The 144,179-nt window shown below is 38.8% G+C and overlaps 7 protein-coding genes and 1 long non-coding RNA gene across 11 annotated transcripts in view; 4 read left to right on the top strand and 4 right to left on the bottom strand.

Annotated features, from left to right (window-relative positions):
• Positions 1-18,009: 18,009 nt before the first annotated feature.
• LOC132631557 (dihydroceramide fatty acyl 2-hydroxylase FAH1-like) lies at positions 18,010-26,561 on the top strand. 2 transcript variants are annotated; one of them, XM_060347136.1, is made up of 7 exons: positions 18,010-18,308; positions 19,249-19,397; positions 19,951-20,043; positions 20,338-20,534; positions 20,651-20,756; positions 25,654-25,800; positions 26,127-26,561. In XM_060347136.1, exons 2-7 carry the CDS (start codon positions 19,347-19,349, stop codon positions 26,241-26,243), a joined length of 711 nt encoding a protein of 236 aa, XP_060203119.1. In that variant the 5' UTR covers positions 18,010-18,308; positions 19,249-19,346; the 3' UTR covers positions 26,244-26,561. The 2 variants fall into 2 exon arrangements, with proteins under 2 accessions (XP_060203119.1, XP_060203118.1); XM_060347135.1 differs by having other exon boundaries at positions 18,011-18,308; positions 19,332-19,397.
• Positions 26,562-27,139: 578 nt separating this feature from the next.
• LOC132631558 (dihydroceramide fatty acyl 2-hydroxylase FAH2-like) lies at positions 27,140-31,610 on the bottom strand. The gene is made up of 7 exons (XM_060347137.1): positions 31,341-31,610; positions 30,629-30,688; positions 30,075-30,167; positions 29,506-29,702; positions 28,648-28,753; positions 28,069-28,215; positions 27,140-27,635 (listed from the first exon to the last, which is right to left on the bottom strand). The coding sequence occupies exons 2-7, from the start codon at positions 30,677-30,679 to the stop codon at positions 27,519-27,521; spliced, it is 711 nt and encodes a 236-aa protein (XP_060203120.1). The 5' UTR covers positions 30,680-30,688; positions 31,341-31,610; the 3' UTR covers positions 27,140-27,518.
• A 502-nt stretch (positions 31,611-32,112) lies between these two features.
• On the top strand, positions 32,113-51,767 carry LOC132631559 (uncharacterized). Its single transcript, XR_009578875.1, has 3 exons — positions 32,113-32,313; positions 32,490-32,613; positions 51,480-51,767. It is a non-coding gene; the product is annotated as an uncharacterized LOC132631559 (long non-coding RNA).
• A 23,959-nt stretch (positions 51,768-75,726) lies between these two features.
• On the bottom strand, positions 75,727-77,024 carry LOC132630945 (uncharacterized). The gene is made up of 3 exons (XM_060346522.1): positions 76,884-77,024; positions 76,500-76,727; positions 75,727-76,407 (listed from the first exon to the last, which is right to left on the bottom strand). The coding sequence occupies exons 1-3, from the start codon at positions 77,022-77,024 to the stop codon at positions 75,727-75,729; spliced, it is 1,050 nt and encodes a 349-aa protein (XP_060202505.1).
• A 23-nt stretch (positions 77,025-77,047) lies between these two features.
• Positions 77,048-78,205, bottom strand: LOC132630946 (uncharacterized). Its single transcript, XM_060346523.1, has one exon. It carries the CDS (start codon positions 78,203-78,205, stop codon positions 77,048-77,050), a length of 1,158 nt encoding a protein of 385 aa, XP_060202506.1.
• Positions 78,206-86,452: 8,247 nt separating this feature from the next.
• On the top strand, positions 86,453-97,736 carry LOC132630947 (uncharacterized). Its single transcript, XM_060346525.1, has 2 exons — positions 86,453-86,518; positions 97,029-97,736. The coding sequence occupies exons 1-2, from the start codon at positions 86,453-86,455 to the stop codon at positions 97,734-97,736; spliced, it is 774 nt and encodes a 257-aa protein (XP_060202508.1).
• A 25,787-nt stretch (positions 97,737-123,523) lies between these two features.
• On the bottom strand, positions 123,524-131,728 carry LOC132631560 (uncharacterized). 3 transcript variants are annotated; one of them, XM_060347138.1, is made up of 5 exons: positions 131,131-131,728; positions 130,046-130,098; positions 129,034-129,120; positions 126,888-128,333; positions 123,524-123,960 (listed from the first exon to the last, which is right to left on the bottom strand). In XM_060347138.1, exons 4-5 carry the CDS (start codon positions 128,329-128,331, stop codon positions 123,926-123,928), a joined length of 1,479 nt encoding a protein of 492 aa, XP_060203121.1. In that variant the 5' UTR covers positions 128,332-128,333; positions 129,034-129,120; positions 130,046-130,098; positions 131,131-131,728; the 3' UTR covers positions 123,524-123,925. The 3 variants fall into 3 exon arrangements, with proteins under 3 accessions (XP_060203121.1, XP_060203122.1, XP_060203123.1); XM_060347139.1 differs by lacking the exon at positions 130,046-130,098; XM_060347140.1 differs by adding an exon at positions 124,886-124,938 and having other exon boundaries at positions 129,034-131,728.
• A 10,925-nt stretch (positions 131,729-142,653) lies between these two features.
• The window catches only part of LOC132631561 (uncharacterized), a 1,984-nt gene continuing 458 nt past the window's right edge, over positions 142,654-144,179 (top strand). The window contains exon 1 of the mRNA XM_060347141.1: positions 142,654-144,179. This exon is cut by the window's right edge and continues 458 nt beyond it. Within this exon, the coding sequence (XP_060203124.1) occupies positions 143,035-144,179 (1,145 nt within the window). The 5' untranslated portion in view covers positions 142,654-143,034.

Below are 144,179 nucleotides of genomic sequence, written 5' to 3' on the forward strand. Positions count from 1 at the left end.
CATCCGAATGTACAAAATACGGGATATAACACCTAGTTAGTAGGTAGTCGAGTGTTCTCCTTAGTAGTAGTATTTAGTTAGTACTCGCGTAGTTTTTCTTTTCTTCAATGTGTATTATTATCAGTTGTTTGCTTTTAGTCTTGCTATTGTGCTGTCATATTTTACTTGATACTATGCTTCAAATTCTTTTCTTTTATTTCGAGCCGAGGGTCTATCGGAAACAATCTTTCTACCCCATAAAAATAGGAGTAAGATCTGCGTACATCTTACCCTCCACAGACTCTTGTGGGATTACACTGGGTATGTTGTTATTATATATGTTATCCAATGACTATAATATAGAAATTAATAATGTAGGAATTAATAGTGTTCAGCTCTACACACGTCTTCTTTTTTGAGAATGTATTGCAATGATTATGTTTATTAGATATTTTATTTTTTTGTACTAAAATTAAGATATATGGTAAAAATTTGGAATACATATTTATTTTTAAGCTTCATAAAATGGAAAGGGGATTATGATAAGTTTGAGGAAAAGATAAAGATAATGTTGTCATTTAGTAGGGCCATTTAATTATAAGTGACTTTTAAGTTTTAAAATTGAAGGGAGGTGATTCAAGTTTTAATTATTGAGTAGAGATGACTAAATTTGATTAGTGATTAAGGGGCTTTGAGCTTGCCCAATAGTTTCATTTTTGACACTTTGGCCCTCTATTTTATTTTTAATACTTTGCCCTCAAGTTTTATTTTTAACACTTTGACCCTAAACTTTACTTTTAATACTTTTTCCCAAAGTTTTATTTTTAACACTTTGACCCAACCACTATAAACCCTAAAATATAAAAATCAAGGGAAAAAAATCCTCTTCAGCGCCGTTTCCTCCATTTTTGTTCTTCCCATCTGTTCTTCGTGCTGCTTTCTTCTTCTTCTTCTTCTTCTTCTTCTTCATCCGCCATTGCTCACGAAAAAAAAATCATCCGATTTTACAATTTTTTGATTGAATGTCATTGGTGTAGCACTGGCATTACTTCATAAGTGTTTTCGGGTCCATTGGTAAGTTAAACAATACTGTTTCTTTCAATTGTTCATCTGGGTATAGTTGCCTTATTGCTGATTTTCCCAGATTCGTAGTTACAGGAGTATAGTTGTTGCAACAAGTTCTAAAGCTGCTGTGTAAAAGCTTCTGAACTTTTTGCATCAGCTGTTGTAGTCCTAGTGTTTTTGCAAGAGTTGTTGATAAATTATGAAGTTGTTGCAACAGATTTACTAATCTGTTACAACAATTACAAAAAATGTGAATAAATAATTTACAACAGCTGTTGTACTTTATGCAATAACTGTGAAATCTGTTGGAGAGCTCCTACTCTTTCCAACAACTGAGTTACTTGTTGCAACAAGTATGATACTTGCTGCATCAATTACAGCAGTTGTTGGACATATTTTACAGTTGTTGGATGAAGCAGAGACTGAAGCTATCTCCAACAAATAAGTGAGCTATTGCAACTAGTAACCTACGTGTTGCAACAAGTATGTTATTTGTTTCAATAAGTCACTTAGTTGTTGCATTTTGTTATGAAAGAGACAAAAACTGAAGCTGTCTCCAACAAGTAATCAAGTAGTTGGAACAGGTTACATACTTGTTGCAACAAGTATGCTAGTTGTTCTAACAATTCATATAATTGTTCCATTTTGTTATGAAACAGAGACTGAGACTGAAGCTGTCTCCAACAAATAAGTGAGTTGTTGCAACTAGTAACCTACTTGTTGCAACAAGTCAGTTATTTGTTCCAACAAGCCACTTAGTTGTTGCATTTTGTTATCAAACAGACAAACTAAAGCTGTCTCCAACAAGTTACCAAGTAGTTGGAACAAGTTACATACTTGTTGCAACAAGTACGTTAGTTGTTCCAACAAGTCATATAGTTGTTCCATTTTGATATGAGACAGAGAAAAAACTGAAGCTATCTCCAACAAATAAGCGAGCTGTTGCAACTAGTAACCTACTTGTTGCAACAAGTCAGTTATTTGTTCCAAAAAGTCATTTAAAGTTGTGATTAAGTTAACTAATTTGGGTCCAAAATTACATGAAAAAATCACTCAACACTAACTTAATCATAAATTTAAGTGGCCTTTGGGCTTGGGGTGGTCAAAGCTGTCACCTAGAGTAATTTCAACACTTGACATTCAAGCATTGTAATTACTAGTTGTGACAACTTTGAACATCCAAGCTCAAAGGCCGCTCAAAGTTGTGATTAAGTAAACTAATTTGGGTCCAAAATTACAGGAAAAAACTACTCAACTATGAACTTAATCATAAATTTAAGTGGTCTTTGGGCTTGGGGTGGTCAAAGCTGTCACCTAGAGTAATTTCAACACTTGACATTCAAGCATTGTAATTACTAGTTGTGACAACTTTAAACATCCAAGCTCAAAGGCCGCTCAAAGTTGTGATTAAGTTAACTAATTTGGGTCCAAAATTACAGGAAAAAATCACTCAACTATGAACTTAATCATAAATTTAAGTGGCCTTTGACTTGCGCTGGTCATGACTGATTTTCTTAAAACAAAATATCTTCAGGCACCATTAATGGGGGACTCAATAATAATAGGTGTTGATTGCCATGGTGAATGGATCGAGCTGAACAATCGATATATTTGGCGATGGAAGGGTAGTCACATGTTAGAGACGATAACGATGACTGTCCCAAGAGATGTTGAGTTTGATGATTTTGTGAACTTAATCATTAACTATTGTGAATTAACTTGTGAACCGAAAGACCTTGTCATCACTTACATGCATAGCTCTTTTGAAAACTAGAGGGTCTTGCCTTTAAAGATAACCGAACAAAGTCGTTTGCGTACTTATTTGAAAGATGTAGCTAGGCCCATTTTAAGGGTATACGTGGTTGGAAGCCCGGTCGAGAACCATAATTTAGCTCAAGACCAACAAGATGTATTAAATGATAAATTGGAAGGGGTGGATATGGATATTCCAGATAATAGAAGTGCGAAGCCCCATGGAAGCGGGGTTGAGCCGATCCCTATACCCGAACTTGCGAGTAATACATCGTGTGCTGCACAATCGTCACAATCCAGCCATGTTCAAGATGATGAAACAGGTTTTTATAAAGGAATGTCATTCAATTCGCGAAGTGTGTATTGCTTTAGATGTGAACATCTGAAGTGCAAGTGGTGGCCAAGGGATGTGAAGATTTTAAGTTCTAGCAAACACGGAAGAAGGTGGACAAAGAGGGCTATGCGAAAAAACAAATGCTCCTTATGCAAAACAGTTGGCCACAAAAAAACAACATGTCCAAGCCGAAATGCTCCATAGTTGTAGATTGCATTGTGTTGTAATAATAGTTATCTGTTGGATCTTTATGAAATTTTAATGTTATTATTTCTTAACACGGTAAGTTATATTCTTGGTGATTATGAACTTGGTTTATATGATATGTTGTTCATGTTCAAATCACTAATGTAAATATTCTTGTTAATAAATTGTTGTACAGTTTCCAACAAGTAATGAATTTGTTGCAACAGCTCTGTAACTTGTTGGGTTTTATCGAACAAGTAACAGGACTTGTTGCAGCAACTAGTAAGTCGTTGAACATATTACAAAAAATCGGAGTTTTTAAGCAGATGCAACTAAGTTATATGTTGGGTTTTTTCTAACAAGTGGAGTGACTCAAGTTTTAATTAGGGATAAGGCATCATTACCCCCCTCATCTAGTAGCATTTTTGCTACGACACACCTTACCTAATTTTTGTTCCTATCACCCCCCTAAACTATTTAAAACCTTAATATTTTACCCCCTTAAGGTTGACGTGGCAAGGAGAGTGTGTTTCACTCTCTTTGAGAGAGTGAAAAACATAAAAAACGGGAAAACTTAATTTTTTTTATTAAAAATCTGTATTTTCTAAAAATATGAATATAAATCTAGTTTTCCACATTTTAAAAAAATAGCTAATTTTTTCAAAATTTTATAAAAAATCAGTTTTTTTCAATTTTGACAAGAAAAACACTTTTTCCGGATTTTATTTGAAAAATAAAAGTGTCCTAAGAAAATGAAATCATGAAAATCAAGATCTTTTAAGACATTTTAAAAAAAATAATCAAGCTTTCCATATTTTTAACAAATCCATTTTTCCATATTTTAAAAAAAATTCATGTTTTCAGTTTTGTTTTTTTTAAAAAAAAAACATATGGGTTTTAAAAAAAATCAAATTTAAATATTTTTTTTAAAAAGGGTTTTAACTTTTTTTTTAAAAGAAAATTCAGTTTTTAATTCGTGTTTTTAGTTTTTTTTTTTTTTTAAACGGGTTTTATAAATAAATTTTTTAAAAGAAAAATCAGTTTTTTATTTTGTTATTCTTAAAAATTGACACGTAAGCTGAAATTTTTATTTAGTGATAAACAATGGAAATCAAACAAGTAGAGTGACTTGTTACAGAAAATGAATAACTTATTGTGTTTTATCCAACAAGAGTAAGGACTTGTTCAACAACTTACTCAGTTTGCTGCAACATATACTAAACTTGCTCCAACAGATACTACATCTGTTGCAACAGATACTACTTGATTCACCCACATTTAGTGATCAATAAAGGGATTCACCCACATTTAGTGATAAACAATGCATATCAGCCACATTTAGTGATATTTAGTGATAAACAATGGAAATCAATCCTATTTATTGATCAATATATATACGTAAGCAATTTCATGGTGTTTTGGGTCAGGATAGATGATCAACTAAGTCCAATACGCACTAAATGGAGTGATCATTGAAGTGAATTGATGGGATTCACCCACATTTAGTGATAGACAATGGAAATCAATCCTATTTATTGATCAATATATATACTTAAGCAATTTCATGGTGTTTTGGGTCAGGATCGATGATCAACTAAGTCCAATACGCACTAAATGGAGTGGTCATTGAAGTGAATTGATGGGATTCACCCACATTTAGTGATAAACAATGGAAATCAATCCTATTTATTGATCAATATATATACTTAAGCAATTTCATGGTGTTTTGGGTCAGGATAGATGATCAACTAACTCTAATACGCACTAAATGGAGTGATCATTGAAGTGAATTGATGGGATTCACCCACATTTAGTGATAAACAATGGAAATCAATCCTATTTATTGATCAATATATATACTTAAGCAATTTTTAGTAATTTGTTGCAACTTCTTTCCACAACTGTATGATATGTTGCAACAGATTAGTAACTTGTTTCAGCAGATTATTTACTTGTTGGAACGGATTAGTAACTTGTTGGAACAGATTAGTAATTTGTTGCAACTTCTTTCCACAATTGTATGATCTGTTGCAACAGATTAGTAACTTGTTTCAGCAGATTATTTACTTGTTGGAACGGATTAGTAACTTGTTGGAACAAATTAGTAATTTGTTGCAACTTCTTTCCACAAATGTATGATCTGTTGCAACAGATTAGTAACTTGTTTCAGCAGATTATTTACTTGTTGGAACGGATTAGTAACTTGTTGGAACAGATTAGTAATTTGTTGCAACTTCTTTCCACAAATGTATGATCTGTTGCAACAGATTAGTAACTTGTTTCAGCAGATTAGTTACTTGTTGGAACGGATTAGTAACTTGTTGAAACAGATTAGTAATTTGTTGCAACTTCTTTCACAAATATATTATCTAATGTAACATATTAGTAACTTGTTTAAAGAGATTAGTTACTTGTTTGGAACGGATTAGTAACTTCTTCAACAACTGTATGACCTGTTGCAATCATTTAGGCAACTTTTCTAAACAGATTAGTAGATTAGTAATTTTTTGTAACTTTTTTAACAACTGTACTATTTGTTGCATTTGTTGCAACAGCATTCATAAATAATAACAAGGACAAAAAAAAATTGTTCAAGTAGTAATTTGTTAAACAGCCAGCTCAGGGCTCCAAAACTTTATCTATCACACCCACTGCCCACCGCCACTGCATCCTCGCCACTGAGTTGTCGCACAATAGAGTCTCAGGCTTCATCATGTTAGTGCCGGTAAGCAAATGCTCAATAAAAGCAAGTGAATACGATCCGCATGCCATTGCAGTTTCATTGCGGGGGAGATTCTCCTTCAACACAAATTTCCAAGCTTCGTTGAGCAGCTTTTCAGGCAAGCGTTAAAACATGCCACTCTGCTTCAGTAGTTTCGGCCATAATTCAATGACTAGCTGGATGGGGATGAAGAACTCATCCTCTTGGATTTTTGGGACATTGCAGTCATAAACATTTATCACCCCCTCCTCAATTATGAATTCGAGGGTGACAAACTGTCTGACATTTATGTTCATGATAGTAAGCACCCTTTTGGCACCAACCCACTCGCGACCACCTTTGGCTGGTGCAGTACCTCTACAGTAAGCGATAACATCATCATCCCATATAAAATCATCAAGCATTTGATTGAATGGAATAGCTTCCGGCTGTGTGCTTTCATCCGACAACTCTGTGTATCGCTTGAGCATGATATTGTAGAAGTTGAGATCCAAGATTATATCTGTGGAAGCATAGTGCTCAGTGAAAGTGCTTTTCCTCACATGCATTAAGAGCATAATTTCATCAACATACTGCATTAAAAGTATAAGGAATATCAGTCACCTAAACAACTAAGTGAGTTGTTGCAACAAGTGTGCACTTGTTGCAACAAGTATTGGTCTTGTTGCAACAACTCTCCTAGTTGTTGGAGTTTGCTTACAGCAGTTGGGGAAATAGACCCAACTGCTGTAAGCAAACTCCAACAACTAGGAGAGTTGTTGCAACAAGACCAATACTTGTTGCAACAAGTGTTCCACTCGTTGCAGCAAATATATAACTTGTTGCAACTAATACAACCAAAATAAGACTTGTTTCAACAAAAATAATTGTTGTTTTCAAACTTACACGAGTCAGCCACCAATCTTCCATGCTTGTCATTATCCTGAAGTCATCGGCCTTAAATTCATGCAATGAATACATCGTACCCTTGCTCTTCGTGGCATTGACGATTTTTTCAAGCTTTTTCATTTTTTGAGCATCTGCATGCTTATACACATTTACCTTTTTAAGATCAACAACATCAGCTGCCTTGTGGGGTGTAGAAGATTTCCTTGACCTAACATCGGCAAGTGCCTTGGAAATTGCTTTTCCCTTCTTGCGAATGCGAATAGGAGTATAGGATGAGGTCAGCTTCTTGGATGGGTTGACACCCCTCTTGGATAACAAACTCTGTAAAGCAGAATTTGTGTCTTTTTGTACCTTCACCAACTCCTCAACATTATTTATCAAACCATCCATTCGTTGCTTGCAATAGGTGCATTCACAGGCACATTTCGATGTGTCGGCACCAACAAAGGAAAATCTACCACCAAATCCACCACAACTAACATCTCCATCAATTGGAGTTTGTCCACCGACATCACCACCAATTGGAGTTTGTCCACCAACAACACCACCAATTGGAGTTTGTCTACCAAAATCAACATCATCATCTATTATTTTTTCACCGGCAATTTCTGCCGCAACGTCATCAACATCAGGTTGACCACCAACAATAACACCACCACCACCAACATCTACCACAACTGATTCTCTTTTGATGGCTGTCACTCCAGCCAATTCTAATTTCATCCCCTCAATCATTTTATCAGGAACAGATTGTAATGGCTCAAAGGAAGCAAGGAATGGCATCTCCAACTCCCGTACTGTCGGGACAAGCCACGGGTGCACAACCTACAACAAAAAAGTAGATATATTAAAATGGTCCTAAATCATGAAATGCAACAGATAACTAGGTTGTTGCAACAGGTGTCATACTTGTTGGACATTGTCCAACAGATTAGTAACTTGTTGCAACAAGTGTCATACTTGTTGTACATTGTCCAACATATTAGTAACTTGTTGCAACAGGTGTCATACTTGTTGGACATTGTCCAACAGATTAGTAACTTGTTGCAACAGGTGTCATACTTGTTGGACATTATCCAACAGATGACCAAGTTTATTCTATGTATATTTCTTAAGGCTTACCTCTTCCAAAGGAGGGTTAAAAAGATCAACACTCAATCTTGTATTGCTCTTTGCAGTCAGCCATCTAAGCATTCTTGGAAAAGACACTTCTGAAAGGTAGTCCTTCACTTGTTGTCGGAGGTGAGGAATGACTTCAAATGCCCAAGTCTAGAAAACAAGATACCATCAAAATCAGAATGATGATATAAATACAAAAAGTACAAGAAATTGACATTGCAAATGCTTTACCATGAAAGCCCAAGGGAAGCCATATAAATTGTCACGACCCAACCCTGTAGGCCGTGACTGGTGCCCGACTTGGACACCCGTATACACACCTGTTAGCTATATATTCAGTCCACAACAATATAATATGAAACTTATAACGACCAAAACATAGTCTAGGAACTGCCGCATAAATGTACATATATGTGCAGCAACCTGTCTCCTGAGGAGTCACAACTATCAACAGATAACACAGTGCATAAGCCGACAAGGCTGTCATAACATGTGGGAACGTCCCAACTACATATATAAACGCAAGCAGACAAGGCTGCTACCACAACATGACAATATCTGCAAGCAGGTAAGGCTGCCACAACGATAGAACACGCATACTAATCATACACACAACTGTTCACATCTGGATACAACCCACATACATGTCTACAGACCTCTAAGAGTTTCAACAGTGAAATATGACGGGACAGGGCCCCGTCGTACCCTTAGAATATATATATATATATATCAAAAAGGAGTTGTACCAAAATCTGGGCTCCGGAACAACGGAGCTCTCCAAGACAGCAGAAAAGAAATCCTAAGCTGGCGGATCGCCAAAACGAGTATCTGCACCTGCGGGCATGAAACGCAGCCCCCCGAAGAAAGGGGGTCAGTACGGAATATGTACTGAGCATGTAAAGCATGAAATACAGTAAACAGGATCATAACTGAAATAAGAAGTATAGGAAACGAGTATGATAACCAGAAAACCAAATACTTGTTTTTGAAACATAAATCATGCACATCAATATCATATATCATATCCGGCCCCATTATGGGACTCGATGAACATGGTCTCCACCCCGTCTCAGGCGCCATAGCACAGCATACTCCAGAATATAATATAACCCCGTAACACAGCATAACTCCGTAACACGGCATAACTCCGTAACACGGCATAACGCCATAACACAGCATAACACCATAACACAGCATAACACCATAATATATATATATATATATATATATATATATATATATATATATATATATATATATACAGTACCCGGCCCTCTAGTGAGGGACTCGGTGAACAATGCAGTGGAAGTGTGCATGATAACATACCCGGCCCGGGACTTGGTGAAAGATATATTGGGGCATGCACGAGCAGAGTAGTGAGAAACCATATGAAATTTTATACATTATCAAAGACTCAATGGAATAATCAAAACGAACTATCATTTGCAAATTCAATTAATAATCATATCAAGTACCTTCGGATGTCCCTGTGGATTTTATCAAAATGGAACTTTGAAATCATATGTACATATCAAAACAATAATAAATTCAAATTCTGAGAATCAAGAACACTAGCCATCCTAGTGGCTCTAAGAATGGGAATTCCTTTGGAATCATATCCATTTCGTCTACTCGTTTCATAAGGATCATGCCAAAAGAAAGAAGTATTAGCTTTACGTACCTTTAGCGCTTACTCGCCACACAATATGTATACGTTGCCCAATAATATCTCAACCTATATTAAGACGCCAACAACTACGGTTAAGCTACGGGGAGATTCAAAACGTATTCTAACGTTAGCAACTCCTTTCTAGATGTTTAGGCGACATTTTCCTTATATCCAAACCAACTACATACAACCAATCCAACATCAATAATCATACGTTCAATACCAACCCGGACAACCCACACAACATTCCAAACAGCCCACATTCACAACATTCAATAACGATTCACATACGGCCACTACATTCTCAAGTTATTCCTAATAGTTCGTAGCCTTAACGTTTTCATGTAACAACTTTATAACAGCCCAAACAATATAAATACAATGTATATTCTTAATTATCACTAATCTTCCAAGCGTAACAAGATCAACAACAATGTATCAAAACAGCCCGTACCTTACAACACTCAATAATAGTGTACATGCGATTATGACACATCCAATTTATTCTTGTTAGTCTATAGTCATGATATTTCGTCAAAACGATGCTATAATAGCCCAACCAACATACAATACAATGCATAATCTCAATTATCATCAATCTCCCAAGCTCAATAAGAACAACAACGACACATCCAAAACAGTCCCTAACCGATCAACATAAAGGTGCCCGAAATTCTTGCAAACGTTTACGAACATACCAAGCAAACCACATATGATTCTTACACATTATTTCATGTCTTATTTTCATATAATTTCAGTAAAATACGACCAGCAGTCACACGACAACTATATCACCAAATTCGTACGCAATAAGCTACACTGTCATCACTATAACCTTACAACAACCCACAAACAATTTTAGTTCCAACTCGAACCATTAAATACCTTCATTTCCATCATAAAATTCATGACAACAACCATAAAAATACCAAGTAAAATCAGTTCACTATCTTCCACACAAAACATTCCACTACACGGCCATAATTAAACAAAACAACAACAAGTTCATATCAACACAACTTCACCTTTAACCTTCCAATTCTTTTCATTCTTTTTACCATGAAATCTATGATAGCAACAACCATAATTACTAAATAAAATCAGTCCATTATTCCACACCAAACAGTCCCCCTACGGGTTCCACAATGTCTCAACATCAACACACAATTTCACACATGAAATTCACATTTACACATGCACGACATAACCAAATCACCCCCAAAACAGCCCCTACGGCTATAACAATATTTCAACACCAACATTCATAATTTCATACATGCAATGTACATTTACATATTCACAACACATCCAAATTCGTCCTAAAACAGTCCCTACGGCTCAACAACATTCCAACACCAACATTCGAAATCCCATGCATGCAATTCATGTTCACCAAGTTACAACCATACTTCAACATCAACACATATGATTCCATGGCTACTATCATGCTCCAACATCAACACACGTAATTTCATGCATGCAACTTATATTTACACACCTAACACACGTTTTACACCACCCTCAACACATGCAAAAGAAAGTTAAACCTTACCTTGACAATTTGACTTCTCAACTTGGCTAGAGTTTGTGTCTTGAATTTAATTCTTGTTCTTGCTATCTAATGACCACCTTCACGTTGCTAGGGACCTTCTAAAGGGTTGAAATTCTTGAAGAAAATAATTTTTTTGAATCAACTTGGAGAGCCAAGTTCTGGCCGTGAGCTTCAAGAGCATGCATGGCATGTTTATGGTTTCTTCTTCACTTGAAACATAATGGTGAATGTGTAGAACACTTTAGGGGTTTAATGGCAAGAAATAACATAGAAGGCTGGCCGTTTTTGGTGGTGGAGCTGCCATGGCAGCCGTGTCTCTCTCTCTCTTCTTCACTTTGGTGAAAATGAGAGTTTCTCTCTCTATGTTCACTTTGTGGGATTGGGAAGTGAGTTGTGGCTGCAACATTGGTCAACAAGGAGACCATTTTTCTGCCCAATATAGTCATACACGTTCCCCTAACTAAGCATGGGCAAAAAATCTGATTTTGTCATGTGTTTGTGGGGCCCACACGACCACTAGTGAAAAATTTGTGAATATTTAAGTCTTAATCCCCACTTAATAATTCAATCATGGTTAATTAATCTCTAATCTCCATTAATATGTTTACCCTAAGTAAAATTTATAAACAAAATGTATGTTCTAATAAAAATTGAAAGATTAAGGATTTCTATTCCGTGTCCGGGAAGGGTTCCGTCTTTAACTCGCATCGATTCCTTCGCGAATAATTCGACGTATAAAATACGGGGTCTAACATAAATTGACTGTCTTCACTGTTGGCTTAAGCTCTTCGATAAATAGTCAACAGTCAACTTGAAGCTTTCCCGGCCCCATCCATGGTTGTTGAATGCCTCATTGTCCTCCGCACGTTTAAGCAAACCAAGTGGTATGTTCAGACTTGTATCTTTTGCCATAAGAACACAGTGCACAAACCAAACTAAACACAAGGACTGCTTATGCTTTTTTGACATGGTTTTGGACTGCAAATCTACAAGCAGCTTATCTCCTTTGTAGCTTTTTCCAACTAACTCCACCAAACTAGTTTCACTCTTATCTTTTCCACCCTTTCCTACTTTCTTGGCTTCTTTGGCTGTCTTGCTAGTCTGGGCTGGCTTATTCAATACAACAGTAGGAAGCTCACAAGGATGACATCTAAGGCCAGTAACTATGGCAAACTCTATCAAGCCAAAGCACACTGGCATGCCACAGTAATTAATCCAAAGCTCATCCTTTGCATTCGAAAGAATTCTACGCTTCATAAGCCCATATACCATTTTCATTTGAAACTGTGCACCGGTCTCTTCAGGCAGATCCAAATACACCCCAAAACAGCTTTTCCTAAAGAAATCCTCCAACCCCTGCTTTTTAAGAATTAGCCTAAACATATCAAAGTTCTTGCCCATGCCTGATTTGACCGTAAGATCAACGGTCAAATCATTATTTTCATTCAATGGCATCCTCACGGCATACTTGTCAATACTGAAAACCTTGACGACCTCAGCAATGGAAGGTCTGTTATGATCTATGTCCAATCTACTAGAAGATTCTGCAATTAAATTGAAATTCACACTATTTCTCTTCTTTGTTCTTAATTCAGCTATGAACGTCGACAATTGAACTGTATTTTCGGAAGCACTGCCCTTTTCATCATCTTCATCCAATCCATCTACTCCATCAGCAGTTTCTTCAGCTTCTAATTCTTCTTCACTTTGTTCATTTGTATCTACTGCTTCTTGGCTCTGTACTTCCTCTCTTTCTGAGGATTGATTGTCAGTTTGGCTGTCTCTGTTCTCTATATTTGCTGATTCAACAATAGATTTTGCTAAATCAACAAGATTCTCTAATGATGATTGCACTCTAGCTTTTTTATTATCTCTATGACCCTTAGTTGATTTCTCAACTTTTCTTTTGGCTGGAGACATTTTATCTACACACAGGAGAAAAAAAAAAGCTTCAACTGATTAGTGCATCATTCAAAGTAAACAGATAATAAGAAATGCAGCATTTGATCAAACAAAATACAACAAGTAACAGAATTCCCCAACAACTGAAGAATTTGTTGCAACAAATGATGTAACTGTTGCAACAAGTGAATAGGTTGTTGCAACAGATTCTTCAGTTGTTGAATAAGTGATTAAGGTGATGTATATCTTCTACAAACACAACCAAATAACTGAAGCAATGTCCAACAGATTTATAGTTGTTGCAACATATTGTATAGTTGTTGCAACAAGTGTATAACTTGTTGCAACAACTATAAATCTGTTGGACATCTTCTACAAATAGAACCAAAAGACTGAAGTTAAGTCCAACAGATTTGTAGTTGTTGCAACATATGGTATACTTGTTGCAACAAGTGTATAACTTGTTGCAACAACTATAAATCTGTTGGACATCTTCTACAAACAGAACCAAAAGACTGAAGCTAAGTCCAACAGATTTGTAGTTGTTGCAACATATGGTATACTTGTGTCACGACCCGGCTAGGGGCCGCGACGGGTACCCGGGACTAATCACCGAGCACCGCTCGTACTATCATTTACCTAACCCATTTAACAATCATTCATCTATTTCCGGTTAACTTTAAAAAGAGGATTTGCTTTTCATTACAAAAATATAACGTGTTGGTACAAAAACATATTTCAATATACTTATACACATGCGTACTACCCATGTTGTGGAACCACACAACCCACACCGAGTATCTATGAGCCTCTATTGAGTGACATACAAATATATACACAAAAGGAACAACCAATTAGCACCTCCGGAAGATGGAGTGCTCTTCAGCTCGGCTAGTGACTCCTATCAGTCTGGACCGCTTTCCCATCTACCTGTGGGCATGAACACAGCATCCAAAGAAAAGGATGTCAGTACGAACATTGTACTGAGTATGTGAGGCATACATCAAGAAATAAAGTAAGAATAAGAAAGTAAAGTAAAGTAAGAACAAAGAGATAATTGATAACTGCTTGCCTCTTAAGGCGGATCCATGCATGCATACTCATAAAGCATCATATAGTAAATTGCTGCGGAACGCGCAGCCCGATCCATATGTCATCATATGTTAGTGCCGAGGAACGTACGGCCCGATCCATAAACATAATAAGTTAGTGCCGAGGAACGTACGGCCCGATCCATAAATATAATAAGTTAGTGCCGAGGAACGTACGGCCCGATCCATAACCCATATATCCCGCGTCCGGGATGGAATCATGATATGCGAGCTGTACAGGTAGCTATGCGTCTATAGCGCCTCACCTTTCCCCCTTTCCCCTGAAAACATTTTCATATCATATATATACATACATAATATACATAGCATGCTGGAGAGCCCAAGGAAAAGCTGTAAGTACGTCGGAGTGACGTAAGGTCGAAAGCCTCCGATTGTGTTATGGAGTAATCATCGTCGCTTTGTCTCACCTTGAAGGAACAATTATTATAAGGCGAGACTATCAATGAAGAATAGCATTAAAAGAAAGCATAGAATAAAATCATGAACTTCATAAGGCATCCATTCATATACTTTGGAAGATTTAGAAATAAAGTCACCATCCATGAATAAATTGAGAAATCCGTAAATAGCTCGACGTTCTCATATAGTCCTTGAAATCGTAAACTTGAAACTTTTAAACATAAGATTTGCTCTCATCATGGTCAGCATAATAATACTTTCACTTTTGACATCATCATTGTTATTGAAAACAATATCCACGGTCGTTATCATAACGCTCACATAATCGCAACCTTTGGTTTGGAAAATAGGAGTACTTTGGAAAACATTTATGAAATATCAAGAAGGAAATCGTGCTTCGGAATCTTAGATTATTTAACCTTTGATAGCAAGGAAAAGATGTGAGCATTTATGAAATCGTAAGCTAGGGATCATGCCTTTGAAAGAAAGGGAATAGCCTCGCATACCTTCGACGTTTACAATTCTTATTGCTTGCTCGTTCTCCCTTAATGCACTCGTATACCTTCAAGAGAATTCATGTCGTCGTTAGCTAAGTAATTACAAGAACGGACTACCATTTCTAAGGAAAATTGGGTAGCACTCCTTTCATTTCTAATACTTTCCCCATGTTTCATTTCCACTCTCATACATTCGTAACGACACTCACAATATTACTTTCAACAATCATCACTGATACACTTTGAGAAAAATCTACCATTATCCTCCAATTTCTCCACATTCATGGTTATAGCTCGTTATCACGTTTTCTCGTATATAATACTTATTTCATGGTCTAGACATTATTTATAACATATTCACAACCTTAGCTTATCAACATTCATGACTCCATTCAACTACTATTCAATTGTGCCACTATTTACCCATACAAGGCCCATTTTCTATGTTCTTATACATTTCAAGTATCTAAGCCTTCCAATACCTTGAACCATATGGTATAGTCATGAAACATACCTTGGATGATGGTGGAACAAGCCTTGAGCAACAATACTCTTTTTATACCAAAACCCTATTTCAACCCTTTTGAGATTTCTTGAAGAAGATGACTTCCAATAGTCTCATGCACTTGCTTTCATGAATTAGATGTTGATGATCTTGGTTCCCCTTTGATCTCTTGAATTTTGTGGATGAATATTTGGAGAGCTTCTAGAGTGTTCTTGAATGGTGTAGATGCATAATGAAATAAAATGAAGCCTTGGTCCCTTTTTATTAATTCAAAATCTGGTCTTTAATGAATTCCAGTCGGGGTGAACAGTGGTCGTAAACCACAGTTTACGAGCCGTAAACTGGTTTACGAGCCGTCCTCCCTGGTCGTATTTAAGCATGTCCAAAACAGAGAAGTTGGCTGAAGAATATTGCAGTTTACGATCGAGGTTTACGGTCCGTAAACCAGTTTACGGGTCGTATTCCAGGTCGTATTTAAGCATTTCACCACTTAACAGAAAGTTGAAATTTGAAAGGCTGGAGGACGATGGTGGTTTACGGTCCGTAAATCACTTTACGGGCCGTATACCACTTCACGACCACTGTGCTGAATAAAATTCCATAACTTTTTCATTTCCAAAAATTCACGAATCATCACCCCTTGCTTAGTAAAACACCCCACACTCATACCCTTGTCGTTCTATTCCTTGTACATGTACGGGGACTTTTCCGAGGTGTAACAACTTGTTGCAACAAGTGTATAACTTGTTGCAACAACTATAAATCTGTTGGACATCTTCTACAAACAGAACCAAAAGACTGAAGCTAAGTCCAACAGATTTGTAGTTGTTGCAACATATTGTATACTTGTTGAAACAAGTGTATAACTTGTTGTAACAACTAAAAATCTGTTGGATATCTTCTACAAAACAGAACCAAAAAACTGAAGCTATGTCCAACACATTTGTAATTGTTGCCACATATTGTATACTTGTTGGCACAAGTGTATAACTTGTTGCAACAACTAAAAATTTATTGGACATAGCTTCTATAAACAGAACCAGATAAATACTTGGACAACAACAAAAAAACCATCTATTGGATATCGACTCCTAAACCCTGAACCATACCAGGACAACAACAGAAAAAAAATCATTTATTTCACTACGAACACACAACACAACAACAACAAAAACAGCAATAACAACAATAACAACAGCAAGATGGATTTTATCCAAGCTTTTCCTAAACACTTAACCAAACCAATACAACAAGCATCTACTTCCAAGACAACAGCCAAATTGTCTACTACAGACACACAATCATACAAGTTAAACAAAATACACCAAATGTATGTGCAATAATTGTTTATCCTTTCTTTTCCTAAACCATACCATAACAGGACAACACCAACACCAACATCAACATCAACACCAACACCAACACCAACACTAACACCAACACCAACACCAACAATAGTATTTCACTACAAATACACTAAATAGAGGTTTTTAAAGCAAGCAACCTCAGCAACTGTCTGCAACTGTCAAACAAGTGCTGAAGTTGCTGCAACAACTTACTCATCTGTTCGAAAAAGTCAACAAGATTGCAAGCCATTTTTTCGAAATCTTAAGGAGAACAAGAACAAAAACATCACAAAAAATCATAATTTGAGAACAATGTACGCTATTTACAAACGCAAAAACCCCAACAAGTCAAACAAATACCCTAAATAAGGGTTTCTCGAACAAGGAACAACAAAATAAACTACATTGAAGACAAACCCATGTTCTTCTTCTTCTTTTTCTACAACCAAAATCATCAATTTCTACCAAATAACTTTTGGAACAAGTGAAACAAAAACTTTACCTTGATATTAAAGAAGAAGCAGCAACAGCGGCACCTATAGACGAGGGTGAAGAAGCAGATGACGAGAAAAGAGGAGAGATGAGAGACGTCCAAGTGAAGGAGATTAACTGTTTGCTTGGGAGTTTTGATTTTGAAATATGGAAGAAGTGCGAGAGAGTTGTGGGGAGGAACGGTTTGGGAAGTTTTGAATATTGAGTGGGTGTTTTAGTATAATGGGTGGGTGTATTGGGTTTTTTTTGTAGTTTGTAAAAGATTAAGAAGTTTTAAAAATTACATTTTGGACCCCAATCTTCTTAATCCCAAATTTAATTGGGTTTTGATGTGGGGCGGGCCCTACACGTCACCTTTAGTAATTTGAAAACTTTTTAGTCACCTAGAGTTAATTCTTCGCATTTAGTATTTAATCTATGTATTACTTAATTCTATCTTATATCTCAAACCAACAAGCAATTTCGTGAAATAAAAAGAGGAGAGTTTGAAATCCAGCCTTTTCCACAATTGCTGAAATTCAAATTTCCCCCCATGGACGAGTAGTATGCATGAGTGCCAGATTGGCAACCTTCACGTCAGAACAAAATCATCTGCGGTCAGGATCTCACCATCCAAATCATCTTGCCCAATTACGTAAACATAGAAAGAGGTATATTCTCTTCCCAAAAAGAAAAATAAAACTTGGAAGTCTTAAAATATCTGATTATATAGGCAGGCGGCACCCTGTAGAGAGTCTTTCTTGCTAAGGAATCATCTGAACAGAGAAATCTTGACGAAAGTGGTAGTGGGTGAGTTTTTTCTATGCTATTATTTCTTGTTACTTATCTCTTTCTAGCTGTTTTGTGAAGTAGATCTGTGTCATAGGCCACGTGGGGTTTCTTGTGAATTGAGTGCTGGATGAAGTGAATGAACATTCTTGATTTGCTCGCCAGTTCTCTTGTATTCATCCTAGAATTTGTGAAAAGATGATTTTTGTTCATCGTAAATTAAGTGAAATTTACATCCAAGAAAGATCCACGATTATACACTAGGTTTAGGTGAAAGGTAAGTTTGTCGTAGTTGATCGGTTCTGAAAAATGTATTGGTTGTCCTTTTTTTTGTTTTTTTTTTGTTTTGGTGGAAATTATAGATACATTATTTTCTTTCCTAAGTTCCCAGGCAAAAGACCAACATAAGAATAACTTCACCTTTTGTTGGATTGTCCTTTGGTTTCGGTAATCTATTGTGAGCTGAAACTTTTCCAGCTTCACGTACTTTTGTTGGCAATCTTATATATGATGAATCTATTGTGTCTGTACTTTTTGTATATTGTTATGTAATATTTAAACTAGCTTAATGATTCAAACCAGGATAATGGTAATGGAAAAATGTTTTTCTTGATGAATTAAACTTCAGAGGGTCCTTTCAGTGCCTGCTCGCTGATTGGGTTAAGTATGTGACAGTCTTTAGATTGAAATTCATTTTAAGCAAGAAACATTTCAAAATTATTTGCTAACAAATCCTTCAAGTTAATTGATGAATATAATCACGCAGGAACATGACTAGTTAATGAAAGACATCCATTTCCAAGTTGGAGTGGAAATACAAGTTTAATACAAAACTTGTCAGAGGGAAAATATACAAAGGATGACTGATTTGTGTTTGCTTTCCTAATGTGGAATAGTTTTTTGTTTTACCTATATTGTCTCAATCAAAATAGTAACTCTAAGTAGTTGCACTCAACTGTAGGTGGAACTTCTCGTCGTCTCTTGGCAGTACATCTTCTCTTGAATCCTCCCTAACGTTATCCTTTTTTGTGTCCTATCAACTAGCTATAAAGTCCCACGATGGTTGCACAGGGCTTCGAAGTGGATTTAGATAAAGCTCTTGTCTTCCAGGTAAAAACTGTAACTCTACGTATTTCTATTTTAGAAGATCTGTCAAGTAAACCATGATCAATCCTGCCATCAGGGTATCTTTCCTGAAGTTCATCTTGTAGTTTCTGTTCATCTTGTAGTTTCTTTCTCCCCATGCTCGTCTGCTACTGATGGCCTAGATCTGTTACATTTGTCTAATTAAAGATTATTTTGTAATTTGTGTTCATAAGGGAAGCACCTCATCCCAGTTATTATCATATATCCATCTGTAGGCGTCAAAATCCATATGATGTTTGTTTTACTTGCCTAAGAGCCCAAAATAAAAATGATAGCAGAAATAAAAGAGACAGATATAAAGAGAAGAAGGATTCTCTTCCTGACATTGTTTAGATAAAAAACCTATTCTAGTGATCGTATTGTTTTCAACTTCTGTTTGTCACGTCAAACCGTATTCCTTAGCCCCTAGCCTTTATTTCATCACTTTAAACTAAGTAAGAAATAACTTTGTTCAGCTAACTCATACCAATAAAATATCTACTCATTTTTCTTTTTGACTTCTGGATTATGTTCTTAGGTTGGCCACCTTGGAGAAGCTTATGAGGAGTGGGTTCACCAGCCTATCGTTAACAAGGAAGGACCTCGATTTTTTGAAAGTGATTTTTGGGAGGTATTGCTTTATTTAATCCTTGATGCCCATGGGGCTCAACAGGGTCACTTTTTACTCCCGATGTATTATTAGAGCTATTGTTATTCAGTCTCTTCATCTGCCATGCCACACAACAAGTATGACATACTTAAGTGCTTTCATTTGTAACAATTGTTCAAGTAGAAAAACTTGCTAGACATGGAATGTACCTGTGTCAAAGACATGAATCCTATACTCATACCAGAGTCCATGTAACATTCCATTTGACAGGAACTCCATCTATAGTGGTATTGAGATGTTTTATTTGTGGAACAGTTTCTGACTCGTACAGTTTGGTGGGCAATTCCAGTCATTTGGCTCCCAGTTGTGTGCTATAGCATCTCAGTATCAATCCGGATGGGCCATACTGTTCCTGAGGCGGCATTGATTGTAGTTTTTGGAATTTTTGTGTGGACATTGATGGAATACACTCTTCATCGATTCCTTTTCCATATAAAGATGAAGAGCTATTGGTAAGTGCTCTTTGTACATCTTCTGTCTCCAGAGGGAGAGGATTTTGCACTTATAGTGTCCTACCAGTTTCTGGCCCTATTCCTTAAACATATTACAACATTGAAACTTATTACAGGGGAAACACGGCTCATTATCTCCTTCATGGTTGTCATCACAAGCATCCCGTGGATGGTCTACGCCTTGTTTTTCCTCCTGCTGCGACAGCTATTCTTTGTGTACCGGTATGTTTGATTTCATACCACTAGCTTAGTTAATATTTAGCTCATACTCGTGGAATTACGCATCAATCCCAACCAAGTTGGGGCTGGCTATATAAATCCTCATTAACCATGTTTCTCCATTTAAATTCATTAATAAAAATTACTAGAAGTTCTCTATAATTTACCTGACAACGTAAATGGATATAATTGTATGTACACACACAAATAGCCAAAAAAACTCCAGTTTTAACAAGTTACAAAACTATTTAGTGGAAAGAGAACCCTTCCAGTGACACTGAGATCTCTCGCTGGTTCGTAAAACCTATAGAGGAATAAGATAGACACCTTGTTTCGGTTACTCATTGATTTTCAAGTAGAAACTGACTCATTGTTAACCCTGATGATGTGAGTTTTTCAATCACTTGTCTAATACAGCTAAAGGAAACCAAACACTTAAAAAGCCTGAGGCTTCTTTTGATGGGAAGTATATTGCATCATAGTCCTACAGGAGTGAAGTTTTGTTCACGTCACTGTATGGCAGCCATCATTCCTATTGACTCTGCCTTCTCTTTTCTTTTCGTATTAGGGACTTAGAATTATTTTCAGTGATTAGAAATCTGAAGACAAGGCATAAAATTATGATAACTCTCTCCCAACTTTGTATTAAACTCAAATACAAAGAATACTGAGTACAAAACAATACATACAACAACATGCCCACTAGAATCCCACAATGTGGGGTTTGGGGTACGCAGACCTTACCCCCACCTTGAAAGGTTGGGAGGCTGTTTTCGAAAGACCCTCGACTCAAGAGAGAAAACAAAACAAAAAGTCAGATAGGGACAAACATATCAAAAACAATATGAAAACGAGGAATAACAAAAGCGAGAAAGTCATGATAGAACAGTCTGGAAAGAAAGGAGCATTAGCTACCATAGATATATAAGATAATTGAAGTACAAGGCCCAACAAATATAAGCAGAAATCAAATGGCAATAAACGAATGAGCAAAACTACAACTACTAGGATGAAAAGATAAGTAACCTAGCCTTCTATCCTAATTTGAGTCCTCCACAACCTCCTATCTAAGGTCATGTTCTCGGTAAGCTGAAACTGCGCCATGTCCTGTCTAATCACCTCTTCCCAACACTTCTTCGGCCTCCCTCTACCTCTCCTGAAACCATCCAAAGCCAACCTCTCACACCTCCGCACTGGAGCATCTGTGTCTCTCCTCTTCATATGCTCAAACCATCTCAGCCTCGCTTCCCCATCTTATTCTCCTCCGATGCCACTCCCACCTTGTCTTGGATATTTTCATTCCTAATTCTATCCCTCCTAGTGTGCCCACACATCCATCGCAGCATTCGCATTTCCACGACTTCTATCTTCTGAACGTAAGAGCTCTTGACTGGCCAACACTCCGCCCTGTACAATAAAGTCAGTCTAACCACCACTTTGTAGAACTTGCCTTTAAGTTTTGGTGGCACTTTCTTGTCACACAGCACTCCGGAAGCAAGCCTCCATTTCATCCACCCTGCACCAATACGATGTGAAACATCATCGTCGATAACCCCATCTCCTTGTATAATAGACCCAAGATACTTGAAACTTCCTTTATTTTGGATGGCCTGGGTACCAAGCCTCACTTCCTCGTCAACCTCATGCGGTACGCCACTGAACCTGCACTCCAAGTATTCTGTCTTGGTCCTACTCAATTTAAATCCTTTAGACTCCAACGTCTGTCTCCAGCCCTCTAGCTTAGCGTTAACTTTGCTACGAGTGTCGTCAATCAAGACTGTCATCTGCGAACAACATACAACAAGGCACCTCACTTTGTATTTATCACGTCAATTCATCCATCAACAAGGCGAATAGAAACGGGCTAAGAGTTGATCCCTGATGCAACCCTATCAGAACAAGGAAGTGCTCCGAGTCTCCTCTTACGGTCCTTACCCTGGTCTTGGCTCCATCATACACGTCCTTTATCGCTCTAATGTACACTACAGGTACACCTTTAGCCTTCAAGCATCTCTATAGGACCTCTCTTGGCACTTTGTCGTAAGCCTTTTCTAGGTCGATGAATACCATGTGCAAGTCCCTCTTCCACTCTCTATACTGCTCCACTAATCTCTCCTTACAATATGAATGACTTTTGTAGTCGAGCGCCCCGGCATGAATTCAAACTGGTTCTCTGAAATAAACACACATCTCCTCACCCTCATCTCCACCACCCTTTCCCACATTTTCATAGTGTGACTTAGCAGCTTGATACCTCTATAGTTGTTGCAACTTTAAATGTCGCCCTTGTTCTTGTACAAGGGAATCATTGTACTCCACCTCCATTCTTCAGGCATCTTCACTGTCTTGAAAATAACATTAAACAACCCAGTCAGCCATTCCAAGCCTACCCTGCCTGCACTTTTCCAAATTCCCCAGGAATCTCGTCAGGTCCGATTGCTCTTCCCCTGCGCATCCTACGAATAGCTCCCTTAACCTCCTCAATCTTTATACTCCTACAATATCCAAAGTAGCGACGCCTATCAGAGTACTCCAAATCTCCCAACACAATGTCTCTGTTCCTTTTTTCGTTCAAGAGTTTATGAAAGTATGACTGCCATCTCTGTCCAATGTGAGCTTCCTCTACCAATACTTTTCCATCCTCGTCCTTGATGCACTTCACTTGATCCAGATCGCGTGCCTTCCTCTCTCTCGCCTTGGCAAGCCTGAACAACTTCTTCTCCCCACCTCTGTCCTCTAGTTCTGCATACAGGCTGTCGTTTTTGCCGCCGAAACTGCCAACTTCGCCTCCTTTCTCGCCATCTTATACTTTTCCCTTTCGTCCGCTTCTCTTCATCATCCTTGCTGCCTACCAACTTCACATACGCCTGCTTCTTTGCTTCCACCTTCCCTTGGACTTCTCCATTCCACCACCAATCCCCTCGGTGCCCACCATGACGGCCTCTTGAGACCCCCAATACCTCTCTAGCTGCTTCTCTAATACAACTAGCCGTCCTATCCCACGTACTGCTCGCATCCTCCCTACTATCCCACGCTCCTATAGCCAACAACTTCTCCCCCATATCTAGGGCTCTTCCCCACCTAATCCTCTGTCGGTCATCCACGACCCTCTTCTTCTTCTTCTTCTTCTTCTTCTTCTTCTTCTTCTTCTTCTTCTTCCTTTTTATCTCCAAATCCATCACCAATAGCTTATGCTGGGTCGTAAGATTCTCACTCGGAATGACCTTACAGTCCTTACAGAGGCATTTATCATCTTTTCTAAGGAGCAAAAAGTCTATCTGCGTCGCAGCTACTGAGCTACGAAAGGTTACCAAGTGCTCCTCCTTCTTTGGAAAACTCGAGTTGGCTACCACCAATCCAAAAGCCTTTGCGAAATCCAGGAGTGAGACTCCTCCACCGTTCCTGTCCCCGAAGCCAAATCCTTCATGCACATCGTCATAACCCCTCGAAACAGACCCAATGTGCCCATTGAAATCTCCTCCTACGAATAACTTCTCAGTAGGCGGTATACTTACCACCACTTCGTCCAAGTCCTCCCAAAAGCGCCTTTTTCCCTCCTCGTCCAAATCCGCTTGCGGCGCGTAAGCACTAATAATGTTCAAGGTGAACCCTCCAACGACCAACTTAATCGCCATCATCCTGTCATTGATCCTTCTAACCTCTACCACCTGATCTCTAAGCTCACTATCTACTAAGATCCCTACCCCATTCCTATACCTCGACTTACCCGAGAACCAAAGCTTGTACCCGTCCACATCCTTAGCTTTAGGTCCTACCCATTTAGTCTCTTGGACACAAGCAATATTAATCTTCCTCTTCTTAAGAATCTTAACTAACTCTATGGACTTCCCCGATAAAGTCCCAATATTCCAAGACCCTACTCTCAACCTAGAAGCTCCCTCAACCCCTTTAGCCCCTCCATCCCTAGCCCCCGTCCCCAACCGAGAACATGACCCTAGTCTACCATCCCTCACCAAAGCCACTAAAGCAAATATACGCTAGTCACAGGTTAATATAAGACAAACGAAGGATCAATACTAAAGTACAAGTTAGCAAGAGTCTATAGGCAGTGAAATAGATATTCAATTAGGCGGAGCAGGCAAAATTTATAAGGCTAAAAGACAGGGAATGGGCTACTGGAGGTACCGACTCCAAGTAAGTAGAACCTGTTCACCATCGGAAAAAGAAATCCCTGTTTGCCGCCGGAAATACTGTTCTCCGCTGGAAAGCACTGTTCCCTGGCCGAAATCACTGTTCACCGCCAGGAACTGCCGGAAAACTTGAGTACCTGTGTAGAAACTGACCGGAAACCTACTGGTGAAGGGTTCCTGGTCGCAGGGTAGAGGAGGAAGGAAAAGAAAAAAAGGGAAGAAAGAAAGAAAGAAAAGAGAAGAGAGGAGAGAGAGATCTGGCCGTCCGGAAAAACGTACTACCGGTGGTGGTGATCGTCGTCGCTGGTCGGGGTGGCCTGGTGGGGGTGGGGGTGGGGGTGGGGTGGCTGATCTTACCGTTGTGAGGGGAAGGTGAGAGAGGGGAGAGCAGCTGTCAGTAGCAGTAACCGTCCATGAATTATAGAAAAGGCAAGTAATCTTCTACAAAACAATACATGAATTTAGTAATTCATATATTGTGATACTAATATAATAATTCATCTGAACAGTGTTCTTAATATCTACAGTTCTACACTAGTCAAAGTAGGTAATTTTTTTTTCCGAGATGGAGGAAGAACAAAAGAGTGCCAAGTTGAAAATCGTATATTGTTGTGTATGTTTATTTGAGGGACATTGATTATAAAGCTGTAGTAAACATTGAATTGATCGCACTATTTGTTTTATTGCTGAGTAGCTATTACTATTAGCATTTCCCGGAGCTTTTGATATACTGTGCTTTGTGATTGAAGTTCTGGAATTTAATCAAACTCATTTCGACTCCCTCAACTGCTCCTGCTTTATTTGGAGGAGGCTTGTTGGGCTATGTCATGTATGATGTAACCCACTACTACTTGCATCATGGACAACCAACAAGTGAAGTGCCAAAAAATCTCAAGGTAAGTGAGGCACCCCTCTAATGTTATCTTATTAATTGCCTTGCCTGTATATCACTAGCTTCATAAGGTCAACCTTATGATTTTATCTGATTATTATGTGTATAGTTTTTGAGATGTCTGCTGGTATCATGAGGTATCTGTCTAGCAAAATGCTTACCTGACTGATTTTAGGTCTGTGTTGGCTCCTATATTCATGTGCAATAGTGTTTTAAATTGTGTGATAATGCCACAGCAGTGATGTTTTATCTTTTAGTTTGTAGGAAGTATAGCAGAAAAGATTAAATGATGTTAACTGTACGATCTTCTTGTCCTGTTTTTTTTGGCAGAAATATCATTTGAATCATCACTTTCGCATCCAGAACAAAGGTTTTGGTATCACTTCTTCGTTCTGGGACAAGGTGTTTGGAACGCTACCACAATCTAAATCAGCCAAGAGCAGATAATTCCTTTCAGAGATGAGAATCACATTTTATAGCATTATTAAGTAGAAAGGGTAAACATCTTTGTTTTATCCTTACATTCTTTCATCTGCTGTCACATTTCTTCTAGATTTTTGTCGGCAAAGTGGGCATCTCAGCTATGTGCCTGACCTGTGCAAGGGTTACATAACCTGGTTGCAAAACATTGTGGTCTATCTGTCCATCTAGGTTGTATTTAAGTTTATCATCGGACTTCATGTTGGGTAAGTTATCATCATCTGTTGTACTATGGAAAATATATCCGGTTAATATATGTAGAAAGGTTATATTTATTTCTTTTCATTTTCGTAGAGAAACTAGCACAAGTAGTACTCCTTTCCTGAAATTACCTCCTTGTTTCTTTTTGTAAGGGTTGAATGAATCAATTTTTGGGATTCTTAGTAGTCCAATTGGTCGGCTACTTGAACTTTCGTCTTGTTGGTGAGGGTTCAATTCCCTACCTTGTAATCCATCCCCTGTTCGCCCTTCCTCTTCCTTTTATGTATATCATAAGAACTTTTTAAAAAAGAATCATTTTTCAATCTTAATTTAGACTTTGATAACACTTATCTCTTTAGAAATTTATACTAGTTTTAGAATTATGATCATGATAAAAATTGTATTAGAGCCAAACAAAATAAGATATAGTAAGGTTGTAGAGGTCTCATTTACACAGATTCATTAGTGAGAAATTCACTTTGTTCCAAGCCAGCTGTAGGGAACAGCTTCTTTAACATCACTAGAGACAACGAGAAACTATATCACATATACCATGTGACCTATTAATTTGCATAATATTGAAATCGTTGTCAAAACAAGTAGGAAAAGACTTTGATTATTTTTATGCATGCAAGTAACAATCTAATTGGGAAAAAGAAACGTAAGGGACATTCAAAATAAGATGATAGACTATACATACTATCCAATTATTTCTTTCTCAAAGTACGACTTGAAGAAACACTACTTTACAATGTGAACCACATTGTCACCCTATTCATCGCGAGAAAGATTTCCTAAAACTTAAAACCCAAAGGTCAAGAGAAAATATAGATGGAATGACCAAAAAAAGAAAGAAAAAAAAAACAGCAGAAAATAGGCTACAAATCTGACCCAAAAAAAAAATGGAAAAACAAACAGAGAACCAAACATATACTATCAGGAGGTAGTCATATTGACAGAGCAGTTTTCATATTTATATTTTTTACACAGTCAGTGTTTTTTTTTTTTTTTGCAGCTCATGAGAAACTTCTCCATTTTAATTCATCCAATTTTCTTGCTAGGTTTTGGAGGAAGTGTCCCAAAGATCTTGTCCCAAAAGTCTGAAGTGATTCCATATCCCTTATCTTGAACTTTGAAATGATGGTCCATATGATATCTCTGTAATACACAATACCAAGAAAAGAAAAAAAAAATAAAGAACAACACATTACTAATATAACATGAAGAACATGCATCTCCACAAGTACAGATTTATCATTTTTATGGGTTTAGCCTTCCGGTATACAAAAATCTACTGACCCGACAAATCTAAATTTGTGTCATGTAGTTCATTAAGGGGTAAAGTGTTCTTTACCAAGAAGTTTTCCATTTTTAGTGTTTGAAACCTTTGACTAAGAGTAAAGGGGCCCAACCATCCCACTATAATTGTTGATGGTATTTACCATGTTTATGCTACTAATAATTAAAAATATAACCGGATAAGGTAAGATAAGTGCTAGGATAATTAACATGAAGTTATGCTATTTTATTTTATCATGTATATGTGTAATTTGTAAATATGACTAGTAAAAGTCTTGGATTAATGATGTACCTTGAGCGAATGGGAAACTCCTTTCAATGGCTTGCCATGATGCAAGTAGTAATGGGTGCAGTCATACATAATATAACCCAACAAACCTCCTCCAAGAAAGGCAGGGGCATATGTGAAAGGTACTAACAGCTTAACTAAACTCCATAGCTGCAGTACAAGACAGTAGAAGATTAGAATATAAGAACAAATACATTATGAAAAAAAGCCAAAAAAAAAAAAGAGTTTCTTTAAGTAACAGTTGTCAGGTGGAAACGACATCTTACAAAAAAAAAAAAAAAAAAAAAATCTAAACTCAACATATGACTAATATAATAGAATCCAATGTGGTTCGATCTTTCCTGGGACTTCGTGCATAGCGGGAGCTCAGTGCACTGAGCTATTTTTTATTTATTTATTGTTGAGTATCATCGTCCTAGACGTGGTTGTTGTGGTTGATGTTATTGTTATTACTAAGTATTATTTTTACTTTTGTCATAGAATATCTTGACCAGAACTTTGTCAAATACAGAAAGTAATTTTAAAGAACTTTTAATAAGTAATAAAATAATAATAATAACAAAAATATAAAAGTGAACTTACTGGGAGTAGCAAAATAGCAGTTGCAGCAGGGGGGAAGACAAGCCTTAGTCCATCCATTGGGTGCTTGTGGTGACAACCATGAAGAAGATAGTGTAGTGTGTTTCCCCTGCATTTCATCCTCTCAAACTATTAGTATTACTTATAAAGAAAAAAAAAACGCTAGAGCTAGTAAATAAGCCGGAGCTCGTGTGGATTAGCTAATTGAAAGTAGCTACGAGTATTAAGTTCTGACAAATAGTACTCCTTCCCTTCCAATTTATGTGGCACAATTTGAATTTCGAGAGTCAAATGAGTTTTTGTTTGACTTGAATTTTTTCATACACCTTCTAAATGTTTTGAATTGTCATTTAACGTGACTTATAGTACCTTTTACTCCCTCTATCACAATTTATGTGATACACTTTCCTTTTAAATCTGTTCAAAAAAGAATGATACATTTCTATATTTAGAAATAATTTTACTTAAACTTCCCCTTTTGTTCTTAATGAAATGATTTACAATTACACAAATATCTATGACTTGTTTTAGGCCATAAGTTTCAAAGTCTTTTTTCTTTCTTAAACTCCATGCCTAGTCAAACTATATTACATAAATTGGGACCGAGGGACTACAGACTTTTCATGTCCGAAGTTTGACTCTTGAAATTCGAAACATGTCCGAAGTTTGACTCTTGAAATTCGAAACCGTGCCACATAAATTGGTACAGAAGGAGTACTTTTTAGTGTTGGAACTGATTTTATAAAAAATCGTTACATATTTGAGTTCAAGTGTTGAAACCGGCAATAAGCATCGATGTGTTTTGTGAAAAAATGGTTTCTGTTAAAATGTTTAAGAATAAGGAAAGGAAAGAGAATGTACCAATATCCAGTAGGCTTCATGTGGAAAACAAAACGATGTAATGAGTACTCAAGCAATGTCCATAAAAAGATGCCAGCAACAAGTGTTGCAGCTATGTGAGGAGGATAAAGCCCTCTCTTTGATGATATTGATGCCAACCACCCTACTACTGGCACCCACACTGATGGAATTGCCCACCATGGCGTCCGAGTCAAAAACTGCAAACATTCACCAACTCAATTCTTGTTTGTTTTTGCCTCCAATTACTTTTTTTGGATTGGATTTAGAGATAACGGTCAACCCGAACTATCCCTTTTTCGTAAGTTTTCTAACTATCAGTTGTTCTCTTTTTTACCTAAATATGGTGATAGTTGAGGTGGGAAAAGGGAACATAGTTGAGGTGTGTTTTAATACATGGTAATAGTTTAGATAGGAAAAGAAATAGCTGATAATTGGGGTGTGAACTCGAGAAAAAGTCATAATTCAAGTGTGTTTTTGATGATTAACTCTTTATTTTATATACATTAATGGAGTAAAATCATCAATATAAATTAAATTATTATAATTGGAAATTGAAAAATGGGAATTACCTCTAGAAGTCCATTTGCAAAAAATCTTGGGCTTTCTCTGGTGATAATTGGCTGATGAACCCACCCCTCATATGAATCTCCAAGATGGCCCACCTAATCCAAAAGTTACATGCTTTGCTTTCTTAGAAAAGAAAGTGAAAAATATAAATGAAAAGTAGAGGAAATAAAAAAGATATGATCCTTTATAGTGTTTTGTTCAAAATTAGAAACGGTAATGGAAGGAAAAGCTGCTTTTAAAATCCCATCTTTCTTCTAAAGTGAATTTTCCTTTGCTTCATTAATCTCCTCCTCTTTTTAGATCCAACATAGAAAAAGAACAATTGTCATTGTTTGGTTTGAAAAATCAATGCACTTCTATATTTATTTCTTTTTGTTGAAAGTTTTGTTTAATTATTTCGTAAAAAAAAAAGCAAAAAGAAATAAAATATCGCAAGACTTATAGGGCAAATCACTATTTGTAAAAGTGTTATAAGACAGTGTAGTAAGCTTTGTAAACGTATGAAAAGTATTACGAAGAAAACATGTAACTCTCTTGAAGATGAATATTATCTGACCTGGAAAACAAGTGGCTTATTTAAATCCACTGTGAATTCCTGTGCCACCATCTTGGCACCCTTTTATAACATGAATAAAAAACAAATTAATTATGACAAACTCAGGCCAAAAAGAAAGATTTATCAAAAAACAATTATAATATTAAAACTTAATACTCATTTGAGAAAGATATGAAACTCAAATAACTATTTCCATCTCTCACGATATAAATGTTCAATGATTTCAGAACCTCACGTCAACAAATATAATACTTTTATGTATTTGAATCGTTTTAGCGTTAAAAATTGAATATATTATCCCATTTCGTTTTGAAAATTAATCAAATTTGGGAAATATTTCAATCTAAACAAATACACATGCACAACTAGAAGTTAAAACAACTACTAACTAATTATTATATTACTAGTATACATATGAAAAGCTATTAAAGTTTTCTTAACAAATATTATATTCTGGACCTAATTTCAAAAGTACAAATTCAATAAAAAGATTTAAAGATCCAGCCGATTCAAATTTAAATTCAGGACAGGACCATCCACTGATGGGACGGTGACGGAAAAAAAAAAATAGATCCCACAATTGGATTAATTTGTTTTGACATAAAGTTACTTCATCATTATTAATTTGCAATCAGAATCCTTAAATTGACATGCATAGACATCAAACGGTGAGCACAAAAAGAGAATTAATATAAGAGTCAAAGAAGACAACCTAATGACACTGCTGTTTGATCTCTGAAGCAGATGAGAAGCAGATAAAATACTCTTAGGTAAATTTCTTCTGGGAAGAGAAAATCAAGATAAAATATGAAGGTAAAAAGGGTAAAAATAGTTAACATATGTCAATTCTCCGACTTAATCGTCAGAGAAAAAGGAGAGAACAATGGAATACTTGGGAATAAGAAAAAAATAAGTTGTGCTTTTGAATGGTTACAGGTTGCGAAGATTTAGGAGAGCCCTACGCAGGTAAGCAATTTACCACAACCTCAAAATAATGTCCATATTTAATACTGAACACTAAAATTTAAGAAAATAATACAATATTCTGTTATATGTTTCGTTTACTCATGCGACCTCCCAAAATTTCTAATTTTGCCATTCTGGAAATAAGAAAAAATTCCAACTTTTTATTTGTTGTTGTAGTAATTGTTAGTGATCAATTTAATTACCAAAAAAAAAAAAAAAATTGTTAGTGATCAATTTATTATATTGATATTAAGCGGGAAGAATTGAAGGTGATGGCTTCCTTTGATACCTCTAAATCGTCCATAAAATAAACGGAGAAGGACCAAAAATGCCAGTGGACTATTGGAAAAGGTAAAAAAAAAATACCCTTTGTTCACCTATTTTGATAAAAATATCCCTCTGGTTATATTTTTAGCTCACTTATGCTTTTTGACTAACATTCAGCATTGAATTAAAAAAAAAATTATTTAAATTCCACGTGGCATTTTATTACTGGTCAATTTTATTTTGATCCAATTTTTTTTTTGTTTTTTTTTTCATAAGTCAAAAATGTTTCCATTACATACAGTAAACAAAATGCAAATACAGAAAAGGAAATAGTCTAGAAACATTGAATTTGGGAAAGTGTACTCCTCTCTCTCACGATCTTCATCTTCACTTATGGGCAAATGTTGGCCAAGATCAAAATGAAATTTGTTCTCCATCTTCCGCTATCGAAGGTACGTTTCTTCTGTTCGTTGATTCTTCTTTAGATACATCTCATTTTGTCCATCGATTTCTTCACCTCGGCGAGTCATAATACCTCCAATTTTGGATTCTCCATGTTTCCTAATAAAAAAATTGAGCAATTGAACTGTATCATCTTGTTCTTGAAGCTCCATTATTGTCTTTGCAGGCTCAGAATCTATGGGTGGTGATGATTGTGCGAGCATTTTCCTGCAATTTCTTCTTGGATCTCCCGTTGGTCTTCCATTTGAAGTTGTTGTCTTGATATTGGTGTTTCTGTCATCTGAGTACAGGTTTATTGCTGATCTTCCTTTTGCTAGTCTGTAAATATCTAGCTGGTTGCCTCCAATGTCTGAATGGTTGTTGTTGGTATTGACCTTGGTAGTTGATTGTGCTATCCTCTCTTTGTTGTTCCTCGTTCCTGTGTTGATGCTGCATAAAATCTGCTTTTATTCATTATACCATTCGATTCTCCTCGGTTTACAATTGATTTCCATCAACTGTAGCTGAATATAATCGAGCTGAGTATCTTTCCATCCATGTTTATGTCCATTTTGCCCTCGTTGCTGTTGCTTATCTGCACTGTGGATGACTTTTTGTATGTGATGTTTTTGTTTCAACTTTGATACTCCACCTCTCCCTCTTTGCTGATGTCTCTGTATGATTGGACCTTCTTCCTGTTTCCAAATTCCACTCTGCCTTTTTCCAACTTCCTTAGTATTACGATTTTTTGTACCTGCACTAAAGAACAAACAGTTAGCAAAAACCTGATCCCCCATTTTCTCCTCCCAAAGGATTTGAATATGGAGATCTTCTTCTCCTCCCTTTCCTATTCTCTTCCTGTCCTGTTGCATTTTCTGATCCTCAAATATAGTATTTCCAATTTATCACTGTTTATCAACTTCCTGCCTTGACTATCCAACTCCTGAAAGTTATTGGCTACAACTTCTCCTCTGTCAAGAGCCAGATTAGCTAAATGGTCAGCCACCTTATTACCTTCCCTGTATATATGATCAACAACTACTGTTTTCCCATCTATAAGTGTCCATATGTCCTCCATCATGTTAGCAATCTGCCAAGGAACTTCCCAAACTCTTTGAATAATGTTCTATAGTATAAAGGAATCTGTTTCTATCACAATCCTATCAGCCTGGTTGTCATCCAAGTATTTAAGTGCTTGAAGTATTGCCATGGTTTCAGCTTGTGTATTGGTACTCATATTGTTACACCTCGGAAATTTCTCCGTACTTGTGTGATGAGTGGAATGATGAAAATTGAGTGAATGATGTTTTATTAAGTCGGGAATGGCTAATTAAGAATTTTTGGAAATAAGAAAGTCGCGAAAAAATTTTCAGCACAGTGGTCGTATATGGCACTATACGGCCCGTAAAGTGATTTACGGACCGTATAGTGCAGTCGTCCTCCAGCTTGTCAAAAATCTCAACTTTCTGTAAATGTTGAATATGGTTAAATACGACCCAGTTTACGGCCCGTAAACTGGTTTACGGACCGTAAACCAGGTCGTAAACTGCCATGTCCACCAGCCAAACTTTCTGTCTTTGAAATGGTTAAACACGACTTGGAGGACGGCCCGTAAACTGGTTTACGGACCGTAAACCTCAGTCGTAAATCGCCATAATCCCCAGCCAAACTTTCTGTTTTTGGGAATGCTTAAAAACGACCACAGTGGACGGACCGTAAATCAAAAATACGGTCCGTATATGGTGGTTTACGACCACTGTTCACCCCGACAAGAATTCATTAAAGATCAGATTTTGTGATTTTAAAAAGGGACTTAGGCTTCATATTACTTCATTATTCATCCAACAACTCAAGAGACATTCTAGAACTCTCCAAATAATTCCTCCACAAGAATTCAAGAGAATTAAAGGGAATATCAAGACCAACAACACTAATTTCATGGAATCAAGTGTAAGAACACATCAAAGGATCTTCTAAGTCAAGATATTCCCAAGAAGGTGGAACTAGGGTTTTGACTAATTGAAGTATTTCAACTTAAGGATTGTTCAACCATCATCCAAGGTAAGTTTTATGATTATTCCATGTAGTTTGAAGTATTGGAAAGCTTAGACACTTGAAATGTAAAAGAACATAGAAAAGGGTCATTATTGAGTGAATAGTGGCATGAATGAATGATAGTGGAATTGAACTATGAATATTGAAGTGTTGTGAATACAAATACGTTATAAATGATGTTCTTATCATGAAACAAGCATTAAATGCATGAAAATGCAAGGATGAGCTAGAAATAGAAATAAAGGAAAATTGGAGGAAAATGGTGGATTTTGCCAAATGTACGTAAATGACGATTGTCGATCATGATATTGCGAATAATATTATGAATATTGGGAGTTGATATAGAACGCGAGAAAAGTAGTATGAGCGAAGGAAGCGTTGTCCGACTTCTCCTAGAATTAGCGACGCGTTCTTATAGTTAGCTCACTAATGTTGATACGAATTCTCTTATGAAGGTAACGACGTGATATCGATGGAGAACAAGTGAGTGATATCTTAGCTAAACGACCAAGGTATGTGAGGCTAGTCCTTCTTTCTAATGGCATGAATCCTTTAACTTGAATCCCTATTCCTTTCATAAGTTCTTGCATTCTAAGAAGTTAAAAGCTTATACTTATGAATGTCTATATGAGATGAGTTATACGATATGATGACACTAGAATGATGATGATGTTATTCCTTGCCTACACTCACCTTATGTACTAGTCCTTTCAAGGTGGGGTGGAATGTCCATGATGGTTTCATAATGTAATCGGGGGATCACGACCTTACGTCACCCCGATAGAGTAAAGTTGATCATGAGTCTTATATACGTATTATGATAAGATAAGTATTTTATGATAAGCATATTACTATGAGCATTTATATTGAGCATGTCATGAGCATTTCACACCGGGCCTAGTTGGCCGGGCAGACACCGCTTCGGCGGGCGGCGATATGGATACACCACGACCTACGGGCGTGGGCAGACACCACTAGTGGGCGGCATGAGATGGTACCCCGGACGCGGGAGGCCTGGACGCGGGCTAATATTATTGATTGTCACACCGTTCCGACATGGACGGGCAGCTTGCATATGATGCATACATGTTATGATGATGAGTATGAGTAAGATAGCATGCATTACTTCATTTGTGATTATCAGTCAGATCCATATGTCTCATGTTGATGTTATTCCCATATTACTGATGTTTCCTTTCATTATGTATGCCTCTCATACTCGGTACAATATTCGTACTGACGTCCTTTCTTCGGACGCTGTGTGTTATAGCCCGTACTTCATACGTACACATGATTTGAAGAAGCCGTGGAATGTTGAGGACAAGATCGTTTCCAAAACTATTTTAATGCGCAAGTGGGTTATGAAAGCTAACTAGGAATATCGTTGATATGGAATATTGAGAAAGACTAAGGGCGAAGAGGAAAATTCACAAAATGGCCCATGGTGATATCATGGAAGTCTAAGGGTAAAATGGTAATTTCACAAATGTTCAAGAAAATTCTTGAAAAAAATCCCAAGTTGGCCGTGTGGCATGTGTTGCATATGTCCACATTTCTATTAATTAGTGGGGGCCTAATTATAAATTATAAGGACATGTGGACCAAAGCTTACAAAGGAAGACACTTAGTCTTCTTTATTCATTTTTAAGAAAATTCAAGAAAATGGAAGAATTCTCTAGGAAAATAAAGAAAGGAGCATGTGGCCATTTCATAAGTGAAGGGGGCAAAGTGTAAATATAGATGGAATAAGGTGTACAAAAGAAGACACTTGGTCTTCTTTGACCAAGTGAGGAAATTTAAGAAAAGAAAAGAAAAATCAAGAAAAAAGAGGAAAACTCTAGAAGAAGAAGAAAAGGGACATGAGGCCATACTTGAGGGACTAAGATGCAAATATGAAAAAGTGGTGGAAGGCTTATATATAAATATAAGGAGTCATCTTTTAAGTGAAGAAACTAGAAAGCAAGAAAGAAAGAAAAAGAAAAGACAGGGGTGGAGAATTCGGCCATGGCTAGCAAAATCTAGCCATGGAAAATTGATAAGGAAAAATTATTTCCTCCTAATATTTTAGTTCATTTGGAGGTTCTCTACAACATGGAGTAAGTGTTGAAGCAAGTAGAAGTCTTTTTGGTGTCATTTACCAACCCTAAATCAAGTGGGAAGTTGAAGAAAAAGGTAAGGTTTCATCTCCTTTGTGTGTTGTGGATGGTTCATATATGTTGTAGGTTGAAGAAATGAATGAACTAAATGAAGATATGTGTGTTGCATGTTGGCCGAATATATGTGTGGTGTTGGATTGAAATGATGAATTAATATTATTTAGTAATTTGATTGCTATTGTTGTTGAAATGTATGAGAAAATGAGAATTTATGAAAATATGCATGTAGTGTATGTAGCATGTTGGTTGTTCTTGAAATGCTAAGAAATGAGTGAAAATTTCATGGAAGTATGTATAAAGTGTGGTGGCCGTGTGGTCCTTGAATGGTGTAGGAGAAAATGAAACAATTCTATTTAGTATTTTGATTGTTATGTTGTTGTTGTTGTAATGAAGAGGGATGGATGAGAATGCATGAAAATATGTAAGAAGTAGTTATGGTCGAATAATAGGTGTTTTGGTAAGTTAATGTAAATTGATGTTATTTGACGTTCTAGTTGTCGTCGTGATGGATTATGCGGTGAAGAATGAAGGTTGTTGAAAGACTATGTGAATTGAATTGAATAAAAATTGATTGTTGAAGTGCCGCTAGTATAATTGTTGGTATTGTTGATTGTTTGGCCGGGTTGAATTCCCGGATTGTTGATGATTAAATTGGCTAAGTTGAAGTTTTGGGGATGGTGTATTTATAGGGGAGGTGCTGCCAAAATTTCGGTAGACAAATGCTACTTTAAGAATCAACTTCTAAATGCCCTAATTAATGTTTGGTAAATGTGACCAAATGTAGATTTTGGAGAAATTGGAACTTGAATTTGGAGGAGCGTAAGAAGCGGAAAAAAGTATGTAAGGCTTTACCCTTCCTTCTTTGGCATGTCTTAGGCATACTAGGTTGGATACGAGCCTCGGGGACAACTCTATTCTCCGGAATCTGCACCTAAAGTTTCCCCTTTTTCATTTAGTAGAATTGAATTAGAAAGTGTGTGAAATGTTGGAGAAACCTCCTAAACATCTAGAACTTGCATAATTATGACCCGATTACCTTAAAACCCTCACAAGTGACGTCATGAAATGTAGTGTACGTGAATTTGGTACGCCGCCTCATTTGACCCGAGGTGGGCCCATTGTTCCCGGATTTTTCTTATTGCTCCGTTTGACTTATTTTGAAGCAGAATCCAAAGGAAACTTTTGATCCTTATTCCGTTCATCAAATGGCAAGTACTGTGACTATGCTAACGAGGATACTTCTACGATGACAATGATAACGATGATGTTAAGAAAGAGAATATGCCTATGATAAGTATGACAAGGATGATTCCATGACTAAGAGTTTTAAGCTAAGGATTCCATATGAGTATGAAAGTATCAAACTAGTTCTTGATTTTTAATTCTATTCCTTGGTTATGACACCATCCTCTAAAGATTCCAAAACAGATGAATTAATTTCTATGACATCCAAGATTTCATTCTATATTTCTTTCAACACTATTCTCCGTTGATAGTCTCGCCTTATAATACTCGTTCCTTCAAGGTGAGACAAAGCGATCACGATTGTTCCATAATGTAATCGGAGGTCACCGACCTTACGTCACTCCGATGGATACATGATTTTCTTTGGGCTCTCCTGCATGCTTATATGACATAAGTATATGAGATATGAATACGTACATGGGGTGGGGGAAGGGATACATGGGGAAATGGGAAGGGAAACATGTTTCATTGCCACCTGGTCAGCTGGTGTTATCATCCCGGACGCGGGATATATGGGCGAGCCGACTTGTTCGGTGCTATGATATGACATGATATGATATGACATGATATGATATGATATGACATGATATGATATGATATGATATGATATGATATGATATGACCACATGATATGATATGACGTGACCAGAATAAAGCATGCATGGCATCTGCCCTCAGAGGCACTCATATGTTCAGGTTACTCTTTGTCCCATGATATGCTCAGACAGAAGTACACCGTACCTATATGGTTGGGCAGTTTACATGTAAATATTTATATGTTGTTTCAAAAGGGAAAGTTAACTTACATGATATCTGCCTTAAGAGGCAAACAGAGGTACAAGTTATGTTCTTACTATATACATTTCTCTATGTCTTCTACCATGATCTTATGTTATTACTCTTACCTTATATACTCAGTACATTGTTGGTACTGACCCCTCTTCTTCGGGGGCTGCGTTTCATGCCACGCAGGTACACCCAGATGAGCATAAGCGATCATAGAAGATGTTCCAGCGGGGTTGGTAGGCTCCACTTGTTCTGGAGTGCTGCCGAGTCAGAGTATATGAGCCATGATGTTTTGTTCAATGTTAGAGACTTTGCAGACAGAGTCGTGGGTATAGAGTGTTAGTTTTATAGACGGCTCCGCCAGTCAATATGTTATTATGTTTCATGTCACGGGTCCCGCATGATGATAGACTTTACTTATGGAAAAAAAAAAAGTTTAGAGCTTACTATGTATTCTATTCTTGATTGATACAAGAGTTTATCTATGTAATAAGAGTCAGCAGGTTCGCTCGGCTCCGGATATGGGGTCGGGTGCCCATCACACCCTAGTAAGGTCGGGGTGTGACACTTTGTTCATGCCCACAGATAGACAGGGAGGAGAGCTTGGCCCAGGTCCTCAGTAGCTGTCAGCTGATAGATAGCACTCCATTGTTCGGAGGTGCTTATGACTATTCTTTTGATGTACATTCATATATGCATATTTTGGGCATGACGGAGTCTTGTTCCGTCCATGTATTCATTATGTTAGTAGAGGCTCGTAGATACGCAGTGTGGGTTAGATGGTCTCACAAAATGTTTTCATATGTATGTGTATTATTTTGATGGCCAAGGGGCAAATGTATATAAAGTATTTATATTTTGATTAAATATGATTTTCCTACAATTGGTATGTAAAATTGATAAAAGAGTATTAAATGAGCGAGACCAGCAGTAGAGTAAGCGGTGCTCGGTAATTGCTCCGGGTACCCGTCGCGGCCCCTAGCTGGGTCGTGACAGAAGTGGTATCAGAGCAGTTCGCCCTAGGAAGTGTCTACGAGCCGTGTCTAGTAGAGTCTTGTTTATGGTGTGTTGCGCGCCACGCTAATAAACAAGAGGCTACAGGGCATTTAGGAAAATGACCATCCTTCTTCTCATGAATCGTGCGATAGAGCCATGTCTAGGATTATATCATCCCTAAAAGTGCGTTATGGTTTCAGAAAAATGCCGCCGAAAGGAAAAGCTACAGCTGCCCAGAAAGGCAAAGCTACGATGAAGAAGCGGGCAGAAAGGGAGCCTCCGGCGGGGGTAGAGGAAAGTGAATCGCAAAGTGAGGTCGTGCCCAATGTAGAAGAGAAGGGAGGAGCCTCAGCTCCGATTCCTCCACTGGGTGCTTCGGGTCAACAAGTGTCCGAGGCTATACATTTATTGACGCAGTTGGTTGCCGCTCAGGCACAACGACAGAATGCGGGCCCAAGTGATCGTTCAGCTAGTACAAGAGCCCGTGATTTCCTTACTCTAAATCCTCCAGAATTTTTTGGGTCGAAGCCGGATGAGGACCCACAAGGTTTTATCGATGAAATGCTGAGGACGTTAACACTTATGCATGCTTCTGAGACTGAATCTGTAGAGTTGGCTTCATATAGACTTCGCGATGTGGCGGTACTATGGTATAAGAATTGGGTGATAACAAGAGGGGAGAATGCACCACCTCCCGTGTGGCAAGAGTTTGTAGATGCCTTTATTCGTCACTACTTGCCACCTGAAGTCGGCCGAGCTCGAGCGGACAGGTTCTTGAATTTGAAACAAGGAAGCATGAGTGCCCGAGAGTATAGTATACAATTCAACTCATTGGCCGGTATGCTCCGACTATGGTGGCTGACATGGGAGACCGAGTCTATAGATTTGTGAGTGGTTTAGGACCACACTTGTTCAGAGATTGTCTGACAGCCTCTTTGCAAGACGGGATGGATATTTCCCGGAAACAGGCCCATGCTCAGAACCTCGAGGATCGACAACGATAGCAGAGAAGTGATCGTGAGGGTGACAGAAGACAAGGTAAGAGGGCTAGATCTATAGGGGAAAGCAGTGAGTACCGAGGGGGACCGAGACAGACATATTCTAGGCACTCAGGTCAGTCAGTGACTAGTGCACCTCCTAGATTCTCAGATAGGAGGGTTGACCGTTCTTTTCGGTCAAGCCAGGGGCAGAGTTCGAGGGCCTCAGATTCGCAGTCCAGGGGAGACTTTAGCCAGAGGAGACCTCCAGTGCCGCGGTGTAACCAGTGTGGCAAACTACATTCCGGACAGTGTCGTCAGGGTTCGGATGCTTGTTATGCTTGCGGGCAAGTTGGTCACATGATGAGAGATTTCCCCTCAGCAAGAGATAGAGCTGGGACTCAGCCTACAGGTTCAGCAGCGGGTTCTTCTTCAGCACGCCCGACAGCACCGACTTCTCAGACTACAGCAGGTAGAGGCAGAGGTAGAGGGGGAGCATCTACTTCAGGTGCTGTTCAGCCCCGTGTGTATGCTTTAGCTGGGCGACAGGATCTTGAGTCTTCCCCAGATGTTGTCACAGGTGCCTTGACTATATTTTCCCGTGATGTATATGCTCTGATTGATCCAGGTTCTACCTTCTCATATATTACTCCGTATATCGCTGATTGTGTTGGGGTGAGACCCGAGCCGATTAAACCTTTCGAGGTATTCACTCCGGTTGGTGATCCTATAATAGCGAGGCAAGTATATAAGGACTGTGTAGTCATTATATGTGATCGCCAGACGACAGCGGATTTTATTGAACTTGAGATGATAGATTTTGACGTAATTATGGGTATGGACTGGTTGGCATCGTGCTATGCTAATGTTTGTTGCCAGACAAAGGTAGTTCGATTCCAATTTCCGGGAGAGCCCATACTCGAGTGGAAAGGTAATACAATTTCCCCAAAGGGTAGGTTTATTTCCTACCTTAAGGCCAGAAAGATGATAGCCAAGGGTTATATTTGTCACCTAGTTCGGGTTCATGACACGGAAACGGAAGTGCCAACTTTCCAGTCTGTCCCGGTAGTGAATGAATTCCCAGATGTGTTTCCCGACGAGTTACCAGGCCTTCCTCCAGAAAGGGAGATTGACTTTTCTATTGATGTACTACCAGACACCGAGCCTATTTCTATTCCTCCGTATCGGATGGCTCCAACAGAACTGAAAGAGCTAAAAGCACAGCAAAAGGATTTACTTGAGAAGGGGTTTATAAGGCCTAGTTCCTCGCCATGGGGAGCACCAGTCTTGTTCGTAAGGAAGAAAGACGGATCGCTACGAATGTGCATCGACTACAGGCAGTTGAACAAAGTGACGGTGAAGAACAGATATCCCCTTCCTAGAATTGACGACTTGTTCGATCAGTTGCAAGGTGCTAAATGGTTTTCCAAGATAGATCTGAGATCGGGTTATCATCAGGTGAGAATTAGGGAAGAAAATATTCCCAAGACTGCCTTCAGGACAAGATATGGTCACTACGAGTTTCGAGTAATGTCGTTCGGATTGACGAATGCCCTGGCAGTGTTCATGAATTTAATGAATAATATGTTCAGGCCGTTCTTGGACCTTTTTGTGATAGTGTTCATCGACGATATTTTGGTGTACTCTCGCACAGAATCAGAACATGCAGATCATCAAAGAATTGTTCTTGGCGTTCTTCGAGATCGAGAATTGTATGCAAAGTTTTCGAAGTGCGAGTTTTGGCTTAATTCTATTGCATTCCTGGGTCATGTTATTTCAGATGATGGTGTTCAAGTTGACACTCAGAAAATAGAAGCTGTGAAGACTTGGCCAAGACCTACGACGCCTATAGAAGTTCGTAGTTTCCTTGGGTTAGCAGGATACTATAGAAGATTTGTAGAGGGCTTCTCATCTATTTCAGCGCCATTGACAAAGTTAACCCAGAAGTCGGCTAAATTCCAGTGGAGTGATGCCTGTGAGCGTAACTTCCAAGAGTTGAAAAACAGGTTGACCTCAGCGCCGGTGCTAACACTTCCAGAAGGATCAGATGGCTATGTAGTGTATTGTGACGCCTTCGGTGTGGGATTAGGATGTGTATTGTTGCAGAATGGGAAAGTTATTGCATATGCTTCGAGACAGTTGCGAAAAAATGAACAGAATTACCCCACTCATGATCTTGGGCTAGCTGCGGTCATTCATGCATTGAAAATATGGAGACACTACTTATATGGTGTGCACGTGGACATCTATACAGATCACAAAAGCCTTCAATATATTTTCAAACAGAAGGAGTTGAACCTGCGGCAAAGGAGATGGTTGGAATTACTGAAGGATTATGATGTGAACATTCTATATCATCTAGGGAAGGCGAATGTAGTAGTAGATGCACTTAGCCGCCGATCGATGGGTAGTTTATGTGGAGTTCCTTCGGAAAAGCGAGAAATGGTTCGTGAAGTCCATCGGTTAGCAGGTCTCGGAGTACGGCCCATTGATTCAGGAGATGCAGGTATTAGCGTCAATGACCCCACAGTTTCATCATTGAATCTAGAAGTGAAGGAACGACAATATGAAGATCCTCAGTTAAGCCACTATCGAGATCTATCTTAGGAAAAGGAAGAGTTTCCATTCGAAGTCTCCATAGAAGGGGTTCTTAGATATCGAGGCCGGATATGTGTACCGAATGTGGCAAACTTGCGCCAACGGATTTTAGAGGAAGCACATTATTCCCGGTATTCTATTCATCCAGGTGCAACCAAGATGTACCACGATCTCAAATTGGTATACTGGTGGGAAGGCATGAAGCGAGACATAGCAGAATTTGTAGCACAGTGTCCGAATTGCCAGCAAGTGAAGGCCGAGCATCAAAAGCCAGGAGGGTTATTGCAAGCAATGGAAATTCCTACGTGGAAATGGGAAGAGATTAACATGGATTTTGTGGTAGGATTACCCCGTACGCGAGGGAAGTATGATTCTATATGGGTGATCGTGGATAGACTCACGAAAGCAGCTCATTTTCTCCCCGTTAGAACCACATATTCAGTGGAGGATTATGCTAAATTGTATCTCAAGGAGATTGTACGACTTCACGGTATTCCTTTGGCCATTATCACAGACAGAGGGGCACAGTTCACAGCCAAGTTCTGGAAGTCCTTCCAAGAAGGTCTAGGTACCCAAGTTAAGCTCAGCACGGCGTTCCATCCGCAGACTGACGGACAAGCCGAGCGCACTATTCAGACCTTAGAGGATATGCTACGGGCATGTGTATTGGACTTTGGCGGTAATTGGGATGAGCATTTTCCTCTTATTGAATTTGCCTATAATAACAGCTATCATTCCAGCATTCAAATGGCCCCGTATGAAGCCTTATATGGAAGAAAATGCAGATCTCCAATTGGATGGTTTGAAACCGGAGAAGTACAATTGATAGGCCCCGACTTGATCCAACAAGCAGTTGAAAAGGTTAAAGTGATTCGAGACCGACTGTTAACAGCTCAAAGTCGCCAAAAGTCTTATGCAGATAATCGCCGACGAGATTTGGAATTTCAGGTGGGTGATTGGGTGTTCCTGAAGGTATCGCCGATGAAGGGAGTGATGAGATTTGGCAAGAAAGTAAAGCTAAGTCCCAGATATATCAGACCCTACCAAATCATTCGCAAGGTGGGTCGAGTAGCCTATGAATTGGACTTGCCTTCAGAGGTCGAATCCGTGCATCCAGTATTCCATGTTTCGATGCTCCGCAAGTGTATTGGAGACCCAACAAGAATAGTCCCGATTGATGATGTGCAAGTAACAAAGGAGCTAACATACGAGGAAATGCCCATTGCCATTTTGGATAGACAAGTACGAAGGCTTCGGAATAAAGAGGTTGCTTCAGTCAAAGTTCTATGGCGAAAAAATAATCGGGATGAAATGACTTGGGAAGCGGAGGAGAAGATGAAATCCATGTAACCCCATTTGTTCCAATCCCCAGAAGAGATTCAAGATGAGACGTCGACGGTGTAAGGTATGTATGTTTTAATTTTATGTTTTTGGTCGTGTGTGGCCATAAATGTGTTGATATTGTGATATAGCCCTGTGAGGCAAAGATATTGTGGGTGTTGTAATGGAAAGGTAGTATCCAACTTACAAAGGAAACTCTGGCAAAATTTTTCCAGAATCCCCGAGTGTCGAACATTCGAGGACGAATGTTCCAAAAGGGGGGAAGAATGTTACACCTCGGAAATTTCTCCGTACTTGTGTGATGAGTGGAATGATGAAAATTGAGTGAATGATGCTTTATTAAGTCGGGAATGGCTAATTAAGAATTTTTGGAAATAAGAAAGTCGCGGAAAATTTTTCAGCACGTATATGGCACTATACGGCCCGGCCCGTAAAGTGATTTACGGACCATATAGTGCAGTCGTCCCCCAGCTTGTCAAAAATCTCAACTTTCTGTAAATGTTGAATATGGTTAAATACGACCCAGTTTACGGCCCGTAAACTGGTTTACGGCCCGTAAACCAGGTCGTAAACTGCCATGTCCACCAGCCAAACTTTCTGTCTTTGAAATGGTTAAACACGACTTGGAGGACGGCCCGTAAACTGGTTTACGGACCGTAAACCTCAGTCGTATATCACCATAATCCCCAGCCAAACTTTCTGTTTTTGGGAATGCTTAAAAATGACCACAGTGGACGGACCGTAAATCAAAAATACGGTCCGTATATGGTGGTTTACGACCACTGTTCACCCCGGCAAGAATTCATTAAAGATCAGATTTTGTGATTTTAAAAAGGGACTTAGGCTTCATATTACTTCATTATTCATCCAACAACTCAAGAGACATTCTAGAACTCTCCAAATAATTCCTCCACAAGAATTCAAGAGAATTAAAGGGAATATCAAGACCAACAACACTAATTTCATGGAATCAAGTGTAAGAGCACTTCAAAGGATCTTCTAAGTCAAGAAATTCCCAAGAAGGTGGAACTAGGGTTTTGGCTAATTGAAGTATTTCAACTTAAGGATTGTTCATCATCATCCAAGGTAGGTTTTATGATTATTCCATGTAGTTTGAAGTATTGGAAAGCTTAGACACTTGAAATGTAAAAGAACATAGAAATGGGTCATTATTGAGTGAATAGTGGCATGAATGAATGATAGTGGAATTGAACTATGAATATTGAAGTGTTGTGAATAAAAATACGTTATAAATGATGTTCTTATCATGAAACAAGCATTAAATGCATGAAAACGCAAGGATGAGCTAGAAGTAGAAATAAAGGAAAATTGGAGGAAAATGGTGGATTTTGCCAAATGTACGTAAATGACGATTGTCGATCATGATATTGCGAATAATATTATGAATATTGGGAGTTGATATAGAACGCGAGAAAAGTAGTATGAGCGAAGGAAGCGTTGTCCGACTTCTCCTAGAATTAGCGACGCGTTCTTATAGTTAGCTCACTAATGTTGATACGAATTCTCTTATGAAGGTAACGGCGTGATATCGACGGAGAACAAGTGAGTGATATCTTAGCTAAACGACCAAGGTATGTGAGGCTAGTCCTTCTTTCTAATGGCATGAATCCTTTAACTTGAATCCCTATTCCTTTCATATGAGATGAGTTATACGATATGATGACACTAGAATGATGATGATGTTATACGATATGAGATAAGTTATACGATATGATGACACTAGAATGATGATGATGTTATTCCTTGCCTACACTCACCTTATGTACTAGTCCTTTCAAGGTGGGGCGGAATGTCCATGATGGTTTCATAATGTAATCGGGGGATCACGACCTTACGTCACCCCGATAGAGTAAAGTTGATCATGAGTCTTATATACGTATTATGATAAGATAAGTATTTTATGATAAGAATATTACTATGAGCATTTATATTGAGCATGTCATGAGCATTTCACACCGGGCCTAGTTGGCCGGGCAGACACCGCTTCGGCCGGCGGCGATATGGATACACCACGACCTACGGGCGTGGGCAGACACCACTAGTGGGCGACATGAGATGGTACCCCGGACGCGGGAGGCCTGGACGCGGGCTAATATTATTGATTGTCACATCGTTCCGACATGGACGGGCAGCTTGCATATGATGCATACATGTTATGATGATGAGTATGAGTAAGATAACATGCATTACTTCATTTATGATTATAAGTCAGATCCATATGTCTCATGTTGATGTTATTCCCATATTACTGATGTTTCTTTCATTATGTATGCCTCTCATACTCGGTACAATATTCGTACTGACGTCCTTTCTTCGGACGCTGTGTTCATGCCCACAGGTAGACAGGGAGGAGAGCTTGGCCCAGGTCCTCAGTAGCTGTCAGCTGATAGATAGCACTCCATTGTTCGGAGGTGCTTATGACTATTTTTTTGATGTACATTCATATATGCATATTTTGGGCATGACGGAGTCTTGTTCCGTCCATGTATTCATTATGTTAGTAGAGGCTCGTAGATACGCAGTGTGGGTTAGATGGTCTCACAAAATGTTTTCATATGTATGTGTATTATTTTGATGGCCAAGGGCAAATGTATATAAATTATTTATATTTTTATTAAATATGATTTTCCTACAATTGGTATGTAAAATTGATAAAAGAGTATTAAATGAGCGAGACCAGCAGTAGAGTAAGCGGTGCTCGGTAATTGCTCCGGGTACCCGTCGCGGCCCCTAGTTGGGTCGTGACACATATGATCTTCCATTTCTTTAGCTTGTGCTTGTATTACATCCCCATTCTCATCCCTTACACAAAAACCCCAAGAATTTCTCCCCGGATTTCCTCTAGATGCACCATCCGTATTCACTTTAATCCAACCTCTATCAGGAAACTTCCATATCACTGTGCTGACTTTAATAGGCTGAGAGTATCTGTTCAGGGCTTCCACTACACTACTCCACTTGTAAGGGGCATACTTGAAATTTCTCCTCCTCACCTTCATAAACATTATCAAAGTATGCATCACCTGATAAATAAGCTTTGTAGTAGTCATCTTCCCTTCATGTCTTAGAGTATTCCTCCTTTTCCAAATCTCCCAGTGTATAATTGCAGGTACAACCTTATAGATGTATCTTAGCTCAGGTTGTACTAATAGATCCCACTACTTGTTAATTACTTGAGTAATATGCAAGTTTTGGATATCTATCCCCACTGGTCCACAAAAATGTTTCCAAATGACCTGAGAATCAGGAGCATGTAGAAAAACATGAGCTATATCTTCAGTAACTGGGTTTTGACAGCAAAAACATCTAGATGGGAATTGGTGCCCCCATCTTTTAAGCTTATCATCCAAAGGCAGTTTAAACTTCCAGAATCTCCACATAAAGAAGGATATTTTGATAGGTAACCCCTTGATCCACATCTGCTTATAAAGCTCACTAGGTTCCCTTCTTTGCCTTAGTAACTGAAAAACTGAACCCACAGTAAACTTTCCTGTAGCTTCCATTTTCCAATATGCTTTATCTACCTCTTTGTGCTGAACTGGCGGATCAATATTATTCAAAATGTGATCAGCTAAATCTTCTGGTAGAATTTCCTTAATCATGTCCTCTTTCCATTGTCCATCCTCTGCTACATCTTTAACCAATATTACTGTAGTATCCCAAGCAAAATCTATTGGAGTAATATGATATAAAGCTCTCAATCCTATCCAGTTATCCATCCAGAAATAGGAATTTCCTTACTGCACCTTCCACCCTATCTCTTGTTCTATCTCTACTCTAACTTTGAGCATCTTTTTCCACACATATGTACCTGTATTCTTTTGAGGTGCTAAGATTGCATGGAATTTTTTCAAGTATTTGTTACTCATGAAACTCCTCCGCAAAGACTGCTTAGTTCTCATGTTCCACCACAATTTTGCAAAGAAGGTCTTTGAAACATCCTGCATACTTCGAAAATCCATTCCCCTCTCTTCTGGTGGGTGACATAATGTAGTCTATGTAGCCCAATGTTTGCTAGAGTTTCCAACAGAGTTGCTCCAAAAAAACTTAGCAAAGAGTCTATGTATCTGGGCTAGTACCCCAGCAGGTGGATCACAGGCTGATAAAAGGTGTATAGGCATGCTTTGTAATACATGCTTAATTAAAGTTGTTCTCCCTCCTACAGATAGTAATTTACCAGTCCAAGAGCTAAGCCTGTTTTGAACCTTCTCTATCAACTGCTGATAATGACCATACTGCCTTCTACCATAGTATATTGGGACACCTAGGTAAGTAAATGGAAACTCCTTCCTTGGAATATGAGTCACATTATGTACCAAATCACTAATGGATTGTGTTACCGAATGATGCATATAAATAGCACTCTTCTCTTTATTAATCTTCTGACCACTCACATTTTCATACCCTGTCAAAGTATCCATGACCAATCTCAGTGACTGTTCCTCAGCTGATGTGAATATAATGGTATCATCAGCATATGCCAAATAATTGACATATGGACTCCACTTTGGCATACCATATTCCTTATATCTCTCCTTAGCATGTAGTGCATTCAGACCTCTAGTTAGACATTCAGCAGCCAATATAAATAAAGTAGGGGATAATGGATCCCCCTGCTTTACCCCTCTTGTTGATCTGAAGAATCCTTGTGGTTGCCCATTTATCAGTATTGAGTACCAGTTGTTTGAGATAATCCTATAAACCATATCAATCAGTCTCTCTCCAAAACCCATCTTCCTCAGGACTTTAGTCAAGAACAACCAGGATACCCTATCATAAGATTTTGCCATGTCCAGCTTGATCACCACATTAGCAGGCTTCCCTCTGATTCTGATATCATGAAAAATTTCCTGGACCAACAATATGTTCTCTACAATGCTTTTGCCTTTAACAAAACCAGATTGTTGAGGTGAAATGAGATTTGGTAGCAACTTTACCAACCTTTCATGAATTATTCTAGAGAAACCCTTGCTGCTAATATTGCTTAAACTTATAGGTCTCAAATCAGAGAAAGTATTTATCTCCTTCTTTTTTGGAATCAGTACTAAATTGGTACTAGTGATATACCTAGGTAGTTCATGACCACAAAAGAAGGACCTTACCATTTTGGTCATGTCTTTTGCAATTATATCCCAGCATGCTTGGAAAAATCTGCCTGTATACCCATCAGGTCCTCCAGCACTGTCAGCATTCAATCCAAATACAGCTTTTTTAACCTCCTCTTCTTCTGGTAACTCATGCAACTCTTCATTTTGTGCATCAGTAATCATCTTGGGGATCTGTTCTAGCATCTCAAAGTCAGTAGATATCTGTTCTTCAGTAAACTAATTTGTGAAAAATCTGATTGCCTCTTGTGCTATTTCCTCTTCTGTTTCCAGCCAAGCCCCACTATAATCCTGAATTTTGTTCAATTGTAATCTTCTCCTTTTTCCATTAACATGAGCATGAAAAAATTTGGTATTTTTGTCCCCATCTTTAAACCACTGCATCCCTGCCTTTTGCTTCCAGAACTTCTCTTCAATAGCATAGAATCGTATTAACTCTGCTTGTACTCTCTGCAATCTATGTCTATTCAAACTGCTTGGATTTTGCTCAAATTCCTGTTCATGGGTTTGCACAACCTCTTCCAGAGTAGCAATCTGTCTGAATATATCCCCATAGGTCTCCTTGCTCCATCCAGAAAGTGCTTTACTCACCTTTTTTAACTTAGTGTGAAAGTTAAAGAAATGATCTGAACTATAGTTTGGATCCCAGTTTTGCTTCACCACTTCCTGAAAAGTCTCATGTTCTACCCAAAAGTTTAGAAATCCAAAAGACTTCTTGATTGGCCTACTATCTTGCTTGAGACTTATCAATAAAGGAGAGTGATCTGAACCTTGCTTGATAAGATGCTCCACTTCAATGTTTGGGTATGTATTCTGTAACGCTTGATTTCCTAAGCATCTGTCCAATCTTTTGAATATGCAAGCCTCATCTGATCTCCTATTCCACCAAGTGAACATACTCCCTGTGAAGCCAAGGTCAGCTATTTGACATGTATCAATGCATTGTCTGAAGTCTTCTGTCTCTGCAAATTGAACTGGTAAACCTCCGTACTTCTCTGCAGCCTCAGTAATCACATTAAAATCTCCACCTACCAGCCAAGGAAGATTCATATGTGTAGCAATGTTATATAAATCTTCCCATAAAGAGATTCTATTGTCTCTATTTGTACTAGCATAAATTGTTGTCATCACCACATCTTGTCCACCATCTAAATGAGTAAGTTTGAAATACAATAGTTGAGTAGTGTCTTTCATAATTTCCACTTGTATTCCTGTTTCGACAAAAATCCATATCTTCCCATTTAAATTATGCGCAACAGTCTCTATATTAAGCCACATTTTATACATATCAATGTGTCTGACATGTTGGAATGGCTCCATAAGAGCAATAACATTGAATTGTTTTTGTCTATTTAACAAAACTACTCTTTCAAAGGCCTGTTGAGTATTAACAGACCGAATATTCCAAAAGAGAGAGCAATTCATTGAGAAGTGGATTTGGAAAGAGCTTTCCTTGTTTGCACACCCCCTGTTGTCTTTGGGGGAACACTTTTGTCTCTTTGCCTATTCTGCTTAGTCTCCTTTTTTGTCTTTGTACCATGTCTTGGTGGACTACCTATTGTATTCTTGTCTTCAATTAACCTCTTCTCTTCTTCCTCGTCATCACCAATGTTAGTCTCCTGTTCCTCTTCAATTGCTTCATTAATTTGGTGACTACGGCTTCTTGCATTGTGACTAACCTTGCAACAATCATCATTTTGTTGTAGAAACCCCTCCTCCATATTGTCTTCTTCCAAATTAGAGTTTTGTTTAAATTCATTCTCATTTATTTCTCTGGTTGCTTCCTGTCCTTCATTGTTATATATATGCTTGATGTTCTCTTTGCTATTAGCAGTATCTGTCTGGCCACCATTAGTGTCTGCTACCACTGACGTACCTGTTGTTACTGATTCTGCAGGTTTGGGATGATCATCTGGTGTTATATGACTGTCATCTGGAGGTTCCTTGTCATCCGGTGGTTCCCTTGGAATGCTTTCTTCACCTGCCATAGACTCAACCTCCTGGCTGCTCTCATGACCTAAGGCAGCAACTCCATTGTCCCCTTGTTGTTGCTTATTGTTTTGAGCTTTAGTAACCAAGTTTTTCTCACTTTGGAAATCATTTATATTTGATGTTCTATGTTCGTTATTTTGCTGCTGTTTCCTTGGTTATCTCTTGTTGTGCATCTGTTTCTACCTTACTTCCATTCTCGCTACTGTTAGTGTTTACTTTGTTATGCTTCTTTGATGTTTGCACTATTTCCCCGTCTTTGTTCCTTTCATTATCTTTGTTGTTATCTGCTTGATTTCCAAAGGATGCTTCTACCTAATGCTTAGAAGTCTTTTTTTCCTCTTTATTGCTTGCCTTTTCTTGTTCCTTATGTTGTTTGGAAATCTCTTCTTGCATCTTATCAGTTAATTCCACCAAAGTCTCATATTTGTTTTGGGTTTCAGCAGCATTCTTAGCACTGATTTGTCCTTCTTGTTGCATTGTTTCTTTTCCTTTTCCCTTCTGCTTCCTATTCTGCACAACATTCCAATTTTCCATTTCTGTATACCCCATTTTGACTTGGTTCACTTGCTGGTTGTTTTCCTTTAGGTTTGTTGGTTTCCTCCTTTGCTTTCCCCTTGTCTGTCTCTTTCCCTTCCTCTCTTTGTTCCTCCTTCTTTGGTCTGTGTTCTTGGTGTAGCACCCAACATTCATGAACATCATGCCCCTGCAACTTACAATGAGTACAATATTTTGGCAAATAATCATATTGAATTTTTTGCCATTTTGATGTTATTATCCCCGTTTCTTCATCCACACAGTTGATCTGTATCCTTTTAGGAAGATTCTTCAGCAAATCAACCTCCACCTTGATTCTAGCACAACTAGGTCTAGTTTGATTGGTTGTGGCCTTATCAATCAATAGTGGAGTTCCTACTGCACTTGCTAATGTGAACATTGATACCTTATTAAAAAGATTTGTTGGTAGCCCTGGAAAAGATATCCATGCAATGGCTATGGTTGTTTCCTCATCAGGATTAAACCATGGATCCCATTTCAAAAATCTTATAGAGAAATATCTATTCCTCACCATTAATTCCCATGCTTTCGACATTAATTTAGCATAATCCTCTAATAATGATAATCTAATCAAAATATGACGTTCCTCCAAGTATCCAATATCGCATCTTCCTTTAATCTCCAATTGGATCGGAAGGATCGTCCTCAATTCATTCAATTCTGGTCTACCATAAGAGAATTTTGCTACTATTGCAAACTGCATGTTTTGTCTCAATGTTAATATGTCAAACTCCTTCTTTGTCCATGTGGCAGTTGGTTCTCCATGTAGTAAAATAATAGGTTTTGGATCTATAGGTTCTGGAATATGTTGTGCCAATGTATTTTGTAACGCATTCGCATAATTAACTGGAGTGGTAGTGTTAGTATTTTGAGTATTGATAATGGTTGCGGGCAAGCCAACCCCCGTAGGAGGTTGGCTGCCGGTCGGCGTAGCCATGACCGGCGTGAAAAGTAGGCCAAAATCAAGGGTTTACGTAGGGTTTTTGATTAGTAATCTACTACCTCGGTTTGTACTTGTTCAATTCAATGAAGATATAGTAGTTTTCTGAATTACTTTGATCCAATTAAATAAATTCACCCGCCCGATTTTCTCACATAACCGACCCGTCCGGAAAACATAAAATCTCACTGAAAAAATCATTTTCGGCCATTTTGCTTTACTTTCTTATCTTCTTCGATCGTTCTCAAAAATCTAACTCGTTGGTTTTAGAATCAGTTACAAAGTTTCATGAATCAGTTCTCTATGGAGTAAAATCACACCACTAGAAAATTGTACTGAAAAGAAAATCACATAGTGATTGAGCTCCCCAACTATAACACTTTTTCCTGGTTCGACTTCAGTTTTACTTGTGCAGTGTACATAACTACCAAAAAGCAACATTATCTTTATATATGTAAACTTCTTTTTTCCCTTTGCTATCAGCATCAACTATTCCATCCATTCAATAATCAGAGCACATGAAGAAAAAAAGAGAACACATAATAAAATCAGAATAAGTGCATCGAAAAAATTATAAATTTTCCTTAACGCTGTATCTTATTGCTACACCAGATTTAAGTGAGTAATCTCAAAAACGCCGTTGTTAGGTTTTTGAGAAAGCTTTGAGAAAATGAGAAAGTATAGCAAAAATGGTCGAAAATGATTTTTGCCGGTGAGATTTTATGTTTTCCGGATGGGTTGGGTAAGTGAGAAAATAGGGCGGGTGAATTTATTTAATTGAGTCCAAGCTTATTGACCAGTAATAAAATGTATTGCAAAATTTAAATAAACTATCTTTTTTGCTAGTTGGGCAAATCTTGAGAATATGGACGGTCCCTTATGCCAAGACGAACTTGAGGAGGTTGACCACACTTTGTTTAAATGTGAATATGCTAGGAGAGTGTGGGAAAAGCTACTTGTGTGGCAAGGGATATACAGATCTGTGGGTGATTTGGAAACATGAAATGGAATGGGCAACACAACATGCTAAAGGCAAGACTGCTAGCTAGGAGGTGTTTAGGATGACTATGGCATGTGGTGTCTATCATGCCATAGTAAACTAGCCAGTTGTGTCACGACCCAACCCCGTGGGCCGCGACCAGTGCCCTAGCTGGGCACCTATACGTACCCGATACCCAAATTAGCATATTATCAGAATAATAATATAATAATAACATTAGTGGATGCTACAGAATTTAGCAGAAGAGCAGACTTGGCACACAGAAGCCGATAAGGCTATCATAAAACAAAACATCCCAAACATATGTACATAACCCACACAGATGTATCCACAGACCTCTACAGAACATATCATAATCATAAGACGAGACAGGGCCCCGTCATACCCAGAACAAAGTACATATCCAGATAGCAGTGACAGACTGTACCAAAAGATGGGCTTTGAAGAAGGGAGTGCCCCAAAATAGCAGAAATGGGATCCTAAACGTGTGGATCAGCAAACCTGTCGTCTGTACCTGCGCGGCATGAAAATGCAGCCCCCGAAGAAAGGGGGTCAGTACGAAATATGTACTGAATATGTAAAGCGGAATCACAGAAGTCAAATCATAATGATTACAGAAAATGAGTACAAAATCCAGAGTGTCAAATGCATATTTCCAAATCAGACAGAATGTGTACAGAAACACATGTCATATCATATCCGATCCCTGCCACGGGACTCGGCAGACAGAACGTGGTCACCCTCCCGACACTGGTGCCACAATACAGAGGAATCAGAAAAGGGGGCGTGGCCCCGTATCATAAAATGTCATATCAGGATGGCCATAACAGATCAGATCAGAATAGGCGGACATGGCACATCATACTCCACAGACCCATGTACGCGTATACCTGCCCCCTCACATCGGGGCGCGGCGAACAATGCAGAGAATCACGCTTGACAACATATCCTGGCCCGGGCTCAGTGTGGGAAACATTGGGACATCCACGAATGGAGTAGTGAGAGACTAATGCAATTTAAAAATATCATAAGTGTTTTCAAAGACTCGATGAAGCGTAGCAAAGACAAACAAATCAAATGGAGTCGGACGGAATCATATTAAATGTATTCCGGATATCATAATAAATTACAGAAGTATAACTTTCCCGAAGTCATTCCGAGTGTCAAAATAATTTATAATATTTAACATAATATTTAAAATAATATTCGTTAAGTGATTAGTAGGGTAATTAAAACATTTCTTTCAAAAATCGCTTAAAAAGGAAGCTTTAGCATATTAGGGGCAAAACCGTAAATAGCGGGCCCGCCTTGGGACAAACAAGGCGGCGGGCTCAAATTGTGCCCTCTAAGCATATAGTATCACCTAAAAAGGTTATACAGACATTCTATGGCTTTCTGAATAATTTAGAGCAAAATTGCATAATTTCAGAAAAAGCGTATCAAAATGGTTCAATTCTACTGAAGGAAAAACTGAAATTTTGTCTTGCGGATTCCGAGGGCCAAGAGGTCCTTCGAGGCCCGGATCTGACCCTAACACACTAGGAGCATGCCAGGGAAGAATTGGGTTTGCTTTACATACCTTTCACGCTCCTTAAGCCTTTCCAAACTCACTTCCCGTTTCGTCGAAAAACTGCAATTGGTCAAGTTTACCAATTGTAAGCTATGAATACCAAAGTTCCAACTTAATGCATATTTGGCTACCGAAATTTCGGCAGCACTTCCCTTATACATATAGCACCCCGAGAATTCAACTCGGCTATAATTCATCAACAACAACCCAAACGACAACATCAATATCAACAATAAACATTAAAAACACAAATATCCTTCAACTAGTCATTTTTCTCACAAGTTGACATAATCTTCAATTCAACCCAAACTTTCGAGCTAACATCATGATTTCACATCCATTATCACTCAAGATCATCACAATATAGATTTAGAGACATTTCATATCATTTTCCTTAAGATATACACTCGATATACATAATATACAACTTTCCGCCAAAATCATAACTTATGCAAAACACCAAATCTTTGGCATACAACTTCATAACAAGTTTCCAACTTCCAAATTCATCAATGATCATCTTAATTCACAACCAAACAACTTCATTTCCTTAATGTCGGAAAATCATACTAAAACGACATAAGTGTTTACATTCCAATTCAATACAAACTTATATCATTATAACTTCATTTCCATGCCAAGCATTACAACAACACTCCAATACACTAAACAAACTTGATCCATTTCATTCCCAAGCCACATATACCACACGGCCATATGCTTATTTTTCTATATCAACTAAATTCATCCAACTTTCAATTCCCATATGCATTTCATCACAATTACAACTAGAATATAACATAAATTCAACACAACTTGGCTATACAACATATATATACACACGGCTACAAGCCATATACCAAACCCACATTGCAAACTTCCATTTTTCCATACAAGCAACACATTTCTATATACTACAACACAATCAAAACTTCATAACACAATAAAAAGGTAGAAATTCTTACCTTTTCTTCAAGTCTTCTTCACTTGAACTTGTGTTCACTTTGAGGAATCTAATGCTTCCCACTCCAAACCAACTATACCAAGATGCAAAGGAACCTTGACTTAGTAGGAAAACAACAAGAATTGAATTTTTAGAACAATATTTATGGTGGCTATTTTTGCACCTCAAACCCGAAATGGTCTTCTTTCTCTCCTTCTATTTTCTTTGTTGTTCTTATCTCTAATTTCTTAAGTCTTCTATGGTATATGTAGTTGAAGTGCTTGGTCACATGACCAAGCACATGACCAACTAAAATTGGGCTTGGATCATGGCCTAATGTGGCCGGCCATACACCCCTTTTTGGGCCTCACTTACAATTCAATTTTTGAGCCCAATAACTTATGGATCGTATTTTATAATTCCCGAAACTAATTTCCAAAATTCCAAAATTACCCTTAACCTTGTCGCACACTTTCATGACTCTATTCTTTCATGCATAACTCCTACGTTCAACAAAATATCAAATTTGACCTCGTATCTCAAGAATCCATTATTTATCGAATTTTTCCAAACGTGTGAAAACACGGGATATAACAAGTTGTATGTTAGATTTGAATTTTTATCCTTAGCATAGATGCAGATGTAAGTAGGTGTTGTAGAGTTGGATGGGATGCAAGTTGGGGCTTGTTGTCCAAACTGCACAGTTTTATTTTCTTTTTGTGCCGTAGACTTCTTCACTTGGTAATATACTGATAGTAATAAAACAAAAAAAACAATGTTCACTGTTACTTAAAGGGCATAAGTGAGCTAAAAGTATAACTAGAGGAGTATTTTTAGAAAAATAAGTGGATGAAGGGAATTTTTAAACCTTTTCCCATAGTTCAGGGGCATTTTGAACCTTATCCGTAAAATAAAATAGATAGACGCAGCACGCAAGTTGGTTATAAGAGTTTGAAATTGAAAAGCCACCAAACTTTTCATCTTCATTTCTAGTACATGAATTTCTAAAAATGCATATCCTTTTCGTTCAGTTATCCTTTAATTTATCTTCTCCCTTTGGGACCACAACCCCCCCCCCCCCCCCCCCCCCCCCCCAAAAAAAAGACTTCCTATGATGTTTTTGGTTGGTGGAAAGAAAGGTCGGTATAGAGGCAGATTTATGATTCTTGCTATATGCATGGATTTTAGACTGAATTTTAAATAGAATATTTATTCGTATTAAATGAATATTTAAAATAAAATTTTGAATTTTGTTAAACTCATAGCTATATTAATAGCTTTGCTTTTGGATAGTTGGAGGGAAAGAAAAAGAGAAGGATAGATTTTGTACCCTTTTCTATAATAAGTAGTTATAAAATCCTGTGTTGTGCACGAGCTCAAACACAAATGAAAATTAAGGTTAAAAACTAATTTCATGATATCTTTTAATAAAATCAAATGTTGATGTTTAAAAAATAAATCAAGTATGATTAAGAAGTTGGCCTTTGTTAGAACTAAATTATTTCTAATTCTCCGAAATGTTACTCCTTTTCATTAGAGCTCTAGACAAAGAATTATTGATTCTCTAATTACATCAAAAGTCAAACCTTTTAAATAAGTCCATATAAGATAATTTGATTTAATTTGAATAATAGAGAGCTGGACATGAAATAGTAAAATTTTTGTGCAACCCACATGGTCATAATAGAATCGAAGGCTGCTACATGCCTACATTTGTTGCCAATTACATGTGAAATGAAAGTTGGAGGTACACTAAGCCTGTTAAGCGGTTTGAACCGGACCGGACCGATAACCGGTTAACAAACCGGCCGGTTTCCGGTTCAAAAACCGGAACCGGCCACCAGTTCCGGTTTATCGGTTAAATAACTGAAACCGGACCGGTCCGATTCAAAAGTGTCAAAACCTCTTTTTTTATTTTTTATTTTTATTTTTGTATATTATAAGTATATTTACATATGTTATATTTATTTATAAGTAAGATTTATATATTAACTGACTAATAGCAATACAGGCAGCATATACGTATATATATATATATATATATATATATATATATATATATATATATATATATATATATATTAAGTTATATGCTTAAGTTATACTACATATACCTGAAATATACTAAGAATATACTTATATATATCAATATACTTAGGTTATATAACTTATATATATATATATATGTGTGTGTGTGTGTGTGTGTGTGTGTGTGTGTGTTTAAGTTATATGTATACTATATTGACTTATAACTTATATATATATATATATATATATATATATATATATATATATGTTTAAGTTATATGTATACTATGTATACTTATATATTATAACTTAAGTTATTTATAGCTTAATTTTTTTCTAAGTTTATAAATTCGTATTTTATAAATTAAGTATATTTATATTATAAGTATATTCTTAGTATATTTTAGTTATTTTTCAAGTATATAACTTTCTAGTTTTTAATTTAAGTAGATGTATATTATAAGTATATTCTTAGTATATTTTAGTTATATTCCTAACTTAATATAAGTAAAAATATGAACACAAGTAAATAGAAGAAAGCTCAATGAGCCATATATTTTATTCATTCTTGGATAACATTTATTTGCAAGATGTAGTTTTTTTTTTAACTTGCAAATAATACATGAGTTGCAAAGAAATAGTAGAATAATAAAATCACTAATTCTCAATCATTGGGTTAATTTCCCCCATATCATATTCGGCCATGAAGATATCTTCAAAGTCTTCCATTTGGTCCGGTCCACTTGCTATCAAATCTTCAATCTCTTCCTCTTCGCCTTCCTCCGCTTCTAAGTTTTGGTTGTGTCGCTCCAATCTAATCCAATCACGAATGCACACTAGTACTTGCAAGCTAAAGCCGGATAATGAGTGTCTATGGTCTCCAATTTGTTGTCTTCCTTGGCTAAATGCACTCTCCGAAGCCACGGTTGATACTTGAACCGTAAGGATATCTCGAGTCATTCTTGAGAGTATCGGATGACTTGCCTTGTATTTCTTCCACCATGCTAAGACGTCCAACTCATCTAGTTCCTTGATATCCACATTTGGCTGCATCAAATAAAAGTGATATTCATCAAAGTTTGCATTACAAGAAGGAGTTAGATGTGAATGTAAAACTTTTAAACCCGGCAAGTCCTTTTTGCTACTTTGAGAATTAGTAGGGCGTGGAGCAACGGGTGTAGCATGTTCTTTCAAATTAGAATAATGAGTAAAAAAAATTCTAAACTCGTTATCAATAGCGAGTTCAGCTTCAGCTAAAGCTGGTTGAACTCCCTCTTCAATTTCTAAAAATGTATAAATTTGACCAACCAATGCTTTAGTATAAGACACTTTTAAACAATGATTTAAAACAGAACCCAATATAAATAAAGTTGGGATGGGAAAAACATACTTCTTAAATTTTGTTGTCATATAAAAAATAGCCGCTTAATAACCGGGTTTATATTTATACTCTTGTAAAACTCTAGGTATTTCCGCTAAGTAGGCTAAAATTCCGGTTACCGTGGAATAGAATTGTTTAGAAAAAGCAAGACTTGCATTATAAAAAATTTCTAAGAGTTTAACACATTCCTTAACATCTTCCCAATTCGTAAAATTTAACCAATCATCACTATTAATATTATATTTGTTGTGAACTTGTTGTATGGGAATCCTATACTCATATGCTTGTTGTAGCATAATGTAAGTGTAGTTCCACCTAGTCTCAATTTCTACTTGAATTTTCCTAGGTCTAAGGTTATTTTTCACACAAGCATTCTTAAAATCTCTAATTCTTCCCCTATTAGCATTACAAAAAAGAAACGCCACTGCATCTCTAATTTTTTGAATAGAATCGTCAAAACGCACAAGACCATCTTTAACAATTAAGTTTAAAATGTGACAACTACATCTTACATGAAAAATATTTCTTAGCGGAGGGTTTAGTTCTCTTTTTAAAAGACCAATCGCCTTTGTATTATTAAAAGCATTATCTAAAGCAATATAAAGTGTTTTTCTATAAATGTTAAAAAATCTCATAATAGTAGACATTGAATCCGCTAAATTTTTTTCATCGTGACGACCTTTTCCTTCATCATATAAAAAAGCTATAATTCTTTTTTGCATAACCCAATTGTCATCAACCCAATGACATGTAATAGCAAAAAAATCTAACTTGTTAAGACTAAGACCCAAATCAGCGGTAAGAGAAACATTACAATTTAAAGAATTAAATACATGAAACTTCTAGGAATACCCTCAAATAACGGATTATAACAACGTTGAATGTAAGTAACAAAGCCCAAACCCGAAGGAAAGGAAAATGGTAAACAATCATAAGCTACCATTTTAGCTATTTCTACACGCTCTTTTTTCTTGTCATACTTAAAAATTTTACCGGTTCGTGGGTCTATCGTCATTTGAATACCCCCCCCCTCCCCCCCCCCCCCCCACATTTGAACCCGTTTGCTCTCCCCAAACATCCATATGTTTTCTTTCTCATATAACCATTTAGTGTACCCGTTCCACCATCCTTACTAGTTTCTTGCTTAAAAGTAAATACTTGTCCACATAGGGTACATTTAGCTATTTGGCTTTCCCTATCCTTAGTCATAAATTTCCAAATTTTAGCGGTTGGCTTACGAGTTCTAGGCGGTTTGTCTTGTGTATGTGATTGTGCAGGACATGTATCTGCTATGAAATTTTCGGGGGGTTGTGTTTCATCATCATCATCATCATCATCATCAATTTCATTAAAAGTGTCGGTATAATGTTGTTGCATTGCCTCATGACCTAAAAGTGAATTATTTCCACCAACATCAATACCTAAATTAGGTGTTTCTTCCACAAATGTTTCCTCATTAAGCCCATGCCTAACAATACCACTACTACCGGCACCACGTCTAAATCTCTTCGCCATTATTAAATAGAATTAATTTAAATCACACTCAAATAAATCACAAGAAAATAAATTGCAACAAATTAAATTGCTAGAATTAAATTGCGTAAATTAAATTGCGAAAAATAAAGATAAAGTCGAAACGAAGGTACCAAATTGCCGGACTAATTTCCAACAAAGTGAAGGCGGCTAGAATTGCAAATCCACAAAAGCTACTTCAGATTGTTGCAAAATCACCAACTCCACCAACAATATTATAATTGCAAAATTAATAATTGAAACTATAATAATACTTTATAATATGTATTTGAGAGAAATTTGAAGTCGCTAATTGTTGCAAAGTAACTATAATTGAGAGATTGAGATTTGAGAGAAAGAGAAGAGTGAATTGGTGTGGATTAAAATGGAAATGGAGAGGGGTTTATATAGGGGTGGGGGATGGGTTAAAGTGTTAAAAAAAAGTTTGGGGGGTTGGGGGGGGGGGGCAAAAAATGAGTTTGGGACCGTTTGACAACGGCCGTTTTTGCAAATGGACCGTTGCCCAACGGTCCATTGGGCTGCCCCAACGGCTACAATTAAAAAAAAATTAAATTCCACCGGTTTGACCGGTTTAACCGGTTCCGGTTTCAAAAAAATTGAAATCGGACCGGTATATAATAAACGGTTAACCGGTTGACGGGTTTAAGGTACACATACAGATGAAGTAAACAATGCAAACACTATGCGTCAGGACCGACTAAGGGGCATTTATTTTCTTTAAGATTAAGACGTCTGAATCTGAAAACAGATCTGAATTATTAAGATGTTATCCATATGTCTGAATATTAAATAATTGAGACCGTTTGTTTTTTAACATCTGAATGAATATAATTTTATTTTATTTTAAAATTAATAAACATAATCAAAAGAGGGAAAATATCAACTCTTAACTAGTGTCGGACACCGACATATAGATCTCATTGCCGTAGTCTTGTACAACCACCAGCATAACTGAACTTTCAGACCTCCATTGAAATCAATCTTGAGCTCCAAAACTCAAATTTCAAAGAAAAAAGAAAACATATCCAATTTTTAACCCATTTATTTTTCCAAATCCTCAAAATCCACCCCATGTCTACTGCACTATCAGGGAACCCACAATTTTTGCCGTCGTAACTGAACAAGAAACCACCACCGTCAAGGTGGTGGTGGGTGGTATCAATCCGGTGAAATGATTATCAATGCGTTTTCCGGAGAAGTTCAAAGGTTTTCTAGATCTTGTTCATGATTGTTTCCATCGGATGATCAGTAATTATAATCAATCTATCATTGAGACATTGACTCATCGGCTTGATTTTCTTTTCAATGGATTTCACTTATATATTTTTCTGGCCAATGGCAGTGTGATGATTAGGAAGAGGAAATAGTAACTAATGGAAGTTAATATAAATCATTTCTTCCACTAATTTGATGAAGAGGTAGACGTGAAATGAATATGCAGGTTATTAGTAGTAGATGTAGTGGTTCTGTAGGGTGATTATCGGAGAAGAAAAGAAGTTTATAATAATTAGATTTAACATTAAAGAAAATAAAAGAGCAATGGTCTGAATGGTTTCCAGACTTTGTACAAGATCTGATTTGGTCAGATGTTTTCAGACGTATTCAGTGGTTAGATTGGGCTTAGAGCTGAACCATTCAGATTCAGACCTCCACTAAGTGCAAACAAATGAGGCCTAAGCCTACTTTGCGAAGTATTTCTCCAGAAAATGTGTTACTTTATGTTGATGCAAGTATGGTTCAAATACTCGAAAATCGAGTATTGCAGTTGTAGCCTTGAAGGCTAATGGAAATGTGCTTCATGCCTGTAACACCCAGTACCTTTAAACTAGCCCATGTTCATGATTCAGGGACTTAGAAACCAAGACAGAAGTTTTGAAGTTGAAAAATAGGCTCAGAACGGGAGAAGTACGACTTACGTCAAAACGTACGGCCCGTACTTTGAAGTACGAGACGTACATGGAAGGCGTACATAGAGGGAAGAAGACCAGAGGTCACTGGTTTTGTCAGGCGAAGTACGACCTATGATGTACAGGACGTACTTCTGTCCCGTACATCGATGGCCAAAATAGTTTCCTCACTGGAATTTTCAACCTAAGTACGGGCTGCAAGTACGGTCCGTACTTCAAAGTATGAGACTTACCTGGTGCCCGTACTTCATCCGTCTCACCAGAAACTATAAATATGTAGGGTTCAGTTTTAATCTCACTTTTCATACCCTTCAAATCCTAGAACGACCTGCTCTTCTCCTCTATCACCAAGAACACTAAGGTAAGAAATCGCAACCTATTCCAAGTGAATTCTAACATATATTAATGAATGTTAAAAAAGAATTCATTGTTCCTAACTTAGGGTTCTAAAAAAAATCCATCTAAAGGGTTCAAGACTTAGGCTTTTGGGATTCTTCTCAATTCCAGACCAATAGTTACGAGCATAGACAGTTAACCCTTTTAGTATTCATTAGAGGCTTTATAGACTACAGTTCAGTCAGTCAGATGTTAGCAGACTTTTATGTGTTAGCCTTGTTGGCTATTTATTCAAATGTTTAGTCTTATCCAGTATTTTCGCATTTATAAGATATTGTAGTCAAGCTTTTTAGCAGATCAACATGTGTTAATATTATTTCCGCATTTTAGTATGTTTTGATATCACATGTTGATTCAGCCAACCAATGGGTTCGCTCTGTCACATGCAGTTAGGCACCGAGTGTCGTGTTACACCTAGACCATGGTTCAGGGCAGGCAATGCCTATGGTAGTCTAATTGTTGGAAAAATCGTGATAGCTGAAGCGTTGGTGATTCGAAAAGCAATTCATAGTGCGGTAGAGCAAGGATGGAAAAAATATAACAATATTATCAGATTCGTCAACTATGACTCAAATGCTTAATAGGAGAATAGTCACCTCTGGGGATGTAATTATTGTTTGTGGGGATATTTAACATCTCAACCGTTATCTAGATGATGTAGCTTTTATATGTATAAGCAGACACACTAATACGCATAGCCACAAATTAGTTAAGTTAGCTTTATCACTATTTCATGAAGTCTCTTGGTCTGGGAACTTCCCATGTTGGGTTGTCAATGAGGCTTCTTCCTGCTTTGTACAACTGACTTCAATTTGATTTATCATCTTTGCGGGGCAAAAAACGTTAGAGGTGGGGCCCACATATAAGAAAGGAAAAACTAATGATGTAGTACCTTTTTCTCCATAAGGATAAAGGTACATACTTTGTAACATTTACTACAACATAGTTAAAGCATGACAATTCCGGAATACCACAAATGCCCCTGTTAACAAGCAGACATGTATTCTTTATGAACCAATTTTATTTACATTTTTCTAAATTCTTGCCTTGTGATTCAATCGGTTCAACTATTTTTCATTTGCATTCACTGTTAAGAATTATCTGAAAATCAATGGCCAAATCCCTAAGGTAGCCATGAATTTCGACGACTTATTGGCAAGGATGCTTATGGTAAGCGATCACTCGTTCTGACAGACAATTTCTAACAAAGAAGACTTTCTGACATTCGAGAAAATATTCACATATATATTTAAGAACTAGAAAAGACGGGTTCAATTGAATGCACAACTATCAATATACATCCGCCTGTAGTGAAAACAATTCAGCCATAAATAGTTGAAAAGATTTACTTATAATCAATAATGAGTGACACTTATTTAATTGTATGATACTTATTTAATTGTATATTATATAAATACGAGTCATATAGACATAGTTATTTTATTATTTTAATATTAGATATATCACTCAGAAGGTCTTAGTTATTTTCATTATATAACTATTAATATTTTATTATTTCAATAAATCAGGTAAGTCCACACAACAACAACAACAACATACCTAGTGAGATCCCACAATGTGGGGTCTAGGGAGGGTAAAGTGTATGTAGACCTTACACCCTATCTTGGATGTTAGGGAGACTGTTTCCGAAAGACCCAGGTAAGTCCACATTATAGATTGAAAAGAAAAAATAATACTGCAAAAGTTAAAAATAATAAAATTTGATAATATAGATGGTTAAATAAGTATTTGATCGGTTGAGTGATCTTCAGAGTGATATAGGAATAATTGAGACTTTCCTGTTATAAAATAAAAGAAACATGAATTAATTAGATGATTTTGGATATGTCACGACCTAACTAGTGGGCCATGACGGGTACCCGGAGCTAGCTACCGAGCACCACTCATCATGCTAACTATCATACCCAACCTGAATATATATGTGAAATTTCTCAAACCACAAATTACTATGAATGATCACCAAATAACTCTCGAAAACATATGTATAAACATAGGCCCATAAGGCTACAAATATGATGTACAAGACATACAATATTAGATATCACTCAGAAGGTCTTAGTTATTTTCATTATATAACTATTAATATTTTATTATTTCAATAAATCAGGTAAGTCCACACAACAACAACAATAACATACCTAGTGAGATTCCACAATGTGAGGTCTAGGGAGGGTAAAGTGTATATAGACCTTACACCCTATCTTGGATGTGTTACACCTCGGAAATTTTTTCGTTCATGCACAGTGAATAGACTGACGAAGGGTTCGACGTATGCGATATTTTGATAAGTAAGAAGTAAAATTTTATTATTCTAAATGAGATTTCAAAGCCATTCGAAGTAAGAGAAGGAAGTTCGCCAAGAGGAGGCAAGGCGTACGAGATGTATCAGTAAGAATTATGAGCGACGATTTAACGATGGTGTAATGATATCTTGGAGAAGAGTGATAATGTCCCTTATATTGGTATTGAGTTGTTAAACAAGTATCAAGAAGGTTCCATAAGGATTGGAGATCAAACGAGTCGACGAGAATGAGTTTCGGAGAGTTGGGCATTATACGGCCAAACATACTGGCCGTATAAAACATATGGACCGTATGTCCAGCCATATGTCTTGCCCAAAATGAGGGTCCTCACTGGACCAGATCTACGGCCAGACATACGGTCAGTATAAATTATACGGACCGTATGTTGGTCCGTAGAATCTGGTCGGGACAGATTTTAAGTTGATATAAGGACCTCTCTCTCTCATTAATTCATTTCATTTCAATTTTCCACACCTCAAGAATCCTCTAGAACTCTCTCCATTATTCATCCACAAGAACCTAAGAGAAATTTATGATCAACTTTGTCAAACCCACAAAATCAAGTGTATGAAACGTATCAAAGTTCATCTAAGCCAAGAAATCCCAAGGGAAGTGAGCTAGGGTTTTTGTGCAAGAAGAGAATTCCCACTCAAGTCTTATTCTTCCATTATCTAAGGTGAGTTTTATGATAATTCCTTGTTATTTAAGGCGTTGAAGGTTAAAAGCACTTGAATTGTAGAAAGATATAGAAAATGGGTCATGAATGTGGAATCGTATCATTGTTGAATAGTAGTTTGGGGTGAATTATGAATATTGGTATGTTGTGATTTGTAAGTATGTTGTGAACGACATTTAGAACATGGAATAAGTATTATATGTGAGAAAATGCAATAATGAATTATGACCATGATTATGGAGAAATTGGAGTGAAATTGTGAAATGTGGGTAATATAGATGAATGATGATTGTTGCTTGTGATATTGTGAATGTTGTTATCAATGTTTGGGAGTTGATATAGGATATGGGGAAAGTTGTATAAACAAAGGAAATTCTGCCCAATTTTCCCTAGAAGTAGTAAGCAAGTTCAAGTAATCGATTAGCTAATGTTAAAGCGAATTCTCTTGAAGGTAAAAACGTGGGCATTGAAGGAGAACAAGCAAGCGATAGATTAGTTAAACGAAAAAGGTATGTGAGGCTAGTCCTTTATTTCTATGGCATGAATCCTATGGCATGATTTTTCCTTCTTCTCCATGAATCTCCTACATTCCGGAAAACTAAGAGTCTATGTTCATGAATAGCCATATGAGATAAGAGATATATTATGAGCCCAATAATGATGATGATGAGTTAAGTATAAAGATTCTAGAGTTCATGATATAATGTTCCTATAAAGTTAATGATGTTGTTTATTATATACACTCACCTTATATACTATTTCCTTCAAGGTGAGGCAAAATGCTTATAAATGCTCCATAATGAAATCGGGGGTTCACGACCTTATGTCACCTCGATAAAGTATAGCTATCTTTGAGTTTCTGTGTATGCATTATGACGAGTACATATTGATGATATTACACTGCGCCTATATGGCACGGGCAGCACCGCTAAGGCGGGCAGCTTATGGATATTACACCGCACCTATATAGCACGGGCAGCACCGCTAAGGCGGACGGCTTATGGATGATTACATCGTGTCTATATGGCACAGGAAGCACCACTAATGGGCGGCATGAGATGGTACCCCGGACGCGGGAGGCCTGGACGGAGGCTAATGATTATCACACCGTACCTATATAGATGGGCAGCTTATACATTTATGCATACATGATATGATGATGATTATGAAGTAAGCCAGCATGCATTATTTCTTTTATAAGTGACAGTCAGATACAGTTGCTCCTTATTTGATGCTTCTTTTATCTCATTGACGTATTATTATTACTTATGCCTCTCATACTCAGTACAATGTTCGTACTAACGTCCGTTTTCTTTGGACGTTGTGTTCATGTCCACAGGTAGACAGGGTGGTGATCTTGATCCAGACTTGTAGGAGCCATTAGTTGACTTGAGAGCACTCCATTGTTCCGAAGGTGCCTTTGATTATTCTTTTGTGTATATATGTATATTTTGGGCACGACGGGGTCCTGTTCCATCCCTATGTCTAGCACTCTAGTAGAGGCTCGTAGATACGCAGGTGTGGGTAGTATGGTCTCACGATGTTACTACTGTATATACATTATCATTTTGATAGCCGAAAGGCTTATGTATATAAAAGTATTTATGTTCTCAAATGAAAAATGATTTTCTTATGATTTGAGTATGAATTTGATAAAAGAACGCTTAATAAGTATGATGAGTAGTAGAATGAGTGGTGCTCGGTGGTTAGCCCCGGGTACCCGTCATGGCCCCTAGTCGGGTCGTGACAGAAGTGGTATCAGAGCAGTTCAGTCCTAGGAAGTGTCTACGAGCCGTGTCTAGTAGAGTCTTGTTTATGGTGTGTTGCGCGCCACATCTATAAACAGGAGGCTACAGGACATTTAGGATGGTTACTCTTCTTTCATCTCTAAGATCGTGTGATAGAGCTAAGCCATAGGAAATGAGATTCCTTATACTAACCCCTGATTGCAGCAGAAGAATGGTAATGATAGAAGAAAGTGATTGATGACATTGAGAGTTACGGAGGTAAGCCCCTTCGTTGAGGCTACGTTATCGAAATATGTAATTATATGATGATGAATTAATTGTCGTGGAGGTAAGTACATATGACAGAGAAATTGATTAAATGTGTCTCTTGATGATAAGTTCAGTTATAAGTTGCGAACTAAACAAATTGAATGAATCAGAACAAAGGTAAGCGACGGTATGAAAGATGTGTGTCGAGAAAGGTAAGAATATTGAGGTATAATTGAAATGTAAAGTTGAACGATGAAAGAGAAAGTAAATAGGAAGGGATAACAGGGCAGATCGCTAAAGGATCAGGTACATCTCGAAGCGTGATATATGAGGTAAGTTTCGACATCCTTGTGCTTTTACTTGAAAGTGGGAGCCCTGTGTGGCTGAGATATGTCGTATATATATATATATTGGCCCTGTGAGGCATTGCTGGTATTTGTTGTGTGCAGGTTTTGGGATAGTAAGAAATATAGAGGAAACTCTGCCAAAATTTCCTAGAATCTAAAGGAGACAGAAATATGTCCTAACGGGAAAAGATGTTGTGCAGAAAGTAATGGCAGGATGAGATTAAGTTAGGGGTATCGTTAACAACTACAAGAGATAAGTTAAATACTATTGAATTGATAGTAACAGTAGTTATAAGATCAACATTGATACGCTAAAGAGAAATGCTTGGTAGCACTAAATATGACATAGAAGAGAAAGGGTAACTCCAATAGAGTGTGATACGGAAGTATTGATTGGATGGATAAGTACAAGTAAAATACGACAAGTTTATTGGCAAAATAGAGTAACAACCTGATTGAGACAGGGGTGTGAAGTACAAAGGGGTATAACGAACGAAGATCCCTTGATAAGATAACTTATGTGGTAAGTGTAATAGGGCTGATCAGAAAGAGTAACAGGTTGAATATGCTTACTTCATGAGGTTTATTCTATGTCATAAGCAGAATTGCGAATCAGATCAAGAAGTGTCACCCTATAGAATTGATTATGATCAGGGTATAATGAGAAACTAACAAGAATTGTAATACAAAGTATGGTGAGGAAACGACTAAAGATGTGACATGTTCTATATGAATAAAGAGTGAATGCAAGGGTGAAACCAACAAGCGAGCCATGGGGCAGTAGATGAGAAAGCTTATAAGATCTTGTTAGAAAAATCCAACATAGAGGTTTCGCAATGACGGGAATGATAGCAAGTAAGCTTGAAAAAGGAATCAGAGAAATGTGATATGGAAGAGTAGTAGTAGTTTGTGATTTGTACAATTGAGAGCATGAATGATATCTTTAGCTGGATGTAAAAGACCAAGACTATGGAAAGATGAATAACGAAATAGGACGATTATTAGAAAAAGGATCAACACAAGGAGGATGAGAGGGGATGATCAGAATGAACAGAATAAGTTTTGGAAACGAAGAATGGATTGTACAAAGGTAGTATATTCCAAAGGAAAAAGTGGTACTAAGTTAAGAATAGGGTTCCTCATACGAAGAATAAAGGATTGATTGTAAAACGGGAGAAAATAAGATAAATTGAGGAGGAAAGAATGTAAAGGAATAAGAACGGATATAAAGAAAAAAAAAGGAAATATACGAAGTACGCATGCTTAAGAAGTAGTCATGCTATGAGTAAAGGAAGATGCATCTCCTACAAATACCCTATACCAAATCAGAACGAGCAAAGTATATAAAGTAATGAGTTGAAAGGAAAAAGGTGCCCATGAGTTATGAGCTTACCGTACGACGATAAAGCGATAGAGCAAAGCTATCATCAACAACAAATATAATATGATTATGATTGGTTTTAAAATCAATGTTGAGTGCAAAACAAGAGTAAAAGAGTCTGAGGCGTAAGGAGTATTAGTTGCGCCTGAGACTTAGGCCCTGGAAAACAAAGATGACGTTACAAGTGAACTTGGGGCACCGAAGAAGAGAGCAAGTGACATTTCATGGATGGTAGGGATAACTAGGCATACTACTATGGTGAGCATCCCTATGGGACAAAAGTTATTAACTGGAGTGAATTCAGACGTTGACTCATAATTACCAGATGAGCTAAGTAAAATACATCCTTGTTTGGATACTAGGGGACGTGACGGGATGGTAGGGAGACTGTTTCCGAAAGACCCAGGTAAGTCCACATTATAGATTGAAAAGAAAAAATAATACTGCAAAAGTTAAAAATAACAAAAATTGATAATATAGATGGTTAAATAAGTATTTGATCGGTTGAGTGATCTTCGGAGTGATATAGGAATAATTGAGACTTTTCTGTTATAAAATAAAAGAAACATGAATTAATTAGACAATTTTGGATATGTCACGACCTAACTAGTGGGCCATGACGGGTGCCCGGAGCTAACTACCGAGCACCACTCATCATGCTAACTATCATACCCAACCTCAATATATATGTGAAATTTCTCAAACCACGAATTACTATGAATGATCACCAAATAACTCTCGAAAACATATGTATAAACATAGGCCCATAAGGCTACAAATATGATGTACAAGACATACACTAAGGAGGTCACATAACATCTATTACCCACACATCAGTATCTAGGAGCCTCTAACTGGAACACTGTGATCATAAGGACGGGACTGGACCCCGCCATGCCCCAATATATACACAAAAGAATATACCAAGTAGTGGCAACTTCGGAGTAGTGGAGTGCTCATGTGTCTCTACTGAGAACGCTACTAGAAATCTGGTCCGTCTCCCTGCTTACCTGTGGGCATGAACAGAACGTCCATAAAAGAAAAGGACGTCAGTACGAACAATGTACTGTGTATGTAAGGCATGCATATCAAACATAATAAAGAAATGAGAGAACATAAAGTGAAGGGATAACCTGTACTGATGGCCTCTTAAGGCGGAATCATGCATGATAGTTTTTATATTAAATAACATCATAGCATATGTACATATATATAAGCTGCCCGACCATATAGGTACGGTGTGATCATCATTAGCCCGCGTCCAGGCCTTCCGAGTTCGGGATACTCATCTCAAGTCGCCCACTAGTGGTGTCTGCCCGGCCATATAGGCACGGTGTAATCATCATCATAGCCACCCACTACACTCGGTGTAGTGGTGTCTGCCCGGCCAACTAAGCCCGGTGTAATCATACATATACATAACATAAAGCATGCATGAGAGCCCAAGTGAAAGCTACAACTCTATCGGAGAGACGTAAGGTCAGTAACCTCCGATTACATTATGGAATCATCATCATCGTTATGTCTCACCATGAAGGAACTAGTATCATGAGGTGAGACAACAACAAGAAGTAACATCAATGAAATCATGAAAATAGGATTATCAAACTCATAATAACATCATCTCATAAGCTTCGGAATTTCTAGAAATAGCATCATCATCATCATCATCATCATTATCATATAACATCTCTCATCTCTAGCTCATAGGAAACTCTTACGAATCATGAACTTTTAGCTTTTGGGATGTAAGAAGGTCATGGGATACATGGAAGATAGAATATAAAAATCATGCCTTTATGAAAGAAAGGGGGCTAGCCTTACATACCTTTGCGTACTCTTAATGGCCAAACGTTCTCCTTTCGAGCTCACAATTCTACATTCAAGAGAATCCGCACCATGGATAGGCCATTGGAAATATGCCTAAGCTAAGATAAAGCGACTAAAAGGCTAACGAAAATTGGGCAGCATTTCCTTTGTTTCGACAACTTTCTCTATATAATATAACAACTCCCAAACATCAATAGCGCCACTAATAATATCATAATCAATAGATTTCTCAAGTTAAATATTGTTCACTTCTCAAATTCACTTTCATACCAACCATAACTATAAGTACAATACAACACCATATTCGTTCTTCGCATAATACTTCCTCAGCGTCACTAGCATCATTCATAACAATATTATACTCATCTCATACGAAGAATCATGACTCAAATTAATTTACTATTCAAAATACCATTGTTTCCATATTTGAGCTCATATTCTACATTCTTCTCTAATCCAAATCTTTCAACCACTCAATACCTTTAATAACATGAAATAAGTGTAAAACTCACCTTTGATTATGTAGGAATGGTCTTTGGATGAAGTTACTCCACTTGAGAAAACCCCAACATCAACACAAAAAGGAATCCTTGATTTCTACAAACCGTAGTGAGTACCCATACACTTGATTCACTTGATTGTTGGTGTTTGATCTTTGATTTCCCCCTTGGATTTGTGTTAGTATGGTGTATGGACTATTATAGAGCTCTCTTGAAGTGTGGAGAAGGAGTGAAATGAGAAATAAGAACTTAGGGTCCTCTTTTTATAAAATTTAATAGCTGCCCGCTATGGATTATATGGACACTTATATGGTCCGTATAATTTTATACGGTCCTTATAAGTGACCGTATAATCTCTCCAGTGATGACCCTTCACTGTGAATGTTATACGGACCGTATAAAGTCATACGGACCATATAATTGGTCGTATAACTCACCCTCTTCCCGAATTTGTTCTCGTCGATTCAGTTGATCTCTAATCCTTATAGAACCTTATTAGAACTTGTTTAATACTTCATTAACCATCTAAGGAGCCTTATAACTTCCCCTTAAGACATTAATAAATAATCCTTAACTCGATAACTTGCGAGACCTTTCCCAAACACCACTTATACTTCACTTCTCCTCGACGAACTTAGTTTCTCAGAGTCATATGACTTCAAAATCTTATCATATATACTTTAAAGCTACTTAATACTCTCCTTAATGTCATAATGGCTTCATATTCGCCTTGAGCTTGCGTTAGTCTATTCACAGTGCGACAACACGGAATGTTTAAGGTGTAACAGGATAGTTGAATGAGCTTCTGAGTAATGACTCGCTAAGTGGTGCCTAAAACAAAAGTTTAATGGCTTTGGGACAAAGCATGATCAACACTTCATAATAGTTAATTTCTTTTCTCTTCATCTTTGTAGTAGAAGTTCCATTTAATTTTTTTTTTAAGAATTGGCTTATTAATAATTCATCAAATCATTAATACGCCAAATATCCAATTATCAAACTATTTTTTTTTTAAATAATTGTGTTCTACCAGGCCAGGCCTGTCAGAACTTTTTATTAATAAATGAATAAGGTAAGAAAAATTGGTCTATTACATCATGTCTATAATATGAACTAGCTAAAATTAAAAAACTAAGAGACATTTCTCTAGGTCTATCCTGTAAGCCTAAACTAGTCTGCCCTATGTGATCATGTTGAATCTGATTTGATGATAGCTGAAGTCTGTACCCAAAGTTGTGTACACACCATATGACTATACATATATGTAGTATCATTGTTGATGATCAATCTGCTGGATCCTCCTTGTTCTAATCCTCAGCTGAGGCAGTTGTAATTTGTCCATGTTGATAATTCTTCTTCCTTCTGATGGCATGAATATAAAGTCATGAACTTTGATGCCTGCATGATCCAAATCTTGGTTTGCTAGAAAGTCTGCCAACATGTTGCCTTCTCTGAATATATGGTTAATCTGTACCTGCATAACTCTCATATCCTATTTGATCTCTTCTATCTGACTCCTCAGTTCCCATGGAGTGGTCCATGTAACTTGTAAGATGTTTAGGAGGACAAGTGAATCAGTCTCCAATTGCACTTGTTGAAGGTTGTGCTCTTTACAGAACTTCAATGCTTGTTTTAGAGCCACAGTTTCAGCTTCCATGTTTGTTGCCATTCCCATTTGTTGTGCTTCAGCATAGACCAGATCCCCATTACTATCTCTGATGCAGAAACCATATGAACTGAGTCCAGGATTGCCCCTGCTTGCCCCATCTGTATTGCATTTTAATCTCCCTGAAGGTGGCATTATCCGGACCACCTTAGCATAATAAACTTTTGGTTTATATCTACTAAGGTGGTGATGCATATATCCCCACTCAGCAGATACAATGTGCAGCCATGGGAATCTCTTCCTTATCAGTTGATGTAGTATATGTTGTACTTGCTGTTTCAGTCTGAAGAAGGACACTAATCCTCCATGTTTAATGGAGTTTCTTCCCTTCCATAATGACCACATGATCACCGCAGGTATTGCTCTATACATAGGCTGCAATTTTGGTTTTGTCTCAGAAGTCCACCATGCCATGATCATTTGATGTAGAACAACTCCATCTGTGGGGATACCTACACAAGAAGCAAAAAACTTCCATAACTTGACAGCTATGGAAGATGTTAGAAATAAATGGCCTACAGTTTCCTCCTTATGCTCCTCACAACACCAGTATCTTGATGGAATATTGATCATCATCCTTTTTAATATATCATCTGTAGAGATTCTCCCTTTCCATACTCTCCACATGAAAAAACTTATCTTTATTGGCAGCCCTTTCTCCCACATGAACTTATAAATTGCTTGTTTGCTTTCTCTGTGTCTGAGAAATTCCCATGCAGATTTAACTGAAAATCTTCCATTTGTTTCCAGCATCCAACTTGGTTCATCATCCTCTTCTTCAACTGGTACCTTGATATTTTCTTTGATATGCTGAGCCAATTCCTGATCTAGAGTGGCTGTTTACAGTTCCATGTTCCATTCACCATTCTTCACAAACTGTCTAACCTCTATTTCTTCCTCTCTAGCAGCATCAGGAATGATATAATATAATACCCCAAGCCTTGTCCAATTCTCATACCAGAAACTTGAAGTTCCATTTCTCAGATACCAGAATATCTGTGGCTCAACTTCATCTCTTATATTTACCATCTTCTTCCATGTGTGAGATCCTCCTCTCTCTACTGCCATAATAGGATGCTATTTCTTGCAATATTTATTCAACATGTAACTACCCCATAAGCTTCTTCCACATCTAAAATTACACCACAACTTAGCAAATAAAGCCTTGGATATATCAGTTAGTGATCTAAGACCAATGCTCCTTCATCTTTTGGTAAACATAATTTGTCCCATGCCACCCAATGTTTGCTTTTCACCCCTATTGTATTGCTCCAGAAGAATTTGGCAAAGATCTTGTGCAGTTGCTTTATCACCCCAGAAGAAGGATTCATGGCTGATAGTAAATACACTGGCATGGTTTGCAGCACATGATTGATCAGCACATATCTGCCTCCAAAAGATAGCAATCTGTTTTGCCAAGATAGAATCCTTTTCATCACTTTTTTGATCAGATCCTCATAGTATATCAATTTCCTTCTTCCATAGAACACTGGACAGCCTAAATATGTGAAAGGAAAGGATCTATTTCTCATCTTTGTATGTCTTTTAATCCTTCTATTAACTCTGGCTAAGACTTTGTGATGAATATAATAACAGCTTTTATCAGTATTGACCAGCTGTCCTGAAGCCTTTTCATAATTCCTCAGTCTCTTCATCATTAGTTTTAGAGAACATCCATCCCCATAACAGAATAATATTGTGTCATCAGCATATGATAGATGATTGATTTGAGGACTCCATTTTGGCATTCCATAGCCTATGAAACTTGGCTTCTCATGCAGCTTATTCAGACTCCTTGTTAAAACCTCTGCTGCTATAATGAACAATGTAGTAGAAAGTGGATCACCTTGTTTTACCCCCTACTTGATATGAAAAAACCATGACTTTGACCATTGATTAATACTGAATACCAGTTGTTTGAAAGCAATCTCCATACTAAATCAATGATAACCTCTCCAAACCCAAACTGTCTCAATACTTTAGTCAAAAAAATCCAGGAAAGTCTATCATATGCCTTTGCCATGTATAATTTGATCACCACATTAGTATGTTTAGCTCTCAAGTTAATATCTCTGATGATCTCCTGTGCCAGCAATATGTTTTCTGCAATGCTCCTTCCTTTCACAAATCCTGTCTGATTGTGAGAAATAATATTAGGAAGAACCTTTGCCAATCTATTCTGCAGTATTTTTGACATTATCTTGTTGGAGAAAGAACTGAGACTGATAGGCCTCATATCACTAAAAGTAGTAATCACCTACTTCTTTGGTAACAAAACCAAATTAGTGTGTGTGATGAAATGTGGTATCTCACACCCATAAAAGAAGGCTCTAACCATTTGAATCACATCCAATTTGATAACCTCCCAACATTTTTGATAGAACTGTCCTGTGAATCCATCAGGCCCACTAGCACTATCCCCATTGAGTGAAAATATAGCCTCCTTTACTTCACTTTCAGATGGCAACTCTTCCATTTTCTTTTGCTGTTCTTCAGTTATCAATTTAGGATATTTTTCAATAATGCATAATCCCCTCCTGAATTTTGTTCATTAAACTGTGCCTCAAAAAATCTGATTGCCTCAGAACCAATATCTACTTCATTTTCCAACCATGTACCAGAAGGATCTTGTATTCTTTTCAAAGTTAACTTATTCCTCCTGCCCCTCACATATGAATGGAAGAATTTTGTATTTCTATCTCCATCATTGAACCATTTCATACTAGCTTTCTGCTTCCAATACTCTTCCTCCAAGTGTAAAAATCTGGTTAGTTCAGCCTGTGCCTGATGTAACAGCATTCTATTCTCCCTTGAAGCATTATTTTCAAACTGCAACTCCTTCACCTTTATAGTATCTTCTATAGTGGCAATCTGCTGAAATATATTCCCATATGTGTTTCTGCTCCATTGAACCAGTGCTTTTTTAAGTTTCTTCAGCTTGTGATGAAATACATAGAATGGATTTCCACATAAATCAACAGTCCAATTCTCCTTTACCACCTCCATAAATGTATGATGCTTTGTCCAGAAGTTAAGAAACTTAAAAGATTTGACAATGTGTTGTGCATTGCTGTTACTCTCAAGATGTAGGGGTGCATGATCAGAACCATGTCTAATCATACGAGTCACTGCTGTGGATGGAAGGATATCCAGAACTTGCTGATTCACCAGTATTCTATCTAACCTTTTAAATATGCAATCTTCTTCAGTCCTCCCATTCCACCAGGTGAATTTACTTCCATTGAATCCTACATCAATCAAACCACAACTTTGTATACAGGTAGAAAAATCCAAGGTCTCATTGGATGAGACTGGAAGGCCACCTTGCTTTTCCTCATCAGACACTATGACATTAAAATCCCCTTCTATTATCCAAGGATAGTCCTGCTGATTTGCCAAAGCTATTATATCTTCCCACAAATCCTCCCTCTCTTGTCTATCACATTTAGCATATACTACTGACACCAGCACTGTTTGATTCATGGATGAGTGAGTTAGTTGCAAGGTCACCTGCTGTTCTGATTCAGATACAACTACACCTAGCCATTCATCTATCCAAAAAATCCAGATTTTTCCTGAACTATTCACCTTGCAATTCTGAAAGCCTAACTTCCTTCTGTAATCTTCAATAGCAATAAGATCTTGAAAAGGTTCCATTATGCCTATGATAGAATAATGATATATCCTATTTAGTTCAATTAACCTCTCAAAAGATTTCTGAGTGTTAACTGACCTAATATTCCAAAATAAAGCTTTGTCTATCATTGATAATTATTAATTTTGTTCTTACTCCTCCTTGTTGAAACTCCTGCCACTGGATTACTGTTACTTCTGACATGCCGTTTCAATTTCTGCACACTTCTAGGGGATAAATCTGCTTCCTGTGCTATATCATCAATGTTCTGAGATAAATCTTCCTCATCTTGACAATCAATATCAGCTTGAACCTGTATCTCCTAATGCTTACCATGTTGTGAATTCTCAACCTGTTCCACAGACACACTGACAAAAGTATTACTCTCAGGTGGCTTTGTACCATCTTGTCCTTCTTTTCCATGATTATTTTCCACCTCCTCTAGTGGAGTCCCTTCATGATCATCATCCTCCTGCAGCACATCACCACACTTGTTTTGTTCCTCCATGTTTTTGTTGATTAAGATGTCACTATATTCTTGTGACACATCTCCCTGCAGCACCTCATGTTCCTTTTCTTGCTCCTGCAGCACATCATGTTCCTTTTCTTGACTAATTGTACCTGAAGTCACCTTAGATACCTGCTGAGATATAATCTCCCCTTTATCATTGAATTATTTACCAAAATTCTTCTCAATCCATTCCTTTGCTGAAATTTTCTCCACCTTTTTTAATTTATCTATCTGTTTTTCCTTTGCTTCTTCCATCTGCTTTTCATTGACTTTATCATTATTGTCTACAATTTGCTGCATTGTAATGATTTGGTCTGAAGCATCAGGCATCTTTGCTTCTACATCTGAGGATTTCTGCACATCAGTCACATCTATTATCTCCTCATCTGTGTTTTGCAATGCTGCATATTGATTGTTCTGCAGAGTTTGATTCTCCTTTGGTTTCCAAGCATTTTCATCATATTTGCTTCTATGAAAGTGTCTGTTATTCCTTTGTTTTCCTTTCTTCTCCTTGAATCCATCATCATCATTGCCATCTGCGTCTGCTATTTCTTTTCCTTTCATTATGCCAAGATTGGTCCCTTTGTACTCCTTAATGTCAAGTCTGCTATTCTTTGTGTTCTTTTGCTACTTATTCTTCCTTTGATCTGCCTTACTGTTGACCTCATGTTCTTTGTCTGAGCATTGTTCTTCTTCCTTGGGATACAATTCTGGATGTATGACATAGCAGTCTTGTTCATTATGTCCTTGAAGTTTACAGTTTTTGCAGTACTTAGGAACATAATCATAGTTAATCTTTATCCATTTATCCACAATCTCCCCATTACTCTTCTTTTTCATTCTTATATTGATTCTCTTTGGAAATTCTCCAAGCAAGTCAACCTCTACCTTCACTCTCACACAGCTTGGCCTGGTTTTATTGGTTGTGGCCATATCAACTTGTAATGGCTTTCCAACTGCAGAGGCAAGTGAAAAAATTGCTTCTTTCACAAAATAATTAGGAGGTAATGATGGGAATGATATCCATGCAATTGCTATCTTCGTTTCCTCCTCTGGATCAAACCATGGATCCCATTTGAAGGTGCGCATGGGATATGACCAATTTTTATGCATAATGTAATATGCAGGCTTAGACAATAATGTCACATAATCTTCCAAAGAAGAAGCACGTATTAGTACATATCTATTGCTCAACAATCCGATAATAGCTTCTCCTTACAATCCACATTGCTTTGGAATTAATGTTCTCAATTCTTTCACATCAGGCCAACCATTTGAGAATTTCCCCACGACTGTATATTGTAATATTTCTTTAATAATCATGTGATCAATCTCCTCTTCCTCTCATACGACCATGGGCTCTCCATGCAAATATGTAATATTTTTCAGGGGTAAAGTAGGGTTGTACGTAGTAGTAGAAATAGTAGGATTTAGGGCTGTTGCATACGTTTGGTTTGGTAAAAGGTGATTTGTTTGTGTAGGTATTGTTGTGTTAGCCTGGACAGCCATACTAGGCGGCTGTCCAGTGGCCGGAGAGGCTATTTTTGCCGTGAAAAGGTTGAAATTTTTTAGGGTTTCGGCTAGGTTTAGGTTTAGGGTTTCGGCTCTCTCTTCTAGTTTTGTAACTACAATTCAATTATCAAACTATTTATTGAATCATTATGTTCTTTTTTCAGGCTTACTTGGTGTCTCAGACCTTATAGGAATTGATGTGAGGAGAATATGCCAAGAGGAGGTCAAACACCACCATCAAAATAATCATTAAAACAATGTTATTTTTCACGCTTCACTGTAATTTCTCTTATTTTATTTTACTTTATTTATTACCCTAACGTCTTGCCTTTGGTTTCTAATACACTATCAATGGACCCAAAAAGAAAAAACGCATGTCGACTCATGTCCAATATGCTTCGTCTCAATTTATGTGACACTCTTTACTTTTGGTCTGTTAAAAATGCAAGTCATCTTTCTATATTTTGTAACAATGTAACATTAAACTTCCCATTTTACCCTTGATGAAATTCTTTCTAGCCACACAAATATCTGACTTATTTTAGTCCACAAATTTTAAAATTCGTCCTTTTATTCTTAAACTCCTTGTCAAGTTAAACACCCTCATATATGTTCCCACTTCGTCGCCCTCACTCCTCTTTCATCCTCTCTGGATCCGGAGGAGTCAGACTCCTCTTCAGGAGGGCTCTGGACCATCTCCGAGGAAGGAAGACTCTCATAGACCGCTCGCTCCAAGTTCAGAACCTTAGGAATTTCTGCATCAATGTCTAGGCTGGCCTTAACTTCCTCGAGGATTCTTCTTCACATGTTTCAGCCTATGTGGACCTTTTCTAGATCATGCTTATCCTCTAAGGAAAGGAGCTTTGCCTCGGCCATCTCGGCCTCTGCTTTCAGCGTAGCATTCTTCTTTCAAAGAATCACATTGGATGTGGATAGTTGGAACATAGACCGGCCATGTTATTTGTTCTTGATTGCGATGTCGGCCACCTTTTTCCCCAACTTGCCATTTTCCTTCTGTGCAATGACAACCTCCTTGGTTTTGGCCCATAGAGTAACTTTTAGGGCTTAGATGTCTGTCACGACCCAACTGGAGAGCCATGACGGGCACCCAGAGCTAACCTACCGAGCACCACAGAACATACATGCATCTCATAATCATATCCGAGTTGGACATTATGCTAACTCATAAATATCGTAAGTTGTAAGGGACACAAGCCCAAAAGATATATATATATGCATACGTCATAAAACTAAACTCAAGTATACAAGCCGACAAGGCTGTCAAAATAATAATACAGCAAAATATAGACCGAAAAGGTCACAAAACGTCTAGTTGTGCATATCTATCTACGAGCCTCTACTGGAGTGCATAACATAATAAGGACAGGACAGGACCCCGCCATGCCCAAATGTACACAAAAGAATCATACCAAGCAAAACTGGTACTCCGTAACAAGTGGAGTGCTCCTGAACAAATGCTGAGAAAGCAGCCTAAGGGTCTGAACCGTCCCCTGTCTACCCGGGGGCATGAACGCAGCGTCCACAAACAAAAAGATGTCAGTACGAATAATGTACCGAGTATGTAAGGCATGGAAAAACAACATAATAAAGATATAAAGGTAACATGAGATAAGAGAGAATAACCAGTACATCTGAATGCCTCTTAAGGAGGATGTCATGCATGCTTTCTTTTAAAAAAAGCATTTTCATACATACATTTATATAGGCTCGGTGTCATCCGTACCTGTCCATATAGGCTCAGTGTTATCCGTACCTGGCCATATAGGCTTGGTGTTATCCGTACCTAATTGCAGTGGTGTGCACAATAGGTGCCGTACCCGGCCGACTATAGCGTAGCTCGATGTCAGAAAATAGCTACATATTTATATAAAGCATGCATGAGAGCTCAAATAAACGGTATGACTCTATCGGAGTGATGTAAGGTCGGTAAACCTTCAATTTCCATTATGGAACTATCATCGTCGGCATATCTCACCTTGAAGGAATCAATGACCATAAGATGAGATCAAAATCAATAACCATAAGACAAGACCAATAATCACGAGACAAAGATCAATAATATCATAAGAACATCAAGAACATAAACTCCTAACCTATCTAAGAGTAGAGTCCTTGTGGATATCGTTCGTATAAGCTCGTATTAATATGATCATGCCATAAGAAAGAAAGGGACAGCCTTAACATACCTCATTGTCTACTCAAACACTCAACGTCTATCCTCCCGAGCTTGCAAATCTACATTCAATATGATTCACACTAAGGTTAAGTCGTTGAAAAGCTTATAAAGTCAAACTAAACTAATAGGTGAGCTAACGAAATTTGGACATCATTTCCCCTATATTACCTACTTCCACCAAACTTCAAAACAACTCCCAAACATCAATAACAACATCAACATTACCATAGCCAAAAGATTACATTCATATTAGTCTCTAATCAGTCCAAAAGTCCCTTTCAAATTCAATCCATAACCATCAACTTGAACTTAATACCTTATGACCTTTTCTACCATAATTCTCTTCATCTTTAAGGCTTACAAACCCTCCAAATCAACTCAACATAAGAAATAAGATGAAGAAGATACCTTATACTTGAAGAACTTTATCTCACACAACTTGCTTCAAGACCAAATTCACCACAACTCCAAGCGTAAACAAGAACAATAACCTTCCATGAACTAGTTGGGGATTTTATGGCTTGATCTTCTCTTAAAATGGTTTAGGATGTTTATGGATGGTTAGGGATGGTTGAGAGAGCTTGGAAAGGCATTAGGGATCTGTTTTTGGTGAAAAATGAGTTCCAAGTCATGGCCCTTTAATTTATAATCAAGGAACAAAATCTCCACTGCCTCAATTCCACGGTCACTTTCACGGACCGTGAATTATTTCACTGGCCCTGAAAGTGGCCGTGAAATCACTCCAGTGGCTTCCTCTACCACCATTTCACGGTGGACCAACACCATTTTCACGGTCTGTGATTCACGGTCCGTGAAAATGGCCGTGAAAATGCCTTAATTCAATTTTTTGACGAAACATATTCTTTCCGATCCGTTTGACGTCTAACCTTCATCCTCCTTTCCAAACATGTTTAAAAAACATTATACGTCTTCGGGATACACTCATAAGCCTCATACACAATTCTGCAATATAAAATTATAACAAACGACTTAAGGCGAAACTTTAACGTACGCGAAAGGCGAAGTGCAACAATGTCTCCCTCAAGTTTGGACTCTTTCTCCACAGTGGAAGTAAGGGAGTCTTGTTGCTCGACCTATTTGACTTTCCGTTAGGCCAGTTGAGTTTGAAGGAGACTGGTGTCTTGGATGTAGACGTTCTTCTCCTCCTTCGCTTGCTCAAGCCTTGGCCTTAAGCTCCTACCTAAGTAAGTTTGGCCTTTAAGGCCAGGAAACGCTCCGACAAGGAGTCATGTTCAGTTTCCAAGGCATCTTTCTTAGCAATCATTCGTTGGAGTCCTTCCGATGTGAGGAGGTTGGCCTAAGAGAAAATTTAAAGTTAGCACATAGTAAATAAAGAAGGAAATATTTTCAAGTAAATGGAAAGAAATTACTTGAGTAGGTGCATGCATCCCTGCATTGAGAAGGACGTTGGAGGAAACCTTCCTCATCTTTATGCTATCCTTCTCGATAGCCAGGGACTTAATATAGTTGCCACCCTGCCGGTACTGTCACGACCCAGCTAGTGGCCGCGACGGGTACCCGGGGCTAACCACCGAGCACCACTCGTCCTACTACTCACCTTACTCATTTACTACTCTTTCATCAATTTATATTCAAATCGTAGGAAAAGTCATCTTTCATTCAAGAACATAAAAATACTTTTATATGCATAAGCCTCTCTCGGCTATCAAAATAATATATACATACATAGAAATAAATCGTGAAAACATCTAACCCACACTGCGCATCTACGAGCCTCTACTGGAGTGCTATACATAGGGACGGGACAAGACCCCGTCATGCCCAAAAATACATATACATGAATATGCACAAAAGGATCATCATAAGCACCTCCAAACAAATGAGTGCTTTCAATCAGATGACAACTACTGCTGGTCTGGATCGAGTTCTCCTCCCTGTCTACATGTGGGCATGATCACAGCATCCAAAGAAAAAGGACGTCAGTACGAATATTGTACTGAGTATGAGAGGCATAAACAAGGAAATAAGGCAATAATGTACAAGAAGTATCTATATGGAATAACTGTATCTGACTATCAAGTGTAAACGAAATAATGCATGCTGGCTTACTCATGGTCATCATCAGCGTATGTGTGCATAAATATATAAGTTGCCCGCCCATATAGGTACGGTGTAATAATGTATAAGCTACCCGTCCATATCGGATCGGTGTGATAATCATAACATTAGCCTGCGTCCAGGCCTCCCGCGTCCGGGGTATCATCTCATGCCCCCCACTAGTGGTGTCTGCCCATGCCATTTGGCCATGGTGTATCGTATAGCTGCCCGCCTTGGCGGTGACTGCCCGGCCAACTAGGCGCGGTGTTATATCATCATCATACATGCTCATCATAATATTCTTATTGTAACATACTCATCATAATACATGCATAAGGCTTATGAACAACTTTACTTTATCGGGGTGACATAAGGTTGTGATCCCCCGATTTCATTATGGAGCAATTATTGACATTCGGCCTCACCTTGAAGGAACTAACATATAAGGTGAGTGTGAGCAATAAATAACATCATGCCATTTTAGGATCATCATATCATATCTCTTATCTTATAGTACCATTCATAGATATAAGCTTTTAGTTTTCCGGAATATAGGAACTCATGAAGAGGAAGAAAAATTATGCTATGAGATTCATGCCATTAGAAAGAAAGGACTAGCCTCACATACCTTTGACGTTTAACTAAGCTATCGTTCGCTTGTTCTCCTTCGATATCATGTTTCTACCTTCAAAAGAGAATTCGCATTTACGTTAGTTAATCGACTATAAGAACACGCTACTATTTCTAGGGAAAATTGGGCGACACTTCCTTTGGTTATACTACTTTTCCCACATTCTATATCAACTCCCACACGCTCACAACAACATTCACAATATCGCAATCAACAAATCTTATTTATATACATTGACCACAATCCACCATTTTTCTTCAATTTCTCCACATTTATGGTTAGAGCTTACTATCGCGTCTCCTCATATCTAATGCTTATTTCATGGCCTAAATGTCATTTATAACGTATTCATAATCACAACACTCCATCATTCATAATCCAACCATGACACTATTCACTCACAAATGACCCATTTCCTATGTCTTTTTACAATTCAAGTATTTTAACCTTCCAATACCTTAAGCAACATGTTTTAGTCATGAAACTTACCTTAGATGATGGTTGAACAAGCCTTGAATGGAATTACTCCTTTAGCACCAAAACCCTACTTTACTTCCTTTGGGTTTTCTTGAGAAAGATGAACATTAGTGTGATTCTTACACTTGATTTCGTGGGTTTCATGTAGTTGATCACTAATTTCCTTTGGTTCTCTTGTGATGAAGAGTAGAGAGTATTCTAGAGGCTTCTTGAGAGAAATATCGTGGAGTTGAAATGAATTGAATGAGGTTAGGTCTCCTTTTAATGACTTAAAATCTAATCCGGAATGAACAGTGACTGAAGTGCATAGTGGTCGTAAACCCAGTTTACGGGCCGTATTCTGGTTTACGGTCCGTCTTTCACGACCGTATTTAAGCATAACAGAACCAGAAAGGTTTGTTGGAGTCATAGTGATTTACGGTCACAGTTTACGGGCCGTATTTCAATTTACGGTCCGTATTCCAAGTCGTATTTAACCATTTGAACATTTGGCAGAAAGTTGAAGTTTTGTGAGTTGAAAGACGATAGCAGTTTACGGTCCGTAAACTACTTTACGGGCCATATTCTATTTTACGACCAACTGGGCCGAAGTGCAAATCTGCAACTTTCGCATTTTCAAAGCTCATAAGTAGTCATCCCCTTCTTAGTAAAACATCGTACACTCATACTCTTCGTTGGTCTATTCATTGTACGTTCACGGAGAAATTTCGAAAGTGTAACAGGTACAATGAGAGATACCCCCGCATGTTGAAGGGATCAAAGATTGCAGCTGGAAATTGGTCCACCAGTTCACTATGGCAGGACGATCGGCGGGTCCGAGGGGTGGATCTCAATCGGCGGCAAAAAAATGAACGGTTGCAAAAATGGAAGGAGGAGCATTCAAAGGTGTGGCACCTGCAGGTGCATTCCCTCGATTAGTAGAAGCAATGGTGGGTTAGAAAGGCGAGGTCGTCTATTTTGCTATTTCAGACTCTGAAGAGATTATCAATTTTGACGGTCGGGTCAGTCCGGGCATTTGGCCTTCCTTTCTTTTGGAGCCTTTCATCTTCTTCTTCGGTCTCTTCACTCTCCAGGTCAACCATGAGGGCTTAGGGACCTTCCCCAGATACATTACGAAAATTCATACTTATTTCCCTCAAATCCTTGGGGGGATTTTTATTTACCCTTTTAGCCTCGGGCTAGGGATTGGAAGAAGGGGCGATTATTCTGGCCGCCTCACGAGCCCTTTTCCATTCAAGAATATTTTGGACGATTAGGTTAGCTTCATCTTTGTCAATTGTCACCACGACAACCGGATTATCAGAAGAACCCTTGGGCAAACCTATTACAGAAAAGGGAGGTTAAAACTGGACAATCGTGACAAATGGTTTAATCACCATGATTTAAGTGAAATGAGTTTACCATAGTTCTTAGCTTTCCATTCTCCGTCTCCGGAGATTTTCTTCCATGTGCGGGTCTCCGGTGTAGAGACATCCAGTGTAACACCTCGTACACCTGAGCTAAGGGTTGAATCAAATGAACTAGAAAAGTTTCTAAGTTTCGGACACAATGAAGGGCTAGCAACGCGAGGCCTATAGCACCCAATTTGGATGCGTTAGAGGTCACGCCGCGAGGTGCGCATGTGTGCCAGGAGAGAATATTGGAAAATTGGCTAATTCAAGGAGATAGAGGAAGGCCATGACATGCAGCTCAAAAAGAGCCCCTAGCTCATGATGCGAGCCTCAAAGCGAGCAGGGAGCTTGCAATAAAGCTCCCAAGGAGAGCCAAGGTGGTTCTGCTCGAGGTCTATAAGTTTGACCCTTATGCGTTTTATTCTGATTTTTAATATTCCAACTGCTTTCTCAAGCCCAAGACTACGTATTTTTCCTCTCTTCATCCTCCCACGTCAAGGTAAGATCGCTCTAACTATTCCTAAGTGTTTCTAATAGTAATTCATGATTATTAAAATGATTCTTCAACCAAAACATCGGATTTTCAAGGTAAATCCTTCCAAAGAGATCAAAGCTAGGGTTTTGATGTTCTTCGACCGAGAAGCAGTTTAGTTCGTAGATTGGAGCAACTAAAGGTATGTAAGGCTAACTCCCTACGTGCGGGAACACCATTGTTCTTCCCCATGGCACGTTTTCCATTATTATTATGAATTCCCATTAGTAGTGGAGTTATGCCATAGTTTCATTAAAAGCCTTAGAGCTTCTATACTTCAAACGATATAGCTTCATAGTTCGTTCATGTATGTCATTCCGCACATTATGAACTCAACACTTAATATATGTATGCTCATGTTTTGGTGTTCCGTGAGTCTCAGTCACGTATCATGAAATGTCTAGGAACAGTTAACACTCTAACTTCCATGAATACTCCATGATCCAGTGTCTCATGATAGAAATGCTCAGTATCCATATTAGAAATATAGTGTGATGACTCCATGATTCTCATACTCGATATGTTTGACGAAATGATGAATGCATGTACTTGGGCCCGAGACCACAGATTATATGTATGTACGTTTGGGCTCGAGGGCACATAATTGTGCAATTATAATTGGGCAAGAGGCCAAAGCTTATGAACTCATATAAACAGGTGATTTCCCCATGTTTAGTAAGAGGTACTTATGATTATAATTCTCATGTTTAGTTTAGTTATCCTTATGTTTCAGTTTCAGTGTTCAAATATGTCATTATGTCTATGATTTGGGCTGCCCATTCCCAGAGCATCCCACAACTTTTCATTCATTCAGTTAGTTTCACATACGAGTGTTATTCCGCAGTACTTACGTCCCTCTAGCTAGGGGCGCTACATTTCACGATGCAGGTGCAGAGACATAGAGCGACAGGACTTTTCGTTAGGACTTGCTCGTATCAGTTATTGTTAGGCAGTTGAGGTATGCCGGGGCCTTGTGTCGATAAACAGTTAGTTTTCATATTCATGTCAGAGGCTTCATAGACTAGACTAGCAGTTCATGTCAGTGTTTTCATATATTATTTTAGCAATGGTGGCTATGTATTATGTTTCAGAACTATTTCAGCATTTCTAATTAAAGACTTATTTAGAATTTTAGTATTTAAATATGGTCATGATTTATATTTCGCACACATATAAGTTCCATGTTATGTCAAGTCATATATGTGGTTCGGTCGGTCCAGTTCAGCACCGGGTGCTGGTCCGCCCAGGCCCAAGTCCAGTGCGTGACATCTAGAATCTTCTGGATCCATTGCTCATACCCCTCAACCTCTTGGCGTTCCCAAAAGGTGTTGGTAGGCAAGAAAGTAAGAAGATCATTAGTAAAAAAATATGGAAGAAAAATGATCAATAGAGTGTCAAGAAAACTGAAGCACTTACGAGTAGGGTTCCACATCTCCGGTATAGGTGGACTTCCAGTCGACAGAATGTCTTTTGTGGCCACGACCATAAATATCTCTATCCAGCCACGGTCATTATCATCATCAAGGCTGGGGAGAATGACGTTATTACCCTGTTTGCTCAGGATAATGACACTGTCGCGGAAAAGTTTTGGAGAATATAGGTGGATCAAGTGGTTGACGGTAAGATCTTCATCAACATGGTTAGCGAGGTGCCAGAGGAAGGACACCACCCTCCATAGGAACAGACCCACTTGGGTTAGCAATACTTTTTAATGTTTGAAGAAGTCCAGAATAAACGGATCCAAGTCCGGTCCAAGCCCAAGGAGGAAGGGGTACATGTGCACATAAGAGTACCCCGATCGGTTAGAGGTGATTCTTTCAGCCTCCCCGGGGATGATAACTTTTATGTCCTTCCAATCACAGTCTTCCTTGACGGTGGACAGATGAGTGGACCGTATCGCAGAACAGTAGTCACCGCCCTGTTTGTCCTGATGACCAGCTTGATTGGTTGTTGGAGCCTTGATGTGGAGGTCTTTTTCAAAATTCCATGACCTCGGAATGATTGAATTCACTGTGGGACCGCTGGAGTTTGCTTTCTCTTTCCTTTTCTTCTTAGAAGTGGCACCACCGCCACGAGATAAGCCACCGCTGGCAATCTAAGGATGTGGCATAGAGACAGAAGAAGCACCAGGGCGACGGAAGCTGTAGTGTTGACCGCTTCAGTTGTGGGGAGTTGTGATTAAGACATAATTGGTTAAAGCAAGGGAGTTGCAAAGAAAGAGATGATTAGAAAAGTCTTTTTGTGATCGGAGTAGCAGAAGGATGAGAGGTGGAGTTGCAGAGGCTTTAGAAGGTTTAGAGATCATGAAAAGTAGTAAAATGAATGGAGTGTAGCGTTTATAAAGAAGTATCTGCACTGAGGTGATCATTACCTCGGTAACATGCAATCAGTCATGCGAACCGTCCACCAGTCGCAGAGTGACACGTGTCCGGATCATTCAAAATGATAGGACATGCGTCTTATCACGTATCAGAGGTCGTTCAACTGCTTGCCAAGAAATGAAGAGACTTTTCAACTTCCTGGTCACATCTTGTAGAGTCACCAACAAATGTGGGGATTATCTATATTGGGTGAAATTCGGAAAGGCCAAGTGGTCGTATAAGATGTTGATGCGTGGCAGTAGCGACAGATCAGGTGTGAGCCATTAAGTAAGAGATATCGCGCAAGCATGCGTGGCAGGTCAAGGGTCTTGTTTGGTTCACAGCTTCCGGAGACGGAGGCGAGGATCCGGGGAAGAGTGATCGAGGTCAGATTGCCGATCAGATGTAAGGAAGCTCAGCAGACAGTCCTTACGGAAGATTCTGGGATCTCCTCCAAGCGTTATTTACACATTATTCCAAACATTCATTTGTAATTAAGAGGGGACGATTTGTTGATCGTGTTCCCCATACATCAGCTATAAGTAAGAAGCTTCACTCTTATTTCAATACATTCTGATTTCAACAAGTAAAATGCTTAGCAATTTTGTTAGAGTTCTTGTTCCTAGTGATGTCTTCAAGCTTCAGGAAATTTCTCCGGCAACTTGAGTCCATGGTGTTTTCAGAACCCAGGCTCATTTTGTTTGCTATGTTATCAAATTACCTTTTATAAGCTATCTTTGCTTATATCTGTTCATTACTGTTACACCTCGGAAATTTCTCTGTACTTATATGATGAGTGGAATGATGAAAAGTTGAGTGGATGATGTTTTATTAAGTCAGGAATGACTAATTAAGAATTTTTGGAAAATAAGAAAGTCGCGGAAAATTTTCTGTCCAGTGGTCGTATATGGCACTATACGGCCCGTAAAGTGATTTACGAACCGTATAGTGCAATCGTCCTTCAGCTTGCCAAAAATCACAAGTTCTGCCCAGCGATGATATGGTAAAATACGACCTAGTTTACGGCCCGTAAACTGATTTACGGTCCGTAAACCAGGTCGTAAACTGCCATGTCCATCAGCCAAAACTTTATGTCTTTGAAATGGTTAAATACGACTTGAAGGACGGCCCATAAACTGGTTTACGGACCGTAAACCTCAGTCGTAAATTGCCATAATCCCCAGCCAAACTTCTGTTTCTGGGATGATTAAAAATGACCATGGAGGACGGACCGTAAACCACAATACGGTCCGTAAACTGCAATTTACGACCACTGTTCATCCCGACAATTTTTCATTAAAGACCAGATTTTGAATTATTAAAAGAGAACTTGAGCCTCAATTCACGTCATTTCCTTCCACACAACTCAAGAACATTCTAAAACTCTCCAAATATTTCCTCCACAAGAATTCAAGAGAATCAAAGGAGATATCAAGATTATCAACACCAAATTCATAACAATAAGTGTAAGAACACATCAAAGGATCATCTAAGTCAAGAAATCCCACAAAGGGTGGAACTAGGGTTTTGGGTTAATTGAAGTATTTCAACTTAAGGATTTTTCAACCATCATCCAAGGTAAGTTTCATGATTATTCCATGTTGTTTGAAGTATTGGAAAGCTTAGACACTTGAAATGTAGAAGAACATAGAAATGGGTCATTATTGAGTGAATAGTGACATAAATGAATGATAGTGGAATTGAACTATGAATATTGAAGTGTTGTGAGTACTAATACGTTATAAATGCTGTTTATATCATGAAACAAGCATTAAATGCATGAAAACGCAAGGATGAGCTAGAAGTAGACATAAGGGAAAATTGGAGGAAAATAGTGGATTTTGCCAAATGTACGTAAATGACGATTGTCGATGACGATATTGCGAGTAATATTATGAATGTTGGGAGTTGATATAAAACATGAGAAAAATGGTATGAGCGAAGGAAGCGTTGTCCGACTTTTCCTAGAATTAGCAATGCGTTCTTGTAGTTAGTTTACTAATGTTGATACGGATTCTCTTATGAAGGTAACGACGTGATATCGACGGAGAACAAGTGAGCGATATCTTAGCTAAACGACCAAGGTATGTGAGGCTAGTCCTTCTTTCTAATGGCATGAATCTTTTAGCTTGAATCCCTATTCCTTTCATGAGTTCTTACATTCTAAGAAGTTAAAAGCTTATGCCTATGAATGTCTATATGAGATAAGTTATGCGATATGATGACACTAGAATGATGATGATGTTATTCCTTGCCTACACTCACCTTATGTACCAGTCCTTTCAAGGTGAGGCGGAATGTCCATGATGGTTCCATAATGTAATCGGGGGATCACGACCTTACGTCACCCCGATAGAGTAAAGTTGATCATGAGTCTTATATACGCATTATGATAAGATAAGTATTTTATGATAAGCATATTACTATGAGCATTTAAATTGAGCATGTCATGAGCATTTCACACCGGGCCTAGTTGGCCGGGCAGACACCGCTTCGGCGGGCGGCGATACGGATACACCACGACCTACGGGCGTGGGCAGACACCACTAGTGGGCGGCATGAGATGGTACCCCGGACGCGGGAGGCCTGGACGCGGGCTAATATTATTGATTATCACACCGTTCCGACATGGACGGGCAGCTTGCATATGATGCATACATGTCATGATGATGAGTATGAGTAAGATAGCATGCATTACTTCATTTATGATTATCAGTCAGATCCAGATGTCTCATGTTGACGTTACCCTCATATTATTGATGTTTCCTTTCATTATGTATGTCTCTCATACTCGGTACAATATTCGTACTGACGTCCTTTCTTCGGACGCTGTGTTCATGCCCACAGGTAGACAGGGAGGAGAGCTTGGCCCAGGCCCTCAGTAGCTGTCAGTTGATAGATAGCACTCCATCGTTCGGAGGTGCTTATGACTATTCTTTTGATGTACATTCATACATGCATATTTTGGGCATGACGGAGTCTTGTTCCGTCCATGTATTCATTATGTTAGTAGAGGCTCGTAGATACGCAGTGGGGGTTAGATGGTCTCACAAGAGGTTTTCATATGTATGTATATTATTTTGATGGCCAGGAGGCAAATGTATATAAAGTATTTATGTTTCGATTAAATATGATTTTCCTACAATTGGTATGTAAAATTGATAAAAGAGTATTAAATGAGCAAGATAAGTAGTAGAGTGAGCGGTGCTCGGTAACTAGCTCCGGGTACCTGTCGCGGCCCCTAGCTGGGTCGTGACAATTACCTTGCCAATTTGATCATCTCGATCTGCGTATCCATACACCACATATACATATTCAACTGTACCATTTTTACGGGTGACAAACTGCTGAATTAGTGTGGCAAGGAAAAGAACCTAAAAGATGAATTGAAGAAATAAATTACCATTTTATCCCCAAATTCACGGTAGGTATACCGAATTATGGATCTTATATATAAATATGTTGAATAACTCATGTTATGATCATTTTTTTTTAAAAAAATCAAATATTTGATTTAAGTTTTTTTTTCTAAAAAAAAATTAATATATGATACTTAAAAAAATATCGAAATACTAATATTGTGCAATAATACATACAAACTTACGTAATAACATATTATAGATTATTATAACATAAATATAAAATGTATACCTTTTGCACTTCCTTTATCCTTAGTTTTTTTCTTAAAAAACTTGTTCTAACTTTTTTGCTTCATTATGTACTTATCTTTCTCACCTTTTATTGTTACTTATTTATCCTTCCGACATTTCCAACATCAGGTTTTAGAAACCAAAATCGATAATTTCAATTTCTCACATATATTAATTTCAAAATTAATGGTAGTCTAGTTCAAAAATTCATACATGATTGTGCAAGTCGTTCTTCTAATTTACTCTTTAGAAAGTTGAAATTTCCAGAAGACACTTTTTTTGATTTAGTGTTTGGTTCGATTTGTTTTATCACTTAAAACCAAAAAAGGAAGTTGTAATTCTCTACCCAAGTGAACAAGCTGAAGTTACCATATTGAATAAACTGAAACCGAAATCGAAAGGAGAAAAATTAAAGTGTACTAAATTTATAGTCTACTAGTGAATTTGTCCGCGCTTCGCACGGTAACAAAAAATCAAATGATTTTTTTTTTTAAATATACGAATATTAAAAAATTAGTCTTCCAAAGTTTAGTTTCAAGTTTTAATCTATATTTTATTATTAACATTTACCTTTGTACTTTTCTCTAATTTTTCACCCCTTAGCGGTTGTTATTAGTCTTTTATAATATAAAAAAGATTAATCTCTTTTTTAGGGGCGTATCTAGCATGGTAAGTTGGTTAAATTGAACCCCTAATTTTCAACACTGAGCGTAAATTTATGTGTAAAAAATTATTAAAATTGTAATAAATACGTAGTAGATATTAACCCATAACTTTAAAAATATAATGGGTTCAATGCTTAAAATTGAACCTCTAGAATTTAAATCCTGGATTTGCTCTTTATGTTCTTATGAGTAACAAATTTGATTTTATTTTTTGTGTGTATTTAGTATTTAATATATTTACACAAGTATTTATCCTTTTTTCTTTTCATTAGTGAGTTAAATTTTAATACTTTCATAATTTATCCTGTGTTTAAAATCTAAAAGGAATGGGACAACACTAAAAAACAAAAAACAAAAAACATACACCCTCAAGTGGAACCAAAATTTGAATTGCACACTATATTTTGAGGAATACATTGTCATGTACTTGTAAAAAGCATATCTCCCACAACCATTTTACCCCATGTGACATAGATTGTATTTATTCTCCTTAAGCGCATGAGAAGGGGAAAACACACAGAAAAATGCAGTATTCGTTCATTAAATATCTTTTCATACTTTTCTTTTGCTTTATTATTATTTATTTACTTTTTCTTGTTTGTTTCTCCTCCTTCCCTTTCATCTTCACCCTACCCATCACTTCTCTACCTTTAGCCTCAATTTTTGCCTTTCACTTTCCTCTCGTCAACGTGCTCTTTTGTTTTTTCCCTTCTTTGCTTTCGTACTTTCTACCCTTTTATATTTAACAAAATAAAACAAATGCAAAGTGAATTTTATTTTTACTTCTACTATGACATATTTATATAGCTTTATACATATGTAAGTTTTATTTTAAACTATTTAAAAGTTTTTTTTTCCGAATCAAGTATGAAAATTAGGTGATTTGATTCTCATATTTTGAATCATATAACATAGAGTGAAATGGTAGGGATATTATTTGCGTGTCTTGCTTTTGAAACTAAAAGAAAACAATACAAATTAAATTATAAATTCAATTTTCATCGAGCTCTAAACTAACAAAACAAACTCAAGCAGAGAACTTACTTGCGATTATCATCTAAGCGTAGAATAGTGTAGGCTTATAACCAAAGGCTCTAGCGTAAAAAGCAACAGGTTTGGCAATGTCTTTGACATATACAGTTGTATAGGCATATCATATGCTGACTCCAAGTTTGATGTTATTTCCTTTCTTCTTTCTTGTTGCAACTCTTTACATCCTTTTGTATCAAACCTGTAAGTTATGCATGATTAGAATAATGTATATAAAATTTGCTATCAAAACTTCCCCGTGGAAATACAAAAAGACATCAGATATGGTATAATATACTGGTATAGAAGTAAAACGAAAGGGTATATTATTGCCCTTTAGTAGTTTAATGTACATTAACACACATTAATTATAGAGGAAGGAGAATGAATCGACCGTTGCCTTCTTCTTTAGTAAAAAGAGTACTTATTACTAATTAAAAGTAGATGTTATGAAGCTTAAGGGATGTGAGTTATGGGGATTATTTTTTAAATATAATAATTAAGAAAAATGAGAGAAAAAGTCCAAAAAAAGGAGAAAAAAGATAAATGGGATTCTTGGTCATAGAGAGGTGACACATCACCTTGTCTATGCCTAGCTTTATAATATATATATAGATTAGGCCAATTTTCAAAATTTGTTAAATTTGAAAATAGTTTTTGTTAGAAGTAATTTCTAAAAGACTTTTAGAGAGTAGTCATTTGTGTTTGACTAATCATTTGAAAAGCACTTTTGCAAAAATTAGAGCAACAATTTGTGCTTAACAAAGATTCCAAAAATGATTCCGTTCAGAGACTATTTTTTTCAGCTTTAAAAATAGTTTCTGCTACTGCTCAAAAACATTTAAAAAAAAAAAAAAAGCTTAACCAAACATCTCAACTCTCTAAAATATTTTCCTAACTAAATAAATACTTTTAAAAATTCGGTCAAACGTACTACAATATTAGTTAGATATGATATTTATTTTAACAAAAATAATATATATGCTATTTATACAGTAGTAACATTTATCTAAAATTCGAACCACGCAAACCATCATGGACATCCCTACTTCAGGGATGAGTCTGTAGAACAGTATTTACACCAAAATTATACAAAAAGAATTGAGCACCGACAAGTTGAGGAGATCCTCAATCAACTCCACCGTGATGCTCCATTTCCTTTCAAAACTCCTCTAGGCGGAAAAAAGGAAAGACTTTTTGACATTGTCAAGTTTAATATATATATATATATATAATAAAGCTAGACATAAACAATGTAACGTGACACCTTTCTATGGCCTAAAATTGCATTTATCTTTTTGTTCCTTTTTTTGGACTTTTACCTCATTTTTAATTATGCTATATAATACAAAATAAATCAAAAGCTACTCTTTTAATTCTCTTAATTACACTTTTAAATTTTCTTAATTGCACCTTTTCCCCCTCCCTGTATAACCGTTTTGAAGAGGTAACATTTACATCTGATTCCTTTGGTCTTTGCGAATTGGTATGGCATCAAAGGATAAGCTTCACCAAATTGTTACATGGAAGTAGCAGGTATCCCCTATTTCTTGGAACTTGTGTGCTAATTTTCAATAGCATATGCACTTAAGTAGAAACCAGGACTCAATAAAAACCTCTGCCCTACTTTTCTAAACATAAAGAAATGGGTAATCAATCAGCTTTGATTCCTTCAAACATTTATCCGAATTCAATGCAAATTGACAAACGACCGACGATTTCCGAGGAGACTCCATATCTCAAAAAATTGCTGACAAAGAACGATCCTCTCCTCTCCTCTTTAATAATTCTTCTTTCTGCTCTCCAATTCAGCTGGATTTATCTGAAGAAACGGTTCCGATAGTTAATCCGGAAGATTTTAACCCTTTAACTTCTGCAGATAAAAATCGTCTTTATGCCCCCTGGGACAATTCTGTTATTATAAAGTTATTGGGACAAAAAATGGGTCACCAACTACTTAAGCAAAAACTGCTAAACCTTTGGCGCCCATCGGAGGATATTACTCTTGTTGATTTGGGATCCGACTTCTCACTTATAAAGTCCCAGAAACAGGAAAATTTTGACCATGTTTGCATGCATGATGGCCCTTGGTTCGTCATGAATCGATTTGTTTCGATCCGCCGCTGGGAGCCCAAATTTGTTGCTTCGCAAGCACTTGTGACCTATACCGCTATTTGGGTGCATCTCCCTGAGCTCCCATCTGAGTTCTATAATCCAGATATACTTCAAAAGGAGGGACTCAAGATTGGCACCCTTCTTAAGGTTGATCCCTGCACATCAGCTTCTTCTCGTGAAAAATACGCTCGGATTTGTGTGCAAGTTCCTATGGAACAGCCTCTTAAGACTCATGTTTTCATTGGTTTGCATAAACAACCTATCATTTATGGGGGATTTGATCTCTTATGCACTAATTGTGGTTGTCTGGGACATCCGACACGAGCTTGTTCTTATTCATCTCAGTTTACCGAAGGAGTTTCTGATATGCATTCCGTGCAACCTCTTAATTCGGATGTGACTTAAGAACAAGATGGTTGGAACGTCATTTCCTTTGGTTCCAAATCCAAGCGATCAGCGTTGCGTCGGAATATGATGAAGGATTCTTCGCCATCCACATCCTAAGGACCAGGTAAGTCTGTGCATAAGTCGTCTGCATTCTCATCTCCCATCTCTAGGGATGGATCCTCTGTGTCTTAGTGTTAATCAAGGTGCGTCCCCTAATTGTGTTTCTAATCCTTTTTCCCTGTTGATGGCTACGGATGATTCGCTTGTTAATTCTACTGTGGTTAATTTAATCAGTGGTTAACTTGAGAATCCCCCAACTGTGGGCCCGTTTTCCTTTTTACGTGAATCCCACTCTACCAATCAGGTGGATGAACCCCAGACCCTTACCCTTCTAGGCAACCCTAACCCTAAAACTGCTATGTGTTTTCCCCTATCTGACACGTCTTTTTTACCTTGTCCTCCTTTACACGCGGCTGTCATGCACAATAATAACCCCTCTCCCTTTACTACTCTAGTTGACACTGTTGGTCCTTCCTCTAATACTTTTTCAGAAGTTATCCCTATGCTGACTCTATCTCCTACTGCTAATGATTTGAACCCATGTGACTCGAATGTGACCAGTGTTTTAAAATGCGAAGGCGTAGGGCGGGGCGTTTGAAGGTGGAGCGTAAGCCTCATGAGTATTTAATTTTTAATATTTTTTAAAATAATATAATTATAATAAATATTTTTAAATATGTAAAATTACATAAAAACATAAAAGAAAACTGTAAATAAATGATATATATATATATATATGTGTGTGTGTGTGTGTGTGAGCGCGCGCGCGCTTGATCCTCACAAAACAATGATCAAAGCAATCCATTATACACCGCTTATAACTTGTAATTATATATAACATAATTTTACAAGTATAAACAATACAATGAAATAAAAGTTATTATGAAATGCAAAACAATTCTAACATTTTAACTTTCAAACACAGAAAAAAACACAGTTTCTTAAAACACTATTACTATCATACTATTCATTTTATCTCCCTATAAGCAAATAATCAATAAAATTTATCAATATTACAATTAAAACATAACTTCTTCATGAACAAAAAATAAAATTATATGATAATTCTGATACATAGGACTTATGACCAATGACAAGTGAAAATGTACAATTCCGCTATGTGTTGTTTTTTTTAAAATTAAGTGATATTCACCCTCACGACGTTCTCAAATAGTAAACATCCAATACTGCGACTTTTTGTTATATCCCGTATTTTTATACTTTGGGGCAACCCGGATCAACTATGATAAGTTAGGGCCAAGACTATTCCGGGATTTGAAGTCGGGGCTTTTGACTTTCGATTTTATTGTGAGACATAAGTTATATATGAAATTGTTGGCATTGAACACTTAGGAAAAATTGGGACCAAAATTCATGAATTGGAGATTTAAAAATCTTGCACAAAATAAGGCCTTGGCCGTGTGGTCCTTGGAATGGTCCCACACATTGTTGTGGCCAATTTTAATTGGTCCAACACATGTGTGGGCTATGGGACACATGGATAAATATTGTGGTAACTTAAAAAGATGACCTCAAGTCATCTTCTTATCATTCCACACTTAGACAAAAAAAATATACCAAGAAGGTGAAAAACTCCACCATTCTCGGCCAAGAGGAGAAAAAAATCAAGATCATTTCTAGCCCTTCCAAAATTAATTCTTTGGCTCAAACCCACTAATTAGAGGTCCCTAAGTAACGTGGAAGCATTGTTGGAGCAATCAAGTCATTCATTTAAGAGATCGCAAACCCTAACCCATTGTGAAATTGAAGAAGAAAGGTAAGTTTTGATATTGTTTTATGTGTTGTGAGTGTTTTATGCATATTGTAGTATGTTAATAGGGGTGAAATTTGTGAAATATAGTATGTTGGAAGTGGGTTGTGTGATGGGTGTGTTAGCCGTGTGAGGTGTGTGTGTTGTGTGGTATTGAGTTGATGAAATAAATTCTTGTAGCATGTTTGATTGTTGTAGAGTGGGGAAGAGAATAAAAAAATCATCAACATATGTATATGTGTGTAGTGGGGCCGTATATAGCCCCAATGTATGTCGAAGATCGCATTAATATCGCTTAGCGTTTTAGTTGTTGTCGTTATGAATTCTAGTTGGAAATAAGTGTTTAATGACTCAAGAAAGATGTTGAAATTGTGTGGGCTGATTTAAGGCTTATTATGCGTTTGATGTAATTCGTATATTTTACGAGAATGATATCGTTATAGTGTGGATTGTTGAGATAAATCATGACTTGAAAATGAGGAATGTGAAAAAAGGGGCTGCTCTCGGTTTAGGGGCTGTTTTCGGCCCAATTTGGAGAAATTGTTGGATCGTGGAAATATTATGTGAATTGTTTAGAATGTCTTTGAATATTGTTGGTAAAGATTCGGGTTGATAATTGAATGTATGAGCGATAATGTGGCTTGAATGTAAGCCATCGAGTTAATTATTATGAATGTTGTTGAATGATGAAAAAGAGAGTATTAGTGTAATATTGTCTTTCGGATTGGTTATTGGAGTTGCTAGGTTGGTTATTGTTGTTGTTGTTGTTGTTGTTGTTGTTGTTGTTGTTGATTTTGGACGAGTTAAATTCTCGGGTTGGCCTATTTACAGGGGAAATGCTGCCGAATTTTCTACAGAATTTAGAGTTAGTTTGGAATAAATCGCTTAAGTGCCTATGTTTAATATTGGATATTCGTTGGCATATTTGTAGACCTTGGGGAGCCCGAGGCGTAGATTGGGATTTACGTTAGACAGGCTAGCTTGGAGTGCGTACGAGGTATGTAAAGCCCAATCCTTCTTTCTTTTGGCATGCTTTAGTTTTCAATATGCTAGATTATAAGCCTTGAGGAAAATTCTAAGATTCGAAATCCGAGCATGTTATGATCCTTATATATTCCTTGGCACTCTTATGTATGATTTGGTGAAATATGAACCATTATGCCTTTGAAATAATCGCATTCCGAACTTTGCATAGAAAAGTTTCACTTTAAAGAATTTCGAAATTCTTGAATGCCATATCCTTCGCATAAAGGCTCGGATTGTTCCAATATTTTTATAGAAGTTGGCATGATGTATAGTGAGTATGTTTTCCATAGGCGGGCCCGACTCGGGTCGATACCCGTCCGTGGGTCCCGCGACTTTCCTTTATGTAATTCGGAGAATTTTTGAAAGAATTTGTTATGACTATTATTTCGATTTTCAAGTATGATCATTTTACTTATGTTTGAGTTCATGACAATGATTTTATGCATATGGCTACTCACGATTCTACTCGTGCATTCTGTTATCTCTTTCGCCGAGTCCCGGGCCGGTTCTGTTGTCGTGCGCACTTTGATATACTCCGGAGTTATGCTGTGTTTATGATTCATCGAGCCACTTGTTAGAGGGATATGTTCCACTTACATTTGGTGTTATGATGTGTATGGTGTTATGCTGTGTTATGGAAAGTGATATGTGACGGGGAATATGGAGATTTGAAACTTTCTGGTGTTATGCTGTGTTATGGCGCCATTGACGGGCGGGCGACCATATTCTTCTGTACCCTATGCATGACTTATATTTTTGAAAATTAAACATTTTGATATAGTGGATTTGTACTTATTTTCTGTGCTACTATTTTGTTTACGTCTCAGATTTCTTTCGGTATCTCCTGCTTTGCATACTCAGTACATATTTCGTACTGACCCCCTTTCTTCGGGGGTTGCGTTTCATGCCCGCAGGTACAGACGCACAGTTTGGTGATCCACCAGTCTAGGACACCCTCTTCTGCCGTTTGGAGTGCTCTTCTCATTTCAGAGCATATATTTTTGTATATATTCGTTCGCTGTGTATGTATATATTTGTTCAGGGGTACGGCAGGGCCCTATCCCGTCATATGTTTCGGTTGGTCTGTTTAGAGGTCTGTAGACGTATTTGTGGGTATGTGTGCCTACTTCTGTTCAGATGTGTTTGTATGATCCTATTCGTTATGGCAGCCTTGTCGGCGTGCATTTTGTATATGTTTTGGGGCCGTTGTGTCATTTGATAGCCTTGTCGGCTTTTGATATATACGTATGCATATGGTCGTGTTGAAATGTGTCTGAAACTGTTTGATATAAATTGAGGCAGCGTGTGATATTTGTGCCTATATACGCTATCTGTATGTGATTCGATTTGGATAAGTTCGTTAGGGTGCCCAACTCGGGCACTAGTCACGGCCTACGGGGTTGGGTCGTGACATTGTTATATGAGTTACACCCAATCTTCTATTTCTATAGATGAAAAATTATTAAGTATCATTATTTTGTTAAACAATTATGAGGGTGAATGATTTTAATTAAGGAATTTAAAATATAATTTGTGTAAGAACTGCTAGGCGAGCCCTGGGCGTTGAGCGTTAGGCGTGTTTAGGGAGTACGGTCGGGCGTTTAGGGTGTAAGCCTCATAGGAATTAAACCCCGCACGTTAGCCCCAGGGTGTTTTGCCACTCCCCTGCCCCGAGGCGAGGCCAGACACTGCCTTTTAAAACGATGAATGTGACATTCCAATCAGATCATTCCCTTATTCCTATTCTAAAACAGGACATTCCTTCTAGTGTTTCTATTTTACTGCCTTTGGAGTCTTCTTCTGACTTATATACTTCTCCCTCTGTTATTTCTGCTACTCAACCTCTCTCCTTTTATGATGAACAACCATCCTCACAACTGTCCTTACCTTCGCCTCCACATCCACCACCGACCCATACCTCCGTTCCACCATCTTCACCCTCTGCTTCCGACAATGGATCAGGAGAATCTTGCACGTTACTTTCGGAGGGTGTATACTTCATCGAACCCTCTTCCTTTTGTTCCTCTGATGTCTTGGCTCGAGGTTGGTCTGCAAGGTCATGCCCTAACCTTTACTCTAGAGATGAACAACCAAGACTCCTTAGTTATGTATACAGTAGAAAAACCGGATACGGGTAGATCCGGGATAACTATGGATCGGAGAAAGAAAAGACCGAGGATTCGTACGGGGACATCACACCTCCGGATGAGCACTTTAATCGAGGCCGAGTATAAGCACCATCGGGCCCGGTCTCTAAGCCACCGAGGGTTCGGGATCTCTACCCGGTGTCTCATCATCGTTGGTCCGGTATCCGTGAGTCCGTTGGTCCGATGCGACCGTTGCTAGGACGCGTCAGTGGTATCACATCATGGACAGCTGCCAACTATGTGTGTGTCAGACGGCGCCGTCAGTCACATCACACCAAACCCGTGCAGGGGCTGTCCCTTTTATTACTATTTTATTGGTTCACATTGGAGAGGGCCCATGGGCTCATTGCTATAAATAGAGTACTCCCACATCCCTTAGAGGGGTTGATTCTCCTTTTATTTTCAAGAGCATTTGTAACACAATATATATATATATACATCCGATTCTTGTTTAACCTCTTCAATCAACTTGTCATATGTGTAAGCAGCCGATATTTATGCTCCTTACTTGTGTATCAAAAGTCGTTCTTATCCAATCTTCGTAATCAATATTAAGGCCCAAGCACATATCTTATATCCACATACAAATTCAATTGGTTACCAAATCGGGGGTAAACAGTTTGGCGCCCACCGTGGGGCTAGGATAATAGTGGTCTTTGGCCTTAACTTCCACCACATTCATCGAAACCAAAAACTCCCTCCCCGTCTCTGTGAAATCGGTCCAAATGGCTGACGGCGAACAATCCGGTCATGCCAATAATGCCGAGATAGTGGCGGAAAACGAAGGAAGTGGACTGCGGGCATTGCCGAACCCCGCTGACCCGAACCCCGTTGATTCAAGGGAAGGACTTAACCGGCAAAACACCGTAGATCAAGAGAATGCCGTTCCGCCGGCAACCGATCCTCCAAACACTCACCATTCCGTTATGTTATCCCGGGATAGGGTCCGGAGAGAGCCAGACGTGCCAAACGATGGCGTTAGCTTGCGTTTGATCTCTGAAATGCTGCAGGAACAAAGGGCGGCAATCGCCGAGCAAGGGCTAGCGATTGCTCAACTACAAAGCGGAAAGGGTGAAGCAGGGCTGGTAAAGTCAAAAGGTACGGTTGAAACCGGAAGAAACGGAGAACAAATGATCGAGAGCGACGGCTCCGGAGCCGGCTCCTCAACTGAGGTCCTAAAAATGCTCGAGACCTTGGCAAAACGGGTGGATTCGACCGAGAAGAGGGTCGAGACGTACAATTCTCGCGTGGACCAGATACCGGGGGCTCCACCTCTACTGAAAGGGACGAATTCGAAGAGGTACATCCAAAGGCCTTTCCCGCCAAGTGCGGCCCCGAAACTGATCCCGAAGAGGTTCAAAATGCCCGACATACAGAAGTATGACGGCACCACAGACCCACACGAGCATGTGACCTCATATACTTGTGCCATAAAAGGAAATGATATGGAAGAAGATGAGATCGAGTCGGTGTTGTTAAAGAAATTTGGGGAAACCCTGTCGAAGGGGGCATTGACGTGGTATGACCATTTACCCGAACATTCGATCACTTCTTTTGAAATGCTCGCTGATGCGTTCGTAAAGGCACATGCCGGTGCGATAAAGGTGCAAGCCCGTAAGGCTGATATCTTCCGGATAACCCAAAGGGACGATGAGCTGCTACGGGAATTCGTCACCCGGTTCCAGAGGGAACGGATGGAGCTCCCTCCGGTGCCAGAAGAATGGGACGCACAGGCCTTCAAAAAAGGACTCAACATGCTAAGTTCGGTGGCCTCGGCCAAACTAAAAGAGAATTTGTTAGAATACGAGGCCGTAACTTGGGCCGACGTCCACAACAGGTATGAGTCGAAGATCCGGGTGGAAGATGATCAATTCGAGCTCCCTCCGGTAAGGACCAAAGTAAATAGAGGTTTCGAGGCACCAAGGAAGGGATATGAGGGCAAGTCCGAATCATTGAAAGAGAGGTTTCGGCCATATCCCTATATGGAGAAGCAAAATTTCAGGTCGGAAAAGGCAATAGAGAGTCCGAGCCATTTCTCGGGACGGGGCAGCAAGCGGGTTGAACGCCCGTCTAACAGTCGGGGACTCTCGTTTAGGAGCGACACCGGAAGCTCCGCCGGCAATAAAGTCTGTCCAAAAATTTCGGAGTACAACTTCAACGTTAGTACTTCGGGACTTGTCTCGGCTATCGGGCGGATACCCGATGTAAGGTGGCCGAAACCATTGAGAACGGACCCGGGTCAGCGAGATCCAAGTGTAGTGTGCGAATATCACGGGACCCACAGTCATCGAACTGAAGACTGTCGCCAATTGAGAGAGGAGGTAGCCCGGCTGTTGAAAAATGGTCACCTCCGAGATCTGCTAAGCGAGCGGGCCAAAAATCACTATAAGGAAAGGGAATCTTGCCAAATGCCCGAGCCTGTTGAACCCCAACATACGATCAACATGATAGTGGGAGGCACTGATGCCCCTCGAGGGCCGGTAATGAAACGGACAAAGATTTCTATTGTCCGTGAAAAGCGCACTCGAGATCATTCGACCGAGGGATCTATCGTCTTTAATGATGAAGACGCAGAGGGCATCATCCAGCCCCACAATGATGCGTTGGTAATCTCTATACTGGTCTTTAAAACTAAGGTCAAACGCGTTTTGGTTGACCCGGGTAGCTCGGCCAACATCATCCGATGGAGGGTGGTTGAACAAATGGGACTGCTCGGGCAGATCGTACCAGTGGCCCGGGTGTTAAGTGGGTTCAATATGGCAAGCGAAACCACGAAGGGGGAAATCTCACTGCCTGTAAATGTGGGTGGCACCATTCAGCAAACGGTGTTCTACGTGATCGAGGGTGACATGAAATATAATGCCCTATTGGGCAGACCTTGGATACATAACATGAGGGTTGTGCCTTCAACACTACACCAGCTGCTGAAATTCCCCACGCCGGAGGGAGTGAAAACCATCCGAGGTGAGCAGCCCGCTGCAAGGGAAATGTTCGCAGTAGAGGAGGTGGCACATCGGACCAAGGGGCCTGAAGAGAAATGTGCAATAGGAGGAGATTGCCCCAAATAGCAATCAAAGTGCGTCGGGTTTAATCCGGTGCATGAAGAGGAAGATTACGAGGTACCCAGATCGTTTGTCATGCCGGATGACTCGGATGCAACCCAGTCGACAGTGGAGGAGCTGGAGCAGGTCATCCTGTTCGAATATCTCCCAGAAAGAAAGGTATACCTGGGCACAGGACTCACCCCGGAGCTCAGGCGTCAATTAATTGAATTCCTCCGTGCTAATGTCGATTGCTTTGCATGGTCGCATATAGATATGACAGGTATATCACCAGACATAGCAACTCACAAGCTCAGCCTGGACGGGAGGTTTGCTCCGGTAAAGCAGAAAAGAAGGCCCATGGCGGAGGCTAAACACGCATTCGTGAAAGACGAGGTAACCAAACTTTTAAAAATAGGCTCCATACGGGAAGTGAAATACCCGGAGTGGCTGGCTAACGTTGTGGTAGTACCCAAAAAAGGTAACAAATTTCGAATGTGTGTTGATTTCAAAGATTTAAACAAGGCATGTCCGAAGGACTCGTTTCCGTTGCCTCACATCGATAGAATGATTGATGCAACGGCCGGGCACGAGATGTTGAGTTTTCTCGACGCTTACTCCGGGTATAACCAGATCCGGATGTACCCGGAGGACCAAGATAAAACATCCTTCATCACCCGGTACGGGACCTACTGTTATAATGTCATGCCTTTTGGATTAAAAAATGCCGGTGCAACTTACCAACTCCTAGTTAATGGAATGTTCAAAGAACAAATAGGGAAAACAATGGAAGTTTACGTTGACGATATGGTTGTTAAGTCCCTGGAAACAAAGGACCATTTAAAGCATTTGCAGGAAACCTTCGATGTGCTTCGCAAATACAACATGAAGCTCAACCCGGAGAAGTGTGCCTTCGGTGTAAGATCTGGCAGATTCCTGGGTTTCATGGTGTCAAACCGAGGGATCGAAATTAACCCGGACAAGATCAAGGCCATCGAAGATATCGAGGTGGTGAACAACATAAAGGGGGTTCAGAGACTCACCGGGAGAATCGCAGCGCTAAGTCGCTTCATATCGAGATCCTCGGACAGGAGTCACCGATTCTTCTCCTTGCTCAGGAAGAAGAACGATTTTGTCTGGACACCCGAGTGCCAAGAAGCTCTACAGGATTTGAAGAAATACTTGTCTAGCCCCCCTCTACTGCACACGCCGAAGGCGGGGGAGACACTGTTTCTATATCTAGCTGTCTCCAAAGTGGCTGTAAGCGGCGTTTTGGTCCGAGAAGAATCAGGTACGCAATTCCCTATCTATTATGTGAGTAGAACATTGGGGGACGCGGAGACCCGTTACCCCCACCTGGAAAAGCTGGCGTTGGCACTGGTGAACGCCTCCCGAAAGCTTAAACCTTATTTTCAAAGCCATCCCGTATGTGTAGTGACTACTTATCCTTTGAAAAACATCATGCATAAACCAGAATTGTCGGGTAGGCTAACGAAGTGGGCTGTAGAGGTTAGCGGTTATGACCTCGAATACAGACCCCGAACGGCCATCAAATCCCAAATCTTGGCCGATTTCGTAGCAGACTTCGCCCCGGCCATGGTCCTCGAGGTCGAAAAAGAATTCCTACTAACCTCAGGAAGGGCCACGGGAATTTGGTCTCTGCATACGGACGGGGCCTCGAACCTTAGAGGTTCCGGGCTTGGTATTGTCCTTAGGGCCCCGGCCGGTGATGTCATCCGACAGTCCATCAAAACTGCCAAATTGACTAACAATGAAGCCGAGTATGAGGCTATGATTGCAGGTTTAGAATTGGCTCGGAGCATGGGGGCAGAAACTATCGAGGCAAAGTGCGACTCGCTTCTGGTCGCAAACCAGGTGAATGGCACATTTGAAGTCAAGAACGAACGGATGCAGAGGTACCTCGAGAAAACCCAAGTGGTGCTTCATCGATTCAAAAAATGGACCATGCAGCATATACCAAGAGAACAGAACTGCGAAGCCGATGCATTAGCAAATTTGGGATCTGCGGTCGAAGGGGCCGAAATCAACCCCAGGTCAACGGTGCTACTATCAAACACGGCCATAGAAAGCGGACACGCCGAGGTATATTCAACAGGTTTGACTTGGGATTGGCGCAACAAATACATTGATTACTTGCGTGATGATAAGCTCCCAAGCGACCCAAAGGAGTCACGTTCGTTACGAACAAAGGCCGCCCGTTTTTGCTTAATGGATGGCCAATTATACCGACGCTCTTTCCATGGACCTTTGGCTAAATGTTTGGGCCCTGGGGAAATGGAGTATGTGATGAGAGAAGTACATGAAGGAACCTGTGGCAACCACTCCGGTGCGGAAGCTCTGGTCCGAAATCTTATCAGAGCCGGGTATTACTGGAATCAGATGGATGAAGACACGAGAAAATTTGTCCGAAAGTGTGACGGGTGTCAGAGGCATGCCCCGATGGTTCACCGGCCCGGGGAGTTGCTGCATTCGGTGGTCTCACCATGGCCGTTCAGGAAGTGGGGGATGGACATCGTGGGCCCGTTACCCCGGGCACCAGGTAAGGCACGCTTTATCTTATTTATGACTGACTATTTTTCTAAGTGGGTCGAAGCACAGGCCTTTGAAGAAATCAGAGAAAAGGAGGTTATCGACTTCATTTGGGATCACATCGTCTGCCGTTTTGGCATTTCGGCCGAAATAACTTGCGATAACGGTCCTCAGTTCGTGGGTAGCAAAGTCAACAGTTTTCTTGAAGGGTTGAAGATCAAGAAGATTGTGTCAACCCCATATCACCGATGTGCAAACGGACAAGCGGAATCCACAAACAAAACAATAATTCAAAACCTAAGGAAAAGGCTAGAAGCATCAAAGCACCATTGGAGAGAAGTATTACCCGAGGTGCTGTGGGCGTACCGAACCACGGACAAGTCTAGCACGGGCGAGACCCCTTTCTCATTGGTGTACGGGGCCGAAGCCCTTATCCCCGTCGAGGTTGGCGAACCAACTCTCCGGTTCAAGTATACAACTGAGGAATTAAACGGGGAGGCCATGGCCGTAAGACTCGACCTCGTCGATGAGATGCGTGAAAGAACACTGGTCCGAATTGCGGCCCAAAAGCAGAGAACGGAAAGATACTACAATCGGAGAGCCAACTTTCGGCATTTTCGAGTTGGGGACTTGGTACTTCGAAAAGTTACTTTGCATACAAAGAACCCGAACGAGGGAAAGCTAGGGCCGAACTGGGAAGGACCGTACAAGGTGACCGGTGTAACGGGAAAAGGATCATACCAGCTAGAGTCCATGGATGGGCAATGCCTGCGCAACAACTGGAACATAGCCCACCTAAAAAGATACTACTGCTAAGGTATGATCCTCTCATGTATACCTTTTGATAACCATGCTGCCTTTTTTACAGAAAATCGAGGGCGGCACAAAAATAGAATTTAGGACTGAAAGCACGTGTTGCACTCTTTTCCTTAGTGCGGTTTTGTCCCAAAATGGGTTTTCCGACAAGGTTTTTAACGAGGCAACGAGTACAACGTGCTACGCGACGAAGATAAAGGGCCAGAACTCGGGTATCCGAGGTTACATCTTCCGAGTGGGGGCTTAGTAACACTCACCCGACCTCGAAGCTCGGACAAGTGTTAAGGGGGCACAGTGCCCACATCGGAGCATGAAACGATAAAGAGAAATAAAGAAAGAAGCTCATCATTTGCCACGGCAAAAACAGAGGCCGGCCACTGGCCACCTCCTCCGATGTAAGGACCAAACGATCATAATGAATCGTGTCCCATTCAACATTTGCTACGACAAAACAGAGGCCGGCCACTGGCCACCTCCTCCGATGTAAGGACCAAACGATCATAATGAATCGTGTCCCATTTTTTCATTTACTACAACAAGGCAGAAGAAATGAAAATTCTCATATGTGCAAGCGATCATAATGAATCGTGTCCCATTTAGTATTTGCTACGGCAAAGATACAAGAAATGAAAATTCTCATATGTACAAACACTTGCAATACAGAAACCATTACAAAGACCGTATTTTCGGCATTGCTCAGTTAATACGCCCTGTACCGGACACTATGGCCGATATTAGACAAGGCCAATGAGGTCATCACAAACCGGCCATGAAAAACGCCGGTCCTAGAGAAGCCCCTATCATGGGCACGGAAAGGTCCGAAGCCCACAAAACATTTGGTAAGTCCCACGGGCAGAATTAATCAATGACTACGGATAATCTCTTCCGAAAAAACAGACCAATAATTCAAGGTAAAATAAAAACAAGCACTCAAGCGAAGACGCAAGAGGAGTGCAACTTTCATATACGCAAAGGATACTTTTATAAAGAGTACATTTACATCAAAAGAGTACGTTTACATCAAAAACTCCTATGCTACTCGGCATGGCTAGAGGCAGAATGATCGGACTCGGTTCATTTGGAATCATCCGAGTCGGACCCGAGGGCATGGTTTGCCTCCTCCTCCATCCCTTTGGCCTGGTTTATTAGGGCCGGAAGATCAGAGAATCCGCGATCGGCTTCTTCGAGGGTGAGTCGCCGAGACTTCCACTTCTCACACTCGGTGACAATGGCAGTATGAGCCTCAGCCGTTTCCACGCCTTTCCAGGCTTCCTCCAAATCGGCCTCAACTTTAGCCAGCTTAGTCTCCAGCTCGGACCGACTCGCCACTGCAATAGTCCTCATATAGACAGCAGCTTCTAGCTCGGCTTTAAGGACACCGTTGGCACTCACCGCCTCCTCCAGATCGGCTTTTAAGACCTCACTAATCCGAGACCGCTCCTCGGCTTTCTCTTCGAAGACTTTCATGCGTTCTTTATATAGAGCGGTATCAGATTCCAGTAGCCGGTTCCTCCCGGATAAGCTCGCTGCATCGGCTTTCACCAAATCAAGTTCCCCCCGGAGTTGGGACACGGTGGTCTCCAGCTCATCCAGCCTCGACGAAAATTGAGCTTTGTCTCGGCTAAGACAAATCTTCTCAGCCTCGAGGCTTCGGTTATAATCAGTCATGGCGGCCAACTCATTTTTCAAATGACGATTTTCGTCCTTGGCCGCATCAAGCTCGGGACGAAGGTTGGCAAGAACGGCGGCCCGACTCAACTCTTCATCCTTCTCTCGGAGGAGATGCTTGTATTTCTCCGTTTCTCGGCCTTGGGCATCTAGCTGGCCTCGAAGATCATCCATCTCGTGTTGGGCACGAATGAAGGCTTCGTTTGCCAATACTACACTCTGCAAAGAAAGCAAACGTAAGGAATCAAACGAAATAAGCATAAGGTCTATTGATATACAAAGATGGCCGAGAGCCTTACCCGGTTGCCCGCGTGCATCCCTTCGTTCATAAGGCACTGCCAGGTGACCCCGGTCATTTTTCGCTTGTCCGAGTCGGAGACGAGAGGACGCAAATAACTGGCTACTCCTACCGGACGCGATAGAAAGCCACAATCCTCGGGGACGGTGATTACGGCCGATCTGGTCCTTATTGGTTCTACGCTCGGGGCTGGGAAGATAGTCACCAAGTTGTCTCTAGAGCCGGATTCTGACTGTCGGTGGGCCGACCTCGTGACCCGAGGAATTGGAAGATGGCCAAAACCCGCAGCTTCACCGGTAGCAGGAGGAGTAGTTGAAAACATATCTTCAAAGTCTTCAATCCTTGGGGCAGGGGTAGACGAGCTTGGCATAGACCCGATGTTCCGGGCAAGGACCGGGGGTTCCGGAGTAGAAACAGGTTTGTGACCGGGCGATGGCCGAGCCTGAATGGGGGCTTCGGTCTCCGAAACTGGAATGGTCCTTTTATCGGTTGCAGTGACAGCCGTTTCCCCGGCTCCTTTACTCCTCTGCAGGGGAGTATCTTCCGAGGAAGTGTCACCTAAAATATCGACAAAGTCAACCGACCGAAGAGGAGCCGGGGAAAGGATTTCTCCCGCACCTGAAGGAAGAACGGGAATCAAGATACCTTCGTTGATAGAAGGCAAGGGCAGTTCGGAGGCAGTATCCTCGGGTGTTGGGGCTGCTGACGGAGCCGGGTCGACCCTCCGAACTATGATGTCGGGCTCCGTTTCCTCTCTCTGGGGCCGGACAACGCTTCTTGCCTTCTTCCGTTTAGACGGCTCCCCCTTTTCTGAGGGCCGTTTTCTTTTGGTGGCTTCGGCAAGAACACGGGAGGAACCCGCCGTATCAAACGCGGACGCCGGTGCAGGGGAAGCGGCCCCCGACTCCGATCTAGATGCCACCGAGCCCTTCGGCAAACCTGAACGATAAAAGACGTTGGCAGGTTAAGAAAACCGACGACCTCGAATGGCTAAAGATGCAGCAAGATCGAAGGAAAGTTGAAAGTTACCATGATTTTGAGCGATCCATCGACCGCGTGACAAGTGGGCCCAAGTCCGGTCTTCATAGGGAAACTGGTTGAGGAGCGCCGTGACCCACTCACTCAGATCTCGGATAACTGGGGAACAAACCCATTTGCTACAAAAATAAGGAAAGGGCGGTGAGATAACAATACCATAAGCGACTGAACAGGTAAGGGCGGTGGCTCAAAGGTTCGAACTTACGTTTGTCGTTCCACTTCTCCGGAAAAGGTAGATGGGCGGTCGGGATTATGTCCTCGGTTTTTACCCGGACGTAGCGTTCTAACCACCCCTTGTCCCGATCTTCGTCCATCTTTGAGAAAAGCGGGCTCCGGCTGCGCTTGGTTAGTTTTATGACACCGCCCCGGAATATCCTTGGGGAGTACAGGCGTATTAGGTGGCCCAGTGAGAATTCTTTCTTAGCTCTGTTGGCTAGCAACCGGAGGCAAGCAACGACCCTCCAAACAATCGGGCCGATCTGAGCCAAAGTCACGCCGTAGGTCCGGCACATATCCAGTATGACCGGATCAACCGGGGGATCGAGCTTAAGGGTAAAGGGATAAGTGTACACGTACAAGAACCCTTCCCGGTGGTCGGTAACGGATTCGTCTGGCCCGGGTGCAAAAACCCCTACCGGGCGTGTGCGCCAGCCACAGTCTGCCCGGACCGTGTTGAGTTTATCCTCGGTTATGGAGGAAGGATATCTCCTCACGTCATATCCCCGGTCCGAGACGGCAGAGGGCTTTTCCGCCTCCAGGTCTTTATTGAAGTTAAATTTGGCCGGTATAACATCCGAGGCCGTAGTTTCGGGGTTACTCTTTTGTTTGGTCGGGGACACAGCCTCGGCCCTCGGGGATGAAACTGAAGGAACTTCGGTAGAGGTGGTTTCAGACATGTTGAAGGAAGGAATGGAGGGAAAGGGATTTTAGGAAACAACGCAAAGGAAACGAAGGAGATAACGATTTGAAGAAGCAAAGAGCAGTTGGCAAGAACGATGACAAAGTTAAAACCCCCCTTTTTCTTTTTTTGTATAAACAAAGGAAGATTTGGCAACAAATTTGTAACAGAAAAGACGGATCTGGAACACAGCGGGAAGAGGAAAAGAGAACAGATCGAAAAAAGTGAAAAAATGAGGGAATAAGGGGCTTTATATAGGCATAAGGAGGGGAACGGTTATCGAGGACGGCCAATCGAGGATTGCCACATGTCACATCATTAATGTGAAGTGACGCGATACGACGTGCGAGAGGCGGTTGACAGGAACGGACCACCCGGAATAGGACACGTGGCCGGCAAAGGGGAAGACATGACGCACCCGTTCCCGCCAAAATAAGGAGATAAGGATAGGTCGTTCGGGCGGTCAGATGCATGACTCATTCACTTCCCGTCACTCCGATAGATCGTTGGTCCGAGAAGCGTGGGGCTATCTGTATACGATAGAAAAACCGGATACGGGTAGATCCGGGATAACTATGGATCGGAGAAAGAAAAGACCGAGGATTCGTACGGGGACATCACACCTCCGGATGAGCACTTTAATCGAGGCCGAGTATAAGCACCATCGGGCCCGGTCTCTAAGCCACCGAGGGTTCGGGATCTCTACCCGGTGTCTCATCATCTTTGGTCTGGTATCCGTGAGTCCGTTGGTCCGATGCGACCGTTGCTAGGACGCGTCAGTGGCATCACATCATGGACAGCTGCCAACTATGCGTGTGTCAGACGGCGCCGTCAGTCACATCACACCAAACCCGTGCAGGGGCTGTCCCTTTTATTACTATTTTATTGGTTCACATTGGAGAGGGCCCATGGGCTCATTGCTATAAATAGAGTACTCCCACCTCCCTTAGAGGGGTTGATTCTCCTTTTATTTTCAAGAGCATTTGTAACACAATATATATATATATATATATACATCCGATTCTTGTTTAACCTCTTCAATCAACTTGTCATATGTGTAAGCAGCCGGTATTTATGCTCCTTACTTGTGTATCAAAAGTCGTTCTTATCCAATCTTCGTAATCAATATTAAGGCCCAAGCACATATCCTATATCCACATACAAATTCAATTGGTTACCAAATCGGGGGTAAACAAGTTATGATTCAAAACCCTTCAGATTTAGCTCAAATAGTGTCGGAGGGGATGAGGTTAGCGATGGAAGCTTATGGTCAGCACCAGTGCTTGATGCCGGCCAATCCCTTTCGAGCTTCGTCTTCAAATGCTCCACCCTTGCCCTTTCCACCTCTGAATCATGCTCCCATGCAGGACTTTCATTCTACAGTCTAGCTGCTCCGGGGGAGATATCCATTCCTTGGATCCACCAGCATGTAACCATGTGTCCTATGGAGTATCCATTGCAAATTCCTCATGTGCCCTCTCCAGTCGTTCCTCTCTTTCAGGAACCAATACTGCTTCCCCCACCTGCTCCTCTCATTCCAATTCCTATTGTTCCGAAGCCAGTGGTGGCTCCGGCTGTAGAGGTGGTAGCTCCAATTCCTCATATTCTTCAAGATGGAGAACAAGAAGCACTAATGGAGGAAGTCAACGAAACAGCTACTCAGTTGTCAGTTCTAAGTGTTATTCGTTGCTTCATCCTCAAAGAGCAATTTGCAAAAAAATTAAGAGTCAACTGTCCCCCGGACCTCACAAAGTTCTCCGTCCATGTTCGACCTACAATAAATCCAGATATGGGAAAGTATGTTGTTGTGATGAGTCCCACCATTATGGGGCGAGGTTGGGTCAGCCCCGATGCAGTTTCTGTTTTACCTAACCGTCGTCCTATGAATTTCATAATCTGGAACTGTAAGGGTTCTCATTCCCTGAAATTTAATATTAACTTTAGGCAACTCCTTGATTATCACCAACCAGCTTTGGTAGTACTCTTAGAGACTTGTCGGGTCAATCATCTTCCGCTTGCTCAAGATTTCAATTTCTCAAATGTGGCTGTTGTGCCAGCCCCGGGTCAAGCAGGAGGTATTGCTGTTCTTTGGCATGGTCATCTTCTTAATGTTACTCATGTATATCTTACTCCTCAGGAGATTCACTGTTTTGTTTGTAATTCCTTTGCCTCAACAATGTCTCTTTAAGGCAGTGTATGCTCGGAATGATTCATCTAGTCGCGTCGCTCTTTTTGACAGTTTATGTGCTAAGGCTAACTCTTATTACTGGGGGTGGGGGGGGGGGGGGGGGGGGGATTTTAATGAGGTTAGCACTGCCTCGGAAAAATTTGGGGGAAATGCGTTGCTCGTTCGAATAGGTTTTTGACTTGTTTGAATCACTGGAACATGCTCGATTTAGGTTATAAGGGTAGTCGTTTTACTTGGACTAACAAACGCAGGCATGGTCATACTGTTTTGGAACGACTTGATCGTATTAGTGCTAATTATGAGTGGCTTAATTTGTATCCAGAATCTTCTGTACGGCATCTCCCTCGCACTCATTCTGATCATTGTCCTTTCTTACTTGAGTTACGGCCTCCTATTACCATTTCTAACAAACCATTCCGTTTGGAAACTATTTGGTTACATAATCCTGATTTTCCTTCTGTGATAACTGAGTCATGGCTTTCCGCTAATAATATTTTACTCCCGTCAATCTCTTGTTTTAAGGAAAACGTTTTGTTGTGGAACAAGCACTGTTTTGGCAATATTTTTCATAAAAAGAAAATTTTACTCAATCGTCTTGCAGAAATTCAGGCTTCTTCTCACTATCCCACTAGTATATTTTTTTGCAGAATGTGGAAGCCCAATTACAGCGTGATTTTAATGTTATTCTCCTACTTGAAGAAGAATTTTGGAAAATGAAATCTCGTATCCTCTGGCTTAATGATGGTGATGCGAATACAAATTTTTTCCATCTATCTGCTCTTCATAAAAGGCGGGAAAATCGTATTAATTGTCTTAAAGATTCTGTAGGGAACTGGTTTTTTGGGAAAAGGGAAATAGAGTCCTATGTTCTTCAATATTACGCTTCTCTCTACACTACTGACCTTTTCCAATCGCCTTCTTGGACCTTGCTTACTCCCTCCCATATTATTAATTCGTCAGTTCATCCCTCCCTAACTGGCCCTCTGACTGTTCAGGAGCTTCGTACTGCTATCAAGTCATTCAAACCGTTCGAATCTCCCGGACCGGATGGTCTTCATCCTTTCTTTTATCAGCGCTACAGGGATATTATTGGGGATTTGGTAATTGCGTTTTGTCAAAAAGTGTTTAGTGATTTCATGATCCCTGCTTCAATAAATGCTGCTTACTTGTGTTTAATTCCCAAATGTGTGGGTGCTTCTATGATTACTCGGTTTCGTCCCATAAGCCTCTGCAATACTCTTTACAAAATTATTACTAAGATTATTGTGCTTCGTATTAAAGATTTTCTCCCCGATATTATCAGTCCAACCCAGTCTAGCTTCTTACAAAATAGGCGTGCGGCGGATAATGCTATTATTGTTCAGGAGCTCCTAAACTATTTTAGTTGCTCAATTAGATTTGGAAAAGGCTTTTGACCGACTTGAATGGAGCTTCATTAGGGATACTCTTTTTCACTTTAATTTTCCTCCTCATCTTATTCAGCTTATTATGTCTTGCATTACTACTTCCTCATTTTCTATATTAATTAATGGCTCGGCAACTCAGTATTTTACTCCTACGAGAGGAATTCGTCAGGGTGATCCCCTCTCCCGATATATTTTCATACTTTGTTTAGAAATGTTGTCTAGAAAAATTAATCTGGCTGTTGACTATAATCTCTGGTCTCCTGTAAAGATTTGTAGAACTTGTCCTTCTATTTCGCATCTTTGCTTTGCAGACAATATTGTTTTAGTAGCAAAAGTAAATGTTACTTCCTGTCACACTATTATTGATATTCTTGACCATTTGTCTCAGATTTCAGGTCAAAAGATCAGTTTTGCAAAGTCCAAAATCTTTTTTTCCAAGAACACTTCTGATCTCGATAAGAATTTTGTACTCTCTTCCTTTAATATGCAACAAGGCAGACACGTTGGAAAATATTTGGGGTTTCCTTTATTTAATTCAAAACCTTCTAGGGCTGATTTTCAATTTATTTTGGATAACTTTAAGTTACGACTGGCACGTTGGAAGATTCATTTTCTTACCCCGGCTGGACGCACTACGTTAATCAAGTCGACTTTGAATTCTATTCCGAACCATGTCATGCAGTTTATCCAAATTCCTTCATCCATTATTGGGTTTTCAGAACGATACGAAAGAAATTTCCTTTTTTTTGGGTGGGGGGTGGGGGGGGGGGGGGGGTTCGTTTGAATGAAGGAAGTTGCACCTTGTTAACTGGAAAACTGTGTCTACTCCTAAGTCTGAAGAGGGTCTACGTATCCAGTGCTTAAAAACAAAGAATTAAGCTCTCTTAGCAACTACTGCTTGGAGATTTTTTAACTCTCAATCTAGTTTTTGGGCTTCCATCCTTTGAGATAAATACTTGTCTCCTTCGGGACAGTCTTCACCCTCTCGTTTTGTTTCCTCTAGAACTTGGAAAGCCATTAGCCAAGGTTGGAACTATTGTCAAGCAGGAGCTTTATGGAAGATTGCTTCGAGTTCTCATATTAATTTCTGGACTCAACCCTGGATAAAGCCTAATTGTATTGTGCGCTCTCTTATACAGGGCCCTCTCCATCAATCTGATTTCTCTAAATCACTCGCACATCTTAGGACTAATAACTCTTGGGACTTCTCAACTTTATCCTTTGATCTGCCTTCAACAATTATTAACCTCATAGATTCTGTTTATTTTCCTCAATTTGTCAATTCTTATGATCGATTGGTTTGGGGACTGCATCCAAATGGCTCTTTCTCAGTTAGCTCTTGCTATTCCGCGTTGACACCTGCTCCTAATATCTTTCTAACAGATTTTAAATGGATATGGACACTTACTTGGCCTCCCAAAATTAGACACTTCTTGTGGCTCTTGAACCATCGCAGATTGCCAACTGCTAGCTTCCTACACCATCTTTCAATTTGTCCTTCTAATTTGTGCAGGCTTTGTCATTCTAATGCGGAAAAAACCCTTGTTCATTTGTTTTTTCACTGCCCAAAAGTGTTGTCCTTTTGGAATAGTATTCACTTGGTTCATAAAATTTCCAACATCATTCAGTCTAATTTCCACCCTCAATCATGGTTACATCAACTCATCCATATGAGCCCAACCAGATATTTCCGTTATATTCCTGCTACTACTTTCATTCCATATTGTCTTTGGTGTATATGGAATATGCGTAATAGATTTGTCTTTGAGCAGAAATCTATCTTACTTGACTTTAAATCTGTTCAGGTTTTAGCTAGCGAATTCTGGTTTCTCACTGGACAGAAGTTTCCTTCAACAACTAAAATCCCTCTATATCTTAAGTGGAATCCTCCTTCGCCTTCTTATTTCATGCTTAATACCGATGGTCGGGTTGATCCTAACCAGACTTTCAATAGGCTGGAGGCGTTTTCCTGAATGATAAGGGAGAATGGATACTGGGATTTGTTGCTTCTATTCCCCCGCATACTGTATTTCAAACTGAACTGTTTGCTCTTTTGACGGACTTAAGATTGCCTTGCAATATAATCTTAGACCTTTTCAAGTTCAAGTTGATGCTAAGGAGTTAATTGAGCTACTACATAGTGATAAAACTAATTGCTCTTCTCTACTTGATGATTGCAGGTTCTTCATCGCACTGCTGAATAGCTCTACTATAGTGCATATCTACAGGGAGCAGAATTCTCTAGCAGACACCTTGGCGACTTTAGCAACAGGCCATGAGCCACTGCCTTCTCCACGGCTTTTTTGGGATCCACCACCAGTAGTTGTCAATATTTTGTTTAGGGATCAAAGGGGTGAACCAACAATACGTATGGCGAACTCATCAACTGCTGGACAAGCATTCCGTGTTGCTTAGTAATAATTCTATGGCTGTAAATATTCCTAGTTTACCTACTAACTCTCTTGCCTGTAATATGGTGGCTGGGCCACAACAAATTGCTCCCCTGTAGTTGTTTTGTTAAATATATAATATGGATCTGATTTACCAAAAAAAAAAAAAGGATCAAGCAGCCTTTTCTCTCAAATTTCTTTGCCTTTCGTTCTTTATTTAACTAATGAATTGTATTTTTATCTTAAAGGATACAACTTAATGAATTATTTTGTCGTCATTTTGAAGATACTCCTTTTGGTACTCCGACACTGCTTCGCTTACTTCCGTTTGCGTATCTCCACCAAAAATGAAATTTATGACTCAGGTAGAATTTACTACATGCATAGATATCTCTTTTTTTCTTGTAATTTAAATATTTTCACGGCTTAATTTCACTTCATATATATCTTATATGCGCTCCTTATGATTTTTTGGTTTTCATTCTTCGTTGTCATTGTTTTATGTAAGATTTGTTTTTTCTTTGTTATGATTTTTAAATTTTTTCATGGGTATTGGGTGGTCAAGAATATGATAATTGTCCGTGAATATAAATGTTGCAAAGGAAATTCCTTCATCGTATAGATATTAGTTGATTATTGCTTTCATTATTAGAAGATTTGATCTTAATTTTTGAAAAACCAATTATCTTTTTTCTCAATTTTTTACTTCTATCCCATTTTCCTTATGATATGAATATGAATTTGTGTATATCTGTGTGTGTGATTCTTTTTTGTGTATTTGTGGTGATAATGGTGAATTTGCTACTCCACTGAAATGTTATGAATATTTAACTTTTATGTAAATGCAGGGATAAAACTTAAATAGTAGATTTTTTAAAATTATTATGATGAGTTTTAAGTTATACCTATTCAGTGTATTATTTTTGCTCCGGCATGGTATGGATTCTAAAATTTGGATAATATTTATGCCAAAAAAGAGATCTTAAACATAATTTTAAATTAAAAACAGTACACGAGGTAGTACCCAATACCCAATTCAAATATTATCTTGCTTAATCACCGTTTGGAAGGCCTCTGCCAAGATAGCAGTAGTGATGGATGGAAAAGAACACATAGTGCAACTCTGAAGATTTCATACTAATTAGAAACAATAGAAAAAGAAAAAACCTTAGATAAGAAAAAAAAAATAGTCAGTGTAGGTTTACACCCCTAGATTTTGACATTTCTTTCTTTCTTATTCAAATTCACACATCATAATTTATGACATTAAGATTCAATTATATTCTACTTTTTGTTAATAACCGCGCAAAGCGCGAATCATTACACTAGTTACATATATTTATAATATCATTAGTAACAACAGGATATGCCCCTCAAATTATGTTCTTTTAGAAATTTTAAGCTCTTTTGCATTTTTGTTTGTCTTTTTTTCTATTTATTAATAAAATCAGTCACCTCTCCATAATTTATTTTACAAAGAAATTAAAGTGATGGGTAAAGTACGTATGGTGGTCTTTAGTTAGTAGAGTAGAATGATTGCCGGCAGAATGCTAGAGTGGTGGTCAAGCAATGAAGAAAACAAATTATTAAGGTCAAAAGAAGCTCACACCAGAGTTGACTAAGTCTGTATCTCCATTGACGGACTAAAATAGTTTAGGTGACATTACTTATAAGATAATTATAAGTAAAAAGTTAATAAGCTCTATTTAATAATCAGATAAAATGATAATAAACCTATTGTCACACGTTATAATTAAAAACTACACTGTTAGTAAAATAACTTTAAATTCGTTATTACAAGATGTTTGAGTTTATTTTTTGATTTGTTTTCAATTTTTTTCGAAACATGCTTTAATAAGCACTATCAGAAATAAGTTTTGCTGTTTTGTAAGAATTAAAAACTTACTAAAGTGCAATTTTTTATTTTCTGTAAAAATTTAAAAAGAAACGTAACTAATGAATTTTTGTTTTATAAATATGGTAATTAACAAAAATGACATGTTTAAACAAAATCCTCGTTTGAACAAGCAGTGAGTACGATCATTAGCATCACAAGACAGTTTTTACTTTATTTATTATTTATATTTTGTTGCTTGTGCCCGTCAGTTTAGTTAGTACATCTCAGATCTCATATATATTTATCCGTGAACATCCCTTGAATCCATTTTCTTTTGCAGTAACATACCTTAATTAATTTCATAAAACATACGTAAAAATAAAATAATAGTATTCGTTGCTTTCCAAAAGCCAAATTTTAAGTTGGGCAAAATATATTTTTGTAATATTATTAGGACGTAATTTTTTCCAATAAAAGTAAAACATTAAATTAATTTCTTCAAGCATTTCCTAAATCATTTTGGTTTGGCATTATTGTCGGGAAGAAAAAGAAAAAAGAAAAAACTACCATTTAAGGACCCCTCAACTGTACCATTTCTCTCCCTTAAAAGAATCCGCGACTTAAGTAGTACAAAAAAAAAAATTGAACCAAACTAGTATAAAAAATAAAAAAAAGAGACAGAAGTAGTTTTCACGCACGAATTTCGTGCGTGAAAGGACCAAACTGCAAAATTGCAGCTTCTGCCTTTCACGCACGAAATTCGTGCGTTAAAGGACCAAGACTCAAAAATCAGCTTTGGCCTTGCACACATGTCTGAATTAACCTTTCACGCACATAAACTGTGCGCGAAAGGCCTCCCTTCCCCTTCACCTTGATTTGACAATGCATTATTTGACCGTTTTAACACGACTTGTACTGCGCACCATTTTAATGCGCACTGTAAGCATTGATTTGACAACACACCACGCATGACAATTTCAGGAATCTATGACACATAAAGCCTTGATTTGACAATACGTTATTGCATTATTTGACCGTTTTAACACAACTTGTATTGCGCACCATTTTAATGCGCACTGTAAGTATTGATTTGACAACACATCACGCATGACAATTTCAGGAATCTATGACACATAAAGCCTTGATTTGACAATACGTTATTGCATTATTTGACCGTTTTAACACGACTTGTATTGCGCACCATTTTAATTGTCACGCCCCGAACCATGGCCTGGGCGTAACACGACACTCGGTGCCTGACTGCATGTGACCGAGCGAACCACATGGCTTGCTGAACCATCATGAGGCATACTTGAGCGGAAATATAACGTGAAGTGCATGATGAGCTTTTTATAAAATATAGTAAGTCATAATATTAAACATAATTACTTGATTAAGTCATGAATGCGGACAATATCTGTTACACCTCGGAAAATTTTCCGTTGGCACGCAAGTAAACGAACTAGTGAGGAATGGCATTTGATGACCCTAGTTGAGATTCTAAAGATGTTAGAGATAAGGGAAAAGGTTTGCCAAGAGAAGGCAAAAGTATTTGATAAGTATCGGAAAGGGATTACGAGCAACGAGTTAGCCAGGACTTAGTGATGTCTTGGAGAAGAGTTATAACGTCCCTTAGATTGGTATTGAAGTGTTGAACAAGTGTTAAGAAGGTTCCGCAAGGATCGAAGATCAAACGAAGTGATGAGAATAAGTTCAGTGAACTGATGAGTTTTACGGCTCATTATACGGACCGTATAATGTTTTACGGGCCGTATAATGGACCATAAAACCATCACAGTGGAGGTTGGTTACTGGTGGAATTTTACGGTCAGTTATACGGACCGTATAACGAACCGTCAAATGGTCACAGTGAAGGGGTGCAGGCAGACCCATTTCACGGTCTATTATACGGACCGTATAACCATTATACGGACCGTATAATGGACCGTATAATGGAACCCGACATATCAGTGGAATGTTATTAAATAAAGGACTAAGTTCATGAAATCATTTCAACATTTCCTTCCTCTCTCTAAAACATCTCTCTACATTTATTATACAAGTTTTCAAGGATTATAAGCCATCAACAACATTAAATAAGTGAATCAAGAGTAAGAACCCATCAAGGATCATCTAAAGTCAAGAAATCCAAATGGAGAAAAGCTAGGGTTTTACTCAAAGTGGAATATTATCAACTAAGGCTCGTCCCTACAACATCTAAGGTAAGATTCATGCTATTTATATGTTGTTTAAGGTATTGGAGAGTTAAAATACATGGATTGTAGAAAATATGGTAAAATGGGTCATGAGTGATGAATAGTGACATTTTGAGGAATAGTTTGAGTTGAATCATGAATGTTGTTGTGTCGTGATATGAATGTGTTATAAATGGTATTAAGATCATGAACTAGACACTTTAGGCGAATGGACGAAGTTGGGTGTTATGACCTTGAATATGGGTAAATTAGAAGCAAATTGAGAAACCTAGACAATGTGGATAATGTGGATGACTAATGGCCATTGTTATTGTCACGACCCAACCCCGTGGGCCGTGACAAGTGCCCGAATTGGGCACCCGAACACAATCACAAATCCGGGCGGCAAACAGATGACTTATACTGACACAAATATCAAACGCTGCCTTAGATTATATCAAACACATCCAGGTATATAACAGAAGCCGACAAGGCGGTGTTTCAAATTTATAAGATTTTCAAAGAAAATTTCGGCAGAGTTTCCTTTGTTTTTCGGACTTATCCAAAATAACCCTGTACACAGCAAATTCCAACAAAGGCCACACAGGGCCAACAGAACAACATATACATGTGCGAGCCGACAAGGCTGCCATTACGAATGGGTACGCCCCAAACATAAGTCATAGACATAAAACGCATCAACAACTACAAACAGACCCACACCGATGTCCACAGACCTCTAAGAGTAATGACCGTATTATGTGGCGGGACAGGGCCCCGCCATACCCAAATAAACACCTACGAATACAACATAAGGGAGTTATACCACAAGCTAGCTCCGGAACAAAGGAGCAGTCCAAAATAGCTGAAATAGTGTCCTAAGCTGGCGGATCTCCGAAACGAGCGTCTGTACCTGCGGGCATGAACGCAGCCCCCCGAAGAAAGGGGGTCAGTACGGAATATGTACTGAGCATGTAAAGCATGAAATGTAGTAATAGACTCATAAGGAGACAAAGTATGTAGGACCCAATGCAGCAATCAGAGATTCATAAAACTTGCCTTTGGACATATTTTATCTGTATCATTCTCATATCAATATCGTTATAGAGTTTTGTAATCAAAGTTGCAAAATCATTCTGTATATAACATATATAACGTGTCCCGGCCCTTTAATGAGGGACTCGGTAATTAAAATCATAGCATCATAAACATAAACATAGACGTGTCCCGGCCCTTTAATAAGGGACTCGGTAATAGGGAATATGCCCTCCTGGCCACCATCTCCATATCATCATGTCATCATATCATCATATACATAGATATATAACGTGTCTCGGCCCTCTAGTGAGGGACTCGGTGATTAATATAGTAAATATGCGCACGAGAACGTGTCCTGGCCCGGGACTCAGTGAAGGATATAGCGGTAAGCACGAGCAGAATAAATAGCAACCACATATATGCAATTCATCTTTTTGAGACTCAGTGGATAAGCAACTAACCAGCTCTAAAGTGTAAAAATAATATTCATATTCAGTTCATCTTAAGTCTCATACAAACTATTACAAGAAACGTTTCAGATTTCATGTACGTATATCGCTTCAACATGGTATAGCTTTTGAAAGTCAAGTATGTCTCTAGTTGTGTAATTCTTTAAGTATAGGAACTTTCATGCATTATTCATTAGTCAATCATATTGTAGGCACATGACAATAACCTTAATGAAATATAGAATCATAAGTCATACATGAAACTAGAGAATAGAATCTACCCCAAGGTTCATATCGTTTCACACTTACGTCTAGGACATGCCAAAAGAAGAAGGAATAGGCTTTACATACCTTTTGCGTTTAGTTGTATTCTAACTTGTACTTGCTGCCCAAAAACACTTATCCTATATCAAGATGTGAAGAACTACAATTAGTCTACAAGGGCATTCAATACGTATTGTGACACTCACAATTCCTTTCTAACAATTAAACGACGTTTCGTTCGCATTCAAACCAACTAGCGTTACAAGCTAACATTGCTAATCGTTCTTTCATATATTAATCAAGACTTGTTTAAACATGACTTAGGGAACTTGGGCAGTCCATACACCATTCAAAACTGTTTCATACACATGGCTAAACAACACACATAGCATTTCCATTCTCACTTAGCAATTTTCCAGTTTTAACTTGCAACAACAACAACACGTTTAATGACATTACTTTCATGATTTTTGGAACTGTTTTAGCATCATTTCCATTCTTATAACAGCCCACCATCATTTCAGTTTCAGCTTGAATCAATGCACTTTACTTTCACTAAACGTTTGCAACAAGAATCAACATTCAACACACACAAATTCACTTCTAACATCAAAACTGTCCACAGTTTTGGACTGCCTATACACTTCATCATAATTCATTTCTTTAACACCTCAATTCACATATTCAACATGCATACAATGCACCACAATGTCCATAACAACAACAATCCAAATGTGACACAAAACAGTCCCTAAATCTCCCCTAAAACAGTCCCTTTTTACACGGCTACAACACCCTTCCCACAATTTCGTGATTTTCATCCGTTTATCCAACTACAATACATTCAATCCATTTCCAATACATGTTCAAGAAGATAAAGCATGACTTCATTAGAACCTTCAACTCACGGCTCATTTTCATTTCAAGAAAAAAAAAACAGTCCCATATCCAACATACAACATCACAACCAAACTTCTACAAATCTTTGTTCATTTGCCTATGTTGATACATATTCAATTCATCAACAATACATGCAAAATGAAATCAATCATGACTTCACCTCACTCACGGCTAACTCTTTACTTCAACTACAACAACAATCCAACAACAACATGCATGAACTATACATTCAAATCGTCATACAACACATGAAAAAAATTATCAACTCTTACCTTGTAACTACACTTCAATCGGCTAGCCTTCACTTTCACTTCTTGGATTTTTTTTTTAACACTTGTTCTTGCTATATCAATGGATGCTACACGTTAATATACCTTCAATGGAGTTAAATTGCTTGAGAAACTGAAATTTTTGGATCAATTTTTCTTCACCATTTTCGGCTAGCTCTAGCCGTGAGTCTCTCTTTCTCTCTCTAAGTGTTCTACACTTTGGAATGTTGTAATGAGTTGTGAAAGTGTGGAGTGGACAGATTTTTTTTGTCTCTTTGTCCCCTCCATGCCTTGGACATGTGGATCACACTAATTTTGGGTCAAGATTCCTTGACCAAGGCATTGAAATGCACGGCCAAGCATGGCCTAAAAGTGGGCTGTTTTTTTTTTTTGTTTTGTCTTCCCAATCCCACTTATTAATCCAAGTGTGATTAGTTTAATCCCAATTTTCCATTAACACTTCCATGCCAAACGAAAATTGTAGACAAATTGTGATTCGAAACGAAACCGGAAGTTAAAATTTCTACTTCGTATCTTAAGATAGTCTTGTCTTTAACTTGTCACTTTTAGTTTAAAACGTCCCAATGTATGAAAATATAGGATGTAACATTCTTCCCCCCTTTAGAACATTCGTCCTCGAATGTTACATTAGTGTTGCCTAAGCATACTTAACCTTTCACCCTTCCTAGTCAATCTTATCCTTCACAACCTCACAGCCTGTCTTACCAATACATTTGCATCCGTCACAATTCATTTTCCTCTGTATTCTCATCTTAATCATACTACTACTCCTTTTTACTATAAACTCGACATAATTTATCCCTATTTTTTTTTTTTAACAACAAAGGGAAAAATATATGACAGTGTGGAGCTTGGATCTATCAATGCATATACATCTTGGGAGGAAATCGATAATATACCTGTAACAACATTCGGCGACGCTTCCTGATCCTGTCTGCTAGCTAAAGCATATAAGCGGTTTGAAGGACCGCCAGAACTAGAAGCCCCTCCACGGCCTCTGCCACGGCCTGCTGGTGTCGGAATACCTTGTCCCATAGGACGCATGGCAACTGAAGAAGAAGAACCAGCAACTGACCCCGTAGGCTGAGCTGCACCATCTGCACCACCCCCAAATCGACACTCCCTCATGGTATGGCCTTGACGGCCGCAAGAGAAACAAGCACCAGTAATGCGGCGGCATTCCCCCAGATGGCGCCTGCCACATTGAGGGCACTGTGGTATAGATGGCCTCGTCTGGCCTGAATCCTTGTGCATCTGGAAACCTGAAGTCATGGAGCTTTGACCAGCTTCTGAATACCCTGTGCTATCAAACCTCCTACCAGTGAATCGTGGAGGTTCACTCCGTGCCGGCTGAGAAGGGTAGCTATTATGCTGTTGTTGGGGCTGCCCGCCCCGAAACTCACCAGAATACCCAGCTGACCTGGCCCGCTTGGGCGGTCTCCTATCACGATCTCTGCCCGATTGATCTCTACCAGCATAATCGGCCCTGTATCGGTCCTCCATACCCTGGGCATGGGCCTGTAACCGGGCGATATCCATATCTGTCTGTGACGCCATCGCCATGCAACCGTCAATCAAGTAGCGGTCCAATCCTATCACATACCGGTGCATACGGTCAGCCATATCCGCTACTATAGCAGGGGCATATCGAGCCAAAGAATCAAACTCCAGGTTATACTCGCGAACACTCCGGCCGTTCTGCCGCAACTGTAAAAATTTATCAACCCGTGCCCGCCGTAACTCCGGGGGCAGAAAGTGGCGGAGAAAAGCAGTCACAAACTCATCCCAAGTAGCTGGGGAAGCCCCCTCACCTCTGGACAGCTCCCAAGACTCATACCAATTGGCAGCAACATCTCGTAATCTGTGTGAGGCTAACTCAACGGACTCGGTCTCTGAAGCCCTGACCAAATCCAATGAGCGCCGCACTCCCCGAATGAAGTCGTGGGGGTCCTCCTCGGGCTTAGATCCGTAAAACTCTGGGGGACGGCATGTCAAAAAGTCACGAACCCTCAGGCTATCACGCCTGTCATCATCATCATCATCTCTCTGCCCGCGTCTGCGAACCTGTCCCGCTACCAAAGTAGTCAACAACTGTACGGCCTCCCTCAATGTCCTATCCTCCGCCCCTGGCTGAGGAGCTGGAGGCGCGGGAGCTGGAGCCTCTGGAGCTAATGGTGATGCTGCTCCAGACTCCTCTGATGATGAAGACATAGCAGAGTCTGCTGGCCGGGACGCAATATCACGCATCATCTGAGCAAGGGTCCGAGTACCCTTCTGAGCCCGACTGGTCTCTCCTACCACGCCCTTTTTCTTCTGGGCAGCCGTTGCCTTTTTCGGAGGCATCACTGAAAGAAAAACACAACAACTGATCAGAACAGAGTCATCCTAATAGCACAGCTCTATCGCACGATCTAAGATTTCAAGAAAGGAAACGCCCTAAATGTCCTGTAGCTTCCTGTTTATAGATGTGGTGCACAACACACCGATAAACAAGACTCTACTAGACACAGTCTGTAGACACTCCGAGGAAGGACCGCTCTGATACCACTTCTGTCACGACCCAACCCCGTGGGCCGTGACAAGTGCCCGAATTGGGCACCCGAACACAATCACAAATCCGGGCGGCAAACAGATGACTTATACTGACACAAATATCAAACGCTGCCTTAGATTATATCAAACACATCCAGGTATATAACAGAAGCCGACAAGGCGGTGTTTCAAATTTATAAGATTTTCAAAGAAAATTTCGGCAGAGTTTCCTTTGTTTTTCGGACTTATCCAAAATAACCCTGTACACAGCAAATTCCAACAAAGGCCACACAGGGCCAACAGAACAACATATACATGTGCGAGCCGACAAGGCTGCCATTACGAATGGGTACGCCCCAAACATAAGTCATAGACATAAAACGCATCAACAACTACAAACAGACCCACACCGATGTCCACAGACCTCTAAGAGTAATGACCGTATTATGTGGCGGGACAGGGCCCCGCCATACCCAAATAAACACCTACGAATACAACATAAGGGAGTTATACCACAAGCTAGCTCCGGAACAAAGGAGCAGTCCAAAATAGCTGAAATAGTGTCCTAAGCTGGCGGATCTCCGAAACGAGCGTCTGTACCTGCGGGCATGAACGCAGCCCCCCGAAGAAAGGGGGTCAGTACGGAATATGTACTGAGCATGTAAAGCATGAAATGTAGTAATAGACTCATAAGGAGACAAAGTATGTAGGACCCAATGCAGCAATCAGAGATTCATAAAACTTGCCTTTGGACATATTTTATCTGTATCATTCTCATATCAATATCGTTATAGAGTTTTGTAATCAAAGTTGCAAAATCATTCTGTATATAACATATATAACGTGTCCCGGCCCTTTAATGAGGGACTCGGTAATTAAAATCATAGCATCATAAACATAAACATAGACGTGTCCCGGCCCTTTAATAAGGGACTCGGTAATAGGGAATATGCCCTCCTGGCCACCATCTCCATATCATCATGTCATCATATCATCATATACATAGATATATAACGTGTCTCGGCCCTCTAGTGAGGGACTCGGTGATTAATATAGTAAATATGCGCACGAGAACGTGTCCTGGCCCGGGACTCAGTGAAGGATATAGCGGTAAGCACGAGCAGAATAAATAGCAACCACATATATGCAATTCATCTTTTTGAGACTCAGTGGATAAGCAACTAACCAGCTCTAAAGTGTAAAAATAATATTCATATTCAGTTCATCTTAAGTCTCATACAAACTATTACAAGAAACGTTTCAGATTTCATGTACGTATATCGCTTCAACATGGTATAGCTTTTGAAAGTCAAGTATGTCTCTAGTTGTGTAATTCTTTAAGTATAGGAACTTTCATGCATTATTCATTAGTCAATCATATTGTAGGCACATGACAATAACCTTAATGAAATATAGAATCATAAGTCATACATGAAACTAGAGAATAGAATCTACCCCAAGGTTCATATCGTTTCACACTTACGTCTAGGACATGCCAAAAGAAGAAGGAATAGGCTTTACATACCTTTTGCGTTTAGTTGTATTCTAACTTGTACTTGCTGCCCAAAAACACTTATCCTATATCAAGATGTGAAGAACTACAATTAGTCTACAAGGGCATTCAATACGTATTGTGACACTCACAATTCCTTTCTAACAATTAAACGACGTTTCGTTCGCATTCAAACCAACTAGCGTTACAAGCTAACATTGCTAATCGTTCTTTCATATATTAATCAAGACTTGTTTAAACATGACTTAGGGAACTTGGGCAGTCCATACACCATTCAAAACTGTTTCATACACATGGCTAAACAACACACATAGCATTTCCATTCTCACTTAGCAATTTTCCAGTTTTAACTTGCAACAACAACAACACGTTTAATGACATTACTTTCATGATTTTTGGAACTGTTTTAGCATCATTTCCATTCTTATAACAGCCCACCATCATTTCAGTTTCAGCTTGAATCAATGCACTTTACTTTCACTAAACGTTTGCAACAAGAATCAACATTCAACACACACAAATTCACTTCTAACATCAAAACTGTCCACAGTTTTGGACTGCCTATACACTTCATCATAATTCATTTCTTTAACACCTCAATTCACATATTCAACATGCATACAATGCACCACAATGTCCATAACAACAACAATCCAAATGTGACACAAAACAGTCCCTAAATCTCCCCTAAAACAGTCCCTTTTTACACGGCTACAACACCCTTCCCACAATTTCGTGATTTTCATCCGTTTATCCAACTACAATACATTCAATCCATTTCCAATACATGTTCAAGAAGATAAAGCATGACTTCATTAGAACCTTCAACTCACGGCTCATTTTCATTTCAAGAAAAAAAAAACAGTCCCATATCCAACATACAACATCACAACCAAACTTCTACAAATCTTTGTTCATTTGCCTATGTTGATACATATTCAATTCATCAACAATACATGCAAAATGAAATCAATCATGACTTCACCTCACTCACGGCTAACTCTTTACTTCAACTACAACAACAATCCAACAACAACATGCATGAACTATACATTCAAATCGTCATACAACACATGAAAAAAATTATCAACTCTTACCTTGTAACTACACTTCAATCGGCTAGCCTTCACTTTCACTTCTTGGATTTTTTTTTTAACACTTGTTCTTGCTATATCAATGGATGCTACACGTTAATATACCTTCAATGGAGTTAAATTGCTTGAGAAACTGAAATTTTTGGATCAATTTTTCTTCACCATTTTCGGCTAGCTCTAGCCGTGAGTCTCTCTTTCTCTCTCTAAGTGTTCTACACTTTGGAATGTTGTAATGAGTTGTGAAAGTGTGGAGTGGACAGATTTTTTTTGTCTCTTTGTCCCCTCCATGCCTTGGACATGTGGATCACACTAATTTTGGGTCAAGATTCCTTGACCAAGGCATTGAAATGCACGGCCAAGCATGGCCTAAAAGTGGGCTGTTTTTTTTTTTGTTTTGTCTTCCCAATCCCACTTATTAATCCAAGTGTGATTAGTTTAATCCCAATTTTCCATTAACACTTCCATGCCAAACGAAAATTGTAGACAAATTGTGATTCGAAACGAAACCGGAAGTTAAAATTTCTACTTCGTATCTTAAGATAGTCTTGTCTTTAACTTGTCACTTTTAGTTTAAAACGTCCCAATGTATGAAAATATAGGATGTAACAGTTATGATATTAATGAAGGTAGAAACGCTAACATTGGAAGGGAACGTGCAAGTGTAGAATAGTCCGACGAGAAGGTATGTAAGGCTAACCCTTCTTTCATAAGGCATGATTCTTGGCCAAATTCCCAATTCCTCTATATGAGTATGTTGTCTTCACATGGTTGATATTCCGAGCTCATAAGCTCACGATCCTTGATATGTGCTACGATTGTACTACGCTCCTCACATGACGAGTAGGCCTATAATGTAGACGTAACGATAATGATAATGATAGTAATAATGATGCTAAAGGTGCCTACGGGCTATTATACTTATATGTGTGCCTATGAAGGGCTATAATGAAACCCCGAGCTTATAACGCCGGGTAGAATATATGTATATGATTATGTATAAAGTATGTATACGATTACGAAACGCGCGCACACCTCTGCAGATGGTACGGATAACCTTGAAGCCTTGGTAGGGCCAGGTATGAGTAACCTTGAGCCTTGGTTGGCCAAGTATGTATGAACCACCGATCCTCTGAGGTCGGGTATGCTATGTAAATGTTATGTATATGAAATGACTAAGTATACAATATGAATATGAATGTGATAAGACTATGTATACGAATACGAGCACAATTATGGTACGAGTACTATTATGGAATACGGACGATGATGTATGTATACGAGTACGTATGAGAAATGGATACTCCCTATGAAAGGCAAGTAAGTGTTATGACGATGATATTATTGTCCCCCCCCCCCCCCCCCCTCCTATGCTATTTCATATGTTGTTCATGATGCTTATTTATTGATGTTGCTCATGCTTTACATACTCAGTACATTCTTCGTACTGACGTCCTTTTGTTTGTGGACGCTGCGTTATGCCCGCAGGTGCACAGGGAGACAGACTTGATCCATAGCTGCCTATTCAGAGATTACATAGAGAGCTCTATTTCCTTCGAAGCCATATCTTTTGGGTACTCATTCTTTTGTGTATATAATTATGGGCATAGCGGGGTCCTGTCCTGCTAATGTGATATGTTATACTCTTAGAGGCTCGTAGTCACGTGTATGTGGTTAGATATGTCTGGCCTTGTCGGCCTACGTCTTGTATGTCATTTTGTCGGCCTATGTACATTTGATGTGGCATAAATGCCAATATTATGGTAATGTCGTCCAATGGGACTAGTTGACGAATGAATGGAAATGTATGTCTAATTATGTGGCTCACCTAGATGTAAGCATAAGAGTAAGCTAAGAGGGTGCCGGGTGGGCTAGCACCGGGTGCTCGTCGCGGCCCCCTAGCCGGGTCGTGACAATATCATAAGTGAGCCAAACTGGCTAACCAACTCTGGAAGTATAACATGACACTTGTCTTGTCTATGAAACCTCTAACATGGGTCTGAAAAACATGTAACATACTTGCTGGGACAAGGCCCCCAGCATACCTTTAGATGCAATACTAGATAAAGAAAGATAATGCCTAAACCCCGAATGAGATGGGGCTCACCAATAAGCTGGTACGTGCAGATCCTAATGAGCAGAGGCGTCGTCCTGTAAATCCGTACCTGCATCGTGAAATGCAGGCCCCCGGGCAATAAAAGGGGACGTCAGCACATTGAATGTATTGGTATGTAAAGCAACTGAAAGAAACAACATGGGACATGGAATAACATGATAAGAACTGAAACTGAAAACCCGGACATGAACATGAGCATGAGTACATATATATATATATATATATATATATATATATATATATATATATATATATATATATATAACATAAGTAAAACATGATAAGTAGGGAGAGCATTTCATAAACCGACACATGATATCACCACGTGGATACGTGGAGTATGGTACCTCGCCGGACCAGCAGAGCCCCTATACCTTGCCAGGGTATAAGGTGGTAACGTGCCTGATGGATCCATGCAGTGTAAAATTAAGGTATCGTCCTAATTGGGCGGAGCGATCCTTGTCCTATGGTGGCTACATAGTTTCAGGCTATCTGAGCCTTCTCGGTAATTCGTGCAACTCCAAAAAACATGAACATAATATAGTTGGCTAAGAAGCCCATGATTTTCGTGAATTAACTTGTACTTGTCTTGTAATCATGATTTTACGAAATAACTTGTAAACATGGTTTCATGAAATAACTTGTAAACATGGTTTCATGAAATAACGTGTAAGCATGGTTTCATGAAATAACTTGTAAATATGGTTTCATGAAATAACTTGTATTTAGTATGTATGTATCTTGTATCATAGCATAAAAGTAATTATATAATACAGTTGCATGAAAACTTGTAGACATGTAGGATATTCATGAAACAATCATTCTTAGTCAAAAACATGCATGCAAGAACCCATGGAATACAAGATATGAGTTTTCATAGATTACAGACGGATTCTCAATAATCATAAAGAAATATTAAGAACTCAATGATGGAATTATAACAATTCATACATAATATAATCATGGACATGGACCTAGGGTTATCATGAGCATGGTATTGAAACCCTAGTTTTAGTAGAGAATCATAATTTTATGGATTATGAGGCGTGGGGAAGAACAATGATGTTCCCACACGTAGATAGTAACTCTACATACCTGGTAATGCTCCAAACTTGAATTAAAGATTTAAACTTGAAGAAGATTTCCAAAATCTTGGTTCTTGAACCTTGAGATGGGTTTTCTTGAAAACCCTAGTTTATGAACAATGATTTCTTGCTTAGATTACAAGGATATATTTTAGAATTGACTTGGAATGATTAGAATAGGCTTACCTTAATGTTCTTGATGATGGGAGAGAATAGAAGGTCGTTCTAGGGCTTGGGGGTGTGAAGAATGAAGTGAAAAAGCCTTAGAATGAAGTTTTAAAATTACTTTTGGACCCATTTTACGTCCCGTATAATTTGTACGGACCATATATCATACCGTAAAACCATTCCAGTGATTTGGACTTTCTGGACCAATTTTACGACTGGAATATACGGCCCGTATAATTTTTACGGTCCGTATGTTCCACCGTATAATTTTTACGGTCCGTATGTTTCCACTGTAAATCGACAGAACACTGTTTAGTAAAACGGGCATAACTTTTTGTACATACCTCTGTTCAAGACCCATAATATATCGTTGGAAAGCTATTTCAAAGGGATACAACTTTAATCAAGGAAGTTTTCCCAAATTCCAAATTAATAAAGTGGTTATGGTCGTTGGAAGTAAGACCTTCTATAAACTCACTTGCAAACATGCCCCGTAGAGTGGCTTTCAACTTTGCTTTGCCCAAAGACTCTTCTCATGTCTTGATTGGGTTTCAAACACCATTTATACACTACTCAAATTGGGTTCATTATACCCCCGTCTTATGAGACAAATCTTAGCCCGAATGCACGAGGTGTTACAATAATGCGCAATGTAACACCACGCATGACAATTTCAGGAATCTATGACACATAAAGCCTTGATTTGACAATACATTGCTGCATTATTTGACCGTTTTAACACGACTTGTATTGCACACCATTTTAATGTGCAATCTAAGTGTTGATTTGACAACACACCACACATTACAATTTTGAGTGGTCTATTTAACTTGAAGGCTTGACGAGTGAAAAACTCATCAACTTCAATAGTCTAAGTCTTACAAGTCATTCAAAAAAAAAAAATCAAACTTCATAGAAAAAATGTCTCAAAATGCTTCAACTTTTAAGATTTCACTATTTTAGGATGGAGATATCGTCGAGAACAATTACTCCATTCGTTATAGTATCAAACCAAAAGCCCATGTTAAATTTCCAACAACTTTAAATTATGAAACACTTGTCAGTTACATGCACAAAAGAATGAAAACTACACCCACTGAGTTTGGAATCTCAATAACTGGCAGATATCCACAAACAATATCAAACGGTGTAGTGCGTTATGGCATGCACAATATCAACGATGATGAATCTTTGAGTGATTATTTGGGATCGCTGGAAGAATATCGTGATTTAGTATTCATTAATGTTCTTGAGAATTATATTGAAAAGATACCTCGAGAAGAAGTCCCTCAAGTCCAGCCTATTCATGGTAACACTTATGGGGACTTTAGTTCTTATGGAGACATTTTGAGTGGTCAAGTGCCGCTGGAAAATCTAAGCCAGCAATTTAATCAAGCTTACAATGAAAATTGGTAAATATGGATTTTTCATATTATTATGTGTAGTAGCACGTGTTTGTTGTATGAATTGGTAAATAACCAGTTTTCAAATCTTTATAGGAACTATTCTCAAAACTCGCCAGTGGTACCAAATATGAATGTTGGTCAATCCTCTCAGTTCGGTGGAGTTGATCATTCTCCACACCATGACAGTGCTTATGAACGACAATAAGTTCATCACCTTGATATTAAATTATCTGTATATATATATATATATATATATATATATATATATATATATATATATATATATATATATATATATATATATATGATGTTGGTATTTAAAATATGTTACTTTTCATGTAGGAGGATGAATGCACTTGATAATGAAGATTTTCCTAATTATTATGAGTCATCATCAAGTGATGACGATGAAATAGCTAATAATGCAGAGGTAACCAATGATGAAGATGATGAAGATGTTCCTTAAAGCCAAAACCAACAAGAACCAATGCACCACCACCGATGGCTGAAAACCTAGCTTCTGAAAGCCCAATTCAGTGGCATTCTAACAATATCCCTTATCTTGACAGCCTACAGAGTCGTGATGATGCATTTGTCTTCACAAGAGAAGATGATGATAGTCGCCAAAAAACCTGGATTGAACCAAAGGATCTCAACAAAGATCGATGCTACCTTGCAAAGGGAATGTTGTTCGCATCCAAAAAGGCATTGCAACGGGCTATCAAAATTTATTGTTTTAAGGACATGAGGGAGTTTAAGGTTGATCAGTCAACCTCAAAGATATGGAGACTAGTTTGTAAACAACGGTATCAAGGCTGTGAGTGGTTGCTTCGGGGAATTGTTAAGCCTGATAGTATGTGGGCTATCACAAAATTCCGCGAAAGACACACTTGTGATATGGAAGAAAATCGAGCAGATCATTATAATTTAGATACAAACATGATTGCTCAAGTATTACTTAAAGATGTTGCTGAAACGCCAAGGTAATTTATCCTACCTAGTACATTATATGTCTTATATCGATTAAAAGATCATTACTAAATGTTATTTGTTTAAACTTGTGCAGGATCCCCATCAAAGATTGTATTCGAAACGTTCAAACCGTATATAGTAAAACTATAAGCAACAGAAAGAGATTTCTTGGGCGTAGACGCGCTTTTGAGATGGTCTTCGGAAATTGGCATACTTCTTTTCAATCGTTGCCAAGGTATATGGCAGCTCTACAACATTTTAATAATGGTACTGTTGTAGAGTGGCGGCTTATAGAGGGTAAAATCTTCAACTTCGTATTTTGGACATTCAAACCATGCATTGATGGTTTTGCTCACTGCCGACCAGTGATATCCATAGATGGTACGCATGTATATGGTGCCTACGACATCAAGCTCCTAATTGCAATAGGAATGGATGCCAATGGGTCAATATTTCCTCTTGCTTTCGCAATTGCCGCTAACGAGAGCAACGACACATGGGGGATCTTTTTGACCCATTTGAAAACTCATGTTATTAAGGATCTGTCACGACCCAACTAGGGGCCGTGACGAGTACCCGATACTTGTACCGAGCACCCCTTATCTATCGTTTTACCTTTACTTCTCAGCGGGCCGTAGGAACTGTGCCATATATTTTTTTTTCGTTACTGAACATTAACATTAGTAGCATCATCGTAAACATAGACTAGTAAACTTTGCTATCACGTTATACGACGACGTGAACATTCCAAAATACAACACATCTAACTGTACATATCTGTCTACGAGCCTCTAAACATAGTACACATATACACAGAAAGGGCCGAGTACTGTCGTGCCCGAGTATATACATAAAAATAGTACCAAGGGACTGAGGCTCCGGAACAACTGGAGCGCTGTCAAATACTGCTGATAGAGTTCCTAGGAACCAAATCCGCCTGTCTGCTGACCTGCGCGGCATGAAACGCAGAGTCCACAAGAAGGGACGTCAGTACGAATAGTGTACCGAGTATGTAAGGCATAAAAGATAATACAAGCAGGAACATAGAGTACGATTAACAATATCATGAGGTCGTAGGACATATAATGAGGCTAGAAAGTGACCTGTACGTAGGAACGCCCCTTTCAGGCCGGATACCGTGCATGCTTGTCTTTCCCTTTTTAAAACGTTCCTTTTTCATAGGCATAGAAAATAAGGTTTATATCATGTCGTGTTTTATCATATTATATCCTATCATCTCATAGCGTGTCGTATCATATCATGTCGTAGCATATCATATCATAGTATATTATGTCATAGCGTATCATGTCATAGCATAGCGTGTCATAGCGTATCATATCATAGCATAGCGTGTCATAGCGTATCATATCATAGCATAGCATGTCATGTCATAGCATAGCACCGAGCAATGTCGGCTCGCCCACATAGCGCCGAAATACCGGCTCGCCCATATATCCCGCGTCCGGGCATCCCGCGTCCAGGATGATAAGCCAGCTGACCAGGTGGCAATGAAACATGTTTCCCTTCCCATTCCCCCATGTATCCCTTCCCCCCATCCCATGTTCATATACATATCTTATATACATATACATATTTTATATACATTTACATAACTTATATACATATATCATATAGGCATGCAAGAGAGCCCAAAGAAAAATCATGTAGCCATCGGAGTGACGTAAGGTCGGTGAACTCCGATTACATTATGGAACAATCGTGATCGCTTTGTCTCTCCTTGAAGGAACAAGTATTTTAAGGCGAGACTACCAACGGAGAATAACATTAGAAGTAAACATAGAATGAAATCATGGGCATCATAGACGTCAACTCATAGGCTTTGGAATCCTTAGGAAATAGTGTCACAGCTAGGAAATAGAAATAAGGTTCAAGAACTAGTTTATCACCCTCAAGTTCACATTGAATCCTTAGCTTAAAAATCTTAGTCATGGAATCATTCTGGTCATATTTGTCATGGGCATATTCTCTTTTCTAACATCGTCGTTATCATTATCGTCATAGAAGTATTCTCGTTAGAGTAGTTATAGTACTTGTCATTTGGTAACGAAATTAGGATCAAAGGTTTTCTTTGGATTCGATCCTCAAAGTAAGTCAAACAGAACTATAAGGAAAATCCGAGAGCAATGGGGCCCACCTCGGGCCGAATGAGGTAGCGTATACGATTTGCATATGTTACATGTCATGGCGTTACTTGTGAGGGTTTTAGGGTAGTCGGGTCCCATTTATGCAAGTTCTAGGGGTTTAGGAGGGTTTTCCAACATTTCGCACACTTTCTAGTTCAATTCTACTGAATGAAAAAGGGGAAACTTTAGGTGGAGATTCCGGGGAATAGAATTGTCCCCGAGGCTCGTACCCAACTTATTACGTCTAAGACATGCCATAGAAAGAAGGGTGAAGCCTTACATACCTTTTCCGCTTCATACACGTCTCCAAAATCAAGTTTCAAGTTCGCCAAAATCTACAATTTGGTCACAATTACCAAATGTTAATTGTAAGGCTTTAAGATTTCAATCTTAACCAATACTTGTCTACAAAAATTTGGGCAGCATCTCCCCTATAAATACACCATCCCCAAAATTCAACTTAGCCAATTTTTAATCAACAACAATCCGGGAATTCAACCCGGCCAAACTATCAACACAATGACAACAACCATGACTACAAAACACAATATAACACAACTAGTCTTCTTTCCAACATAATGCAATAGCTTTCAGTTCAACTTCACATTTCCAAGCCAATCTCAATGTTTTTACATTCATTACTAATCAAGATCATTACAATATAATTCGGAAGCATTTCATATCATTTCTACCAAATATTCACAAGATATACAAAATATACAAACTTTCCACCAAAACCATAATCCATCCAAAACTTCTAATCTTCAATCTACATATTCATAACATATTTCCATCTTCCAATTTCATCAACCATAATCATAATTTGCACCTTAACAATTTCATTTTCATAATTACATAAATCTACCATAAAATCACAAAACTTCTCATAACCACTTAACAACCAATCTTTCATGCCAATATGGACTATTATCCTTCCAAATTCACCAACTAACATAATAATTCACATTTAAAACTCCACTTCCATAATTACATAAAAACTTCATTAAAATCACATAATTTCCTATAACTATTTCCAATAATTTTCCATGCCAACTTGAACCATTTTCTTCCATTTCCAATATAAGGTCCACCACAACTACAACTAGAATACAACATAAAATTCAACTCATCTTATTTATAAAACCTTACATACACATGCACACATGCAAACCCACTTTGTAAACTTCCATATTTCCATAAATTCTACTCATTTCTACATACTACAACATAAACCAACCTTCATAACATAATAAAAAGGAATTAATTCTTACCTTTTTCTACAATCTTCTTCACTTGACCAAGTTGTCAACTTGAAGAAACAAGTGCTCTTCCTTCCAAAATAATTACACCAAGTTGTAAAGGACCCATGAATTAGTAGAAATACCACAAGAAAATAAATTTTGGGATAAGATTTCAAAGGGTCAATTTTTTTTCTCCATGGCCGTATGGCCTTTAGTTCTTTTGCTCTTGTTTCTTTTGTTCTCTCTTTCTCAATTTGTCTTGAAACTTCTATATGTTTCAAGACAATTAAATGGTCCCTTTTTTTTAATTATCACATGGATAATTCACTTGGGCTTGGGTCCTTTTTATGGACCATGGCCGGATGTCCCCTATTGGGCCTGATTTTTCTCTTCATCTTTTTGGGCCAACCCGGTTGGTCCCGAGTTGGGCCTAGCCCACTGACCTTTCGACCTTAAAACGTCCATATCTCCTTGTACCGATGTCACCTGGGAACCCACGACTTATGGTTGGAAAGCTAATTCAATTATCTACAACTTATATTTCTTGGTATTTTTCCAAATTCCAAACTTATAATACCGTTTTTGCCCCTAGAAGTCAGATCACCCGAAAACGTTTTCTTAAAAATATTCGTTTGGAGGACTTGCACTTCGATTTGGCCTAAGGGTCTTTCTTGAGTTGTGTTTAACTTCACATATGTGATTCATATGACTTGTCACATGTTCCAAAAAAAATCTTAACGTGTGGGCCCCACCTCAGCTTACAAATAATCCGACGTTTAAAATTACGGGATATAACAGGATCGTACCAGCATATGCGTGTTGTCTGATCGTCATAAAGGCATATTGCACAATATGGCTAATTTACCGGGGTGGCAGCCTCCCTTTGTTTACCATCGCTATTGTTTAAGGCACTTGAAGGAAAATTTGCAATCAACGTTTCACAATGGCACTCTAAACAAATTGATGTGGGGTGCTGCGATGGAGCATCAACAACGAAAATGGGCTGCAAAAATGGATCTGATCAGGGCAGTGAGTGAACCCGCATATGTTTGGTTGATGAAGCTCGAAGTTGAAAAATGGACGCTTCATGCTGATGGAGGCAAAAGATGGGGCATGCTCACAACAAACAGCTCAGAGTCTTTCAATGGCTTGCTGAAATCTGCTCGAGGACTACCTGTCACCGCAATGGTGAGAATGACTTTCAAGCAGGTTGTGGAGCGATTTGTTGTTAGGACAAGGCAGTCTAGAGCGATATTAGCCGACGGCGGGACATGGATGCCAAAGCCCTTCAAAAAGATGGAGGATTATAGAAAAAAATGTGAGCATCACCAAATGACCGAGTATGACCCAATTCAACATGTGTATGAAGTTAGGACGGGTTATCACAACGGTAAGGGTGGAAACGTGCATACCGTTTATGAGGCAACAAGAACATGCACTTGCGGTAAGTGGCAAACGTACCATATGCCGTGTTCTCATGCTGTCAAGTGCTTCGAGAGAATGAGAAAAACGATAACAAGTTATGTGGCGGGGGAATACAAGATCCACAGTTACCTTAAAGCATATTCCGGCCAATTCCACCCACTTGGTAATGAAGCTTATTGGCCAAACGAGCCGTTTTCGATGGTTGCAAACAAGGATTACATTAGGAAATTGGGCATTAACTCACAGAGTCGTAGACCCAATCAAATGGATGTTAGTGAAAGAACTTATTCTCGCAAGTGCTGTACATGTAAGCAATATTGCCATGACAAGCGTTCGTGTGGGCAACAAGGGCGTGGTAGTACAAACACGTCTCGAAGTAATAGAGCCTCTAGAACTTGAAGATTGTATTATTAGTGTAATTTATTATTGTATTGCTTTGAATTAGTATTGTAATTAAATGGAATGAATTACGTTTTAATTAGTGTAAACCTCTCGTATTGGATGAATTATCAAATATAATAAAACACTTAAATCAAAACCCTATAAATATAACAAGTTTCAAAACTTACTTCGGGACACTTTAAAACCCCTAAAACGACGATCCAAACGTTTAGGTGGACTTGATGTAATGAGCCGACATTATTGTACGCAAAAAAAGATATTAAGTTTTATATAAAATATTGATATTTTGGGATTTTGAAACATGACTAATCTTTGCCCAAAGTATGAAAAAAAATGTGATTTGAAAGGTAACACTGAAAAAAACAAGGAAAAAAAGAAAGGTCATTTAACGCACGAATTTCGTGCGTGAAAGGCAGAAGCTGCAATTTTGCAGTTTGGTCCTTTCACGCACGAACTACTTCTGTTTTTTTTTTTTTTTATACTAGTTTGGTTCAATTTTTTTTTATACTACTTAAATCGCGGATTTCCTTAAAATTACCTAAACAGGTTTTCCATTTCTCTTTACCAACAACAACAAGGTCTTCCATTGATTAGTTAGTGGGTAAACAACCTTTAAGAAGTCCTCTTTTTTGACTGTTTATCCCCTTCAATTTTTGTTCTCTCTAGGATTCTCTTTCTTTCTTTCTTCTAAATTTACGCGTGGGCAGGCAATAAATCTTTCTCTATATATATTGTTGTTAAGAGAGATCATGGCATGTCCGTACAATCATAACCGTCACCTCTTCATCCTTGTCGGTGGTTTCTTTGGTTTTTGCTTCTAATTTCCCTTTTAACAAATACCCACCAGGTGAAACAATTTTTCTGGGTTGTTGTTGGTGTATTAATATAGAGGAATTGAACCTGTTACTTAGGCTTTGAATTTGATTCAAAGCCCCAATTTCCCAATCAAGAATGCCTTCTTTTCCATGGAAGAAGGTGAAGAAAACAAGCATTTCACAATTGGTGAAAGATCATGTGAATTGTCAAAGTGGATCTCCTCTTATGGTGGAAACCGGTTTCCCAACATCCCTTGTGGATCTTGTGGTCAAGAATCGCTCAAGATTCAAGAAACCCTCCAAGAAAAACAAACCTCCGAGTCCTGCTATGTTCCCTCCATCCCCTTCGCCTTCGCCCCCTCCTCCCCCTTCGCCTGTAAATTTACCGTCCAATTCCGAGTATATAATTGATGATAAAGGTGAGAAACCTGATTCTCCTTTGATCTGTGAAGGTGAGAAACCAGATTCTTGCAAGAACCTTAAGATGAACAAGACTGAAGAAGGGTGGTGTAATGGTGGTGTCAGTATGAATCAGGGGTTGGTGGCTGTTTTCAAGATGTTTTTGGTGGCGGTTTTGGTTTTAGGGATGAATAATCTTGTGGTTGGGATAACCATGTCAGCGTTCTTGTTGTTTTTCTTGGAATATTTAGGTGGATTCTTTTCTGGAGTGCAAAGGAGGGTTAGGTTGATGATACAAGGTATTTGGGAGATGTTTAGAGCCAAAGCGGTTGAATCAGAAGAAGAAGATTGTGTTTTTAAGGCGCCATCGCAGCACCAAGAGTTGTCAAAGGATGGTTGCTTTGATGAAATTGACGTTGTACAAGAAACTTATGTTGAAGATAGTCAATGTGTTAGGGAGAACATTGAGGAGTGCATTTGTGATGGAAAATTGAAATGTGTAGGAGTGGATGTAGAGAGGGTTGTAATGGAGAAAGGAGAGGAATTTAGATGTGAATCTAAGGAAAAGAAATCTCATAGGGCGAAGATCAAATCAAAAATGAAGAAACTTGTCCCAAAGAAGTTCAGAAAGAAAAAAGGTTTAGCATTGGAGAGTCATATGATGCTCCTGGATGAGATAGATTATATTATTGAAGGAAGCAAGGAAATTGAAGGTTCTAGTGAAGCAAATATGAAATCCGATGTTGGCATAGTGTCATCAGTGGGAATAGATGATAAGTCAAATATTGTTGAGGTTGTTGGTGGTGCTGGAGAATCATCTAAAGGACTTACTGATGTTAGTGTTGAAGAATCATTTAATGGTATTGATAAGGCAACCATTGT

Source organism: Lycium barbarum, chromosome 3 (assembly GCF_019175385.1).
Source record: "Lycium barbarum isolate Lr01 chromosome 3, ASM1917538v2, whole genome shotgun sequence".
In the NCBI taxonomy this organism is placed as follows: Eukaryota; Viridiplantae; Streptophyta; class Magnoliopsida; order Solanales; family Solanaceae; genus Lycium; species Lycium barbarum.

What these genes read in the sequence shown, in the direction of transcription:
- LOC132630947 (XM_060346525.1), top strand. Translation starts at nt 86,453, where the DNA reads ATGGAAGGAGGAGCATTCAAAGGTGTGGCACCTGCAGGTGCATTCCCT. An exon ending in CTCGATTAGTAGAAGCAATG is followed by an intron (nt 86,519 to 97,028) that starts GTGGGTTAGAAA and finishes TCTCCAATTCAG; the next exon opens with CTGGATTTATCTGAAGAAAC.
- LOC132630945 (XM_060346522.1), bottom strand. Translation starts at nt 77,024, where the DNA reads ATGGAAGAGTTGCCATCTGAAAGTGAAGTAAAGGAGGCTATATTTTCA. An exon ending in AATTGGATGTGATTCAAATG is followed by an intron (nt 76,728 to 76,883) that starts GTTAGAGCCTTC and finishes AAAATACTGCAG; the next exon opens with AATAGATTGGCAAAGGTTCT. An exon ending in GACAGTTTGGGTTTGGAGAG is followed by an intron (nt 76,408 to 76,499) that starts GTTATCATTGAT and finishes CATATCAAGTAG; the next exon opens with GGGGTAAAACAAGGTGATCC.
- LOC132631560 (XM_060347139.1), bottom strand. Translation starts at nt 128,331, where the DNA reads ATGCCTCCGAAAAAGGCAACGGCTGCCCAGAAGAAAAAGGGCGTGGTA. An exon ending in GTCGCCGAATGTTGTTACAG is followed by an intron (nt 123,961 to 126,887) that starts GTATATTATCGA and finishes TCATGCCCGCAG; the next exon opens with GTACAGACGCTCGTTTCGGA.
- LOC132630946 (XM_060346523.1), bottom strand. Translation starts at nt 78,205, where the DNA reads ATGGAACCTTTTCAAGATCTTATTGCTATTGAAGATTACAGAAGGAAG.
- LOC132631558 (XM_060347137.1), bottom strand. Translation starts at nt 30,679, where the DNA reads ATGGTGGCACAGGAATTCACAGTGGATTTAAATAAGCCACTTGTTTTC. An exon ending in ATAAGCCACTTGTTTTCCAG is followed by an intron (nt 30,168 to 30,628) that starts GTCAGATAATAT and finishes CTTTTGGATTAG; the next exon opens with GTGGGCCATCTTGGAGATTC. An exon ending in CTGCTATTTTGCTACTCCCA is followed by an intron (nt 28,216 to 28,647) that starts GTAAGTTCACTT and finishes CTTGTACTGCAG; the next exon opens with CTATGGAGTTTAGTTAAGCT.
- LOC132631557 (XM_060347136.1), top strand. Translation starts at nt 19,347, where the DNA reads ATGGTTGCACAGGGCTTCGAAGTGGATTTAGATAAAGCTCTTGTCTTC. An exon ending in TTGAAAGTGATTTTTGGGAG is followed by an intron (nt 20,044 to 20,337) that starts GTATTGCTTTAT and finishes TTTGTGGAACAG; the next exon opens with TTTCTGACTCGTACAGTTTG. An exon ending in AAGTGCCAAAAAATCTCAAG is followed by an intron (nt 25,801 to 26,126) that starts GTAAGTGAGGCA and finishes TTTTTTTGGCAG; the next exon opens with AAATATCATTTGAATCATCA.